General features: G+C 46.1%; 2 protein-coding genes across 6 annotated transcripts; both read right to left on the reverse strand.

The window, feature by feature from the left end:
* Positions 1–3,351: 3,351 nt before the first annotated feature.
* Positions 3,352–68,920, reverse strand: LOC144950997 (phosphorylase b kinase regulatory subunit alpha, liver isoform-like). Of its 4 annotated transcripts, XM_078881211.1 has the most exons (33): positions 68,469–68,920; positions 64,628–64,786; positions 62,437–62,484; positions 61,645–61,813; positions 59,720–59,802; positions 57,650–57,730; positions 56,668–56,766; positions 51,578–51,724; positions 49,143–49,196; positions 47,400–47,522; positions 46,678–46,773; positions 45,640–45,747; positions 44,373–44,451; positions 43,640–43,774; positions 42,929–43,038; positions 41,950–42,094; positions 40,793–40,871; positions 38,578–38,795; positions 30,153–30,332; positions 29,170–29,261; positions 28,463–28,608; positions 26,935–27,091; positions 26,309–26,388; positions 25,143–25,221; positions 23,963–24,092; positions 22,897–22,998; positions 21,176–21,297; positions 18,869–18,925; positions 15,962–16,042; positions 12,867–13,046; positions 11,558–11,611; positions 9,351–9,551; positions 3,352–7,560 (listed from the first exon to the last, which is right to left on the reverse strand). In XM_078881211.1, the coding sequence occupies exons 1-33, from the start codon at positions 68,544–68,546 to the stop codon at positions 7,387–7,389; spliced, it is 3,846 nt and encodes a 1,281-aa protein (XP_078737337.1). In that variant the 5' UTR covers positions 68,547–68,920; the 3' UTR covers positions 3,352–7,386. The 4 variants fall into 4 exon arrangements, with proteins under 4 accessions (XP_078737337.1, XP_078737336.1, XP_078737334.1 ...); XM_078881210.1 differs by lacking the exon at positions 15,962–16,042 and having other exon boundaries at positions 38,716–38,795; XM_078881208.1 differs by lacking the exon at positions 15,962–16,042.
* A 13,486-nt stretch (positions 68,921–82,406) lies between these two features.
* Positions 82,407–99,852, reverse strand: LOC144950973 (high affinity cationic amino acid transporter 1-like). Of its 2 annotated transcripts, none has more exons than XM_078881162.1 (11): positions 99,451–99,852; positions 98,947–99,102; positions 97,790–97,955; positions 96,969–97,102; positions 94,961–95,183; positions 92,159–92,295; positions 90,507–90,609; positions 87,394–87,567; positions 86,682–86,848; positions 85,895–86,003; positions 82,407–83,586 (listed from the first exon to the last, which is right to left on the reverse strand). In XM_078881162.1, the coding sequence occupies exons 1-11, from the start codon at positions 99,842–99,844 to the stop codon at positions 83,478–83,480; spliced, it is 1,872 nt and encodes a 623-aa protein (XP_078737288.1). In that variant the 5' UTR covers positions 99,845–99,852; the 3' UTR covers positions 82,407–83,477. The 2 variants fall into 2 exon arrangements, with proteins under 2 accessions (XP_078737288.1, XP_078737287.1); XM_078881161.1 differs by having other exon boundaries at positions 82,409–83,586; positions 87,394–87,608.
* Between the last annotated feature and the right edge of the window lie 44,327 nt (positions 99,853–144,179).

The following is a 144,179-nucleotide window of genomic DNA, read 5'->3' on the forward strand; positions in this document are numbered from 1 at the left end:
ACCTGGATTACTACACGCGACTGTTCCCGCAAGCGCGTGGGCCGGAACCCGACGAGCGTGGAATGCTTCGACATCGTGCAGTCAAATAGGCAAGCGGAGCCACTGCTGGCACAAGTGATTTAGTTAGCATGCACACACACAACAACCACCACACACATCCCGTTCCTATAAAACATTCCTTATGCGGCATATCCGATAAATTAGCTCCCGATAAAATACATTCACGGGAGTCTTTAAGTTTCCCGTGATGTGCGCCGTTTAGTTTGCATCAGCTTTTTCACTATATTCGGACTTTTAACAGATTTGCGCATAATTTACATTTCATAATTGATGCCACTGACACCGCTATTGGCAACAATTGCGGACGCAACGTCACTTCTTGTGACGTCATTTACCAGAGGTGTGGACTCGAGTCATGTGACTTGGACTCGAGTCAGACTCGAGTCATGAATTTGATGACTTGCGACTCGACTTGGACTTGCATAACAATGACTTTGTCCCACCTATGAGATGTGGACTCGAGTCATGTGACTTGGACTCGAGTCAGACTCGAGTCATGAATTTGATGACTTGCGACTCGACTTGGACTTGCATAACAATGACTTTGTCCCACCTCTGTCATTTACCCACGTCAACCCAAAGCTCTTTCCGGCAAGATGCCCTGCAAGGTACCCGGCCCACCGGCGCCCAACGAACGTCGGAGCAAGCGACGGATCGCACGGGTGGAATGAGTTGATGGCCTTAAGCCTGGCTCACATAGAGACCCATAGACGCACACAGAGACACGCATAATCACATGTATATCTATGTATGTTGAACTTTCGCACAGTACGTAGCCATCCGTGCTCATCGGAGGTGTGGGGAAGGACAACAAACAAAACTCACAGAGACCCACAGACTCGCATAGCAACCTATAGACTTGCATAGAGATCCATAGGTACCCAAAGACTGGGTTCTCAATTGTAGTGAGTTTTGTTGTCTCATCCTGGTCACCAACGTCTGCACACAAAAAACCCCATTACGTTGAATTAGTACTTAATTAATCTATTTAAATTTGGCCAAACATCCAACCGTGGGAATGAATGGCAGCGATCGTGCGACGGTCACACAGGGACCTGGGAGATGATCACGCGGGGGGGGGGGACCTGGGAGATGGTCACGCGTGGGGGGAACATGGAGACGGTCACGTGAGAGCTCCATGCGCTGTGTTGCCTTGCTGCGTGAAGGAATTTGTGATGGCGCACGAGGACGTCGCGCTGCCCAGGTATGGAAGCCTCTCCACTCTCTCCACAACTACCCCACCAATGGGGAGCTGAGGGGGTGGAGTCTTTGATGACACAAAACACCCAGACAGGTGCTTAGTTTTGGAGGGGCTGATGGTAAGGCCCCACCTCTTAGTAGAACACTTCAGGTTCAGCAGCAGTGCCTCCAACTCCTCCTCAGTGAGCAGCAATCAAAGTATTATCATTATACATAACATGATTGACCAATAGGGAGTCATCCCTCAACCGCACCCGAGCATTGATCAGCCTCCCATTGCATCTGTACCAGATGTAAATTACTGCTTATTGACCTACGCGGTCGAAAATATGTTCAATAATGTAGGTGTCAGGATATCCCTGTCGCACCCCAAGGTAGACAGGGAATGGCTCTGACTCCCCCGACTATGTAGCTTTACCCGGGCCTGGGTTTTTCATATCTGTAGAAGCAATCATAAATTAGTAATAGACTCGGATTCAGTCCCTCTGTACTCACGGAATGTAAACAATCTTAATAATTTACAATCAATAAAACACTGCATTTTTTATGGTGAAAGTCAAATTGCACGAACAAAAATCGTAAAACATTTAAATAAAAATGTGAGTTTTTGCAAGTATTGTATTTATTTACATGGTTGAAATAGGTGTGCTACTTGCACGATGACGGTTACGAAACCCACACATTGTCCCTTAGCTTCTTCTGGTGTCTGGGAGGATCCACTATGTAACAAATTTTTGTTCCTGGGTAGTAAAGTGTTATTTCGTAATTGCTTATGCCTTAAAAAGTATATAAAATGGCTATTATTAGCTTGTTCTGTACTCTTTGGTTCCTTCGTTAAAGTCACGTAGGTAGGAAAATAATAGATCACGACGTTTCAATCGCAACACAAGCAATCGTCATCAGGTGGGACAACCGCAGCAAGAAAAAAACTGCTGAAGTCGGCGTGTTCTGTTTACGAGGCAACCCTTACGAGTTGGCTGTCGGGTGGTGGCGGGTTTAACGACACATTTATATATTTACGCGATCGAAACCAAAAAAACCTGTATTATGAACAATAATATTGGTGTCTAAATTTGTGTCCAAAAACTGATCTGCTTGGAGTTAAAACACCTCACTTGTTTATTAAAAGGCTGGGTAACCTTAAATTATAATTACCACAAAGTTAAAGGTGCAGCTCTAAAAGTGCTTACATATACCACTGCTGGAGGAAGGGCATCCAGTAGAGGGAGCTCTAGAGAGCCGCTTTAGAGGGAAATTCTGGCCGACTCGTCCACACTGTCCAGATGTCTTAGAAAATATGGGAGTACCCACACTTCACACCACCACATGCACCTGTGGTATACCCATATGCTGCTGGGTGGACAGAGACTGGCGGATTCAAAGACATTTCCCCATCGATGTCAAATACACAAAGGTCAAACCTGACAGTTTATCGTCCAAAGGTTCCAAGACCAGTCGGTTGTCCTCAAAACCCCATCAGATGCGGCTGTAGACTTCAGAGAGTAGTCTAATACCGTATCTAAACTTGTGACTTCATCAGAGACTGGTCTGTCAGTAAATTGTCAATGACACTCTAACATGTGTAGTGGGTTCGAATTAGGTGCACACACACACAGCTTGGAGGCAACACTATTTATTAACGGTAAGTAATATAACACTGTACATGAGGTGGTGACCACCTTCCTCAACTCACTAACACTCTGGAACACTACACAGAGGGGACCAGGCAGGCAACGAGCTGCCTGATCCAGGACGACGACCCGGGACTTGAGGACCGATGATGACGTCTTCACTTCGGAGTTTAACAGCCCCGCTCTGCATCCACACCCCGCTTATATCCGCTCCGGCGTGGCTGGCTCCGCCCAGGCCACGCCTCCCTTCCCAGGCCAAGCCTCCCTTCCCCCACCTCACGGGAAGGTCTGGGTCCCTCCACCACGTGACCCCTCAGGCACCCCCTTGGGGCCCCCAGCCCTCGTACAGGCCGACACAGTAGTGACTTCCTATGTCACTACACATGTATGTCTATATACATTAAACCAATGAATAACATCTTGACACCCAGACACACAGCAAGGCAAGGGCTTCGAAATGTCAGCAAAGTAATGTTTTAATTGGAGAAAAATTGCAGGTCAAGGAAAACAATACATCGTACAGGGAGTGAGTTGTGTACAGGCAAAAGTAAAACGGTTCGTCATTATTATCACTCGCTTTTAATAAAGAGGTTTGCCCAGCGGCTTCCATGTACTTTTTCTGGTCTTGGAGAGTTATGAAAAGCTTGGATCACACTAATCAACAGCAGCGTTGTGCTGGTGATGAGATCGTTTGCCATAGAGGGCAGAGGTGGGGGGGGTTGCCACAAGTCAGCAACATCAACCCCAGGATGCGCATGCATGGTGTGCGTGCATAATGTATGTGCATTGCGCATGCACATGAATAACCCAACCGGTAATTGGTCCATTGTAATTTATATGAACACATTACCCCCCCGCACCTGTCTCTATTTAAGACCGAAACAGGATTTCTCCACAACTATGGCTGTCGCCTGATGATGCAAGTTGTAATTACTGGCGAAACGTCGTACTCGAATTGTAAATATTGTAGGTCGTAACGAATTTGCATGTTTGGTTTACGTGAAAAAACCTTACTAATTCGCTGTTTCGGGAGGTGGCGGGTTTACCAACATTTATATTTACGCGATATAACCCAACAATCTCTTATGCACATTGGTCGCCAAAGCCTACTACTACTGTGTTAAACATCAACCTATTTGGTTTTAGACTCAATTCCGTCATGTACTGTAAATATCTGCGTGTTTTTTTTTATTTCCAACGCCCCAGGAGGTGCAGAGGGTGGGCAATTCCATCACCGAACGAGGCGTTGCAACTCAAAACATTGTTAAGGGATAAGAGGGCGGTGTGCAGAGGAGATGCCCCGGTTCACGTGTCTCCTCGTGCGTGCTTTTTGAAATGTGGAGAGAAAATAATTTGCACAAACGTGCACATGCAAACGTGATAAAGGAACACGAATAATGCGAGCGAGTTGCAATGTTTAAACGAAATCAGACTCAGCGAATGAAACAAGTGACTGCATACATCGTATTACATTTTTTTGTTAAATGTATTTATATTATGCTGTCTGCTGCTGCTGTGTCCTGTACAGCACTTTGAGATCCTTGATTAAACATGCTATATAAATGTAATTATTATAATCACGGCAAATTACATCGACTTGCATCTACATGCTTTAACAGCGCCATCTATTAACTACAAATAGGCCAACTCACGCAGCTGAACGCAGACGAGCATGTCTCTACCACGTCTCTTAAGTGCTTAAAAACAACCCCGTCGTAACCTTCAAAAGTGCTCGCTCTCCGCAGCATTCATCGTCCAGCATGACTACATTTTTTACAATCACAATCGTTGGTAAACTGAAACGCTTCTCATAAATTTCACCAAAAGTTGTATATTTTGGGCTTTTGCCAATAAATTGCTTAGTTAACGTCTCCCCATGCCTTGTTGATAATGGGATTTTCTTTTGTTTACCATACATCACCATGTTGGTAAGTGTGGGGTGGTGAAGGTGGGGTGGCAGATTGAGTTTAAATGTCATTCAATTTAAATGTCATACTCACGGTGTCTGTAAATCAATCAAAATTGCAGGGGCTCATAGCGTAGCACCACAACTTCTGCGCCAGACACTAACCGCAGAACTAATTTACACATTTTTGTCACAAATATCTGTAAGGATAATTCCCCCCTTTCTATATTGTTCCATTGGCTGTTTTGTAATGGTTAAATTAGTTGTAAGATATGATTTATCCAATTTAACAAGTTACAGAATTTCAAATGTTTAAACTTATTCTTTGGGTCGTCATCAGGCGCTTGATGACGACCGCTTGTGTTGTTGATCGAAACATCGTAGTTTTTTGTTTATTTTATTTTTATTAATTTGAACCTATCTACGTGACTTTACCGAAAGACCCAAAGAATACGAATTCCTGCGGTCACGAAACTTTAAGTCAAGATGTTTAAACTTACTCTTTAGTCGATGAACATAGCACCACTGTCATCAGTCGTATTCAAGAATTTAGACTGCAGCAAATGTATAAACAAGCCCAGCCCATGGGAAATCATTGCCAAGACATGTAACATTCATACGCATACAATCAAAGCATGTAGCAACACTCGTGGGGTGCTGGGCTATGTGCTGCACCACCAAATACACCTTCGACCCACCCAAGTTCACCTTTCTTAGCGGAAAGTCATCATTATATATATGATGAGGAGTTGGAACCAGGCCTATATGGACGATGTAGTAATTGGTGAACAAAATGCATATGAACTCACTCTAGTTCCAACTCGTTACAGTATTTAGTTCTGCGATTTTAACACGGAGCTAGAGAAAGATCCAGTTTATGTTTGGATGCGACTGCAGAATTGGCACATATCAATGCCCATTTCCATAAGCCCTGTGGCCTATTACACTGACGTGCTCCAGTCACTGACGATATCAAGCACGTCCGAAGTGAGCGTGCCGAAACCTTTGCACACAATACGCATACAGAAAACACCAAAAGAGCCTTCACTCAGCGTCACAAATATTCAGGACAAGCGAAGGCAAAACAACCATAACGCCCAGCGGCACCCTCAAATAGGTGCAGCTCATACTGCGGCATGCCGAGCAACCCGATTATTCTCTGCATTGAGAATGAAGCCACAGCAATGCGCACCAGGTACTTGTTTAACAGTCAAACTGTGGGAGGTGTAGGCGAGGTAACATTTTGACGAGATTACCAGAGGGAATTTAACCTGGTTCCCCGATACTGCAAAACAGCACATGAATCACTGAGCTACCACTCCTCCGCATGAATGGCGATGCGCAGAGGATATATTTTTTTATTAGCATTTGTGTACACTCATCGACCCATAACTCCAGCTGTGCAACTCGCAGCCTCAGTACTTCCACCGTGAGACAGGAAAGTGCAAGTGGCGAGTAAAAAGTTGAGCAAATAATTTGTCAATTTCCACTCGAACATCGCATAAAGTTCACGTGCGCATGCATGGTTTTCGGGGCAACAGGTGAGCAGAAACACAAATCACACACCACCCCAGAGAACCTTGCTTTTTTACACAACAGGAGGGGCACACAGTCGCCAACAAATAATCATTATGTTACACATAAGATAGAAATGATGTCTATATGTAACAATAACACAGTAAACAAATGTACCTTCTTCCAGGCCCTTTTGACATCAAAACCTGCACACGTCTATTTAGCTTACAAATCAAACACTCCTGAAACGATGACCCCTTGCTGCCTGTACTCATGAGAGCCGAGCAATGCCCCCCACGCATCCTTGTCCAGGATTGCAAAGATTCACTCCCCATGTGGTTCAATGAAATTCCCAATAACTCGAAAGTCAACTCTTTTGTCACGCAAAAGAGGACTTTATACGACTGTCACATTCTGTGTTGCCTTGTCTGTTCCATTCGTCTAATGGTACCACGATTGCACGGAGTTTGCATATTATTTTAAGAACCGATTTTAATTAATTAACATGTAAAGTGTTACACGTGTCTAGGGTTAGGTAGCTCAATGTTACTGGGATTTGCGATACCTGCAGATATAACATTCACAAATGCAATAGTCTCAATCGACATCAGCACATGTAGGCTGGAAACGAACAGAAAAAGCAACTCGCAAAGGTTTCGGTGATGCTCACAAATGGCAGGAAGGCGGCACACGATTCTCATCCGCACACAAGCTCGTGCATGCGGCTCGCACACGTGACTCGCGCCGAAGAGGCTGAGACAAGGCCGTGAGAATTGCGCATACAATGTGGCGGTCACATGCCAAGCGTGCAAGGCGTGATGGGGAGTCGTGCCTTCCTGCTGTATGTGGTCAGTGCACCCATGCGTAATGTTAATTCGACCGTGCGTGGTGTGACAAACGTACCGTTTCGGATGTCACCGTCAATAAAAAAAACGAAAGTAACAATAAATTATCAAATCTGCAAATGAAATGCTTAAACACCAAGCAGCACATTTTTTCACTCGACGAAAAACAAACCTACGGAGCTCAACGTTACGACTGCAGCCGAGGTCTCGGAGGGAGGGGCAGCACTTGTCACTGCACGAAGCAGCCAGCACTGGGCAGGAAGTCCTGCACGTATGTCGCCACCGCCTTGGACAGGTACGTCATGCTGCCATAGCGCCCGCTCGGAGCGCTGTCGTACAGCAGGTGGCAGATCTTCGTGTTCGGGTCCATGGCCAGCATGTTGTCGTCAGCACCCAGCGACCTCTGTCAGAATTGAACAGCGAGGCACGGGAGTCATGCGTGGCTTTTTGGAATGCTTTCCGTAAACGCTGTCCAACTCACGCTGTCAAGGTGCTGTATCCCGAGTACAGACGCCGACGGCTATCTGTTTTTAAATAGTTATTTTTGCTCTCCTTTGTGTGTTTTGACTAATCTGGCCAGTTTTCAGTAGGTTGAGTCCCTAACAGCAACACAACTTTACACTAAATGTCAATTACAGAAGATTATCTTTACGAGGGTTGTTGTTATCACACATTACAGACGAAATAGACAGAAAAGCAAATGCATAAATGCCTCAAGCTTAGTTGGAAACTGAAAGAGTATTCGCAATTCAGTGTAATCTGTTCGGTAATGGTTAAAAGTGAAGCCCTAAAATAGCGCCACTGATGGCTGAAGGTAGGACCCACATATTTTCCCAATGTGTTGATGATTCGGTCAATAAACCATAGGTGTACAGTAAAACCCCTATTAACGACCACCCCTGTTAACGACTAATCGCTTAACGACGAGCCTCCATAGAACCCTATGTGTAGTGTAGTGTATAGTAATGTAGTGTATAGTAATGTAGTGTATAGTAGTGTCGTGTATAGTAGTGCCATGTATAGTAGTGTAGTGCCTCCATAGAGCTCAATGTGTTCGCTTACCGACCATTCCCCTGTTAACGACGGGCTGTTGTAGGTACAGTAAATATTAATGCATTTATTAACCATGTTTCTTTTTATATTACGTGTTTATAATGTCGTTAGTATCTTAATGTATTAATATCCATCGTTTAAATATTATAAAGTACGTTTTTTGGGTGAAAAGGGGTAACTTTCGATGCTATCGGAACAAATTAAGCCTTTAACATGCATTTCCTATTCTTGCTCAACGACCAAATCACTGAACGACCGGTTTCGTGTAACCAATTGCCGCTGTTAAGAGGGGTTCTACTGCATCGTCTTAAACACATTCGTACATTAATGTCCTGCACAAATTAACCGATGCCCATGATGTCGCCAAGTCCCACCCATCACCTCCCATCCATCAGCAACTCGCGGCCTTGCTCTCCCGCACAGCGGAAGGCTCGGGTGGCAATGCGGCCCAACGACGGCGCATTCGTCACCGCATGCCACGGAGGTTCATGGGGTTCAACTCCGACAGGCTGAACCGGCGATTACCGCGGTGCACGTTGACCATGAAATACCCGCCGTCTGCTTTACAGTGTGCATGGATGATTCCCCCTGACGTCATTCAAAACAGAGTTGTGTGCCCGTTTCACAGTCCAAATGTTACCAAATTTAAGAATCACTTGCAAACGACCCTTAAACTATAAAACTATTTTTATTATACCATGCAAGGCCCACTGAGCTACATAGCTCTTTTTCAGAAGCGACCTGGCTATCACAAATGATAGCCCAACGAAGTGGCTTATCACATGGAAATTTATAGCAGCCAAAAACTCTAAACGCATGTCGATTCTAAATGTGGAGGTGGAAAGACCGGAGGACCCAGAGAAAAATACACGTGACCACGAGGAGAGAGACATGCAAACTCCAAATTTACAAGCGTCAGGGTCAGGCTCAAACCCACGACCTCCTGTTTAAGAGGTGAGGTAGTGAACACCTCGCCACTGTGGCACCCAATTAGGGTTATCGCCCCTTTCTATAACAACTACAGCAGACTGTTTATTTGCAACATAGCACCTTTGTGATAGCCTTGAGCTATAAGAATGGCACAAGTAACAAACGTACAAGATTTTCAAGGGTCCTAACCGAGCAAAGCCGGTCTCCCACCTGGTCACTGATGAAGAACTCGTTGGCGATGTGCACGATGCGGTCGATGTGGATAATCCCACCCAGCGTGTGGATATCCATGTCGCTGAGCAGTGTGAGCACCAGGATGGCCTCCACCAGCAGCTGCCGGTACTCGGGCTGCGGCACGCGGTTCAGCACCGACTCCACGTGCACCGCAAACTTCAGCTCTCCCGGCGTCATCTGGGCAAGCCGGGCCATCCATCCATTCATCCATCCATTGATCAATTTCATTCATCCATCCATTCATACATCCATTTACCCATTCATTCATCCATGCATCAATTCATTCATCCATTCACCTTCATGAGAAATAGTCCACTGAAAAATGTTAAGCCCAGCAATAGCTTTATCCCACCACTAGGAGAAGCCCTAGAAAGCTCTTCTAAAATGGTAAACAGTAGACTGGATTATCTGCGCTAATTACGGAGGGGAGCCGCGGATAATCCAAAAATAAAACCATTTTCCGTGGATCTCTATGCCAAAAGCCACTAATATAGGTATAAATTTCAACTCACTAAATAAATGATCGAGATAAATCACTTAAAATGAAGCACAACTGACGATTTTCATTGTTACTCTTTCAATTTAGAACAAATACTAACGATCGACCGATCCTGCTCCTGTGCAGAAGACTCGGCCCACTAAGTGGACAGCAGAGCCACGCCAATCAACATCAATCAAGATCAATCAACATCAATCAACATCAATCAACATCAATCAACATCAATCAACATCAATCAACATCAATCAAACTCCACGCCAATGTTGTAAAGATATTGCAACTACTGTACTGTGGAGGCGATCACGTGGATTTCGGATTCACCTGAGCACACATTTAATCGGTTTAACCATTTGACTTAGAATAAACATTTCCAAGAATAACAATATAGAACTGTTTTTTAATTATTAAGTTGGGGCTTAAGGGAAAATCCATTAATTTATGTCAAAATCTCAGTTGCACGGTGAATCCGCAAATCGGATAAATCGCATACGATTAATCGAGTCTCCTGTATTTGCTCTATTCTTCCACGCTGACGAGACATCTTGGAAGAGGTGGTCGGATACCACACTTTAGCCCACCACATGAGATCTGCCCGTTGACTGACTTCAATGTTCCCATTCGTACAGAGGTGCAGAGGATTTATAACAGGCAATCCTCGACTTACGAACGCCCGTACTTACAAACCAGCTTCCATGACAAAAAATAAAAAAATAACGTTGACTCAAAACGCGAACTCGCAATTGCAAACTGAACCACGGAACTATTCTGTTCAGAGGAGTGATCGTCCATGAGATGTAATGAGTCGGCCTGTGTGGGGAGTGGTAGTGTAGCAGTTAGCGCGCTGCACTACGAAAGCTATTCTTGCTCACGGCCAACACCAGTGATGATTGGGCCTCCTCTAGGTCGACTCAAGACTCAAATGAGTACCTGGTGCGGTGTGTAAAACATCGCCATTCGGGAGATAAAGGCGGCCGGGCCTGGTGTTGGCCAACCACCCCATGTGCCGTACCGGCCTTCATAGGAGCTCACTAACAGAACTTGCCCCAACAGTATGTTAAGGCTATAGGGGGATCTTTGTCTTCTGTGTGTCTGTCTGTGTGTGCAGCACGTGCCCCGTGTGTGTGTGCAATTGTGGCGACTCATTGCCCCCCTTCTGACTACAAGTTAGCATCAGAACTCAAGGTAAGTGAAAATATAAGTTTTTTTGTTACTTTATAAAGTATTTACTATACATTATTTTTTATAGTGTTACATGAATACGTACAATATTTTATTCTTTAAGTATGAGTGTAACAATGTTTCTCTTTTTGCTGAACCATAACACATTTCATAACACTGACCGTATGGGCATTTAAAAAAATAGTAGATTACCGTGTTCCGACGAACGAAACGGTCGATTTACAAAAGGGTCTCAGGAACAAATTGTGCTCGTAACCCAAGGCCTGCCCGTACATACAAAAAATCTGCACCATTGGGAGATCAGCTCTGGGTTGCAAGTCTACTGTGCTACCAATTACACCATGGCATTATCCCCATTCATCAACAAGTCTATTCTAAAAAAAATCCCTACTGGCAGACTATATTCTTCTGTGAAAGATAGCGCCTTCCTTCACGATTGCCCTGCACTGCAAGAATACCAAAGGAATCAAATCTCTGCGTGCATGCACAAGCGTGTCTGCCTTACCTCTCTTGTAGCAGAGGAAGGCAGCACAAATCCATCAATGGAGAGACCGTGACACTGCAAGCAGACGCACCAGAACAATTGTCAATCTTTGTTTCTTGGCTTCGTAACATTACCTGTTTGCATTGACAGCAAATAACTGTAAATTGCATGGAAGTTGAACTTCTTTCGCGCCATACGTAGCCAACCGTGCTAATCGGAGGTGCATGTACAGCGCTTTTGTTAATCCACTGCTGGATGAGGGCCCATTTCCATATTTGGTCATTGTAGAGTGAAGGTGGAGAGAGCAAAGATGTATCAGCATTCAAAGGACAGCACAACAATGATCTTAGCTGTATTGCCCTCTGCTGCCCACCGCACAGTTCTGTAGCCCTTTGACAACCTGGTGATGCATGGTGGTCACCCTTACAATATCCTGGCTCAATCCAACTTAGCTTCAGAGATGGAGAGTATTCCAGGTATGTATGACTGTTCAACTTCTTTCGCACCGTATGTAGCCAACCGTGCTGATCAGAGGTGCGGTTGATTTGGTTATAGCCCTTTGGTTAATTGCCAAAGATAAATTATGTGGGCAAGATTTCTGCTGCAAATCAATCATTGGCTCGGATGGAGTTGGTAGCTACTGCCATAAAACAACACATTGAGGCACCGTATGATTCGCAACGGTGTCGCCTGTGGGGTTAAATCACAAGTTGAATTAAAAAATCAGTTATCGTCTTGCTAAAAAAGGGCCATTGTCCAAAACGTCGACGATTACTGTATATTCCAGATTAGAAAAACTAGCTTTCTTTTACTGTATTTCAAATCAAAACTTGGTGGTGCGTCATACAATCTGGTAGGTGTGTGAGCAGATTTGTAGAGCTTCAGTGACACCAGCCACAAGTTTGGGGTGCGTCTTTACTTTCCAAATCATGATAATTGTTTTTTTTTACCTTTTTTATCTGGCAACAAAACTGACACCTTTTTTTACAAGGAGTCATGTTTGCATTGACTACAATACCTGCGTTCAGAATGCAAACAAAAAACACAACTCTGATAATGTATGCACTGTCCTTGAAATTGATTGGTCCACACCCGAGACAGCTTTTCTTAGAGCCTAGTCTCACATGGTGTTGAACCAGATGACGCCAAAGAGCGCATCTTAACATGCAGAGACCACAGTAAATATAAATATTCCCTCGAGGGCAGCATTATTGGCAAACGTGTCAAGTTGTCATAATGCGTGCGAGTAGCGCGCCGCTGCCAAAGCAGCAGCAGCATCGCCATTGTGGCGTTCAGCTAATGGGGGGGGGGAGGGGGGGGCACAACGTACCTTCTCCAGGACCTTCCAGACCTTCTGGTAGAAGCCGATGGGCACACGGTTGAGCGCGCCGTCGAGACGCCGGCGTCGCAGCCACTGGCCCTGGCGGTCATACCACGCTGGCTGCTCCAGCACGGCGCCCAGCGGCGACGTCTCTCCCGTCGCCGTGGGGCTCGACGGCGTGCTCGCGTGCTACCCGGGGTGGGGACAAACGCGAGGATGGCGCCGCCAGTAGCGGATGACAGACGCGAGAAACGTGGAGGGGCAGAGAATTTAGCGGAAGTGGTGAAGGCCGCAGGCAGGATGTGGCCGTTAGGCCGCGGTAACCAATGGGGGAAGGAAATTAGACAAAGGCGATGATAGTGGGAGGAAAGACGGAATGATGTTTTGCGATCGATCAGAAAAAGTTGGATTTTGCAAAGAAGACATGTACGATGGAGCTCGGGTGTGTACGTAAGAGAGTTAATCGAACGATTTGGGGCAGCAGCAGATTTTGAAAGGAGGTAGTCAGGTGTAGCAAGAGATGTGAAAGAGTGGCAAGAGGAATATTTAGACCAGACACAGCAAACAACACACAGCACGCAGTAAAGTTAAAACACTGTATCATACGCGCAAAACAACATTAACTGTCTACACTCCCTAACCTTGATTTCTTAACATTCAATTACATTACAAGAAAGCTACTGACAAATTACTGTTGTCAACCAACCTAATTGTTCCAATAGTTCAAACATATTTGATAGTTTACAGATGTAACGTTTCATATGCAACAAAGAAAAATACTGCAACATTTAAAAAACTGAAGCTTAAAAAAAAATAAGTGAAAAAATTATCAATCTTTCTTCAAGCGTGTTGACCAAAAAGTTAAGGGAGGAAAAAAAAGCAAGACATTTTTGCAGCCTTAAAAGATCAGCTTAGGGTGGTTTGTGTAGCGCACTTTATCACTTTATTGCACGCAGTACACCAAAAGCCGCAGACAAAGATGCTGCCATGCATTGCTCAAGACAAGATCATCACTGCATCATTGCTGCGTTCCCAAGCGCGAGGATCACCAAAAGTCCCATCACCACCGAGATACAGAGGCCCTTCTCTTTGGCGGTCTCTTGAATATACCACCTACTCGTTCTCACAGCGAGTTTTCTAAATAGGCCGGTGCCAGACCTGGCGTTGCGCACTCGCACGACTTTAAAAGTGGGCCCAGCTATTATTGGCGATCCCTGGTGCTGCCATGGATATATACGAGGCAGCCACGGACACCGACGGGACGTTCCACGTCGCTGTGACGCAGTCTTGAGGTGCCCAACCCGAACTGCTAAACCGCGTTTTTTACAGATATGGGGCAAATTTACAGCACCAACAAATTAGTTTTCAATAGTTCCACACTTACTGGCAGTTAATGAAAGTTGTTTAAATAACAAAACAAATGCGTGCACAACCTCCACAACAAACTCCGCCCAAATTATTTTTTAGCTGTGGCCTGGCATAGTCCCAAGCACAAAACTAGGTCGGCTAAACTTAGTATGCAACCTTTAAATACTCTACACTGCTCCAGTGCTTGGGTCTTGAAGATCCGAACAAGATATAATATACGTGCTGAAATTGACTCACTGTTATTATTACTGCTACACTTGTTTACGCAGGAAAGTCTCACCGAGTCTCAAGACCCTTGTTCAGCCAAGTTTTCGCAGATGTGGGCGATGTTACTACGTGTCGTCCCAATCAAGTAATTTGCAGGTCACTTCTCAGCACTGGTAAGTTTTGCCAATAGCAGTCACATACGTAACCGGAGAACTCGAAATAAATATATGCATAACAAGGGGAGAATATACAAACGCCACGCAGAAAGGTGCCCGAGTCTAGAATCGAACCCAAGCTCTTCTCGTTATCACAGCATCACCCCCTGCCACCTACTGATCCCTTTATATAATAATGGAGGGCTGCATCCTAGTGCTAAGACTGGGACTCGTACAGTTTTGTGTCCGGAAATCTTGTAGCTGTAGACTCGACTGTAGTTAAGATATGAACCATTGGTCAACTGATTGCTACGATTCAATACGCAAAACTATATTTGGACTGGGCAAAGCATTCAAGTGCCTTAGGAAAGGTATCACTTGCACCCTATTGCACAGCATTGGTCCGTTTATTTTCTTATAATTAGGAATGATCATTTAAAAATACCTCGTAGTTTCTCGAGTCTCGCCGTATGACGCTGCCCAGCAAGGACCATGGCTCTTGCTAGCAACGGCAATTCACAACTCTTCTCCAGGAGTGAACTATCAATGGAAACCTCCAAAACAATGGACCGAGGGCGAGCAACGCCACCAAATACAAGTATTTGTGAATAGCCGAGATGCATCCTTTTACCCGAAAAGGGTGTCCATAATATAGGTATGGAAAACTGCAGACCTGAAACTGCTTGTTCGTGTCACTGCTGGCAGGAGGGTGTCCACAAGAGGGAGCGTTCTAGAACCCTTTTCGAGTATACTTGGCCTACTAATCTCCGCTATGTATTTCAATTACACAAATTCAAGACCGTTCGTGCTCTCTGTTCCTGGCCACTTTGTGTTGTAGGCCTTTGGGCCCTGTGCTCGGCAACTCGGATCAAAGCAAATGTTTTTTTCCGCAACTTTAACATGAAAGGTGAGGCTAAACCATTTGCAGTGAAATCAGAAAGTATCTTCAATTGAGAAAACAACACCTCTGATCAAGTATCAACCCAACAACATAACAAAATGACACTCTCAAAATCCCCAAGAGGTGTGTACACACCGGTACACGTAAAAGTTCATCAGGCGCCTGCGTAACAAAGACACTCTCTTATGGGATCGTAAGACACACCCTTTCTGGGTTTCTCTCAAAGCTGCGCCAGCAGTCACTTGGTTCCTTCACCCCACTGGCATTCACAAAACTCATTTACCCACAGCTTCACCCGGGTATGCGGGCGGTGCTTTTCCGCACGTCGACATCTACTCCGCACAAAAGACACAGGTCCACAAGCTTCAGCGACACGCACCGGATTTCTGGTCTGCAGAAAATGTGCAAATGCATTAGTCGTTGGGCGTGACTCGGCGGGGAAGGGGGGGGTTGGAGGGCGTTTCGAGACCCACGGGGTTGCAGAAGCGACCGACGCGGCTTCTGTTAATCCCAAAGGTCCTCATCGGTCCCCGCGGCAGTGAGTGGCAAAGTCTCTGCAAAGCAAAGCTGTTAGTTCCAGCTGGCGCATGGCGGCGGCTGCTTCGATCACCGAAAGCAATGAAATCAATGGCCAGAGACGGGTATATACGTTTATATGTGCACAAGGTAATGTGTGGAGGGGTGGTCAAAAAGGGCTACGGGTTTCACTGTTGCACGTTACCGCCGAATGCACCCGATCCCATCGGACGTCAGAAACTGAGCATGGATGAGCTTGGATAGTGCTTGGATGGGTGACCACCACCGTGCATAAAGCAGGTGAAGCAGTAGTAGGTGTTGTCGGCAGTGGAGGTCAGTGCAAAATCCATTGTCATTGTGTAGACACACCCAAGCCTCTACCAAACCCACACTAACCAGCGTGGTGAAGTATGATGGACAAATAACCCTCACGGCCCTCATCCAGCAGTGGAATGGCAAAAACAGGATGTACATGCATCCTTAGAATACTAATAAGTGCCAATTATTTACCTCAATAAAGCCTCACTGCACAGAGAAGTTAAGTCAATTCCATTCACGAGTGTTTAGCCCGTGGCAGGAAACTGAAGTACCAAAACAAAACCCACTTTAAAATAAGGGGATGACACCTGGCCACGTCGCAGCCCCACGACCACAACACCTGGCAAGCCTTGGTATTGGGCACCCACCTAAGTTCTCACCCAGGCACAAACCTGCTTAGCTTGTGAGATCTGACGAGATCAGGCGCACGCGCGGTTAATCGGCCATAGGCCTCTCCTTGAAATTAATCACCGCTTGTGTTTCGGGAAATGGACAAATTTAGACCCTATATAAATCCACTTTGTATTGTAATGTATTAATGTGGTAATGTTACCCCTGTACTGTATTTCAAGTAGCACAGCGAGGGGGCACTAAAAAATAATCTTAGAATAGCTTTAAAATAATTGTTTTTTAAAGTTCTCTATGTTATAATATATTAAGAAGCGCCATTGTTCGAAACGCACCTTTTATACATTTTCTTTCAGGCCAGTGTTATTAAACAAATGTGTGGCGTTTGCTACATATTAGGTTGATGAGAGTTTTACAAGGATACACTTTTTGACCACCCCATTCGCACAGTATACATACACAATGTGGATATGTAAATGCACCTCGGATTATAACATGACCAGCTGCGCAATGTGCCGAAGAATACGTAGGTAAATATCATGAATCCAACTGAAATCCAACCAAATGAAATGTACTTATGTGAACCTTGGTGAGAGCCCAAAGAGTTGCATTCAATCTTACCCGCAACAAGAAACCCCCGACTGATGCGAACGATCCTTTTTTATCCACTACCGTGCCGGGGGCATGCCAAGCCAGCCCGGCGTGGCTCAGGAAGCACCGCGTTGTTTCTTTCCACTACGCGAGGCGTTGCCGCTGACTTCGCACGCAGTGAACGAGTCGAGGCGCATATAGTTGATGCAGTGTTCGAGTTGTTACTGGCTGATGTCACACACATTGCGTGCGTCATTCGCCCAGTGCCTGGCCCTACTTGGCCCCAGGCCAGAATCAGAAATCTTGTGAAAAGGGAGCAGCATGGTTTGATTGTGGCTCGGCATGGCAAAGAGCCAATTGAGAACCACCCGAACCCGAAGGGCCCCGCGCGCTGGCTCGGCACGGATTTGGTAGTGGAAAAGGGTCACTTGATTACACAGTAAGATGAATGAGGTTAAATATTTTGAATCAGAGATCTGTTTCTACTGGATATAGTTCTACTCGGAAAATGTGAGGCTACTAATAAAGCCCACAACAATATTGTGCAGCAGTTATATTTTTATTAAATGCATTTACATATATGACCTACAATTATCCAACATCATATATTACGTAGAGAGCCCTTAAAGGCTCCTCCACCTTCTTTTAGATGCTCCAGGTACGCTAGTTACAAGCGATCCAACCCACGTTTTTTCAAAGTGGGACAAAGAAGAGTCCATTCCACACCTCTTAAATGTGGCAAATTTTCAAATCCGGACCTGAAGTGAACCTCAACAACAACCTTTACCAACCAACCAACTCGTGTCAAGAGTTACGCCGAACAGTTCACCTCCACCCCCACGCACGTGATGCCACCTTTAAAAACACGGTGGTGAAAGTCAGCAATCGCACAGTTTGCTGCATTGGCATGAGTAACTTTACAATCATACGGAGCACAATTACATCATCTTGTTTAAAAAATTACTACGCACTTTTGCATACAAAGGAATTTGGCAATTAAAAGGTGTTTTAAATGCAACTCATACATACTCACTGCTTCACATAGTATGTTCTTTATTATTTAAGCAAATCCGGAGATCAGTAAATATATATAATTATGGATTGATGTCCTTTAATTTAGTCAGAACCCATTGTGACTCATTATATCTAGGCTGTCTAGATGACAACAGGTGGACCTTACAGTCACCCTGCTCTAACTTGCGTAGTCCACAGCACTTGTCTCTATCGGTTATCCTGAGCCAGCAATGGATATTCCACATTTCCATGGCAGGGCCTCGGTATTTCCATAACACCCCCAAAGCCAATCAATATACACAGTCGTGTGCATTGATTTCCAACTGAACATATGATAAAATAATGTTTCCGGTTTCTAATTAGTGACCTCCAAAACTATCTTACTTTAACCGCTGCCAATGAGGCACGGTGTTGTTTGAACATTTTATTGTAAAAGTGGTCATGGAAATGCAGCACAGGCGAGCGTTAAACCCAGTGAGGAAGGAGACGGGGTCACGTGAGGTGCGGAGGGTGGGCGGTTGGGAGAAAGGGGGCGGCAGTGCTTGTGAGATGCCACGCGACCTCTGCCCTGCTAAAGGTCAGCAGGCCATTACCGTCGATTGGGGGGAGTAGGCATCACCACCGGCAAACGACTGACCAAACCAAGTGGACTGGTTTCATATGTCGATTTGGGAGGGAGGGAGGGAAACAGAGAGGAAAATTACAACACGTCAACAAGGTTAAATGCCAAATTAAACACGAGGGAATGAAATGAGTCGCACAACTTCAAAACTACACACGCAAAATGTACACACAGATGCATTGACGTATACCTGGTCCACAGGCAAATGCATCTCAGCACACAAAAGGTGGTACACTATGCATCTTGGCAGTTTTTTTTGCATTTCCCCATCATTTGTGTGTTCATAAACCGATGCCCGGAATCAGCAACCACTGCTGTGGCTGGACCAGCATTAAACCTCATGGGTCTCCTTCGACCTATGAGTCACCATTCAACATTCGCAGATCTCATATCACAATCACGCTTGTTTAGCATCGGTAATATAACACAAGGCATGTGACAGCCATGCTGACGGACATATCACAGAAGAGCTTCCGCAACTTCTTTGCATTGCCTCTTATTCCCACCCGCCCTGCTACTGAGCACTGTTCATTGCAGTACAGTTCATTGCATCTCATCAATAGTTTTTAAATTTCACAGTTGAAATGTAGCCACCTTACATGTGGAATAACAAACCTGACATCATGGGCAGGGGAACTTTATCAGTCATCAACTGACTGGACTGAGAGCATGAATGCATGTTATACAATAGAACCCCTGTTAACGACTAATGGCTTAACGACGGGCCTCCATAGAGCCCAGTGTGTAGTGTATAGTAGTGTTGTGTATATAAATGTAGTGGAAAGAAGTGTAGTGGAGTGTATAGTAGTGTATAGTAAAACCCTCTTAACGATCACCCCTGTCAACAACTAATCGCTTAACGACGGGCCTCCATAGAGCCCAATGTGTCGTCTATAGTGTAGTGAATAGTACTGTAGTGTATAGTGTAGTGTATAGTAGTGTAATGTAGTGTATAATAGTGTAGTATATAGTAGTGTAGTAGTGTGGTGTATAGTAGTGTATAGTGTATGGTAGTGTAGTGTATGGTAGTGTAGTGTATAGTAGTGTAATAGTGTATAGTATAAATCTTGACTTAAAGCTTTCGTGACTGCCGGAATTAATATCCTTTGGGTCTTTCGGTAAAGCCATGTAGATAGAAACATAATAAAAATAATAACAATATCACAACGTTTCGATTGCAACACAAGCAATCGTCATCAGGTGAAAAATATAGCGGGAGAGCTACTGAGGCAGCAAAAAATATATGGCGGGAGCGCTGCTAAGGCAGGGAGTTATAAAGGTTTGAGATGGGTGTAGCCCAACGGTCAGTGGGCGGGGCTAAAGATGAAATTTGCATGTAAATGGAAGGTCGCAGAAATCTTGACAAACAAAGCTGTGGGTGTGGGCATTGTATTGTGAGAAATTAGCATATCAATGTAAGAAATTTGCTTGCAAATGTAAGCTCCGAGAGAGCTCGGAAAGAGTCATCGCCACATGGAGGTGGAAAAGGATGGCAAGCCGCCATTTACTAACACAGCTAACGGTGGCTGTGTTAGTGAATGTAACTCGAAAATAACTGCTAACATAGGTAGGTAGGAAGGGAACAACACAGCCAGTTATGACCTAAATTGGTTAATAACGTCCTTCCAATAATTGCTCAGTTTGTACCCATCTTCTTGGTGGAAATTGTGTCTGTGTTGATATATCTGGATGGCTTCATGAACAAATCTTTGCTAATAGCCAGTGGGCTTGCAGAGTACCCTCGTCTTGGCAAAATAAATTTCGTGTATGCCCACAGCGTTAAAATAATGATCAGCCACGTCTGAGGTATTGGGCCAACCGTGTTTCAGATCTAGCTTATGTTCACAAACCCATTCCGAGACATGTCGCTTAGTTTCCCCAATGTAACTGCTGCCGCAGACACAGCTTGGTTTGTAGACACCGGGGTATTGCATGTCAGGGATCACATCCCTAACTGCTCTTATCTGTGGAGTGTAACCAATAACCACCGGGAGAGCATTCGCTAGTCGGGAACCCGCAACGTCGAAAGTGTGGCTGCTGCGCCCCTGTGCGGTAACTCTCCAATCCAGCATGCAAGTCATCGGCCCGACAAGAGTTTGCATCATCATCATCTACGCTGCTGTCACCATTTTCACGACGTACCCAGCGATGCAACGACGCTGTCCTCTCCGCATTCTTGCCTTTGCTATGGGACACTCGAATACAGACGGCACACTCACAACTGGGAACGTCTCGTTTCACGTGCAAAAAGAATGGCTCGGCGAGCCAAAGGTCCCACCTGCTTCATCTGGCTCTTCAGCTTGCTGATGCCAGCTCGCTCAGTCTTGGTGGCGCCCGTGTGGTCCACCCCTCGGATGGAGATTCCCGGGCTGGAGACGGCCGATGACTGCACCGAGCGCACTGCGTACATACGTCCCAAGCACACGGTCGACACTAGACTTCTTGGATAAAAGTAATGAAAGATTATGCTGTTACAATTGCGCTTGTTCCCCCAGAAAAGCCCTGCCAAAGTCTCAAGATTATTTCAGGAACTAGCAGGTTTTCTGCGGGAGGGGGGCAATGTTGCCAAGTGCAATCTGAATTTAGTGTTTTTCTTATTATTGTTTCAGCATTTGGATGCTTGGCCAATACCAGTTACTTTGTATGTTTTTATTAGTTACTAGCGGGAAGTACCCAGCATTGCCCGGGGGAAAAATATATTTCAAAACTTCTCTTAAAAACATAACATATACATATGTAGAGGAGAGAAATATGCGGTGCGCACAGTTAAGCGGGTGCAACGGAGGGCAAACAGGTGCTACGTTGTGACCGGAGGTTGGCGCCTAGGAGACGGGAGATGGGGGGTCATGACAAGAGATTAATGTGACTACTGGCACCGGCCTAGCGGCAGCTTAAGTGAAAGCACCTGAGGAATCGGGATGAGCAGGGGGATATAAGCAAGAGTGTGTGTGAGCGAGAGGGGGTTGCTGCAGGGAACCAAGAGTGAAGACATCTCGCCACTGCCACTCCAGCCGTCAACGGGAACTCAACTCTCACGCCGGGCAGGAGTTGGCTGAACCCCCCGCCCGGGACAGATGAGTAAGCAGGTCTGAGTGAGCGTAGGTGAGGGTAGCGGTGGAAATACGAAGTTGCTGTGTGTAGAGTCATTAAAGTGCGAAGACGCTGTGTGCGGAGTTGCTGAGAGCAGAGCTGCTGAGTGCAGGATAAGTGAGGTGCAGAATAGATAAGAGCGGGGAGAAGTGAAGTATATGTGACCGGACAGACAGTTATAGGAGTGCCTATAACTGGCGCAAGACCAGGTGAATAAAGTGTAAGCAGGTGACTTGTTACAACGTGTCGGTGTGACACTACACATACACAAATACTAAGCTATTGTGAAAGCCCGGCGTGCCGTTTGTCTGTCAATTTGTCCATCAAAAAAATTATAAGAGACTTGCAGAAGTCCAAAAAGTTATAGAAAGTGGGGGGTAAATAGTTGATCTAAAAGGTTTCCGCAAATTGTCGACCCACCCCCCCCTCCAGCGTAGGCATATATACCTAAACACCCTACATAAAATAGAGTGAGTAGTATTTACTGACTGTACAGTAGTATCTACTGAGCCCAGTAGTAGCTACTGACTTTATAGTAGTATCTACTGACACTACAGTAGTAACTACTGACCCTAGTAGTACCTACTAGGTCTCGGAGGCTTCGGAATCTCTTATCAATCCAGGATGTCTTACAAATTCAGATTAGACTGCAATAAAAATGCAGTAAACCTGCTATAATTATGCAATACAATGCTTTGTTAATGATCCACGAGCCAACTCAGCAACGCACTCGCCCAAATTGCCGGGCAAGTGCGTTGTGCAGTCGAACGGCAATAACAATTTAAAGCACCGTTCAATCAACATTCTACAATGGCTCCTGAGCCGTCCATCAGTGGCGCTTGCCACAGACTCCCAAGTGTCCCTACCGGGACGTGAACCTGTCCATGTTTCAACCACGAGGGGCCTTACCGCTGCGCTCTACGCCAAACTCCTTGCCACTCAGGATGTGGTGCAGGAGATTCTTCATGTCGGACGGGCTGAGGTTCATGAGGCTCTCGGAGGCCTCCTCTCCTGCACACGAGAAAGTCACGAAAAGTGAAGGACACTCCGTGGTCAAACGCTGTTGACCTTTCCTATCAACAGGTCTTGCCACAAATTGGAAAAAAACCTGAAATTTAACTGTGTGAGATAGCTGTGGTATCATTTCGCCAGAATCAAGATACTGTGATTTTTTTACCACAAGTATGTGTTATTAATGGAGACTTGATGACTTGTAATTTGTGCCTATTTGGTGTTTGAACATCTTAACGCCTGTATCTACACCAGAAAGGATAAAGCCTATTATTATTTTTAAGACTCTGATACTACATTTTAGAGATTGCTTATGGAGCACCTGAAATTGAAAGTTAATAGCCCTCCAGTTAGTGTACGGCAACTGTGGTCACCCAGAACAGATCGTGGAACAGGTAACGACTCGATGACCAATTCACAAACACGAAGGAAGCGGCATCATCACACTACGCTACTCCCGACATATTCATCTGGCTCAACAACCTCGATATCAAATTATTGCCGTTGGGATGATAGAAGCTAGGAACAGTTCATATATCACTCCCCAATGATGTTAGCCTTGGCCGAGAATTGAGCTCGGGTCACCGGATTCATTTTAGTCCACTAACCACTGTGCCACCACTCTATTTGACAAAGGTTTTCACTTGATGAAGAGGAGTTATTTTGGAAATCTGCTTTACGAAAAAGAGTTTCTACCAATGGGACGCAGCTATTAAGCAGACTCTTAAGTGAATGACATAAACACTCAAAGGTTGGAAATTTGTCTGAATAGTTAGACAAAAAAGTCACTTGAAAGATGAACTGAATTAGACAGCTTTGTAAAAATCAAGAGAAGGGCTAAGAGGAGGAAAGAGCGGTGTTACGATCACACTTTTTATACGAACAACCGAGATTTAAAATTGGTGATTGAGGGGGGGGGTGGGTCTAACGCAGTTGTGGTGGCGGTGTGACGTGTACGGCTCACCGGAGCACTTGAGGCTGCGAGCGAGCTCCGTGGCCATGACCTGGATGATGAGGCCGATCCTCAGCCGGAGCATTTCCACAAAGAGGCTGGGCTGAGTCCGCACGTACATCGCCAGGTACACAATGATCTCCTACAGCATACACAACACACACACACCCCCATGGTGATTATGTATCCTGCTGTGCTCCGCTATCATTGAGAATAAAAATGTCGAATTAATCCATCATCCCTCCGGAGTGCGATAGATCGACTATCACTTCATGGGACTTGAACAAAATCACAAGGAATGCGCTCTAACTGGCCAGATCTCAGAAGTTAAGCAGGCAAGAGCCCCCGTTCGTGCTTGAATGGTTGACCACGAAATAGGTAAACTTATCTCATTGATTTTTGTAGCCAATATTATTATGCTTCGTAACTGGTTTTTTTGTTAGGTGGAGAAAGGTTTTGTGATACAATAATAATAATTGAAATGTTTAACAAGCCGCTGCACATATTCACTCGCTCCCGAAGAGAATGGCGCTGAGGAACGAGGAGGAACCACAGACAAATGGGATAGGCAGCCCACTTGGTGAACCCCTGAAGCTCTGCGGTCTTCTATTTATTAAAATGTTAGCAGCAATTTAATGAATGCTTACATGTGGGAGGAAACCGGAGCACCTGGGGAAAACCCACAAATGAGAGGTGGCAACACTATCCCATACAGATTTAATTCACATTTTGCTGTACCACCTTTTCCTGGCAACCAAGGGTATGACACCTCGATAATACCTATGAGAAGGGAGTTTCACAGCATTTGTGTGATCCACCAACCCTCGCCTTCACAGCACTGGATTACAGGTGTGCATAGCCACCACCGCCGGGCAAGTTAAATTTTAAATAGCCATCCTTGCCATTGTTGTGTTAAAACACGGCAGCCTTGGCACTAACGAAGAATGTCATGGCCAGATGATATGGCCCAACCAAAACCTAAATTGTGAATCATATTGGCTGCGAATACAACTTGTGTGTTCACTTGTTCTGGCTTGATGGGTTTTTGTCATAATTTACAGAATGTGTTGGATTTCGATTTTCATTATTGTTTTTGTTGGGTGAGCAATGTGATTCTAAAATAACGGCAGCACAAGAGAGAGCCACTCCAGATAGTGTAGGCAGCAGGACAGGAGTGAGCCGATATCAGTACCTGGGTGAGGACGGCGATGCTGATGTCTTGACCGCACGCCTCGTATATCAGCTTTGTGAATTCATCGGGAGGGAGAGGCCTGTGGAATGGACACAGAACTCAACATACACACAATAACAACCGCCATTCGCCACTAAGTGGCGATGACGTCACCACGACGTTTGCGCCAGGCCATGTGCACCTTGAGGCCATATACACACACTCACTAACACAAACACAAAATCGCCAATTTAGCGTTCCCAACCATCAGGGCAAGTGCTGTAAGGCAGCACTTCTACTACTGAGATTAAAAAAGAAAACTCTTAACATGTTGGTCAGTAACACTGTGGGCTTAATAGGAAAACAACACAATAGGCGACGTCTCCGGCGGCAATGGCTCATCTTCAGAGTACATCAGGCAGTGTAATTGACTAAAAAGTTGATATTTGGTTTAACATGTAGTAGGTTTTCACGACCAATATTATCCATAAGAGGATTTTTGGGTTAGATTGCATAAATATAAATGTGTCGTTAAACCCGCCATCACCTGACACAACCAATTCGTCAGATTTGTCACATAAGGTTATTTGTGCTTGGGCACCGCTACCGACACAACTATCACCAAAATAATTATGCTGAGATCAGTACATCACAAGAAAAGATGCTGTCGTGGTATAATGGTCAGCATACAGGACTTGGAATCTCGAGGTTGCCGGTTTGATTCTATCTGCCAGCGTGGCAACTGAAACAATGGTGCAAGCCTCTTGGATACCACCAGCCTCTGTTCACCCACTTAATATAAATGGGTACACCACAGCAAGTCACAATTGGCGGGTCCCTGTGGTGGGGTGAATTGTGGTAAATTATTAGCACGGTTGACTGAGTACGGCATACAGAAGAGTAGGCCAAATGACCTCTAGAAGGGCTCTGTAGAGCTATTTCCAGTGGAGGCCCTTCTCCCAGCAGTGGCATGAGCAAGCACTTGCAGGGATGCGCCTTCATCTTTTTACAATGAAAATAAGTGGTAGCATGGGCAGCATTACACATGCCCAGCCACCTTTGTCTCACCACTTCTGGTGTACCACACCAGGGGTGAGTGAGAGAGTAGTGAAGGGGCAAGGGAGAGGAGGTAATGGCCTGCCGCAGCGCATTAACTCGGCACTCAAGGGAGGAAAACCAGTTCATACGTCGTGATTGTCTTCTCCCGTGGCTCAGGAGGGAGTCCAACCGTCAGCTGCTTCTGATGAGACAGCAGGTCTGTCGCGGCCTGAATACAGGGATGGAGACACAACGTTGTAATGAATACGATGCAGCGCACAGGGATTCCGTGAACCTCGGCAACAAGCAGCGAACGTGCCACCGGTAGGCCCTGTCACCGCTAGGCCTCGTCGCCGCCAAAATATTTATTAAAACTCCATGGTTCACAAAAAGGTCATTTAAGGGGGCAATCGGGAGTTACACCACAGAATCCATGCACCTGTGTGTGACTAGGACGAGCCTGCGGTAACTAGGCGAGAGCCCTCAGCAGCCAGGCCCCGTGTCTGTGGAACAACGCTCTTCCCCAGGACAATAGGGACTATGAGTTGGTTGAGCCTTTCATGTCCCATCTTAAAAACTGATTTTTTTTGCTTGCTTATCTGTCTGTCTAATTTTTTTTGCCTTTTTTCCTGTTATCCTTTTCAGCTTGATTTGTTCAGGGTTGGCAAAGGGTTGTGTTGTTTTACGTAAAGCGCTGTGAGGTCTCGCATGAATGGCGCTATATAAATCAAGTTTTAGTTCAGAAGTCGAGTCTGGGTCGCCGGTTCTCCCCTACCTCAGCGAGGACCTCCACCTTCTTGCGCAACATGCCCGAGATGTACCGGATGAGCGCCCACTGCTGGCTGGATCCAGCCTTGCGATAGACCTCGCTCAGCAGGTCCCGCACAGTGGTGCCGTCGTGGCCCGAGATGCGCGTGTCCCAATCCGCACCCCTGCAGCAGAGACGCCGGGAAACACGTGCCACGTGAACGAGGCGTCAAACCTCAGGTCACGTTTATCGGTCACGTTTTGTTTGCAGGGTGGCGGCACAGTGGTAACACTCGTGTCTCGCGGCAAAAAAAGCCCAGATTTGGATTCCCAACTCGGGTACCTTTCTGTGTGGAGTTTGTATGTTCTCCCCCCGTTCTGAAAGTTATTTATCAAACATCATAACATTTATCATACAGATGGTGCTTCATATCTGCAAGTGATGTACACCATAGTATGCCCAACGATCCACTTGTTCAAGGCAAATGTTCCCAATGTGTTTGTCCTTTGACTATGAAATGAAAAAAACCGACATAAATTAAGTCAAGATTACAGGTAAGTAATTCTCAAAGGCTATCACTTTACAACAAATGCTAGGCCAATGATTTGTAAATGGCTGATGCATACATCATTTTGATACCCTGTATTCAGATGATACATAATTTAACTGTATATGGAAATACTCTGGGCCTTAAAACTTGATCTGTCTTTTAAAACCATGACAATCACAAATCAATTGGTTTATATTTTAATGAACCCTCCTCCCATAGGAAAAAAAAACATGCATTGTAACCGGAAATGGCCATGAAACATCCTGATGCTGAAAAATGACTTGCAAATCACTCAATTGGGATGACATGCATTACAAAATCTAACGTGGTCGTTTTTTTTGTGCAGCCATAATCTCATTAAACTTAAATATCAGTTTTAATTGCAGACAACAGCCTGGATTTCAACGGTGCTAGCTCAGTGCTCTGTGCTCTTAACCACCCGAAACATTGAGCTCTTCTAAAATTTGTATTTAAATAATAATCCATAAAAAAAGCACACACACAAATAGGGACTTTTAAATCTAGATTGAAAACTCATTTCTTAAGAACTGCTTTTTTGTGTTGAGTTTGTTGTCCTTCAATTGCAGACAACAGCCTGGATTTCAACGGTGCTAGCTCAGTGCTCTGTGCTCTTAACCACCCGAAACATTGAGCTCTTCTAAAAATTTTATTTAAATAATAATCCATAAAAAAAGCACACACACAAATAGGGACTTTTAAATCTAGATTGAAAACTCATTTCTTAAGAACTGCTTTTTTGTGTTGAGTTTGTTGTCCTTCGCCACGCATCTCCAATTAGCATGGTGGCTACGTACGGTGCGAAATAAGTTCAACACACACACATGCATACAACCGGCTCACGCTAGCAACACAGACAGCCATGCTTTGAACCGAGGACGACTCTCTTGAGTGTGAGAGAGAGCGCACGGGGAGTATGACAAGGAGTGACCCTGTTCCACTGTGCGCGAAGAGAACATTACGGGGGGGGGGGGGGGCGCTCCTCACTTGACCACGAAGAGGATGTAGAGGATGTCCACTTGGTCGTGCAGGCTGGGGCACTCCTTGAGCTGTTCCACGAGCGCCTGAACGTCGATGCTGCCGTGCGCGTCGCGCGGCATCTCGATGGAGCCTCGCACGTGGTGCAGGGCCTCCTGTCCATGGGCACGGCATACGACACGCAGACCTACTCGCTCGGCTCGTCTCCGAGCGCTGACGAGTCGCCGATATTTGTTACGAAAATTTTGCCGAACATCAGCCTACGCTTTACCGTTGTATTTTACATTCACAAACTGGCACATGGAATGATTGGCTGATATGCAAGGCACAAGATTATTTTATCGCTTGTTTACCCAGGAAGGTCTCGCAGAGTCTCAGGATTCGTTTTCAGGAGGGTCCTGCCAAGTTTTCGCAGCAGGGGAGCAATCTTTCTGCGGTGTATAATCCCAATTGAGTTTGTAGGTAAATTTTATTTATTTGTAGGTAAATTTTCAGCACTGCAATGTTTGGCAAACACCAGTTACTATTAATGGGTTTTTTTTATAGCTGTGGGACAAACCGGAGAACCCAGAGGAGACCCGTGCAAGCACAAGGGGAGAACATACACATTTCACGTAGAAAGGCACCCAAGTCTGGAATCGAACCCAGGCCCTTCTTGCCATGAGGCACGAGCGTTACCACTGCGCCACCCCAATGAGATGGGCACACTCACTCACCTTCTCATCCTGTGCCAGTGGTGGAGCCTCCACAAGGTTTGGCGTTGCTCTGGGTCCAACAAGCACGTTCGTGGGCAGGTACATCGACACATCTGAATTGGGACAAGAAACACAAGAGGGCATTTGAAAACTTCAATTTCTTTATTACAATCTGGCCAATAAGTTTGAATACTTAAAAAAAAACAAGAAGCCCTTATGTGTGTTGTCCATCAGTGCCTGACAGATTTCAAGCAATAACATTTGGTGGGGTCCTCCACTGGAGTGGCTCCAGACAGCCCCTCTAAGAGGGCACTTTGACATACTCTTTCCACGCTAGCCCGATATCTTGCAGCCTGCCGATTGACTCACTAGACAAATGACCAAGTATTCAATTCAGCAACTCAATAAGAGAACCCTTAGTGCACACCTGCAATTGCTTGTAAAAAAACGAAAGCTTTCGGTTGCTCAGCGCAGCCCCAACAATGCCAAGTGGCGAGTAACAAACGGCCCAACTGAAGGTGTAGTAGATAAGAGGTAGTACGTTTCTTGAAAAGGAACAAGGTTATGATGATAGCTTTGGAAGAGAGACGGGAGGGAATTCCCAAGTGCAGCAGTACGAGGGACGAAGCAGAACGAAAATTGGTGTGACCTGCGGTGTGACGAGTGGGTGAGTGTGATGTTGTAAACTGCAGTGTGGTGGCAGCAGCACACAGTGTGGATGAGACGAAAGTCTGGTAGGCCGAGTAGTCCTCACCAGGGGTAAGCAACCTGTGGCTCCGGAGCCGTATATGCGGCTCTTCAAGGACTGCTTCATGACGTTATTTATTAAGGACTGTCTCGTGTTCATCACATGCATTGCGGCTCTTGAAATATTGGGGGGTTCCCCCCCCCCCCCGCCATATTCGAACTAAAACGCCTCTTCCTGTTATTTCGGTTGCTGACCCTTGGCCGAGCCACACGTTCGCAGAAATCGGTAGCGCCAAGGGGATCGTGGCGATTCTCACTGGGAACGTCGAGACCGCGGGCGTGCGACACCAGGCTGACGATGTCGCGCATCGTGTATGCGGCGGCGCGGAACCTCTGCGGCCCGGCCTTGCCGCCGGCTGTGGGTGGCAGGCGCGACTTGGGCCCCGAGCTGTCGATGAGGTGACGTAGATACACGGACAGCTCGTCGTGCTCGTCCGCTAACGTGGGGAAAAGGTGGACGTGGGTGGGGAGCGAAACGAGATATCGTCATCGAGAGCCATGGTCACTCCACTGCTGGATGAAGGGCCTTCCACCCCACGATCCGACAATGTAATTATCCACCTGGCACCTGCACACATGACGATTTCATCGACAAATAATCATGAGGTGGTAACAAAATAGTTTTTCTCTCTTCGGCAGATTATAAAAATACAAGTGGGTTACACTTTAATTCTTATTCTTTCTTCGAGTAACTACTGCACGTGACTTTGTCACCAGCTGTTGCTTAAGTGACGTCACACACGCAGTCATACTTGAAAAAAAGTTACATCGTAATCAAGGCAGTGTAATTCTTAATTCTATGGGAAGGATTAATTTTCTGAAAAGAAATACCATTTAATCCATCAATGTATAGACCTTATCTGTGAAGTTCCTAATCTCATGTCAGTTTCACAATGTAATCCCAAATGTGCTGTCCACTCCCAGCCCACTCAGGATGCCCTGGGACTCCTCGTTAGTCCTGCCCCGGCTGCGCCCCTGCGGGTCGTCGTCGGCGGCGGCGTTGTTGTGACACCAGTGCTGCCCTCTCTCCTCTCTTCTGCGTTTCCCTTACCTGTAATTTTGACTTAATCTGTAATCTCGTTTTTTTTTATTTCAAAGTCAAAAGGACAAACACATTGGAAACATTTGTCTTGAACAAGTGGATCGTTTGGGATACTATGGTGTACGTGACTTGCATATTTGAAGCACCATCCGCATGATAAACGTTATGTTAGGTCAATCACTTTCATTAAGCAAAGCAAGCACAGCGCTGCACTGTTAATCAAGCCACTGAGAACCCAGCAGAGCCATCTGTGAGCTGTGAGTCGTCCATGTGTGAGAATGTTACGATGCACAATGGATGCACTTGCATCCAGACGAATGTTTTAGCACTAAAACACATTTCAAATTTAAGTTGAATTTGCACAAAGGTAGCAAACTTATGACTGCATGCTTGCGGTTCATCACATTCCTAATTATGTTTTATGAATGTCTGTTTACCCAGGAAGGCCTCACTGAATCTTAAGACTCTTTTTCAGGAGAATACTGCCACGTTTTCACAGTAGGGAGCATTGGAATATTTGCCCAATAGCAATGCGATACCAGTTACATTCAAACTAGATTCAAAGCTTTCGTGACTGCAGGAATTACTCTTTGGTTCTTTCAGTAAAGTCACGTAGAAATTATTTTTTATTAAATAATAATAGAATACGACGTTTCGATTGCAACACAAGCAACCATCATCAGGTACAAATGAATGAGAAAACAAACATAGTAAACTTGGAAATATAATGCAGTACAACACAGAGAGTCGGCCAACAAAACAGTCAACACCCCACCTGGTTGATTACGTTATTCCAAAGATTGCTAAATTTGAGAGAGAGAGAAAACATAGACACGGAGACACACAGACAGACACACAAGCAGAGAGAGACTCACACAGAGACACACAGAGAGAGACACACAGACACACACAAGCAGAGAGCGACAACAAAGAGACACACAGAGAGAGACACACAGACAGACATACAAGCAGAGAGAGACAACACAGAGACACACAGAGAGAGACACACACATAGGCACACAAGCAGAGAGAGACTCACACAGAGACAAACAGAGAGGGACACACACATAGGCACACAGAAAGACAACGTTTCTGTGTCGAGGCCTTAAATAGAGAGAGCCACGGGAGAAAACCAGAGAACCTGGAGGAAACCAATGCAAAACAGGGGGAGAACATACAAACGCCACACAAAAAAGGCACCCAAATCGGGTATAAAACTTAGACCCTTCTTGCTGTGAGACTGAAGTGTTACGAAGCCATTTCATTTTTTACACGCTTTCTATTAACTCACTGTCTGTTGTTGTCGTATCCTCAAATCTTGTAACTCAATTTTAACCCACTTCCCAAAGTGGTATCGACTTAAAACTTGGTATACGTATGTCATACTGATGACAATACTATATTCTATTAAACAGATATTATGAAAAAAAAATTTTTATATGTTATGTTTCGGCTTGGGTTTAATTGTCCGCGGTCAACTAACGTTGGCTGTAATTGACCACGGTCCCTTACGTTATGGCAAGCTTGGGGCAACTTCCTGGAGTCGTGGAGTTCTTCCATTACTAGTACGGTACATTTAATTAAAACGTGTTTTTAAAAAAGTTTTTACAAATATTACTTGTTGAATGTACTTGTGACTAATGAGGCCTCGTTTTTAAAAGCGCGAGCAATTTATGAGCTACATTCGCTCCTCACAATGAGTGTTCCATTTCCCGCTAGATTCACGTACAAGGCAGCGGGGAGAACGTGCTTTCCAATAAAAATGTCGGCTGCGTACGAGAGACTCTGATGCCTTAAGACAAAGATCCCCCGTATAGCCTGAACAAACTATTGGGGCAAGTGCTGTTAGCGAGCACCATGAAGGCCGGCACGGCACATGAGGGGGTGCGTGGCCAACATCATACCCGGCCACCTTTGTCTCTCCAGTGTTGATGTTTACACACCACATTAGGTACTCATTTAAGGCCGAGTCGACCTCGGGGAGGCTCATGACTGATTCAAATAATCGTCACTGGTGTCGGCCGTGAGCGGGAATCGAACTCGGGTCGCCGGGCATGGTGTTAACCGCTACACTACCGCTCCCCACGAAGTGGAGCGCGAACCGCTACACTACCGTGTAGTGTGTTCTCTTGGCATAGAACAGACACGGCATCCCGCGAAGGCAGTGCATTGCCTATGAGATGATAATGTTCGATGACTGTTCGCATTCCAAATAAAAAAAAAACCTGTTGATCGGGATTTTTTAAAATTGCATTCCCATTAGGCCCCACGGCGTAAAGTGCAGTCTCCAACTCTCTTATCCGCTCCATCTCTCTGGCTCGCTATATATATGTACAGTGAAAAAGGGCCATTGCCCGAAACAACACCTGTTACGTATGTTTCCTTTTAAAGCTCACGGTGCTATTGATAAATGCGTCAAGTCTTTTGTTAATTGTGCTCGTGCACAACTACCAACGCAGCATCACAAAATAACATGATTACGTGCGAGAGGGTGATAAGTTTGTCGTAGCCAAGGTCCCTTGACAATGTTACGTGTGCTAATGTTCCATAACGGTATCTTATTCATGAGGACTCCAAAACACCTGCATCACTTATGTAATACCAGCATAAATAACAACAAACAAATTCTTTGAAAATTATTATACCAGCATAAATAACAATAATTTGAAAATTATTTTAAGAACCGCATCAGTGTTTCCTAGTGTTTATGGTTCATATAATTTATTGTAAATACTAAATCAAACCCTCACTAAAGACAATACACTAAGGTTTGCTTGATATTATGCAATAACTTGGCGAAGTGGATATTTGTTTTTTTACTCAAAAGCAATACCAACCTAGGGTTACTAAATCATATATTAGGAGTCATTCCCAAAGGAGTTATAGCAATTATATACAACTTTTAATATATGCATGTTATCTCATCTTACAGCTATCTCCATCTAGCATTGATTTAGTATAATCTACTACTGGGATCAGCTGTGGAACTCATGTCAGCTAAAGTGCAATATTCACAACCATAGGAATACCATGGATTCTGGTTAAGCAACTGTGGGCCGACCAGAAGGTAAAACTGTCACACAAATGTTGCTGGCAGAATAAGGTTGGTGGCATGATTTAGCGGTGGGTCATTAATCATTTCATACGCAAAACCCACAAATAGTAGGCCACTCTTACCAATCACATTGCAGGGTGTTAAATGTCCGTTTTCGCTGCATTGTGCAATTTGGCAATTCCAAGAAAACCATAATATGAGGAGGCGGCGGCCACATGAATGTAACCAATAGCGACGCACAGGCGGGACTCAGTGGTGAGCATGTTCCCAATTAGCCAATCAGCCAACGAAACGAAAACAATTTATTCGTATCGCCTAAACGGTGAAAAGTCGGCAATATGATACGGGGTTATAGTCTTTATTTTGTTTTCCAAAACATAACATGCCACATTTCTTACTGCTAAATAATAATAATAATAAAATGAATGTATCATCATCTGCCATGTTCAATTTCACTGCTGGATAAAGGGCATCTCCAAAGAGTCACCATCTCTAACGGTGCAACAATCCGCCTAGCGCCTGCACACAAGCTGATTTCATAGCTCCGTCTCGCCTTTTGGCGTCCACCTGGACGCGTTCCATTCCTTGACTGCCACTCGATCACTATTCTTTACCATCAGCGATCGTGTCTTCGAGCGACATGTCCTGAATTTGTCATTAGCTTACCTATGCTCTACATAAGTTTTGTTTTCCAAAAAAATACAAATTTGGCCAAATTGCTTACTCGAGTAATAATTTAAACCGGTGACATTATTCACGAGCGGTGCAAGAGCACTTTGATGCCGTTCATCTTCTAGCACTGGTGGCATTGCTTAAACGCACACACTCCATCACTCGCATTGCCCCTTTCCCAACCCGCAGCTTCAGTGAGCAGCTTTAATCAAGGCCACACGTTGGACAGTTATTACCCAACTCGACAAACCCACGATGTCCGCTGCCGGGGTGGGCTGGGAGCAAGATTGTTAGTGCAAACGGCATTCATAAGCTGTTAATATACAGCACCGCAAAGCACAGCTGCCCACAGTCAAACGAGCACAAGAGACATAACCAGACCACACGAGAAAAGGCAAACTGTCACAAACCAGTCAATCAAGTGAGCCTTCATAATTGTAATACGGCAGTCCTCGACTTACGAGCGGGTTCCATTCCTGAGCCACGTTCCCAAGTCCAACGGTTTGTAAGTCGGAACACAATAATGCACCGTATTGAAATGCCGATACGGTCAGTGTTATAAAATCTGTTATGGTTCAACAAAAGGAAGCATTGTTAAACTCATAAAAATAGAATAAATATTGTACATGTGCATGTAATAGTTTAATAAATATTGTGTAGTAAATAAAGCATAACATAAAATAAAAAATAGAAAAAAAAAGTTTTATTTTAACCGACCCAGAGTCCCGATGCTGGCGTGCTTAACGGAAGGGGCGCAGTGAGTCCCCACAATTGCGCACACACACATCCAACGATCCCCCGTGTAACCTTCACAGGATGGTGGGGCAAGTGCTGTTAGCGAGCAGCGCCTATGAAGGCCAGGACTGCACAGGAGGGGCTGGGTGGCCAACACCACGCCCGGCCGCCTTTGACTCCCCAGTGGCCATGTTTACACAAGGCAACAGGTACTCATTTGAGGCCGAGTCGACCTAGGGGCGGCTCCACACCCATTCAGATAATCGTCACTGGTGTCGTGAGCAGGAATTGAACTCGGGTCAGAGTTCAATGAACAAACTTTTAAACACTCACTTTCACACACGTGCGCACCCACAAAGACAAAGATCCCCCATATAGCCTTAACAGACTGTTGGGCAAGTGCTATTAGCGAGCACCTATGAAAGCCGACACGGTACTCGAAGGGGTGGGTGGCTATCACCACGCCTAACCGCCTTTGTCTCCCCAGTGGCGATGTTTACACACCACACCAAGTACTCATTTGAGGCTGAGTCGACCTCGGGGAGGCCCAGGAACAGTTCAGATAAACCGCCACCTGTGTTGTTGGCCGTGAGCGGGAATCTAACTCGGGTCGCTGGGTTCGTAGCGCAAAGCACTATCCACTACACTACCGCTCCCCACACACACTCTCACACGCAAAAACACTCACTCCCAGAGCGAGACTCATTACATCCCGTGGAGGATCCCTCCTCTGAACAAATTGTTCCGCGGTTCAGTTTGCAAGTGCGAGTTCAAGTCTTAAGTCGACGTTAAGAATTAAATATCTCATGGAAGCTGGTTCATAAATATGGATGTTCGTAAGTAAGGCATTCGTAAGTTGGGTGTTCCTAAGTGCGGGCGTTCCTAAGTGCGGTCGTTCCTACGTCGGGTGTTCTTAAGTCGGGTGTCCGTAAGTCGAGTGTTCCTAAGTCGAGGACTGCCCTACAATTTACACTACGTACAGTGAAAGACACTGCCCAACACAATGCACACACTGGCATCACTTGCTGTGGTAGATGAAGTTATAAAGTTGCTCAAGTTAATATTTGACGATGGTCAAATGTCTTGAGACGATACCACACATATGAAGGCCAACCCAAGAACACAAAACCAGAACAAAGATACAAAGGAGAAATGAATACATAACAAAATATTATAATACACAAAGAACTGTAAACATATAAAGAAATATGATAAACTCAGCTCCAATAAAACTCGCAAATAACAAACAGTACTGGATTGAGGCTGAGTCGACCTAGAGGAGGCCCAGGACTAATTCAGATAAAGTCACTGGTGTTATTGGCCGTGAACGGGAATCGAACTCGGGTCACTGGGTTTGTAGCGTAGTGCACTAACCACTACACTACCGCTCCCCACACACTCACACAAAAACAAAGATCCCCCATATAGCCTTAACTGACTGTAGGGGCAATGCTGTTAGCAAGCACCTATGAAGGCCGGAACGATACACAAGGGGGTGGGTGGCCACACCACGCCCGATAGAGCTCAATGGCTTACGCTGTATAAGGTAAAATATTGGTAAAATGTATACCACCGTATAAGGGCCAACATGGAAATTTTTGTTGTAAGTATTTTAAATATTTCAATTATATTTAAGTTATTCAATTGTGATGGCTTCATTTGTAAGGCAAAGAAATATGTCTTTTCTCTTATGACTGACATGGGATATGAATAACCAACTACATAAACTGGAGCAGAGTTCATCATTTGGCGTAAAAACCTCACGTTATAGAATCAAGAGAGCATGAACAAAGAAATCAGAATAAGCGAGAGCCACAGGGAGAGTGAAATGGCGCGAGAGAAAAGATCAATGGAGAGAGAATGAAATGAAAAAAAGGGAGGTGATGAAGCTGTAGATAGAAAATACAAACTCCATTAAACATAAATATTTATAAGAGGGGAAACGTTAAGAAAAATAACTGAAAAACAGAGTGACAAGAAATAATATGCAGTTAAAATCAGGGGATTCTAATGAAACAATATAGAGACATACTTAGATTTGACAGATAACACAGTAAAAATAAGGTAAAACTAAGGATAGAAGGGGCCAGAGCTAGCCAGAAATCAAGAGTAAAATGTTATTAACATGAAAATGTGGAAGAGGAAGATGGGGACAGAGACGGTGAATAAAAATGACAAGTGCCTGAGAAAATGTACAGAGACCAAGAGACGGAGAACACAAATAACATTGAGATTGGACCAGACCTGGTTGGCTCAGTAGATACTACTGTGCAGTCAGTAGATACAACTACAGAGTCAATAGATACTACTTCCTCTGTTGTATGTAGGGTGTGTAGGAATATATACCTACGCGGGGGTAACTTTTTGTACTTCTGCAAGCCTCTTATCATTTTGTTGGTGGAGAAATGGACAAACGGCCCAACGGGCTTTCAGAATAGCTTAGTAAATGTGTACATATATATAATGTTTTAAAGATAAGTTTTGAAATATATTTTTTCCCGAGCAACGCCGGGTACTTACCGCTAGTTACTTAATAATACGCTTCCAGGCCGTACTCAGCCTGTAGCTGTCAGAGCAGTTAAAATTATTTGTATTTCTCTCAATTTCAATGGATTCTAGATTTAGTCTCAGCCAGTAATAATTAGTTTTACACAACACTTAAACTTTATCAAAATCAATTGAGTGTCCTTGTTGGCAAGCATGTTCTGCAACTATCGAGAGTTGTGTTTGAGAGTATGTAATATTTATTTAGTCTTCTTTTAGTCTTACGCTAATGTTATGTCCCGTCTGTCCAACACACCAGTGGGCTGAAGCAGTAACTAATTTGCGCGTTGTTTACGTGACGAAACTTACTGGCTGTGTCGGGTGGTGGAGGGTTACGACACATTTATACGCACGCGGTCTAACCCAAAAACCTTTATTATGAATAACAAATTATCATAACAGCAGTGACGTTCGCTTAAATGACAATCGCAATCACAATCGCATTGTGCTTCCGATTGAGTACCATTGACAAAATTATAATTGTGAGTGTCCCCCCCAGGTCTGGACAGAATCCCATTCGACGTATAGAAAAATACACACGCAGGCAGTAGGGGAGATCTACGACAGAACCATACACCAGAAACAGAGCAGCCGGAAAGGGAAACACACAACAGCAGTTTCAGCAAAGCCTTACTTTCATCTGAGTCACAGCAGCTTGGCGGAGCGGGGCTTGCGTGCAGGCGGGAGGAGCTGCCGCGCCGCCAGTGGCCACTGCCGCTGCATGCGTGCTGCACCGTGCTGACATCGTCAGAGTCATCGTCAAACATCTTACCGTCAGGACCGGGGTCCATGAAGCTCAGGGCTGTGTAACAAGAGGTGGTCAGAAACTCCGACAACCTGCCTGCCTGCACCCTGCAGTGGGAAAAAATGCGCGAGGGGTGCGCGGGGAGGAGACGACAAGAGAAAGGGAGAGATGACCGCGTGGAACGAGGCAGTGCAGCTATACATTGAAAAACCGTGCAGCGCATCAACAGGAGGCTCACTTTGTAATGTAATAACGTACAGCCCTTTGTCAATCCACCACTGCTAGATGAAGGCTTCACCACTCTTGACAGATATAGAAGCTGTTTGACCATACTTTGCTTCGATGGTCAGTGTGGGTTGTGGGTTTGTAAAAGAGAGGGGACGTAGCTCAGGACCGGTTCAGATATCACTCGCCATCGATGTCAGCCATGGCCAGGAATCGGACTAAGGCTAAATGGTTGCCACCGGGTTTATAGTGCAATGCGCTAACCACTGCGTCAGTGCTCTAACCCCCTCGCTATATTTTACATTTTGATTTAAAGCTTTCGTGACTGCAGGGATTCATATTCTTGGTTCTTTCGGTAAAGTCACGTAGAAGGGAAACAATAAAATAATACAAATATAAAACTGCCAAGTCGCTATCCGTGGTGCTAACGTTAAGAAAAAAACGCCACTTTTTTCAAATTTTCTTGCTGTTGTTTTTACACCTAATGACGATTGCTTGTGTTGCAATCGAAACATCGTGATAATTTTATTGTTTTATATTTGTATTATTTTATTGCCTCCCTTCTACGTGACTTTACCGAAAGAACCAAGAATATAAATCTTACATTATAAAAGTGACTCTTCTTTAAAATTCTGTTTACATCTCCATGAAGATTACATGCTTTGTGCCTTCGACTGCCATTGCACGTGGCTAAAGCTCCGTGATATTGGCCACCCGTTGTCAAGGGTGGGTCGGTTCAGATAATGCTGATTACACTGTGTACGGATGCTTTCGTGGTGTAATGATTGGGACACTGGTCTTGCCAACCAGAGGTCGCAAGTTCAATTTCAAATTCTGGCAGCGCATGTAAAACGCATTGAACAGGTTTCTTAAATGTTCCACCACCACCATTCTCTGTCCACCCAAGAGTACAAATGGGTTCACCATAGGATATGTGATCGGCAGTTCTCATGTGGTGGGGTACTGAGATTATTTTGGTGCTCTCAATGTTCAAATGATGGCACAATTTGTTGAGCTATCATTTGTGGCCAGGTCGCTTCTGAAAAATAAGTGAATGCATCAGTGGGCTTTGCCTGGTAGGATGGGGATGGTTTAGTTTTATTTGTGTTTGGGTTATTTGTTTACCTTTCTTGTACTTTACAACTCCTATCATGTGTTCGTACTGTTTGTTGTTCTAACGTTCTTATCCTGTGCCCCTACTGAACATGTGAAAAAGAGCTTTATAGCTCATCAGATTCCTCCAGTATATATATTTTGATTCTGAAAGTGTGAGTGATTACTCCGACCTTTTTCAAGGGAGAGGGGCTCTCCAGATCTCGCTAAAATTAAAGCCCTTTCACCAAGAGTGGTTTGAGCAAGGAATTTCAAGGCTGCGCCTTTATATTAATATTGTACCATGTCACTGGCCACATGCTGTCACTGCATGTTAAGGCCCCCAAGAAGAAGTCAGCACAGCCCAATAGGTAGGGAGAGAAGCCTTTCCTGCTTCTGTTCGCACTTATACATAGCGCATTTGGCCACGGTGGCGAGATGTTAACTATCTCGCCTGGTATACAGGTCGCGGGTTCTATCCCGACCCCGACGCCTGGTCTATATTTGGAGTTTGCGTGTCCCTCTCCCCATGGTCGTGTGGATTTTTCTCTGGGTCCTCCAGTTCTTCCAGACGTTTAGAATCATTGTGCGTTCAGAGCATTTGGCTGACATATATTTCCACATAAGCCACTTTGTTGAGCCATCATTTTTGGCCAGGTTGTTTCTGAAAAAGAGCTCAGTGGGCCTTAACTGGCAAGATACAAAAAATAGTTTCAAACATAATTTATTTATCACACGGGCTTCTGCCTGAAATGTTACTTGCTCGATTGTTACTATTATTCCTTACCTCGCTCCGGCAAAATAGCCGTCTTGGAGTTTCCTCAAGGTGGCCAACACGGCAGGGTCAACCTCCTTGCCGTTCTCCGCTGCACGACCACACACACCATACAGAGTGAGATGTCAGAACCCGGCAGATCTAATATTATTTTACATTTATATAGCGCCTTTAATTGAGGAGCTTAACATAATAAAAGTGCAGTATAAACAAAAAAATTATTTAGATGGCAGGGGCATGCGAAGGATGAGTTATGGGTGACCGCGATAGAGGGTGAGTAGGGGATATGGAAGGGTTAGGGAGGTGTTCACAATAGAGGGGTAAGTAAGGGATAGGGAAGGGGATGGGAGGGAATAAATGGAGGGGCGGGGGGAGGGAATAGATGGAGGGGAGGGGGGAGGGAAGAGGAAAAGAATGGGCAATGGAGAAGAGGTGAGCTTTGAGAGAGGAACGGGAGGAGGTTAACGGACCAGATTGTACAGATGCAACATAAAATCAAAACCAACCCATAGGTTGCTGCCTAAATAAATACTGCTGGAAAACATTTATCTGGAATGCCCATTGGGTGAGAGACTTAATAACACAAATATTTTTGTTGTCGTTTGTTTTTCCCCCCAGTGTTAACCCGACGATGCTGTCGGCAATACACAATGAGATGAAGGATCCATTCTGATCTTTCACACAGCAGCGCGACCCTCAATGCTAAAGAATGTCCCACAGGAACCAGATATCACAGAGCTGCCTCTTAAATCCCTTCAAAGAGCCCTCCTCTGATCCACAGTGGAGGGCAACACTTTCCCACCCACTTTGCTACGGAGAACAATGTTCGTCGCAAGAAAATCAAACCAATATTTAATTCTCAGAGCTGAAATTTAGCCAATTTATGTGACTAGCCAAATTTATTGTGATGGATTTTTGTACAGGCATTGGTCGCCGGGCTGAGAACATAAACTCGCTACACTTGAGAACCTGGTTAATCACGGGCTGCTGCCCAGATTTGATCCCAGGATCTCAGCAGTGCCAGTTCAGAGCTCTGACCTCAAGACCCAACCAACCACCGCAACCTGTATGCAATTTACAATTCTCATTTTAACGACAAAGGCGAGAGAATCAGTGGACTTCCATGTGCGCCAACCCATCGTGCCAACATCGTTTGCCAGCCTCCTCACTGAGCATGGTGTGCGTGACGGGGAACGTGACAGTGGGCCTCCCAGTCATGCGCCAGCGCGAACACAGGTACGACAGATCCGTGCGCAGCATCTCCACGATCATGCGGCTGTCCAAGGCCAGGTAGAACTGCTGCTCATCTATGAACTACACACGCAGAGGAAACGGCAGATTAACCAGGAAAACCTCAAGTGCATGTCATAAAGAAACCGGTGCAATTGCACAACTCCAAACAAAATAAACATTTATTGTACTTATGGAGGTCTAATATATATGCATTGTTATGCATTTGTTGACCGTGTATAATCAGAATCATTGTGCCCACATTAGGTGAACCGAGTACAGTAAAACCTTGGATTGAAAGCATAATTCGTTCCGGAAACGTTTGTAATCCAAAGCACTCATATATCAAAGCACTCATATATCAGTTGTGACCACGTAACGCTCGGCAGACAAAGCGTATACGTACTACTCGTATTGCAAGACCTTGCTCGTTTATCAAATTCATATTTATTTTAAAAAATTGATCGTCTTGCAAACCACTCACAGACCAAGTTACTCGCAATCCAAGGTTTTACTGTACTTTACCATACTCCAGGCTCATATGGCAGGGAGTACACACTCAAGTGAGGCTTTACCGGCTCAACAATCTAAACAAATACATTAAACTCCGGTCATCCTCGCAGCGGCTTTTGGCTCGCCATGGAACAAAGACGGTCACTGCATCGCGCACATTCAGATGTGCTTCTGCGGCTGTCTGGAATGCTCTTCCTTACGATATTAGGAAGCCACTGGAGCTATACACTTCTAAATCTAGATTAAAACGAATTTCTTTAGAACTGCTTTTTGTGTTTAGTTTGTTGTACTTCCTCCGTACCTCCGATTAGTACGGTTGGCTACGTGCGGTGCGAAAGAAGTTCAACATACAGTACATAACGATGAAAAGAAAAAACAATCTGGCACAAAAGGAAAGAGTGGCACCTGGGGAGTGAAGGCGAAGATGTTGTTGCGGATGACGTAGAGCTTAGATGTTCCCAGGACGCCAATGTGGTGGTACGGGCGGCCAGACAGCTTCAGCTTCTTGTTGCGGCCTTCAGTGAGAGGACGTTCGCAGCATCGTCATCACCGCACTCACGGTGCACCACGTGGTCGCACGGTCTCCAGCTACTCAAAACAGATTAGTGTTTTAAAGTGCGTGCATGTCACGGGTCAGGTGTCCTTTTTTTGCGTGAACCTTTTGTGGTTGAGAATCAATAAAGGAAATTAAAATACTCTGTAGAAGATGGCATGACAGCCAATATGAGCGGGTGGGCAGGGGGGGGTGGCATTAGAAGGTATCGTTGAGTCTCAAGACTCTTTTACAATGTATTTGTTGTGGGGTATGCTGCTGTGATGTGTAATCCCAACTAAGTACTTTGCAGGTAATTAGCATTGCGATGTTTGGCCGATGCAAGTTACCATATATGTTTGCTTTGAGCTATGGGAGGAAACTGGGAAAACCCAGAAGTCACCCATGCAGAACAAGGGACGAACCTACAAACTCCACGCAGAAAGGCGCCCGAGTTGGGAATTGAACCTAGGGCCTTCCTTGCCGTTAGGTATGAGTGTCACCATTGCGTTGCAATCTTGCCGCCCAAGGCAATAAACGTGCCACAAGTGTAGGGTGGTGGCGAGGGGGCATGCGTGCCTCACCCAGACGGGCATAGATGTGGCTAAGGATGCGTGCTGGCTGCACGCGGATCGGGTGGACGTCTGCCGTGGTCTCCACCATGAAGCCGTGGCTCTGCAGGATCTCCTTGATCTCATTCGTCTCGGCCAGGACTGCCACTGCACGCGCGAGGGGTCAATAAGCAAACGGGACCTTTGAGCTCTTTTTTTGTCGTCGCATCACAAGACATGTCGTCCAATCAGAACACTCGCAGAGCAGCACACTGTGGAAGTAGACATCATAGAACTACCCCAGAGATCCTTTCTAGTCGAAGTTTTTTAAATATACCCCAGGGGGCAAAATGTCCCCCCCCGTGTACATCTCGACAGATTATCCAGATAATTTATATGAATAAATTTATAAACGGCATCCCAAAAGTCTTGTCCATACTAAAGGCGAAGAAAAAGTGATTTGTGCCAAACGCCAAAGGTAATTCAGTTCATAAACAAATACGAATGCATACACGACACAGGACAACTTTATGGATTGCACTCAAGTGTCTCTGCCAGTGACCATGTGTTGTTGCGTGGTTGCCCTCTGAGGTGCTCGTTAACAGTACTTGCCCCAACGGTCTGTGAAGTCTATATGGGGGGGGGAATCTTTGTCTTTGTCTCTGTATTTCCCCTCTGCAAGAAAATGGTTCCCCATCCCTGCCGTGGCATAACGCTGGACTGAGCCGTCACCGCTTAGAGTGTTGGGGGGGGGGGGGGGTCGAACCTTGCACGACGACATCTGGCTTGGGAATAGTCGACAGGCGTCTGTTAAGAGGGTCGATTTCACCGGGAGCCAGGAATCCCTGCCGAAAGACAAATGCACCGACCATGTCCCACGTCGCCACTCGAGTCGCAACAACGCTCAGTACACACCATAGGAGAGGGCTCACTTCGTGGAGACTCTTGCACGTGTGAAGTGTTGTGTCAATCCACTGCCGGATGACAGCCTCCCCGAAGGTGTGGGTCATGGGAGGTTATACGAGCGCTGACAATGGCAAATTTCTTAAATATTGATATGCAGATGCTTATGTTTGTTGGTTAAATAATCTACTATACTTTGCGTGCAATAAAAAAGGGCCATTGCCTGAAACGTCACCTATTCCTGTGTATATTTCCATTTAGGGCTGTTATTGACGAATGCGTTGAGTTTTTGTTCATCTGTGCTTGTGCACCACTGCCAATGCAGCAGCATCACCACATAATCTGCTTCAGAGATGCGACGGCTCATTTGACATTTTCTAATTAACAAGGGAGACGTTTTCTCGCTCAAGTTTTGGAACAGTGCCAAGTTAAATGGACAATAGAGTAGTTTCAAACACAGTTGAGCTCTTTGATATTTCTAATTTCTTATGTCGCTCATATGGTCTTTTTGCAGAGCATATTTGGTCTGCAATCACTTTAGGAGTAATCATCTCAAAATGCCCAACTTTGTTTCGTACCTCCAGTAAAAATCATAAGTAATGAATATTAAGGGACAATTCTTAAGGTTTAAAACAAGATTGTTGGCAATTTCACCATACAGTGGTTTCCTCACATTGTCATGGGGTCTTTTACGGTAAATTTATAGGAGAGGACATTATTTGACAATGTTCATATGTTGAATTCCCCAGGTGCCACTCTTTCCTTTTGTGCAAAATCGTTTATTCTTCTTATCCTTATGTATGTTGAACTTCTTTCGCACCGTACATAGCCAACCGTGCAAATCGGAGATACAGAGGAAGGACAACAAACTAAGCACAAAAAGCCGTGGTAAAAAAAAGTTTACAATTTAATAATCGTCCCCATACCCCGCTCATCACCTCCCATGCAGCATTAACAACAAAAATCTTACCCAACTAATTTCGTGTTAATCTCTAAGTCAAGCAATTGAACCGATAAACGACAGAGTAAAGCGATTGCTTATATAGTCAGATTAGAGCCGGGCTATAATAATGTCCACTGAACGCAAGTGGAGTGGGGCATGCATGCAAGTGCCACTGTGGTTGTGCTACCTCTGCCAGCAGGCTGCTGAGGATATACAGAGACTGCCCCCACATGTGCGGCAGCTTCCCAGCAGAAACCCGGTCCACCGTGTGCGGCTTGCGGTACTCCTCCTCCATCTAACAGCGGCGGTGCAGGCAAGACAACGCACATGGCAAGACTTTATGAAAGGAGCCATACCAAACCCACGTTCATCGTCCTGTGAATGGCCGCCCCATCCGCATGGGGAGGGGAGGCACGCGCATTATGTGTGACGTAGAAAGGTGACGCCTCACGGAATGCTGTCATTACGTTGGCCACCAAGGATGAATCCTTTTAGCGCTGGTTGTTTTTATCGCCAACTTTTTGGTGCCATTTCTTAAGTTGTTGCTTCATTTTTGAGTTTGGTTGGTAAGTAAAGGTTTCATTTGCTTGGTAGTGGCTGTATATGGGATTTTGTCCATATATATAATTAATGTACAGCGTTATGGGATATTAGCATATATGACGCTCAATAAAATGTGAGTATTACTCTTAACTTTTGGGGAGTTTTTTTTCTTTCTTGATTTAGTTCCTAATAGTACAGGTTTATATGAAATGTAACTCATTGGATTATATTTACGAGAGTTACCGTGCCACCCGCTACAGACAGACAGCCAGATCTAATTCATTAAAGTTTTCAACCTTACAGTCCCATGAGCCCAGACCAGATATTTAACTTGTCAGTACTGCATGAGGTGGCATTACTTCACTCACTCCAATTTATACATGTGGCCAACAACAGTGACCTATGTGATTACCATGTGAAGCGATGAGTTAACTCTTATTGGCCGTATAAATAAATCAGTACGACTCACGTTTTGCTATCTTAAGTGGTACTGGATTTCTGATTTGGCAACCAGCCTGAGTCGGAAAGCGTTCATGAGCTACACTTGGGAACAGGGTTTAAACACAGGCGGCTGCCCGGATTCGAACCCAGGGTGGTCAGAAATGCTGGCGCAGCACTCGGCAGCTCTGAGTCACCCTCGGACGCGACTGTTGGTGTTTTAGTGTTGAGCTTCGTGCACCACCTTGTCAGGGGGTACGCAGTACAGCTCCGGCAGATACCGCAGCCCGTTCTTCCCTCGGACGAGGATGGCCTCCAAGGCTTCTCGATACTCCTCAACCTATAAGCACGACACTTGCATTAGTACGGCTCAAAATGCCTGTATAATTATTCAATCTCTCTTTGTAACCATAGGCAGCGGGGTGGAGTGGTGGCAACACACGGCGCAGTGAACCCCGCCACCAGAGTTCGATTCCTACCAGAGGTAATCCCAGAGACGGGTCATAACTGAACCGGTCCTGGTTCCCCATCTTCACCAATCCACACTGATCAGCGTGGTGATGTATTTTTTTTTTATTACGACACTTATTTACCCATAAAAGCCTCACCGAGTCTCAATACACTTTTTTTAGGAGGGTCCTGCCAGGTTTTCACAGGAGGCGGGGATGTTAGTATGTGTAATCCCAAATGAATAATTTGCAAGTAATTTTTGTTGTATTGGGATGTTTTGCCAATACCAGTTATATAACAAAAATATTCTTTCTTTACTTTGGGAAAAACCAGAGAAAACCCATGGGGAAAACAAACAAACAGTCCATAATGTATGGTCAAACAACCCCCACGACCAACAAAGAGCTGTGAATATTTATATGTCTAGGGTCTGGTAACCACTGAAGAATTCTGTGTGTCCGACTGGCTTGTAACATATTGAGGCAGCAGCCGAGGAGGTCATCGTCGTCATTTTACCTGCTCGTGGTTGTTCATGAAGACGCCGTCGATGATGAAGTATGTCCAGAACACTGGCCACTCGCACTCGATGTTCTCAAACAGCTTGAGCTCGGCAGGCTCGTAGTACAGACGGCTTGGGTCCTAGTGGACAAGCCATCCGCCACACCAAGCAACGTGGCATTTAACATTCATCAATTCAGCTTGGCGGCAGACATCAGTGCAACAAAATTCAATTGTTGTAGTGCTTCTATTCTTCTACCCACCCACCTTTACCAATGCACACTGACCAGCGTGGTGAAGTATAATCAAATAACCCACATGGCCCACATGGTGTGGGGACTCGATCATCCAGCAGTAGATTTCCCAAGAGCTGCACATGTACACATTAGAAGTGGGTTCCACATTTAAAACATTTGGAGTTTGGGATTTTTAAGGACAATTTTATACTTCTGGATTATGTTAACATTTAACACATCTTCTTAAATGGCATCACAAAATGCCATGTGACCACTTATTGAGGAAAGCAAACGTGACGGGCGATGTCACTTCAAGTGACATCATATTTTAGTAGAATAACAAAGTATTTTTCTTTTCAGATCATGCAAATTTCGTGTCTCGACCCGAAGTTGTGTGTCTAGATTTTTATTATTGGTCATAAAATCGAAAAAACATTGCAAGTACATGTACTTGGTAACCATCATTCCAGATTGGGACATTATCAAACAAACGGTATTCAGCAATCACACCTTAAAAGTCATTATCACTCTGTATTTATCATTCAATTTCCATTCGTGATTCAACATTTATCATTCGTGCCTCATCGTCTTACCTATAAAAGGCATTTTTTGTCTGTCTGTCTGTCCATCTGTCTGTCGACATAAACTTGCGAAAGATTTGGCTCGCAAACCGTGGGGTTCGATGTGTGTGTGTCTAAGTCGATGTGTGTGTCCAAGTCGATGTGTGTGTGTGTGTGAGTCGATGCGTGTGCGAGTTGTGTGTGTGATTCGATGTGTCTGTAGGATGATGTGTGTGTGCGGAAGTCGATGTGTGTGTTAGCCGCTATGTGTGTGTGAGTTGATGTGTGTGTGTGAGTTGCTGTGTGTGCGTGGCTCCATGTGTGTGTGTAAGTCCATTTGTTTGTGTGTGTAAGTCCATAAGTGTGTGTGTAAGTCGACGTGCATGTGAAAGTGGATTTGTGCATGTGTAAGTCGATGTGTGCGTTTTTTTGTCCATGTGTGTGTGAGTCCATGTATGTGTGTGTGTGAGTCCATGTATGTGTGTGTGTAAGTCGATGTGTGAGTCTGATGTGTGTGTGTCTGAGTCCATGTGTGTGTGTAAGTCCATGTGTGTGTGTAAGTCCATGTGTGTGTGTGTAAGTCCATATGTGTGTGTGTAAGTCCATGTGTGTGTGTGTGTGTAAGTCCATGTGTGTGTGTAAGTCCATGTGTGTGTGTGTAAGTCAATGTGTGTGTGTGTAAGTCAATGTGTGTGTGTGCAAGTCAATGTGTGTAAGTCAATGTGTGTGTGTAAGTCACTGTGCGTGTTTGAGTCCGTGTGTGTGTGTGTGCAAGTCGATGTGTTTGGGTGTGTGGGTCGATGTGTTTGGGTGTGTGGGTCGATGTCTGTGTGTGTGTGTGTGTAAGTCGATGTGTGTGTCTTTTTCGCCCGGAAAATGCTGGGTACTTCCCACTAGTTTACCAATAGGCACAATTATCACCCGCAGTCACGTCCAAGCCAGAGACGTATATTTTGTGAGCTCACCTCTCGCGGGGTTTTGTGTCCGTCTCTGAGGAAGCGACAACAACCATAGCGGCCCTGAAGGGAGTAACGGAGAGAAGAGGGGCGGCACCAACCATTAATTTACACCAGTGGTTCTTAACCTTTACTGCAGCCTTGCACCCCTTTGGGTGTCAATCGTGAAAAAAAAATGTTAATACATATAGGTTTGATAAAACAAAGTCATTGTACTTGCGTTCCCATGCTTAATTTGTATTTCGATGATTTACCTTCTAAAATAAATCTGGCATGTTTGGCAACCCCAGAAAGGACATCTTGCACCCCCAGGGGGTGTGCACCCCAGGTTAAGAAACACTGCATTAGAGACCAGGGTCAATGTTATTTCACAGAAATGATTCAATTATTAAATTATGATTCGATTACAATGCAGTAGAACCCCTCTTAACAATGGTAATTGGCTACCTGAAAACCAGTCTTTAAGTGATTTGGTCATTAAGCAAATATAGTAAATACATGTTAGTTTAATTCGTTCCCATAGCATTGAAAGTTTTTTTTACCCCAAAAACGTACTGTAAAAAATTTAAGCAATAGATATGAATACATAAATATGCCAACAACATTATAAACGCATACTATTAAAATAAACATGGTTAATCAATGCATTAATTAATATTTACTGTACCAACAACAGCATGTCGTTAACAGGGGAATGGTCGGTAAGCGAACACATTGGGCTCTATGGAGGCCTGGCGTTAAGCGATTAGTCGTTAACAGGGGTGCTTGTTAAGAGGGGTTCTACTGTAAACTGTTAGCGAAAACACCCCAACTCTCTGCTTGATTCCTTCTCTCTCTGCTTGCAAGTATCTCCTCAAAACATTAGTATTCAAGCGAGCCTTAAACTCTACTATAATTACCTTTCTCTGAATGGGTGAGTGGGTCGGTGAGTGGGTGGGTGGGTAAGTGAGTGTTTGAGCAAGTGGGGTGGAGGAGCAACGCTCACAACCACAAGCAGAGCACCGATAGGGTGAAACGTAGCAAGTTGGCACAGTGGAGAGCACAGGTGGTGCATCTGCCGTCATCTCAATCAATCAACACATACCACCTGTGTCTGTGCCGTGAGCTCTTCCAAGTCACCCTTCGAAACTTCACTTGGCCTCAAAGTGTACCTAGCATGGCACAACCGCCATGGTGACATCACCACCACTTAGTGGCGAAAGGCGGTTGTTGTTATTGTTGTTGTTGGGCGAGATGGCGCGTGGCTGTGTGAGGTCGACTCAGCCTCCAATGAGTGCCTGGTGGGTTGTGAAAAACAACCCCATGAGGGAGACAAAGACCATCAGGCTTGGTGCTGGCGAGCCACCAACTCACGCGCTGTGCCAGCCTTCAGAGGTGCTCGCGAACAGCACTTGCCCCTACAGTCTGTTAAGGCTATACGGGGGATCTTTGTGAGTGGGTAGGTGGATGTGCGAGTGAGTGGGTGAGCGGTTGGGTTGGTGAGCGAGTGGGTGCTTCCTTTCTCTCCTTCCCCTTCGCAGTCTTCGTAAGTAATTCTGTGCTCAGAGTTATTTGTTACATTATAGGTGCATGAATAATTTTAGTTTGTTGTTATGGATACCACCCGAAATATAATAGTGATAAATTATGGAGAAAACAGTATTTCATTTCAACGCTCCAAAATAGCATCAATAGGTTTAGATTTTTTGCACGTATGTATGTTGAACTTCTTTACCACCGTACGTCGCCAACCGCGCTTCTCGGAGGTGTGGGAGAAGGAAGTAGCCAGTCTGACGTTTCCCTCATCATTCAATGAAGCGCAAGATGAGGATCATCATAAATCATTGGGTTGTCTATAAATGGATCACCCTGTATTGTTATTATCATTCAATTATACAGGTGTAGTGAGTCCAACTGAGTTGCAGACGTTGTTCCTTTTTAGAGGCAACACTTTTATTTGTAACACGCAACACAAAAGGATAACTGCCCCTTCACCAGATACAGCCTAGGGTGGTGACCACCCAGCTAACTACTCTATACAGAGGAGTTACTGCTACGAAGGGTCGGGCCTCACTTGGGTTCGCGACCACTTGTTTGCCTCGTAAGACGTAGAGCTTCCAACTTGAGACGTAGAGCTTCAGCTGGCCTCTTGCAGTATCAAGTTGAACTTCTTTTGCACCTTACGTAGCCAACCGTGCTAATCTGAGGTGCAGTAACACAGCTAAGTGAGGTGTCTGTTATAAATGTCGCCCACCAAAGGCATTTTAAAGACATTCGGTCCTCAATAAGGAGAGGTTCCCCACCCCTGGAGCAAGTGCTCCGAGTGAGAACCGTGCCCGGCCACCTTTCTATCCCTCGTGTTGGTGTTGTACCCACTGCACCAGGTACTTATTTAAGACCCAGTCAACCTATGGGAGGCCCAGAACCTGTCCGGATATTCGGCACTCTCACCCAGGCGTACACACCTGCAACTTGGAGGTGATCTCATCCTTGGTGATCATCACAAGGTCTATGTCCTCGACGGCGAACGCGGGGTAGGAGATGATGGAAAGCAGCCCCGCATCGATTTCTTTGGACGTGGATGCCCGTGGCAGCATGGAGTGCAGGATCGACTGCTCCGTCACAACACCGCCCGCAACAAAACACACGGATCATTGAGCCAGCGAAGGGGAAAAATTGCATCATACACTGACATAATTGTGTGTGTGTGTGGCCAGATACAAATTGGTCACACACACACACACAATTTTCCCATATAAGACACACCCCCGACTTTTGCTTTAAAATACTGAGTAAAGAAGTGCGTCTTATAATCCAGAGAATACAGTATTCAAACAAGCAGGCCAATGCTGCATAAACCTTGTGACTCACAGGGGAGGTTGCCACTGGGTATCCCCTAGGATAGGCTGCCGTAGGGCAATGGAATGGTTGAGATGAGCTGTGATGCAAGGTGCTTTGAGATGCTGAGATAATCAAGTAGCCTATAAATGTGGCAGAGTAGATTGGCAGTCAGTGAATTAATTGGGTATCTCGAGATTGATACCCCCAGATATTTGATGTACAGTCATACCTTGACAAATGCTGCTTTACCAAACTTGTGTTTAAGCTATACACGGTTTATTTATTGAGGTACGTTTTTCAGAACAGAGATAATATTTCGTATATACGAGGTTTGTTTGCATGTATGCACGTATGTTGAACTTCTTTCTCACCATACACAGCCAACCGTGCTAATCGGAGGTACGGTATGTGTTCACTAACAAATTGACGTTTGATCAATTTGTAAGTGAACACACACCAGTGTCCAATCAATGGGCAGGAAGAGGCCTGCAGTTGTAAAATATTAGGATTCCCATTCCTCAGAGGTGGCACAGTGACTCAGAGGTTGCAGCGCTGATCTGGCACCACTCAGGTCCTGGGATTCAAACCAGGCAGCTGCCCGTGATTAACGTGGGTCCTTCATCAAGTGTGGCAAGCTGATGGTCTCAGTCCGGCAACCGATGTCTGCACTGAATATAAAACATCGAGTCAACCATAATGTGACCATCATTTGTCCTTGTAGCAGGGCAAAAGTGGGGGGAATCTGGCCCTGGCGTGGATATGAGGTAATCTATTCCATTAAATCTTCCTCAGCAGATTGTTATCTAGCACGGAGCAGATTCACTGATCTGCGAGAGTTCCGAATAAGTTATTCTCATGCCATGACGCTGTTAGCACATCGGGGATAAAACTGGGCCAAAAGTAAAAATAAATATTAAGTAAGATGCCCCTGCTCCTGATAACTGCTGTACATAAGATTCTACAGAATAGTGTCAGTTCTGACATGCGACCTAAGGTCACAAGGGCACTTCAAAATAAATGCTGCCATCAAGGCTAGAGTTTGGAGTCTCTTGCTCATTGGCGCTAAGGAGGTAAGGCAACAATTTTATTAAAAATGAGACCATTCGCATGCTCATGTGGAAAAAAAACATCTCATGAGTGAGTGATAATGAGCACAAAGACATAAAAAAAGCTTCTCTCCACCCAAACCAGGTGTTTTTAAGAATGACAAGTCAAGATTATAGCAAAAACATAAAGAAGAAAAGAAGCAGAGTTTACCAGTAGCTTAAAAACGTATGTAACGATTTCTACATATAAAATATTTACCTAAGCTCACATTCCCATGCGTCCAACACAAAGTTGTTGTTTTTTTAACATCCATTCCCTCCTTCCACCACACCACCTTACCAAACATTCCTGGCTAGTTGGAGGTTGGTTCACCATTGTGTAACCTCACGTGATACAACACTGGGTCCCCCTAGGCGGAGGGACAGAGGCACAGAAAGGAATAAGGCCACGTGGTTTCTGCGGACACAGCTGAGCGCAGTCTGGCACCAAATTGGCATGGGCCAAGGTCCGGCATGTGGTGAACTAGCCATGCAAACGCGGGGGTAGGGTTATGTAATTTCTCCACTGGCTTTGCGAGTGCTATTCTCCCCCATTCCCGTGCCGAGTAGCTGTTAACAATTGCGCACAAAAAAAAAATACTGCCATAAAGGTCCCATTTTGTAGCTGCTCACCCCAAGCTATAAATGCTCTGATAGTGCATTGTCGTTGTACTGCTAGCCTTTTGCCATTCTCTGGTCTGACACTGGTGAGGCTACATCCTAAAGAAGGTTGTCTCCACTGTAGATCAATCAGTTTAAAAGATAATGCATCTATTATCAGAGCACGTTTGTTTGCATGTTCACCACAAGTACGTGTGGTTACTGTCGACATGATCACTTGCAAAAAGGTTTCTATTTGGTGTTTGAACATTTTAACACGTTTCATTTCCAGAAAGAATAAAACCTATTCTTATTTTTTCATAATTGCGCACTATTTTTTTAAATGTTATTATTTTAAATGTTTTGAACATTTTTGTAATTTTGTATTAAACCTAGCATGCCCGGGTGGCTAAGCGCGACAAGTGCATTTCTGGTGGCCGAAGGAGTAGAAAGCATTGGAAAAACAACTACTGAATGTTGATCCTCATAAATTGAGACTTTACAAATGAAAGTCTCATGATGATGGGAAGTTCTCATCCCTATTAAATAAACAAGACCATTACAAAATTCACTCAAGACTGAAAAGGTTCTACACTTCCAAACCACTTGTTCAAGCATGGGGGACACCTTGACTTTGCATGTTCTACATGCCAAAAAGAACTAAATATAAAACATTGAAAAACGCAACCTTAACGCATGATAGCGAAGGAAAACTCAGCATATTCGTCAATGACACTGCCTTGAAAATAAAAATGGGAAAAAATAGAAATAGGTGTCATATATCCGGAAATGGCCCTTCTCAATTTGATATACCAATAGGACCTATAGCTGGTACAGCAATTCACAAAACCCCAGTTTTCAAGGAACTTTGCAAGGCGATTTTATAAAAGAACGGTGACACCAAGCACAGGGTTTCAGGAGAAAACAATCTGTCGCTTGTCCAACATCACAACTAATTCAAATCGGACAAGCCTGAGACAGAGATGAATTCACTGTACTCGTATCTCCTGACCGCACGCTTGCCGAGTGACGTTACATTTAGTAACGTGCCACACTTTTCTAAGAAGCCACCCTCCTCCGGTCGACGTTTATTTTTGGCGCAAGTTATTCCTGGTGGTGGTATTGACGTGACCCAGACGAATGCCTCGAGGCCCAGGAGCATCGTCAAGTACCCTGCCTAATAGACAACCACATTGGCAGCGCACTTCAACTTCTCCTCCGTCTAAGCCAGAAGTCCCACAACTGCATCGGATCGGCTGCTCAGATCTCTCCTCTGCACGTACTCCTATTCGGCGCCTCTCATCCCGTGGCGTCCGCTGCCCTCACATCTCATTCCATTGCATCCTTCCAAGTCAAACACGGCCTCCCTCTGTTCCTCCTATCATATACAGGTGGCATCTCCTTAGGCCTTCGAATTCCATATTATTTTTGTCTTCTCAAAAGCGAACTTCAACCGCTCTCATATTTTCGGTTCTCATATATCCCTGTCAAGCTGTATAAGGTCACCTGCTTCTATGCATGTCTTGTGCTCTATATGCCTAATGGCTAGGCATATTTGCTAATTAAAATAGATTCTTACGCTCACAATACAAGGATAAAATTGTCCTGTCCATAAAAGAATACATTATTTATGACTTTTGTAAATCAAATGCATAAGATACGTGAAAACTACATACTGGTAAAAAGTGAACCAAACTGTACAAACGAGATGCTAAAACGAATACAAATGAGAAAGAAAAAAAGTGACAAAAAATATCAATTCCTGAATTTAATCACGACCCTGACTGAATCTGTACAATTCATCGAATACCTACTCAGAATTGTAAACAATAATAAACTTTAATTTATCAATAGAAGCCTCAAGGAGTTGTAAAACTCCTGTCAGAGGCATATAGCTGCTGCAGGCTCGGAGAGAGGCAGGAGAGGACAATGCAGCCAATTAATTGTTGTGCTGTGCTTATACGCTTTCACCAACCCACACTGACCATCGTGGCGAAGTATAGTGATATAACCCCCGTAACCGACATGGTATGGGGAGGCCCTCATCCACCAGTGGATTAAAAAAGAGCTGCACATGAACAATGTTCGGAATCGCTCAGCTCCTTCCCATTCAGGGTCACGATTAGGGGAACATTTAGATATCATTGTTTATTTACACAGAGGAAAATATAGCAACCTCCAGTGGTTTTAGAGATCACAAGGTATATGAATACAAAATCATTGACTCTTACACATGCAATGTGACACATGTAAAATGTGAGCTTCATCATTAAAATAAATTGATTAATAGATATATGACAACACATCTATTCATTTACATTCATGCAATATTTAAAAAAGCTGATAATGTGCTTAGCTTAATGCTAAGGTTGTAAAAAATTACCAAGCAGCTGCAGTAGTAGTAATATAACTGAACTCTGAGTAAAATAATTTAGCAGTTATTCCATTCATCAAAAGCGAAGCCAGAACCCCGTTTTGTGCCTCCACTATTTGATATCCAAATAGGCTGTCCCATCAGCAGTCAGGCTCATGAAGCAAATGCCGATGGATCATATATGTATGTTGAACTTCTTTTGCACCGTACGTAACCAACCATGTTAATCGGAGGTGAAGGATACAGGCAACAAACTAAACACAAAAAGCAGTTCTCAATGATTAGCAACTATTGGCCAAAGAGCACTCATTATAAAATATGGGACAACGTTCAAAACGTGTGGAGACACAGAAGCAAACTGATCAAAAAGTCACTCGCTCATCAGCTTTCTCACGCAGCCGTCTAGCTAGCGCTTTACAAAATAAACTAATCACAAAAAGCATTTCTCAATGATTAGCAGCTATTGGCCAAAGAGCACTCCTTATAAAATATGGGACAACGTTCAAAACGTGTGGAGACACAGAAGCAAACTGATCAAAAGGTCACTCATCAGCTTTCTCACACAGCCGTCTAGCTAGCGCTTTACCACAAGTTCTGGACACGAAAGCGTTGACAGATGCAAAGGAAAATCATTCCGATTGTTTAGGGCCTTTACCTGGCAGTGCTGGACTTCGTCAGGAAGCACATGGATGATGGACTTGGGGCCCCCATGTGCTCCAAACAGATCCAACTCGTCGATGGCCTCCAGCGCAGCCTGCGAGAGAAAGAGGGCAGAGTTGGGCTGCTTCGAAACACTAAGGTGACGTTTAATCCACGAGACTGGAGTGCAACACTGATGAGACGACGGAGAAAAAAAAGTGTGGCTTGTGTCTTTGCCCATGCAATATGGTGTCACTGACTGAAAGCATCCATTAACAATGCTTATATTTAGTAAAACATTTGTTTGCATCGTCATGGTCATGAATCTTAAAGAACAATATAGTGCATTTAGTATTTGTGCCTTATACACAATAGCTACGGTGAAGTCACTATGTTTCACAGATGGGTGAAGTCTGCTCGCAGGGGCGACGCTGCTATGCAGTTTAACAAAATGCCCCATTTGGACCATGACGCCGGCACAAATGGCCTTTAACCAACAAGGTCATGGGCTATTTCCACATCCACTGTAAAGCATTTGGCACATAGTAAATATTGTTAATACACCTGTAGCATTAACCAGGGAGGGAGGGGGGAACTACTGGGCTTCAATCACAAACCTCTGCGAAAATCGACAAACGCACTACTGCTCGACCATGTCACATCCAGTGCCCCTGTGAAATATTTGCGCAAGTCAACAAAACAGTGTCAGGCTACAGAAAGTTAAAACCAAGTACAGTAAAACCTTGGATTGCGAGCATAATTCGTTCCGGAAACGTGTTTGTAATCCAAAGCACTCGAAGATCAAAGCACTCGTATATCAGTTGTGATCACGTGACGCTCGGCAAATAAAGCGTATACGTACTACTCGTATTGCAAGACCTCGCTCGTTTATCAAATTAAAATTTACTTAAAATTTTTGCTCGTCTTGAAAAACACTCGCAGACCAAGTTACTCGCAATCCAAGGTTTTACTGTAGTTGAACGCTTTGTTGCACAAACCTTGGCAGTGCCAATGGAGCTGGCATTGAGCTCAGGGATGCCTTGGTTGGTCTTGTCACCTCTCTCCCACATCCCATAATCCTTAAGAAGGAGAAGTGCAGCATTAGTGCATCAACACCACTGAGAATTCCTCTTCTTGCAAAGCCACGGAGCACCACATGAAGTATAAAGTGTAGAATAGATCTGAACCAAATTTCGATTTAAAGCTTTCGTGACTGCAGGGATTCATCTTCTTGGTTCTTTCGGTAAAGTCACGTAGAAGGGAAATAATAAAATAATAATAAAACATAATCAAACTAAAATTCTCACGACGTTTCGGCCACAACACAAGCAGCCGTCCTCAGGTGAAGAAACAGAGCTGTCGGAAAGACAGTGCTCAAATGGAGCGCTGTGTGTTGTGGCCGAAACGTCGTGAGAATTTTATTGTATTGTTTCATTTTTATTATTTTATTATTTCCCTTCTACGTGACTTTACTGAAAGAACCAAGAAGGAGATCTGAACCAATGACCTTACAGGAGCAATATGGTAAAAAAAGAGATTAAGAAGTATTCATTTTATAATCATAACAGCCATTACAGTAGACACTAGTACTTGATTTGTACATTCAGCATCACCCTTAAAGTAATCAATAAATTAGGACATTCATTTTTAGAAGCATGTCTTCCTACTGTGTGACGCTGCTCTTATGGTTCCCTTTCAAATTCTTGAAGCTTGCGGTTTTAAGTTTGAGGTTTAGAATACATCTGTCATATGTTGCCAGACAGCAATCCTGATTGACTGTTCATGGTCACGTGAAGAAATTCCTAAAATCCTTCAACGAACACTATGAAATGCACAAGTACAGCCCATTTGATGGGGGACGTTCTAAACGCCGCATGAATAGCAGTTTTTTTTTACCATGCTTCACCACCGCTGGTCCATGTGAATATTGAAGGCAAGGAGCAGAGACACAGTGGCATAGAAGTGCAGTATGGTAAGTCCTCGCTTAACGTGTGTTAACACAACACATTTTTGCAACAATATGGTTCTTCTATTTGGGAACACTTTTCGCACAAGGTGGAACACGCCAATTAAAAAGCAGTTTCTGAGCGGTCGACGTCGAACTACTTTCCTGTGCTGTGTGGTTGAGCAGTAAGGTGATACAGCACACGGAATGATACAGTATATGCAGCGTACCCTCATCTCAGTTAATTGGCCTGCCATGTGATGACTACATGCCCATTTCATCTCACAAATGGGATTGAGAACAGTCATTCTTCGCTTAATGCGGCACTTTTCAGGAACGCATCTACCGCGTTAAACGGAGAGATTTCTGTACAACAATTAATTTTCCTGCACTTGCCCTCAGCCTCCAACCTTGTACTTTCTGCTGTATCCATGTGTTTTAGACATATCGAGTTGGCTTCCAATTTGGGCTGGAGCCCAAATTCTCAGGGACGATTTTGTTTATTGGGTTGGCATGAATTCCCTATGTCAGAATATGTAATGGACATACAGAACGTATATAATTAGACATCCTCGGTACTGACTTTCCTAACTCACGTGATGACTAGGATACATTTGGAAAAAAAATGGAAATGCCACTTCTTAAATCCTTTATATTAAGTTCACTTGCTTTCTTGCGCGCTTACGACCGTGCAAATCTTTCGGTCGTTTTTTAACCCACTTCCCGTGATCCAATCGAGCTGACATTTTCCACACAGACTCGTTGTGCGTGACAATTAATTTTCGTGAAAATTTGTTTCCAAAATGTTACACTTTTTAGGACTTTTTTTTTATATTTAATTACCAATTGCTTAATGGTGCCAGGCAATCATCTGACCCATAGGTGGCAGCCATCTCAAGCCAGAGGACGAGAGGACTCTAGCCGCCACGCATATAAAGGATTTATAGTCAAAAACTTTGTTTTTACGGGTTAATTTTTTTTTTTAACCAACTTGACTTGTTCATGAATTCAAGTTCTGCGAGAAAAGAGGCCAAAATCGAGTCGACTCAGCTGCTCAAGGAACTGATGTATATTGTTGCATTTAATCTTAAGCTTTTAAAAGATGACTGCATAAGACACTCACCGCCACTTTGTATGCTGCCTCAATGTAAAACACCAGGTTCTGTATGAAGGCCACTTCATCCAGTGTGAAAATAATTCTCAGTCCTGCAAAGCACGAACACAACAAACGGAGAATTATGAGAATTTAGACTGCAGTATTAATCATTCAAAAATCTCAAAGTGGGGAGGTATTTGATGAGCATATTTCATAGGCTTTAGCTATTGAATACATAGCCAGAAAAGTGAAAAAGTTTAAGCAGTTGTTTTTTTCCTGATTTATATTTGCTTCATTGCTGTATTATTTTATTTTTTTGCCTTTGTCATTTTGGTGACCTGGGTCACTGTTGCAATTATACTATGCTAGTCTCTTGACTTCTAACCCAGTTGAACAGATTAAACTGCATTTTATGTATGTTGAACTTCTTTCACACCATGCATAGCCAACTGTGCTAATCGGAGGTGCGAAATCAATTATACTTTAAAGAGGTTTGAAGCCAAAGACACGAACACAATCTTCCAAGGCAAGCTGCAATGTTCAACCTGTGATGGTGATGGAATTCATAATTACCAACTGCCTCTATTTTTTTGCCATGGTTTTTACAACTTAGCAGAAAGTACATAATTCAAGGTCAAGTGATATTAGCAGAAGACCAGGCTGAGCTCAGACTCCAGTTACCACTGGTGACATAAGTGGTTAAGAACTGAACATGGCAATGGGCCAATACCAGCAATACAGGGTTGCAATACCAATCTATCAACGTGATGTACAGCTCTATCAATCCACTGCTGGATGAAGGCCTCCCCAACCCGCACATTAGTGCGGGTTGGTGAAGGGAGTGCCCTGGTTCAGATATCACTCACCAGTGATGTTAGTAGTGCCTGGGAATCAAACTCTGGTCCCTGGGTTCATAGCGATGCGCGAACCACTGTGCCATCACTCCACCCTGATGTTGCATGGCTATCTGATAATTTTGCAATCAGGCATCGCAATTGTCTGTAACACCCAGTACTCGCGCATGCACATGCACACAATGAAAAATAAAGTACTATTTGTGAGCACCTATTAAGGCTGGCACATCACACCAGAAGTGTTTATGTATACACGCACTTCACAAGGTACTCATTTAAGGCTAAGTTGACCTAGGCGTGACCAAGGACCAGATCAGATATTCACCAATGATCTTAATTTAGGAGCTTTCGTGACTGCAGGAATTATTCTTTGGTTCTTTTCGGTTAAGTCACGTCTAAAAATAAAATAATAAATTAAAATAAAATAACATATTACGACGTTTCGATTGCAATCGAAACGTCGTAATATGTTATTTTATTTTAATTTTTTGCAATCGAAACGTCGTAATATGTTATTTTATTTTAATTTATTATTTTATTTTTAGACGTGACTTAACCGAAAAGAACCAAAGAATTCACCAATGATGTTTCCTCGAGGCAGGGAATCGAGCTTAGTTCGCCAGATTCCTAGCACAGGTGCGTTAAGCACTACGCCAGCTCTCCCCACACGCAGACACGCACAAGCAGGAAGGGTTCCATGCGACATCCCTTCCATGGAAACAGCATGCCCAACACTCTTATCGGGGTGCCACAGTGGCAAGATGTTAACTACCTCGCTTGGTATACACGTCGTGGGTTTAATCCTGACCCTGGCACCTGGATATTTGGAATTTGCTTGTTCTCCCCGTGGTCATGTGCATTTTTCTCCGAGACCTCCGGATTTTCCCTCCACATTTATAAACATGCTTTAGAGCATTTGGCTGCTATAAATTTCCATGTGATAAGCCACTTCGTTGAGCTATCATTTGTGGCCAGGTCTCTTCTCAAAAAGAGCTACATAGCTCAGTGGGCCTTACCTCGTAAAATAAAAATAAAAAGTTTAAAAATAGTTTTTATAAATATAGCACATGGCAGTGTAAACCCAACACCGTCCCGGACCTGAAGCAGTCATCTGAGCGAGGATGAGCAGGTAGAGGGAGGTGGCGTCCACCTGCAGGTGACCCCACTGGTCATCCCCAACCACCGTGCTGCACGTGGCCGTGTTGTACTTGGCGTGCAGGCAGTCCGTGGCGCTCTGGGTCACCTTGAACTTCTCCACCTTGTCCACCTGTCAAATGAAGAGCGAGTAAAATCCATGTTCTCAGTTTACTCGCGTGGCAACTGTGCGGCAGCTGCAGGATGTGGAAGAGAGTAGACAGCGTTGGCGAGGTGTAGGTGGTGGTATCAGCGGCTTTGGCCGTGATGACATTTTGATCTTGACCTTAGAGCTTACTCAAAAGCTGGAATGTGTGCAGCGTTGCTGTCAAGGTTCACACGTGCCCTATTTAGAGAAGGCTGTCCAGAGGGAAAACATTCGAAGTATAGGTGTGGTGTCAAGGTCAGTTTAACGCGGTAACACCATGGGCTGTGCTGTTGATGGCACCATATTTCTCCGTCGTGCCTTAGTTTCTGCTAGATCCTATAGCTATGGGCTGGGGAACCTATGGCTCCTAAGCCGGATATGGCCCGCAGTTTCATATTACACATTCACGTCGAAACCAAAGAAACCAGTAAATTCAAATAATATAATTCTATCGCATAAATAATCCTACTTCATCTGGATGTTTATTTCATAATTTCACAGAGCCTACCAGTAGTCAAAACAATAATACATCTCAATTGGTTCTCACCTGGTTGAATGAAGGACACACCACTTAGAATGTATATTGAGAAGATCAATTGCAGGCTTACCTGTCTCATCATGCACTGTAGCAGCCCTCGCATAAGCTTCACCACACTCTGCCAAACACATAAACAGACAATGCACACTTGTAAGTGCCTGTCAGTCTCTATGCAAACAAAACATGAAGTGTTGACTGGATCCACTTTGAGTACAGTAACACCTCGCGGAACGCAGCGATTACGTTTCTGGAAAATTCCGTGTTGGCCGAAACCGTGTTCGACAAATAATCAACCTTACGGGAAAAATAGGTTTATATTCCTGGGTTGGAAATGATCACCCCCTCCCTCGTTTTTAATTATTTCTACACAATGTCCCCCCTTGTTATTGTAATCAAGGATGCCGAGTCACCCTTTCTTGTGTGTGTATGTGTGTGCACTCTTTATTTTTAAATTTTACCTCAATACAAATGCCCCGTCTCCATTACCCTTCACGCACCGGGCAATCACGGCCAACGCTCGTCCCTAACACTAAATTGCCAACCCGATGCTTGCCCCTAACACCGAATCTCCGAACCGTACTCCCCATTCATCCATATCTTCATGAACCAACCAACGCCCAAGTTTGGTGTAATGGGTGTGGTCTGTCTAGGTATATCACGGTCACTTGAACGTTAATGATACGCCATCAAGGTGTCCATATGACTGACGTCCTCAACGAGTGGATGGCTAAAAGCCTGCGGCAATGTGTGAACATTTACGTTGTGCATGAGCATGTGGAGTGTGTTACAATGTCATACAAAAAACATATTTCTGGTAAATAAATAGTTCTCAGTCAATTCAATTCATACCACGGTCCCTTCCAACGAATGCAGAATTCTCACCTCTCGCAAGCCTATCTAGCAACTGAACTTTTGCACTAAAGTTCTGACTTTTCTGTGTGTTTTCTAACTCAAATCACCACCGCTCAACTTACGCTTAGGGGCCATGATTAAAAGGTGAGACCGCATGAGTATTGGGGAGGGAAGATGGCGACGAGATATTCATCCGCAGAATCTACAAACACAGTTAGCTACATCGGTGCAAAATAAGTCCAACATACATACGTACAAGCGGACCGAGCACTACATTTCTATGCGGACATTCTTAGCAGGGTCAAACTGCGTATAGTCGAAATATCACCCCCGTGTTCTGGAAAACGTACGTCAATAAATTAAGTTAACCGTTCGATAAAACAGCGTTGGGCAAGGTATGACTTTATATGACCAAGATAAAGTATTGACTTAAAGCTTTCGTGACTGCAGGAATTCATCTATCTACGTGGCTTTACCGAAAGACCCAAATAATAAGATAAAGTATATTAATTTGTTTGGATTACACAACAGAATTCAGATAATTTGCAATTATAATCAGGGATACTCTGGGATCTTAGAATCGACAGGGAAAGAGTAGTTACGTACTTATTTACAAGATATCTAAAGAAGAGATAACTTTTTGTACAAAAGTATTTATTGAGGTGCTGTCATTACAAATCAGAATCTGAATATTTATTTATACTGGAGGAATCCGATGAGCTATTAAGCTCTTTTTCACAGATGTCCAGTAAGGTCGGTTAAGAACGTTACATCTTGGATCCTCAAAATTATTTCAAACCAACATATTTCAAGGTTGCAGACCCCCCTCTCCCTAAAGGGGATATATATCAGTATAAATGAATCTCTGAACTGAAAGACTTGGCCTGGTTTCATACCTTATATCTATCTTCCACGACACAAAATATAACCAAAATCTAATTATTGATGTTGAAATCTCCCTGGACGTTGGTTGCATTGATGTGGGATGAACCAGCAAGCAAGACATAACAAGCAAAACAGAATAACAAGGCTAGAAGTACAAGGCAAAAACAGAGTACGTGCAATATAAAGGATGAATTAAGTTTACTTCAAACTAGATTTTGGCATTATTAAGATCTGAAAAACATAATTATGATCTAATCTATTAAATGGTCACATTCAAAACATAAACAACTGTTATATTCATAATTTCTAAGGAGGAAATCTGAGAGCTCTTTCAGCACTGAGTTAGTACAGATGTTAATGTGACGCACATGGCGCGATACGGTTTCACGTTTGGGTAGGATATCCTAAACTTAGCAACAGCATTTGGAACAGCATTGAATCATCACAGAATTTCTTAAACTGCGATGGCTTGGCCCACCACCTCCATCCCAGGTCGTCATAACACTGGCCGCTCGAAGGCTCACCTGCTCCAGCTCATAGGCCTTGGCCTTGTCCTCATCTCGGTCGGCGTTCTTGCGGTACGCCATGCCGAGCCCCCACACTGCCAGGATGCAGTACACATTGTCTCGCACCCACGCATCCGGCTGCTCTGGGCTGGCGGGCAACAGCCCTGTGACAGCGTTCTGTCATGGAGAAAACGTCAACAGGGTTAACCGGGAACTCTCTACAAAATGCAACCCCTCTCAAGGAGCCCGAGAACAAAAGCGCATGTCACAGGACATGACACACTGTTGACCACCATCGTGGAAACTACCCAGCCTGCTTTGCGCAGCTATGACATTGCTTCACAAAAGATTCGCCAGATGTTGCCACTTCCCAAACTTCTAACAATCTGTTATTATCACAGTATGGAGTACAACACCTGCTTTGAAAATGCAATATGTATTTCATATCTTCACAATTTTCAGTTTTCAGTTTCATTTATTTGGTATAGCCCTGTGAGCCATTCGGCTCTTAAATCGGGTGCAACCGCAACAAACAAAAAACAAAAACCATGAACAATTGCCTGCCTCATGCATATTAACTAAAAATAAAAAAGAGCCTCTACAAATACCACATTCCCACTTCCTACTTGCATTTGCGATAAAAGTGCAAAATCAAATACTTATGAACACCGGCACTTCCGAACCAGATCCATTAAATATTTTTTAAATCCTTTATATTAAGTTCACTTGCTTGCTTGCGTGCTTGCGTGCTTGCTTACGACCGTGCAAATCTTTCGGTCGTTTTTTAACCCACTTCCCGTGATCCAATCGAGCTGACATTTTGCACACAGACTCGTTGTGTGTGACAATTAATTTTCGTGAAAATTTATTTTCCAAAATTTTACACTGTTTAGGGAATTTTTTTAAAATATTTAATTACCAATTGCTTAATGGTGGCAGACAATCATCTGACCCATAGGTGGCAGCCATCTCAAGCCAGAGGACGAGAGGACTCTAGCCGCCACGCATATAAAGGATTTATAGTGAAAAACTTTGTTTTTACGGGTTAATTTTTTTAACATCAACTTAAAACGCGAACTCGCACTTGCAAACTGAACCGGGGAACTATTTTGTTCAGCAGAGCGATTCTCCGCAAGATGTAATGAGTTAGCCTCGCGCTGGGAGTTAGTTTTGTGTATTGTGTGTGTGCACGTGCACATGTGCGTGTAAAATGGGGTGTGTGTCAAAGTGATTGTGGGAGTGTGTGAAAGTGATTGTGTGCGTGTGTTTGCACCCCCATGTGTGTGTTTGTGGGCAGCGGTAGTGGAATGATTAGCGCACTGCGCACCAACCCAGTGACTCAAGTTCGATTCCCGTGACCAACACAAGTGACGATTAGCTGAATGGTTCCTGGGTCTCCCCTCGGTCGACTCAGCCTCAAATGAGTACCTGGTGCAGTGTGTAAACATCACCACTGGGGAGTCAAGGGCGGCCTGGCGTGGTGCTGGCCACCCACTCCCTTGTGTGCTGTGCCGGCCTTCATTGGTACTCGCTAACAGCACTTGCTCCAAAAGTGTATTAAGACTAAAGGAGGGATCTTTGTGTGTGTGCCCGAGTGCCCCAGTGTGTGTGTAATTGTGGCGACTCATTACGCCCCTTCTGACAAGCAAGCCACCATCAGGACTCGTGCATGGTAAGTGAAAATAAGAGATTTTTTGTGTTACTTTATTTTATGTTTTAGTCACTGTACAATATTTATTACAGTATTACATGCAAATGTACAATATTTCTTCTTATTTATGAGTTTAACAATGTTTCCCTTTTTTGTTGAACCGTAACATATTCTATAACACTGACCATATGTGCATTTGAATACTGTTGTCACTGAAAATTATTAGGATCCCACGTTTGCTTAAAGCCACAAAACACATGCATAGCTCCTTGTGAGCTTCCTAATTCTTAAATTGGGTTGCAGCACACCTGTTACCGAATATTTCTTCCCTAACCTCATCCAAGTTTTCCTTAAATTCAAGTACGTGTGTGCTTGTTTGGCCGATTCACTAAAATTGCCAAACACCTTCTGTGGAATGCTCAGTGACCTGATCCATCCAGAGGTATAACATTATAATTTAATATCCAACAGTATTTGTCCTGTTGTGGCAAAGTTTCCGTGCAAATTCAGTTTTCTGAACCTGATCAATATATTGAAGCTATTTCAAAACAAAACGACTGCTTATAGAAATTATACCTGATTTTGAATACACGTTGGTGTGAAAATGGTCTAAGAGTGGAAGAAACTCCACTTTTATGGCTTTATCATAAAACTCATCGACATAAATAACCGGTGTTAACCTCCCTGTAATGTTGGTGGCGATGATTTTATCTTGAACAAAATTTGACCTCAAGACTTGACTTTCAAAATCCTACTCTGTACACCAGCAATTGACATGCCAAATGTGACCATCTGTGTATACTTAACTACACAAGCACTAAATGTATAAACGAATGCACAAATAGCAACAGCCGCTATTCACCACTAAATGGTAGTGGCGTCACCACGACGCTTGCGCCAAGCTAGGTGCACTTAAAACACACATGCAAACACACGTACTACTGAGATCGAAGAGCCCCCCCCCCCCCCCCCGAATACAACCACAGATAGATGAGGGGGAAAAAACTCGGGGCTGTCTGTGTGAGCAACACGACGACCAGATACCCGCGTCTCCCAGTGTTGACGTGTGCTTACCCCACGACGTAACTCATTTTATGAAGTTGAACAATAGGGAGCCAGAACAGGATCAAATACCACTTTGCACGAGTGTTACCTGTGGAACCCAGGTCAACCAGTGTGTCACTGTTTAATGTTGGATTGACGAAAGTAACACATTATAAGATGTGGATTTATAGTGTATAAAATGTGATCGAATCTTGCGGTAAAGGTGCAGCCCTGCAAATGCGTGCCACTTTAGAGAACACCTCTATCTAGAGCAGGGGTCCCTCAAACTTCGGCTCCGGAGCCGCGTATGGCTCTTTGGTTTCCCCTTACAGCTTTGGCTGCCCCCTTGCGGGCAGAAATTCGGAAAAAAACCTTAAATCTTAAACATAATTTAACGTAGAGATAATCGATTAAATATGGCACGGAATGGGTCACTGTGGAATTTCTTGACGAAAACAAAATGTACAGTCATATTGTATTGTTAAAGAATAATTAAGGGGGGGAACTAACTAGAGGCAATGTATTTCATCACCTATTTTAAGTCAGACTTTGTTTGTCATCTGCCGTATACCTACCTGCCGTGCGTGTGCACAAGATAGCTCTGCGTCTGATGCTACTCTCGAACTATTTTGGTCAAAGACGTGGCTCTTCTTCTTTTAAAAGTTGCCCGGTCCCTGACCCGTGGTGTACGCGTTTAAATCCTGGGCGGACAGGGGCAGAATTCAATAAACATGCCTGGGCCAATTCACAATGGTTGACGGCCTCTGGCCAAATCAGCTGGAATGTGTCCAAGTTCGGCAGCTCGCCAAATATTTGACCCTGGATATTGCTTGAATGGGCGACAACCGTGTATTGTAAACTAGGTGATGTCGGCTGATGACGGGTCTTGTTGTTGGGCAGCAGAGCGGAGAACAGCTAAGTGTGTTTTACTGTACTAAGCTCTCACGTCGATGATCCACCACCTTCACCAACGCCGCACCAAGTTGCGTGGTCTTGACACAAAACTTGACGTCTTGCACGGCGTGGGTAGGGGAGGGGGGTCCTCATCCAGCAGTATATTTATTAAAAAGGCCGTACATATGCAGTTAGTGGAGACAACCACAGTCACAGTAAACCAAGCTAAAAAAAACATAACACGCGGATAATCACAGACGCGTCAATTACCTGGTGACACAAGATCGTCTGCTGCACAAGACGCGCATATCCATCCAGACGGACCCCGGAGTTGCTCCGGCTCCTCATGATCAAGCCAGACACCTCCTCGTCTGCCGAGCCACGGTGAAGAGGGGGGGGGGGTAAGAGGCGGCGGCGATGGGGCGAAAGGGCGCGCTGGAGGCCGGCTGGGCAGCTAGGCGAACCCGGGGATGCGAGTGGGGCCTACGATATTTTTTTGTGTTTTTCTCCCGTCGGCTTTAATATATCCGCGAAACAGCAGCAGCAGCATACAGTAGCGGAGTAATGAGGTTCTAAAAGGGAAGAAGCGGATGACGCGCGTGATGTGGACGTGCGTGGAGACGGGTCTAAGAATAACAAGGGCATGAGGGGAGCGGCAGAGAAACCCGACTCCACCGGTAACGAGAACCGCTCCGGCCTGTGGGGGGCGTGAGGGGGCGTGGCGGCGAGCGCACGTGACCCCAGCCTCGACCCAACCGCGTGGCCGCTCGGAATCGAGGACGCGGTTCCGTGATATATCGTGATATCGCGATATACCGTGAGGTCGCGATATATCGTGAGGTCTGAGAGCCTCGCGATAATCGTGTCGTCCGATCGGCGAATTCATCAAATCCGTAGCTTAAGAAACACCGCCCACATCACAGAATAATAGTCCATAATAGAGGTGTTTGGGTTAGATCGCGTAAAATGTTATTGTGTCGTTAAACCCCCCACCAGGCGACAAAGACAATTAGTAAAGTTGTGTGACGTCAACAAAACGTGCCAATTCCTTACTCAATCTTGATTTGAAGCCTTTGTGACTGCAGGAATTCATAAAATAAATCGGGCGCAACACAAGCCCGAAACGTCGTGATTTATTTTATACCTACGTGACTTTACCGAAAGAACCAGAGTATTAATTCCTTACCCGTACAGTACATACCGGTGTGTTGAAGAGTAAACCCACAACATTTACAATTCGAGTATGACGTTTCGCCAGTAATTACAACCAGCATCATCAGGCAACAGCCAGATTTGTGTCAAAATAATCGTGCAGGCCAGTGCTTGTCATTGATGTACATTGATTAACTGCACCAACGTTCGACCGAAAACGGTTACCGTTTCACGAATGACTTTCGGAACGAGTAACCATTATAATTTAGAGTTTTTCAACAACCAGATTATTTGTCATTATTGTTATGGTCATTTATTACAGATAACATCGATTTGGAAATCTGGAATTGAGTGGGGGAAAACACACTTGTGTACAGAACACTGCAACTACTGCAGCAGAGTTTTTCCACATTAATAGGGTCATATTAACGTGTCGAATGTTATTTCACAATTTCAAACAAACACATCTCTGTCTTTGTTTGCCATATTAAATATATTACATAACAGTGTGCTTTCCAAATCAAGAAAATCTATTCTAAATATATTATTTAACATCTATTTCGACTACGTAGTTCGTGAAGCCTTCAATAGCTGTACCGGAGGAATTTCAATCTGGTACAGATACAATGGGAGGCTGATCGATGCCTGGGTGCGGTCAAGGGATGGCGCCCTATTGCTCAACCCTGTTATGTATGCCGATGATCTGGTAATTGCTGCTCACTCAGAGGAGGAGTTGGAGGCGCTGCTGCTGAACCTGGCGCTTGCCACTAAGAGGTGGGAACTTATCATCAGCCCCACCAAAACCAAGCACCTGCCTGGGTATTTTGTACCATCGGACACTCCACCCCAACAACTCACAATTGGTGATAGGGCCGTTGTGGAGAGAGTGGAGAGTTTCCCATACCTGGGCAGTGTGCTCATGACCGCCTGCGGTTTAACAGCAGAGGTCTCACTCCGAATCAGTCGAGCGGCATTATCTTTTAATCGGTTGCGTAACGCTGTGTGGAAGCTACCTGGTTTGTCGCTCCACACGAAGTTTCAGGTCTTCTCGGCCACAGTCATTCCCTCTCTTCTCTACACATTGTATCTGTACCAGATGGAAATTTTATCTGTGCAGGACCGCCTTGTCCAGAAACCGCATTGGGGCTCCGCAAGCCTCTCCTCAGCGTGCCTAGGAAGGCGATGTTGAATAATCCTTGCCAGGACTTTTCCCGGCACACTGGGGAGTGAGATGCCCCTGTAGTTGTTACAGTCTGTGCGGTCCCTCTTCTTAAAGAGAGGGACCACCAGGGCATAATTCCAATCCTCCAGAACCCGTCCAGTGGTCCAGCCTGTTGTTATGATGTCATGTAGGGCAGTCTGTGCACAAACGCCACCCTCCCTCAGCATTTCGCTTGGGAGATCATCTCTGCCCAGTGCCTTTCCTGGTCTCAGACTCTGAATTGTCTTTAGTACTTCCTCAACAGATGGCACCTCAGCCAGCCACTTGCAGGGGGTGACTCCCTCTTTCAATATTTGAGACACCGCAGCCTCAACAGGGTCATCCCTACTTTGTCCCACGTTGTTATCCAGGCTGAGGGATGTCCCCTCCCCCAGGACCTCACAGAAATGATCAGCAAATCTGCAGACCTGTTCCTGGGGGTCGGAGATTGGATCACCTTCTTTCCCCTAATGATGGTAATAGGTGTGGCGCTGCAGGTTACTTTTTTGATGGCATTAAAGAGCGATTTGTGATCACAAGCCATTGACGCAGACTCCATCTCCTCAGCAACCCGCGACCACCACCCATCCTTGCAGTGGCTCACGGCTCTCCGAACCTCAGAGCGAAGGCTGCGGTAAGCCTCCTCATTCTCCAACGTGGGATGTTGTAGCCGATGAGAGTGGGCCTGTCGCTTTTTCTCAGCCAGCTTGAACACCTCCTCTGTCAACCAGGGTCTCTGGGGAGGTCTTGACCATGTACCCAAAGCAGCCATTGCAGCTGCATGAGCCACCGTCCTAAACCTCGCCCATTTCCCCTCGACATCAGGAGTGGGGGACAATGCCAACCCCAGCCGCAAGCGAGTATTAAATTCTCGCTTGCAACTTTCATCAGCTAGCTGAGACCATGCCACTAAGAGTTTGAATGGGTCCTGGGTGTACACCCACCACTGGAGTGGAAGAATGGGGCAGATCAGCTCCACGGTAGGTCCTGGTATCAAGGACATGGGCCAGCATCTGCTGTTCCGTCACTATGTAGTCCAGCAGATGTTCTTGCTTGGACCCGGCATGCATCCATGATGTTGTGTGGATGCGCCGATGCCGGAACAGCTTGTTGGTAATTACAAGCCCATGGGCTGCACAAAAATCTAGCAGCCTCCTGCCTTTGTTATTGAGCTGATCTGGCCCATGCCTTCCAATCACTCCAGACCAGGTGCCAGCATCATGACCAACTCGGGTATTGAAGTCACCCAACAAGGTGATTCTATCCCGAGGGGCCACTTTAGTTAGCACCTGTGACAGGAGGTCATAGAAGGCATCTGACTCATCGGCCTTACCTGCATCCCTCCATGGATGTTCGTCTTCAGTGGGGGCATAAGTAACCACGACCACCACTCCTCGCCTCTGGCTGATGGGAAGGCGAGCCCAAAGTAGTCTGGGGATTACAGCTTCCCACACCTCACCGCCACGCTCCCACGCCCCCTTCATTCCTTTGTTCAGAAGAAGAGCCACTCCCTGTTAAATTTCGATTTAAAGCTTTCGTGACTGCAGGGATTCATCTTATTGGTTCTTTCGGTAAAGTCACGTAGAAGGGAAGTAATAAAATAATAAAAATAAAACATAATAAAACAATTCTCACGACGTTTCGGCCACAACGCAAGCAGCCGTCCTCAGGTGAAAACCAGGTCTGTCGAGGCGACAGCGTCTGAATGAAAAAACAGGTCTGTCGAGGCGACAGCGTCTGAATGACGCTGTCGCCTCGACAGACCTGGTTTTCACCTGAGGACGGCTGCTTGCGTTGTGGCCGAAACGTCGTGAGAATTGTTTTATTATGTTTTATTTTTATTATTTTATTACTTCCCATCTACGTGACTTTACCGAAAGAACCAAGAAGACCACTCCCTGTTGTTTGACAGTCTCCTGCCCCGAGAAGAGGACTGTCCACCCCTCATGGTGGCAGGAGCCAGAGCCGGTCCACCGGACCTCCTGTATACCACAGCGATCCAGGTGGTACCGGTCCAGCTCCCGACAGAGGAGTGGCAGCCTCTCCTCTGCAGTGAGCGTTCGAACATTTCACGTGGCCACACGTAGTGATTTTTTGTTGTTTCTGGAGGAGCCCCGAGGGTAAGGATTCAGTCTCCTGGCTCCACCAAATGGGGTTTGGCCAGGAGACGTTATAGACGCCTTTCCCCCCGGGGCCTCCGGCACAAGCTTATTTATAAAATTTTGTCGTCGTGGTTTAGTGGTAATTAATTGAAGGTGGAGGGGTTACCAGCCCCTCGCACCCGTCCAGAGCCCCCATTTGGCCATTGTAGTGGTTACAAACGCCATGAGGGGAAAGGTCCAATTGGAATTGGCCCTCCCCCCACAGCACTGCCCACGACAGCGTTGCCCGTCCGGCACCACGAGGAGGTAGGGGGTTGTTTTGCCGGGCAAGGTAAACAAATCACCCAAACACATGCAAATAAAACACCGTGACGTCGAAGCGCGGGGTCCCCCAAAGCGTGGGGACCCGAGGCGGTCGCCCCAATTCGCCGTACCCGACGTAAAGCCTCTTCGTTCCCTGTGGAGCATAAGGCCGCAACAAGCCCACGCCATGCCGGACGGTCTTTAGCAGCTTTCTCTCCGATACTGGGACAACCTTTCTGAAGCAGGGACTGTCCTGGCCAGGAAAATTATAATTAATAGCTTTAAACATAACACTGACAAATATACACAAATAATGGCACATAAAGGAACCCCGTTTCCAACTTATAACGTTAACAAAGTGCACCCATTTTCTCGACTTCACAGATTGCATTTCATGGTTGCGCAAATGCTTTCGGGCCCAAAGCTGAAGTTCAAGTTAATTACGAAGCAACCTGCAGCTGTGAATTACAACGCTGTCCCCTCACCGCAAAAAACAGCATGCAAACATTTGTAACATGTATTTTTCAGGCCCTGTTTTGAAGGTATCACTGATATAATGAGCCAAGAATGTCTGTGTGTAACGCGCGCTGACGTCACTTCTCGTCGACCAGCGCCCCGCATTACTAATCATGAATAGGTGGGGTCTTCCACATGAACCTCCCCCCGGGTATTAATAATCATGAACGGGTGACGTCACTCCGTATGAAGAAGGTGGAGCAGAAACGCAAATTTGTTTACGCAAATTAGCTTTCATTTTGACCTTTCTTTATGTAAAGCTAATAAAAAAATCAACGCAGCAACTAATATAACGAGCCAAAAAAGGCTGTGTGTGTCTCGCACGTGACGTCCCTCCACATGCGCCCCCCTCCCTCATTATTATTCATGTGTCCCTGCATTTTTTGACAAACGCAGAAGGTCGAGCGGCTATAATAATTTTTGTATCCAAATTCGCTTTCGATTTTACGTATCTTTATAGTAAGTGAAGGCAATAAATATTTCTACGTTGCATCACAGTGCATTTGGTGCCTTTATTTATTTCTTCGGCACGTCCAACAAAAGGTAAGTCTACTTTATGCTTCCAAATTATGCTACAATAAACATGTCTCTGCTACTTTGCAGACATTGTATCGAATTCCGATTGTTTTCAACCCCAGCGAGCGAAAGCGGAAGATAAGTAAGTATCAGAGCAGTGAATTGCAAGTAATTGAACGTCCGATAAATACAGTGCTACTGTGACATTACGTCAGGTGTTTTATGACATAGTTGCGTGCAACAACCATTGCCATTAATGCAGTGCTGCGGTCAAATGCTGTGAGGTGTTTTATGACTTCCTTTGGTGCAACATTCACTGCCATTAATACAGTGCTACAGTGAAATGCAGTGAAGTGTTTGATGGCATTCTTTTTTTCAACATTCCCTGACATTACACTTAGACAAGATAAAATTATAGTCTGATCAATGTATTCGTAACTCTAATGCTTCTATCTAGTTTTCGTGACTGCAATGCTCCATACTCTTTAGTTATTTCGGTAAAGTCATGTAGGTATAAAATAAAATAAATAATAAATAATCTAATCACGACGTTTCGGAAGCAACACAAGCTTCCGTCATCAGGTGGGACAGCCACAGCAAGAAACAAATTGCTGTAGTGGGCAGAAGAGCTTCTTGTGACAAGAGATTATATAAGGTAAGGGGGGGAGGAGCCGGGGGGGTGGGGTAGGGGGGGGGGCTCTGCCAACTGTGGAGCTCTGCCAACTGTGCAGTTAATACTGCTGGTGCGACACAATGCAGGAGCTGGGCAATGAACGGGCCTGAGGGTGGGGGGGGGTAGAATGCTTTTCTTTGGTCTTCGTTATTTGCTAAGTTACTTCAGAGAGTATCAGCACTATACTTTATTCACTCTTCGCTATCCAGCGGTCCATCGGTGAAGATACATTTGTCAGTTAACAGCTTCAGGTGATTTGAAAACAGTGCTAAAGTGAAGTTACGGGTTTTTTCAAATTATACAGCCACAGAGATTGTTCGCCTTTGCCTAATGTGTAAGATACCGAAGAGTCCCTGGTCAAAAAAGTTACCAATTTTAATGCTTCTTTTGCCTCTATGCTAGCTAGATTTGGCCCCTCTACAGATCACACTGCCCCTGTACAGTGTCTATTAAAGCGCTGTCTAGATCAAAATATCCTCAGCGGATCAAAGTGTTCATCAAGGATAGCCAACTGCGGGGGAAACTTTTTGAACAGTGATAAGAGATTCACACAAAATATCGTATACTGAGAAATCTTCCAAGAAAAATGTCTTTATGTGCTACATTTACGAATAAAATTAACAATCACACAATCAAACGTTAATTATTATTTTTTATATTACAGCATCCGTCCTAGGCTAACAAGCTAGTCTATTCATATGTTTGGCAGTCCTCCACCCCCTCCCCCAAATAATGCAAATCCAACACTGTGTGAATGGTGAGAAAAGCCATCACAACAGGAACATGTGTGCAAGCTGAGCGGCATAACACCCAAAGGGGCTGTCCATAAATGACGTCACGCGATTTTGGACGATTTTTGACTCCCCCCCCCCTTCGTCACACGGCGTCACAAAAAGTCAGACCCCCCCCTGAAATATGACGTCACAAAGCTCTGTCATTGTAGTGACGTATTTAATGTGGCGCTGCACTCTGATGTTGTAGGAGAAAACATGTATTAAAAAGTATATTAAATTAGGTAGAACGTGTTGTCTATATTTATTTACAGTTGCGCATTTTTTACGTGACGTCACATTTCTCAAACACCCCCCCCCCTCGTCACACATCGTCACAAATGTCTGACCCCCCCCCCAGGTACGTGACGGCATTATAGACGGCCCCTAAGGTGTGCTGTTCACAAAAAACAAGGCAGGACGTGCCCCATCATGCATCGTATGTGTGTCATGTGATGGCATTGCATGTCCAATGTCTGTTGAGGTGCCTACATTTTCAAAACTTTTTGAGCTGCGGCCGCACGATCAGCTCTGCGGAGCTGGTGATTTAGACAAGGCTGAGAGCGTCACACATACAATTCGATGGTCGCTTGATATACATGTGTAATGTGAGGATATATCCGGCTCACTGACGTATCACAACTCGTCATGATGATTGGCTCTGCCGGTCCTGGTTTACAGCCAATGGGGGGAAGCCTAGGGGCGTGGCCCTGACGTAATGGGAAGGTGACAGCTGTAAGGATTGGTTCTGCTGGCTTTGGCCACAGCCAATGGGGAGATGAGTCAGGGGCGTGGTCCCGGGAGCTTACGAGGGAGCCTGGAATATTCCATGGAGGCTAACGAGGATTGGTGGAAACGTACCACGTGACCTGGGTATTAAATAGGGGTGGAGACGAACGACACGTGGTCAGAACGGGAACGCACAGAGGATAGGGGCCACGCGGGAGCGGGGCTCCGGGTTGCCACGTGGTGGTGTCTCTCTCTCTATCTGTCCCTCTCACGCTGCCTGTCAGCAGCGTGAAGGAAAGCTGTAATACAAGTTGAATAAAAGACGGATTCCAGAAGTCGCCTCAACGACCTTTATTACACATGCAAGGCATGATGGGAGTCTTTGCTCTCCAGTCCTATGTAAGCAGCGCACCTTCGTGTTGTTAAATCCCCCCCCCCCCCCCCCCCGTTACATTACATCTGTGCTATCAGCATCATGCCATAATCATACCTGTCAACCTGTACGGTTTACCCATATTCTTGTACAGGGAAATTGCGTTTTCAGGTTCATACGGCGTACAGCCGTTTCAATACGGGCATTTGTTTTGTCTTTTTGTTTGTGTTTCTCCCTTGTGATGGGAATTTGCAGGATGAACGTTGAGATTTACAAGGGGTGACCAATAAGGTCTGAATTGCTCTGTAATAAGGTATGCACTGATAAAAGGGGTTGACAGGTATGCATAATAGCAATCTCACCTCATAATGCACTGCACAGTATTCACTCACCCCCAAAGAGAGAGGACAACCTGGGTGTGAAGAACCACAAACGAGCAGGGAAGGCAGCCACGCAGTGAGTCGGTGCAAAATCCCCCCCTTCACAAGCTCGACGGTCCTTTATATGTTAAGGTGAGTGTAAGAGCCATAAGACAGAAAGTGAGTGTATTATTCCTGTATATACATTTGATGTACATCCGTCATACATTTGTTTACAGACTAGTTATATTTGATTTGGAATATTCCAACTGTTTAGAAACCCCCCTGTGGTTAGACGCTCCGTTGGTTGAACCCATGACGTCACTTCCGGTTTTTACAGTATAAATGGGAGGCTACGAGAAGAGCCGGGTGGGGAGCAAGTGGATATTGTCTTTTACCTTGCGGCAAGGTGATGCAGTACGTGAACAGGCGAAGATATAACTTTAGAAAACGCTCATTTTTGTGCAACCAAGAAATAAAGGAACACTTTGAGTGAAGACACCTCAAACACGCGTCAGACGTATTGCTCCCACAAGTTAAGGCGTGGCTTATTTTCTGGTACAAGAAAGTTGCACCTACAGTGTGTATTGGCCAATCAATGTGTGTTGATACGTGGGAGGAATCAAAGCACTCTGAGAAAATCCACGATTGAAATGGGGCAACACCTTATCCCAAACAGATATTAGGAAGCCACTGGAGCTATGCACTTTTAAATCTAGATTTACAACAAAATTATTTAGAACTGATTTTTGTGCTTGGATTGTTGTCCTTCCTCCGCACCGATTAGCACGGTTGGCCACGTACGGTGCGAAAGAAGTGCAACGTACATCCAACAGAGGAGTCTATATTTGCTGTATTGCCATCACCTGGCGAGCCAGGGTATGGCACCTCGACACCTACGAGAAGGGAGTTTCACGACATTTGTGTGATCCACCAAGGCACCAACCTCGGCTGCATCCACAGCGCTGGATTACTGCCCACGTGCGTAGTAGCTACCTCCACACGGCTAAATGAGACTAAGAAGTTGACATTCGGAAAATCCCATCAAAGAACACCAAACAAACGCAACTGACCAAAATATAATTATGAAATGACCGAAACAAATTTTATGCTGGACATAAAATGTAATAACCATCACCACAAAAAAAATATTCATGAAGCTAGCATGTATTACAGGTGGATCAATGTACAATAAAAATACAATGTATGTATATTCTGTATACTCGAATATATGTATACAATACTATATATTAAGTACGTAATACATATATCACTGTATACTAAGTTGTTTATAATACATGATTGGAATAACAAAAAATAGCTAAAACTTCGTTAATTCCGCATTGGGTTAAGGGCTACCCTGCCAATACACATCACAATCACAATAGCAGGGGGACAAGACAGCTTTATCAAAATAGTAAAAATCTGACGTTACAGAACGGTGATACGTATCGTCCGTCAGATGAGCGTTGCTATTGCTTCGGAAAAATCTGAAACTCAATGTGCAATTGACATCGTGGTGCCTTTACAACCGAGGGGTGTCCTGGAAACAAAGTCAATGACCCACGTATATATGCAGTGACAACCAATTCTAGCGTCAATGGAACACTTTACAAATCACGTTGCATCGACTCTCCATGGATGGGCGCGCTGTTAGCGTCACCATTCAGCTTGTTAATCCATTTAATGAACAATATTATCGCAATCAGTAATCGTTGTTTGGTAAATCTGGTATCCGCGCCAATCTTACAGCGCAGAAACCAACACAAAGGCCCCGAGTTTAACAGACACCGTGTGTGGTGCAATGTTGCTGTGCTCTTTTTTATATTCCAATCGAGTACTTTCGCGTGCAATTCTTCTGCTCAGCCAAATCCGAATTGCAACATGGGACATTTAACGTCCACTGCGAAGCAGACAAGTAGCCATGTGGTTAACACGCGCGGCACGCATTAATAACCAGGACGGCCTGCCGGATTCGAAACCACGAAGCTCTGCGACAAGCTAGCAAACGCGTTGCCAGCGGCCCACGCCACTTCATCTGCCAGCTCAGAACAAAAAATTAACCCGTAAAAACTAAGTTTTTCACTATAAATCCTTTATATGCGTGGCGGCTAGAGTCCTCTCGTCCTCTGGCTTGAGATGGCTGCCACCTATGGGTCAGATGATTGCCTGCCACTATTAAGCAATTGATAATTAAATATAAAAAAAACTTTCCTAAAAAGTGTAAAATTTTGGAAAAAAACTTTCACGAAAATAAATTGTCACGCACAACGAGTCTGTGTGCAAAATGTCAGCTCGATTGGATCACGGGAAGTGGGTTAAAAAACGACCGAAAGATTTGCACGGTCGTAAGCGCGCAAGCAAGCAAGCAAGTGAACTTAATATAAAAGATTTTAAAACTAATTACTTTGTGGACAATGGACATTTTGTGAGGGTTTCCCCCCCCCCCCCCCCCACAGGACACCCCTAATATTCAAAGACCACACGTGCCTAATCTTGGTGCTGGTGTCGCGACAGTAATGTGCTGGACATTCAGTGGGTGAAAAAAGGGGTCAACGTCGCAATTTTTAATTTTTCCCATTTTCACGGGGTGGGGGGGGAGGTAGTTAAAATCAGTATTTTGTAAAAGAGTTTATAATTCAGGAGCAGTCCAATGAAGTTAGGGTTGTTAAGTATCTAATTGTGTACACACAGTGCATAGAGTAATACTCTGATTTGCGTCTTCCCCCCCTTTTCGTCGTTTCGCAAACACGTCGTCGCCTTATTATTATTAATACCACGACTTCATTTGCGTCGCCCTCGACCCACACACACTTGCGTTGCAGACAACATCGTCCGTCCTTTCTGTTTATCCCATCACCTCAGCCTTCGCCTCCCCCCGCCCGCATGCTCCTGCGCACAAAACGGCTTTGTATCGTGCATAAATAAATGCGCACGGCGCTGCGGAGGACGATACAGTATTTACGTAGAGTTTTTTGGCGATTGGGAAACAACATTAGCTTTGATTTACATCGTTTTCGATATTCTTCTCACATTTAAGGACCGGAGGCATTACCGCATTAAACAGAAGTACAGGCTGAGGCTAGGTTCAGGCACCAGCTGTAAATGGCGGTTGGGAATATTCACGTGGTCATTAAAGGATTGAGGGTTAATGAAGTGCAAACTTAACTCACTACTTCACACTTGCACACATATATTACATACAGACACACGATTATCGGACGTACTGGACATTGAAATAACAACGGGCACTAACTGTACTTAAAAAGGCGAATACAAAGTGCATAAACAAAATCATTTGTGCATCATTTTGCCTGTGTAGCTAAACATATGTAAAAACAAAGCACTTTGGCGATTAATACTTTGCAATATCGTGACAGTGGAGACGTAACAATGCGTAAAGTGCTGGCAGCATTCCAATGGCTTAAAATGCAGGCAACAAAAGATTATAATTACAGAGGCCTTTTGCTTAATGCCCATTTTCTTTTCATACTGTGTTGTTTTATAACCCCCTACACCTGGTGAGTGAACCCTGTTGGGTTTTTTTTGTACACTTTTGAAATTCAATATTTAAAAGTGTCAATTTCCAGACAATTCTCCACACGCTAATGCCCTCCAAACATACAAATGCGACGTCTGTGCAGTCACTGATGAACTGCCGAGACCATCAAACTCACTGCCTCCTTCACCGACTGACAATTCACAATAGCGCGGACTGTGACTGCGATCACCAAACTAAAACCACGGGGCGCGTCGTAACGCCACTGCCCGCTTTGATCATTTGCCAGCAGCGTTTCAGATATTTGTTAGGCAGCTCGCTCATCCACTAGCGTCGACATGAACATAGTAGATGATCGACGCTCAATCGATGATATGTAAGAGAAAAAAGGCCAAAACTTATACATCTGGTTTAATTTGAGATGAGAGCCTGGGATTTTATATTTTGGCCCCATTTAAAACACTCTAGGTTAAGTAAAGGAGTACTACTGCGATATTATTGTTGCTGTGCATCCATTAAAGCCATAACCAGACAATGAAGGATTACATTTGATCTACATACAGGGACTTCTCTACTTACGAACTAGTTAGGTTCCAGAGCTCTGTTCATAAGTCGATTTGTTCGTAAGTTCAACTTTACTCCTGTCTATTCCAAACGTGTTGTACTGCATGTACACTAAACACGGGGAATGACTTTAAAAGTTGTATAATCTCATATAGATATAGATGCCACTGGTTCTTCACGTTTTATAGATGTAGATGCCACCACCACCATCTATTGCGCGGCGGTTGAACTTACGACTCTCGGTCCGAACAGGCAACTGGACATACGGACAGGTTTGTTCGTATCTCTAAAAGTTCGTAAGTCGAATTTTCGTAAGTAGAGAAGTCCCTGTATACGAATTAATAGGTACATTCACGGTATTCCTTTTGTCAATCTACTGCTGGATTCCACACATTCCGGGTGGTTTGGTCGCAGGAATAAACGAATATTTCTATGAAATACATTTTTAAGCATATTGTGCGACCTTTGCTAGGTATGCTATATATTCATATCGTAGACTGCCTTGGCATAGTATCATACAACAAAATGTATGACTTGAATACCACACGTATTTTGAACATTTAACTTATGCCTTAATACTTGTTCGTCCAGCGTTGATGATAGGTCCCTTATGGCAGCAACAGAGCTCATAGACGATCCATCCTTGTTTACAAACTTCCCTCAGTTTGACAGTCAATGCAGTGCTTTGAAGCCACATACAGTGTATCATATAATCTCTCAGCAACTGGACATGAAGATAAATAGACCCAAATGATATTAAATCTTGACTTAAAGGACGTTATTAACCAGTTTAAGTCATAACTGGCTGTGATGTTTCCATCCTACCTTCCGATGTTAGTTATTTTCGACTCTCTGGTTTTACATTTACAGGTGAAATGTCTTTACATTAACAGGTTAAATGTCTCACACTAACACAGCCACCGTTGCTCGTTTTCCTCGATGTGGTGGTGGCTCTGCGATCTTACATTGACATTCTATTCTCTCACAATACAATGGCCACCTCCACAGCTTCGTCATCGTGGGGGTAGTTCTCCGATCTTATATTTACATGCTAATTTCTCACTTTAACATCACTACCCCCGCCCACTTCGCTTATGACCCTTGGGCTACACCCATTTCAAACCTTTAAAACAGCCTGCCTCAGTAGCTTTCCCGTTATTTTTTATCCTAATGACGATTGCTTGTGTTGCGATCGAAACGTCATAGTTTTTTGTTATTTTTTGTTATTTTTATTTAACCTATCTACGTGACTTTACCGAAAGCCCCAATAATACCAAATGATATCAATATAACTATTTTATATGAATTGATTGATAGTATCATTATTATACTTGCTTACCCAGGAAGGCCTCTTTATCAGGAGGCTCCTGCAATGTTTTTTTGTTTTTCGCAGAAGAGGGCAATGACTGCCATGGAAATTCCCATTGAGTAATTTGCAAGTAATTCTTCAAATTTGGCAAGTTTGGTAACACTCTTAAGCACGCACATCCGATTAGCACGGTTGGCTACGTACAATGTGAAAGAGGTTCAACGTCAGAATCAGAATATTTATTTATACTGGAGGAATCCGATGAGCTACAAAGCTCTTTTTCACAGATTCCAGCATCCATTGCTGTACTGCCATCTCCTGGCCACCTGGGGCAACAGCGGCACGGATTGGAATTGCCCTGCACGACACGTGGTGATACGTGTCATAATGGAAAATTGAATGCCGGGTGGGGGGGGATTGAAAGCAGGGATTGAAAGCAGGGAATGACGATGACAGCGGCACACAATGGCCTACTCTTGCAAATTACATCCGGTGATTGCTGACGCCCAATGTGATACAGACAGCAGCGTAGTATCCATAATAGAGTGTAGTATTTTGTGGTTTACAAGGACCGTTGTATTTTCTGGTTAGTACACACTACAGTGCTAACATTAAACTATGTTGTATTTCACCAGGCAAGGCTCACTGAGCTATGCAGCTATTTTTCAGAAGTGACCTGGCCACAAATGATAGCTTAACAAAGTGGCTTATTACGTGGAAATGTATAGCAACCAGATACTCTAAACGCATGTTTCTAAATGTGGTGGGAATAACCGATGGACCCAGACAAAAATCCACGCGAAAACGGGGAGAACATGCAAACTCCAAATATACATGTGTCAGTCAGGAATGAAACCAACGACCTCCTGCATACCAGGTGAGGTAGTCAACATCTCGCCACTGTGGCGCCCCTATGGTGGCCTGCTGGAATCTAACCGCGAAAACCTCTGCAACAAGCATGCTATCGCAAGGCCATGTCATCACCCCTGCTAGGTCAATGAGTTGGAACAATCATTTCTGATGCTTGGCATCAAAACTCCTTGTAACCTTCCTCCATAATTTCTCAACCAGCTCATGGCCGCACTGTCCCCTGAAGCTTTCTTTCCACAGCACTTTGCGCGCACACCAAGGGCGTGGGGGGGTCGCTCGAGAAAGTGGAGGTGTGCCAATCTAAATGATGAAGGATTCCCTCTCAGGCTCGCGCTTGCCGTCCTCAGCGCCGAGGCATATCTGCGACTCGTTGTGGGGCTGAATCTTGACCGTGACCCTCTTCTGGCCCTCGGAGCTGTTCCGCACGCCGTAGGAGAAGTAGATGATGAAGCCTGCGAGGGACAACGGTGCGGCAAAGTCAAACCCCGCGGATGGGGAACTCACCACGTGTTACAGTCACAAGAGGTGGCACTCGCATTGCCACGATTTACAGGTATTCCCTCGATTTTTACGAAGGGAGGTGCGCATTCTATAAAACAATTAAAAAAACGCGCCTTAAACGAAATTTCGTAAATCAGTAACTTTTTACCATTAATATAATACTAAAAATTCGGGATGTGTTTCGGACAGTCATTCCAACTCTACTCCTAACCTAACAATACACACCTATATCGTTATTCACAATAAAAAATAAATAACACAAATATTAAAATTATTGAACAATAATTAATTAACCTTTTCAGGGAACTCACCAAAAGATCTGCATGTCCGAATGACTGGAAAAGTGATGTGGATGAGTTACTGTTGCACTGTAGGGATGCCGTGACACTGTCGCGGATCAGAAACCTTGATTTGGACTTGATAAATGTGATGAGCTATGAAGCTCTTTTTCACAGACATCCAGTCATGGACGGATGACGCAGCCTCCGGGGTGCTCAGTATTTCATCCCGTGGTGCGTGCGATGTGAAATTGTGTTAACACGGAAATTCGATGTTGTGAATTGAAATGTGTCCATAATTTATCAATTGCATTGACGCGAAATCTCGTAAATGTGAAATCTTCGTAAATCGACAGATACCTGTACAAACGACATGAAGTCTTTTCTGCTATTCCACATGTGATTCTTTGCGACCATTGTCATCTAATAAATCAGCTATTGATGATGATGATGAAAGTGGGAGACAATAGTCTTCTCACGGTGGCTGCACCCATCACTTGTTTTCATGTCATATTAAACACAAGACTGTCATCTAGGCAAAATTAATGTAATTGCCTCGGATCCTGATATCAGTAGAGCCATACGGACCATACAGTAAACCACTCTAGTCTGTGCTCCTCCGACGGAGGAGGAACAGCAAAAATACACGTAACTCTCTCCTGAAGCCATCTCATCGTCACGGCTAGCAGACCTCAACATTGGCATTTAGCTCCTGAACATTTTTCTGCCATCGTACGCAAAAACATCATTGTCCCATTGGGAGACATTTGGAGCTCCAAATTACTGCTCGGGCTCTCAATCCTTCCCCATGTAAATTGAAACTAAAATATTGTAACATTTGGGGAGCGAATTGGTGAGTTTGGCACGTCGGTACAGTTGCAAATCTTTCCCAACCTCTTGTCAAGTCTGGCCATGATCAATCCACGCCTGGATGAATGTCTCCCTAAGGCAACACTCTAAAAGCTCTATTCAGATAGATTCCAAAATCAATCTCTGCATTACCATCTCCTGGCCACCGTGGGCAACATTTGCACGGATTACAATTGCAATAATTTAGAGTATTTACATTTTTTGGCTTCTATAAATTTCCACATAAGTCACTTCGTTGAGCTATCATTCGTGGCCAGGTCGATTCTGAAAAATAATCGAATCGCTCAGTGGACTTTACCTGGAAAATAAAGGTTTAGTTTTATTTTTATCATGATTTGCTTACCTTTCCTATACTTTGAACTTCTATCGTGTTTTTGTATTGTGTTTTTGTAACTTTTTGACCTGCCCCTACTGGACATCTGTGAAAAATAGCTTCATAGTTCATCGGATTCCTCCAGTATATATACAGATTTCTGATTCTGAAATGTCCTGCACTAACACGTGGTGACGGTGTGACAATGGGAAACCTAATGCTAGGTGGGGATTGAAAGCAGGGCATGACTATGACGAGGGTGACGTTTAGTTCTGCGCCATAGTGGCCACCTCTGTGTCCTCGATCACAATTCGTGATGTGTGCACGTGCTATAAATGGCATTTATTATTACATGAAGCAGTCCCCTTCCTTAACCTCCTTCCGTTCCTCTCTCAAAGCCTCACCTATTCTCCATTGTCCAGTCTCTTCCTGTTCACTTCCCCCACCCCTCCATTGCTTCTCTCCCCCTCCCCTTCCCTATCCCCTTCTCACCCCTCTATTGTGACCACCTCCCATACCCTTTCCTATCCCCTATGCACCCCTCTATCATGACCACCTCCCCTCCCCTATCACCTTCTCACCCCTCTATCGTGACCACCTCACCTACCCTCCTCTATCCCCTACTCACACCTCTATCGTGGTCACCAATTCCTCATCTCTTTGCATGCCCCCTGCCATCAAAATCATTTATTTGTATAAACCGTTTTTTTTACTATGTTAACCGCATCAAAGGGCACTCTATATATAAAACAAGGTTATTATTCCTACTACTGTGAACACTTGTGACTTGGTACCTACCAATGAGCATCCATACAGAGAAGCGAGCCCACGTGCCGGCGTCGAGTTGCATCATGAGGTAGATGTTGACGAAGACGCTGAGCACTGGCAGCACCGGAAGCAGCGGCACCTGCAAGGGTTATTGCAGATGATGATTTTCACGCCCCTTCACCTCCTCTGCTGTCAATTTTTATCCCGACTGTGTGTGATATTCCACGAGATAAAAGTCACCAGTACAATTACTCGCAGAGCGGCGGGACAATTCGTGCTGGCGAACGGATGGCAGAAGCGAATATCGCAAGAAGACAGCCAATTGCCACCCGCGTATCAGAGTAAATGTTTGTCGCGTGAGGGTTAAACCAATATTTTAAGTCTCAGAGACGGAATTTTGCCAATTTAAGTGCAGAACTAAATTTAATGTGCTTTTATTTTGACCGGGCTGAGATCATGAACTCACTGCATTCGGGATCCCGGTTTAATCAAAACTCAGCCTATGCGAACCTACAGGTCTCTACAGTTGTCTATGTACGTATGCATGTTGAACTTTTTTCGCACCATACGTAACCAACCGTGATAATCGGACATATATGGGTCTTTATCCAAGAAAACTGTACACTTGAGCACATGGTTTAATCAGAGGCAGCTGCCTGGATTGGAGCCCAGAATCTCAGCAGTGTTGGCTCACTGCTCTGACCTCCGCCTTCTTTTGAGCATTTCAAGGCATCAAGTAGATCGACACTGGGTACAGGACGCGCCAGCATGAGGGGGTGGCAGCAGGCGGGAGTGTGATGCCCACAGCCTCACTCACCATGAACGATATCTTGGTGTGGCTCTGAGGCTGCCGCCAGATGGTCACCGTGCAGGCAGCAAGGACGGCCATGAGCAGCACCACGGGAGCCACCACCTGCGGCTGTCTGTCCATCAACGCTTGCGGCCAATTGGCCAGCACGACGCTGAGCAGGAGTATCGTAAGTCCTGGTGGGGAGTTGTAAAACGAGGAAGAACAATCGTACGTGCGCTTGGGGTTCCCTCACGCTTTCCAACGCCATCGGTTGGCTGTGGAGGTTTCTCAATATAATTCCAGCTCCGCCACGAGGGCGTGAATGAGTGAGTGAGTTCCCCACTTTCTCGTTTGTTTCCCATGTCAAATGAAATTTCCCTGAGGTGAACATTATCTGCACCTCTATCAAGCCGCACTGAAACTGCCCAGGAGCCACAGGGTGGCTCAAGAGCCACAGTCAGGCCGCGCGCCTGGTCTATGACACGATGCCAGTAGTGCGCCGGGGAATAAAATGGCAAATAATACACAGATGATTATTATTATTTACCTATGTAGATGGTATGCTAATGTTACATTTACGCTGATCGAGAAAGCCAGACTTTGGGAAACAAATGGTGAAATCAGACAAGTAGGAATCAATGCTTGAATTAATCCATGACCCTGAAGCTAGAGGGTCTGTTGCCTCTCTAACGTATAGTGGTTGACGCGACACCGCATTGCCTTGGCTCGGCTTGCTTACCAACGATGAAGACGCAGATGTTGACGATGTGCGAGGACGTGGCCGTGGGGATCTGTGACTCCGGAAGGACCAGGGATTTCAACCAGAATGTCGCAGAGCCGGGTCCCTTGCTTGGCACGCATATCCCTGTTCCGTGAGGCTCTTTGGTCTTCTCCCCGTAGACATCCATGTCCGCTGTGGCTGACACCGACTGATAACAATCATCCTCCTTGTACCTAGAGCGCAGAGCAAGCCATATTCTGTTGATTTCTTATATGTATATACATGTGTAGTGCCTGAAATACGCGCCACACGCGGGTGTGGGTGTACGCGCGCGTAGTGGGAGCAAATGAGGTCGAGGTTGTTATTGTTGCTAGGCATGAGGAGGAGGCCAGAGACGGGTAGGGGGCGATTAAGGACACAGGGCGCTGATTGGCTGGGAGTTGTTGTCTGGATGCGGCGCCACGCTGTCTGAGGACAGTAACAGGCCGGGAAGTTGTTCTTGTCGCTAAGTGGCGCCGCATTGTCTGGGAAAATATGGCAGGTGCCAGGGGGGGCTGGGGGCGACGGGCGTCGCGGGGGATGCCACCAATTAATTGGAGATTAATTGGCTTGGGGATAAAGAGAGGGGGTTTTGAAGCAGACGGGAGTTCGCGCCTGGGAGGAGAAGCGAGATGCTGGAGCTGAAGCAGCGGAGCCAGAAGCAGTGGAGAAGTGTAGGGTAGCAGTGGAGAGGTATAGGGTAGCAGTGGAGCAGTATATGGTAGCAATGAAAAAGCCAGCAGAAACGGCTGGAGTGTGACGGCGAAGCCAGCAGAAAGCGGCTGGAGTGTGGCGGAGAAGCCGATAGTGATATGGCTGAGTGTGACGGGAGAGTTGATAAAGAGCGGCTGAACTGTGACGGAGAGAGTAGAGAGGAGAGTCGACGGAGGAGAGACGCGGAGCGAGCGAGGCCGGCGGAATGCGGCGAGCGAGCGGAGAGCGCGCGGAAGGAATGTTGATTGGTGTTAGCTGGAGGAATGTTGATCGGTATTAGCGAAATAAAGCGAGAGAGAAAAGCAAGAAGCTGTCATGTCAAGTCGAGCACTACACATGCATGAAAAGGATAAAGCTAATGGCATCCTTTCTGGTGCGTTTTACGGGTTATACCATGCATTATTTTTGCATGATATCCAATGTTTCGCTTCTGCAGGAACTGAATTACATTCTTTGGTTCTTTCGGTTAAGTCACGTATAAAGATAAAATAATAAATTAAATAATAGCATAATACGACGTTTAGATTGCAACACAAGCAATCATCATCAGGTATAAAAGAAATAGCAACAAAAATCTAACCAGAAAACTATAGACAGACACACAAGCAGACAGACATCACACAGACACACAGAGAGAGAACACGTATCAGCAGAAAGAGAGAGGTCGTTTCTGTGACGAGGCCTTAAATATAGAGAGGGGGCAGGGGCGGAGAGAGGGAGGGGGCAGAGAAAAAAAATTAGCATGTCAATGAGTGGACGACGACGTGGTACGGTAAGCAAGACGACGACGTGGTACGGTATGCAAGCTTGAAAATTAGGAGAAAGACACACTAAAATTAAATAACCTAGTAAAATATCGAAATGTAATGCCTGTTACATTCCTAATTTTCAAGCTTGCATACCGTACCACGTCGTCGTCTTGCTTACCGTACCACGTCGTCGTCCACTCATTGACATGCAAATTTTTTCTCTGCCCCCTCCCTCTCTCCGCCCCCGCCCCCTCTCTATATTTAAGGCCTCGTCACAGAAACAACCTCTCTCTTTCTGCCGATAGGTGTTCTCTCTCTGTGTGTCTGTGTGATGTCTGTCTGCTTGTGTGTCTGTCTATAGTTTTCTGGTTAGATTTTTGTTGCTATTTCTTTTATACCTGATGATGATTGCTTGTGTTGCAATCGAAACGTCGTATTATGCTATTATTTAATTTATTATTTTATCTTTATACGTGACTTAACCGAAAGAACCAAAGAATAATTCCTGCAGTCACGAATGCTCCAAAATTGAGACTGAATTACATTTCCAGCATGCGCAGCAAAAGGTCGGACATTGTAGCAAACGACACACGCAATAGGACCAGATCACACACCAGAGAGCTACACAGCACTACTATTAAATCCTACACAGGAGTGTAACCCATCTTTCTCTATGGTGGATGTGACGGACACACAGGTGTCGTGACTGTACTTGTCACTGTATGGTGCCGGGACTTGCGAAGTCACGGCCGGTGATGTTGTCATTGCGGGCAGCCCGGGTTGCGGGCTGCAGTACCAACTAGTGGTGGTTGGGTGAGCGCGGGTGAGCACGAAGGCACCACGAGCAGCGTGCGGTGCCGGCTCCCAGTGAGGGAGCGAGAGCGAGCGTCAGCCAGCCAGGGTTACGCTGGAGCATGATACTCTGGCTGACCTGTTGTCACGTGACCGGACAATACTGGAGGGGGCCACCGGTGGATGGGGGCCGAGGGGCGGTCACGTGGTCCCAGAGAGCTCTCGGGAATGTTCGAGAAGGGGCCCAAAGAGCCTGGAAGGTGGGTGGGGCTAAGGGCGGAGCCAGCCCCAGCGCGTGGGCATATAACGAGAGCTCCGTGAGGGGCCCAGGGTTCTTCAAGTGTTGGTGTTCGAAGATCCATGTCGGGGAGAAGCCTCTAGCCACACGGTCCGGGACCCAGCTTGTGGACCGGACCGGGATAGCGAACCGAGTCTATTTCTGCCATAGCGTGGCTGGATGGGCATTCAAGACCCAAGCGTAGGTTATTTTATGTTGGTGCTATTGTGTTAATAAAGAGTGTTGCTCCCAAGTTAACGTCTGTGACTCAGTTGGACTCACTACACAGGTAATACAAATATATTTTTTATTGCGCTACCCTCTACTGTTTGGACCATAAGTCACTTGAAGGGATCTCAGAGGTAGCTGTCTGGTATCCACTTCCTTGGACCATTCACTAATAAAAAGGGTCACTCTCCTGTGAGACAGATCTGAATGGCTACTTTGTCTCGTGACATGACACGGATAGCACAATCGCAATATCGCTGTGTCACTCGACAAAAAACGATGAAGGTGAAAGCTCTGCCAATGAAAGCAGAAGGGAGGGGAGGGGGGGTCACCTAAGTATGAGCACGCAGGCCGCCACCAGTGAGTAGGCGAGCAGGGTTCCAATGGACATCATATCCACAAGGTCCTTCAGGTCCAGCAGCAGGGCCATCACCGCTGGACACAAGAGAAGGGAGTGAAAAATAAGCTATCGTAGCAAGTGCACCAAGACTGAGAATTGCCACTTTCTCAGAAATTGTGGTTTAAATTTTTTGTAAACGTTGCATTGAATCGAGCCCCATTTTTTGCCACCAGCGTGTGAAAGTGGTGGAACGGTGATTGTTGACGTGCGCTGTAAAATCCTGGTGATATGAATGCCATTCTCAGTGGCGAGTGATATCCGAACCGGGATACGAGTCCTCCCCTTCACCAACCCGTACTGGCCAGCGTGATCTTACAATCGTCATAACCGACATAATATGGGGGAGGAGAAGGGGGCCTTCACCCAACAGTGGATTGCCAAAGGGCAGTACATTTATTTTAAACTGTACGATATATAATAAGCATACACTAACTCTCATCAAGTAACTGACTTTTCGCCGAATGCAGCTTAACACACTTGAATATGGCTATTGAATGAGCGGTAAAGCCTAAAACAGGCCCAATACATTGGATGGTAAGATGTCTACTGCCCTCAAATTCTGATAAATAAATAAAATACTTGTTTTACAGCCCTATTGCTAATCGACTGCTGGATGAGGGGCTCCCCATGATATGTTTGTTTGTTGTAGTCCAGAGTTAGCCTGATAACTTTAATCTACATTGTCTTATGGTTGTTATTGCTTGACTTGCATCCCACTAGGATTTTTGCACACAGCGTTGAAATACGGTTTTTTTCTGGAAGACTTTGCTGTTTTTTCCTGGATTTTTCTGTTGCATGTAGTCACTTTAAGATGTTTCTTGTTCATGTTTTGGTTTTGCACCCGAGTCAAGAGCCGCATGGCTCACAGAGTTATACCTAATAAATGAAACTGAAACTGAAGTCACAGTTCATCAAACTGATTAGTGTGGGTTGGTGAAGTTGGTGCCAAGGACCAGTTCAGATATTGCTTACCACTGATGTTAGCTGTGGATGGGAATTGAACTCTGATCACCTGTAAGGCAGCTAGGCAGTCTTCTTTTTTCGTATAGCTGATGTAGATGTAGAGCGACAACTACAATTTTTACATTCAGGTGGTCAAGCCAGATAACCGTGTCAGGAGTAGTGGAGTGTATTGCTGTGATGTTGCCTTCGTACTTGAGCTCGGCAATGAGCTACCACCAATATTTGGCCAAGCTCTGCAATCCTCTATACATTACGATGCTTTCATCCAATTAATGAGTGTTTATTATGAATGTGGGAGGAAACCGGAGTAACCTGAGAAAACCCACTCTGTACCACCTTTTTCTAAAAAGCCAGGGTATGGTGCCTCCTCAACGCCCATGGGAAGAGCGTTTCACAACGTTTAGGCTCAATCATAACGCGGCATGATAACCACTAAGCCACCGGATCCCTTGATGAAATTACAATGAAATTACAAGCACATTCACTATTTGGACTTGAAATATCGACTACTTCAACTATTTTACTCTTTTGACTTGTCCACAATTTCCTTGGGGCAAGCGGGATTGAGGGGTGAGGATTGAACAACCAGGGACCCATTGTATGTAGAAAAAAAAAACTTACCAGCCAGCATGCCAGACGCCATCGTGGCAACGACGGGAGACTTCCGGGAGCTGAGTTTGGCCAGGTGCCGGAAGATGAGGCCGTCTCGAGCCATCGCGTACACAATCCGCGGGAGGGGAAACATGGAGCCCAAGAGGCTGAGAGTGAAATAAGGGAGATAAAATATGTTAATGTAAACAAAACTGCAAATTACTTCCACCAATAAACCATTCTTTTTTTGTCTACTCCAATCGTGCAACTAGCAGCGGCTCTTCGGATGAAGGATCCATTGAGAAATCTCACACAGTAGAGCAACCCTCCATGTTTAAGAATGGCCCACAGAAGCCGATATCCTTACATAAGTGGCCTTTGTTTATCCACAGACCAGACGGGGTGCAAATTTCCCTTGTACTTTGCTGCAAAAACATTGTCACGTGACAATCAAACTAATATTGATTTTTATTCTAAAAACTTGGAAAGGTGGTGAAGAGTAAAAGGCGCAGCCTTGAAATTGCCTCCCTCACCGCTGGCAGAAAGGCGTCCACTATTTATGTATAAACACTCAGAAATTGGCAGATAACACTTTAATATGGGCTAATCGATGAAACACCAGTTAAGGGGGGTGCCCACTTGAGATCCCGGTGAAGTCCCCACTCAGCTTGGTCCCAGTTAAGGCAGTAGTGCCTTGAATGAGGAAGAAGGAGTAGCGATTGTCATCAGGCCCACAGAAGCCACAGGGAAGTGAGTACCTGTCAGATGAGCCGGCAGCGATGATCCCCATCATATTTCGGATAGAAGTGGTTCTCAACTTTTTTTGGCTCCTGTGGCCCCTTGTTGAATTTTGTTTAAATAGAGTACCCACTTGCCTGACCCAAAATGGTTCTGAGGAATAAATGTATGAATAATGAACATCATCAATATTATAACCAATTGTCCATTTTGTGAGATACCCTAACTAGAGAGTAACTGCAAGAGAATAAAACAAAATACAATGGACGCTCTGAATTTTATATTGGCAGATTCATACATGACTACTCACCAAGTGACTCTCATGCGTGAATATAATTTCACACATTTGTAAATCAACCTCACGCACACCCTGGGACACTGCACGTAGAGAATGACGGGTTACACTACTGCGTAGGATTTCACAGGAGTGCTGCATATCTCTCCGATGTGTGCTCGGGTCCTACCACGTGATGTTTGGCATGATGGCCGATGCTTCTCTGCACGTGCTGGAAACTGAGAACCACTGATAATAGAGGACTGCCGAGCTTGGGGGCGGGGAGAATTCGGTGGCGGTTCACCGCGTGGCTCCCTTTCCCGCTCGTCTACGGTTCGATCGTGTCGCTCTCTCTGAGTGAATACTGTGCGGCGACGCGTTGCAAGTTGACATCGTCATTGATTGACCGACTCTTCCATGATGTTCAGTCGTCTTGGCAGAAGTGGGAGTACCCACGCTTTACCCCAGCACACGCGACCTGCCGGTCGACTAACTGTGGCGGGTGGACAGACAGAGACAGTGCAGGGGGATTTAAGAAACGTACAGCCATCGTTTCAGCTGCCACGCCAGGAGATCAAATAAAAACCGGTCACATCTGGATTGCAAGTCCAGTGTGGTGCTGTCCATTACACAAGGTCAGCATCCCAGATTACTGCCTTATGTATAATATTTAGTTAATTATCTAGGAACATTTTGATAACTTCAGATGGTCTATCTTGCGACATCTTCTGTGATAATTATTACACTCGTTTAGCCAGGAAAGGACTCACTGAGTCTCAATATCCTCTTTCAAGAGGGTCCTGCCAAATTTTCGCAGTAAGGTGCTGCTGTGTGTAATCCAAATTCCGTAATTTACAGGTAATTTTTCATCAGTAGTTTTTGTCAATGCTAGTTACATTGTATGGCTTTTTTAGCTATGGGAGGACACCGGAGAACCCGAAGCAAACCCATGCACATTCGGGGGAGAACATAAACACTGCACACAGAAAGGTGGCCCGAGTCAGAAATCGAAACCCAGGCCCTTCTTGCTGTGAGGCACAAGCTTTAGTACTACACTGCCACCTTGCCCCCAAAGACACTCACGTTGGCCTGAATGTCCCAGGTCAGAGCGGGTGTTCCTGTAAAGAGGTTTAGCTGTTCTGCATGGATTTCCTCTGGGAACCTTCTGATAACCCGGAGAAAATCCCATACAGAATAATGGGGAGAGTTTACAAACTAGACACAGAAGTGCGCCCCAGCCGAGTGAACAGATACACGTGTAATAAAGGACTCGACCACGGTATCTGGCTTGGTGTCCTTTATTCGGGTTCGTATACTTTTCCCACACGGCTCTTTCTCTTCCCCGTAGCAGCCTCACTGCTAATCTCCTTGTGCAGCCTCTCCAGCTGCCCTCGCTGCAGCCCCACCGCTGCTCTCTCTTCTCCGAAGTAGTCCCGCTGCTGTTCTCTTCGTGCAGCCTCCCAGCTGCCCTCGTTGCAGCCTCACCGCTGCTCCCCGCTTCTCCGGGGTCGGTCACCGCTGGCCGACGGTGCCCTATCCGTACTCTGTGTGTGTGGCGATCTCGCCACTCTCCCCAACCTTCGCCCTGCGTGGCCTTACTCTAGCCCAGTCTCCAAACAACCTCCCTTCCTCTTCCGGTTTCTCCCCTTTTAGACCTGAACCCTCTCCCCCACGTGACGTAACTCCTCCCCCCATGACGTCACATCCGGAAGGTCGTTTACGCCCGCATTACACACGCAACATGAAGTCCTGCAGACGCAGGAGGAAGAGGGGTGGTGGGAGGAGAAGAGGGGTGGCCAAACCTGTCACCTGTCACCCACCTGGTGGAGAGTGCGCAGAGGGAGCCCACAGCGACGGGGTACTTGGCGGGGTCCCAACCCACGTACTCAAAGGCCATTGGCAGAGGGCTCTCCTTGTCCAGCAGATAGTAGGGCATCATGAGCGTGAGGGCGGCCGACACGCCGAAGTAGGCCACGAAGCAGATGAGCAGCGACGCGACGATCCCCACGGGGATGGCCCGCTGAGGGTTCTTCACCTCCTCGCCTGCAGCCCGGGGGGATGGACGCGACGCCGTTTTTCAAGATCAAAATCGAATGCATTTGCTGCTCAGTGTCTGTAATGTTTACAATTTATCCGCTGCTGTAGCTTCCTTTTCTTTTCTCGCCATGATCCTCCGCGGGTCATTTATAAATCATCTTAAGGCTGAACGTTTCTTATCCCCGCGCACAAATAGTATCAATCAATAGTACCTGTGGAATTCGCGTGGCGAGTTGCTAACACGAGACATCATCATGGCCAACACCGCTGATGCCCATAATATATATTTTTTTGTTATATCGCATGAATATAAATGTGTTTGGTTTAACACGTAGACTATCGCGACCAATATCCATAATAGAGGTTTTGGGTTATATCGCATAAATATATAAATGTGTCGTTAAGACCAGCCACCACCTGACACAGCCAACTAGTAAGGGTTGTCACGTAAACAGAACGTGCAAATTAGTCACTAGTACAGCACACCGGTGTGTTGGAGAGCCAAACCACAACATTTATAAACTGAGTCCGACGTTTCGCCAGTAATTACGACTAGCTTCATCAGGCGACAGCCAGAAACTGTCTGTCGACACATTTATATATTTACACGATCTAACCCAAAAACCTCTATTATGGATAAATGTGTTTGTCAAGTAAATAAAACGTGCCAATTAGTTATTACTTCAGCAAACGCCGGTGGCAAAATCGCCTGATGAAGCTGGTTGTAATCACCAGTGAAACGTCACGGTACTCAAATTGTAAACGTTGCGGGTTTACTCTCCAACACACCAGTGCGCTGAAGTAGTAACTAATTGGCACGTTTTGTTTACGTGACAAACCTTACTAATTGTCTGCATTGGGTGGTGGTAGGTTAACGACACTTTTATATTTACGGGATCTAACCCAAACCCCCCCCACCCCCTTTATTATGGATATTGGTCGCGAAAGCCTACGTGTTAAACCGCCAATGCCACCAATGCCCACCACTGCACCTCATTACCAAACGCTGCTACACAGGAAAGATGCACAACGACCTCCAAGATGCGCCCAGACTATCTCCCACCATCTGTGGTATTTAGCCAGTTATTGTTGAATTGTTGTTGCTATATCCCAGATGATGGGATATATCCATCACGTTTTTTTGGGGCATTTTCTGCATTGCCTCTACTTGCCTAATCTCGTTACTTTCCTGTCCCAGAAATAATGTAATATTTCTTGAAAAAAATATGTTTTTGTATTTTGAAGCGTAATTAATCTTCTTGATTAGTTTGTATTCACATTTTTTATATATTATTAAGTTAGTCTATATGTAAAAAAAAAATTCAATTGTGCAGTTCATTTTTTCACTGTTGTATGGGAAAATAATCCCTGTAGCAAATCAGACAACCAAGAGGAACTTGGCCTCAAGAGGCCTTGACACAGGTCTCCACCAAAATCCCACGCAATTCCGATCTGGTCTTGCATTAATTATTTTAGCGATACCTGCACTGATAAATAGCAAACAAAAGTCACAACACGTTTGTCATGAACACCGTGGCCCTAAAGAAAAAGTATATATAAGGCAACGTTTCGGGCAATAGCCCTTCTTCATTGCACACGAAGGAGGGCCATTGGCAAAATTCCAGACAGTGGGAAAAGTAAATGCTTGGTGAGATGGCGAAATTTTCGGGCAATGTCACACCGACGATGTACTTTTCTTTTCAAGGCCACGTGGCATTATTGACGGAACGTGCCGGACTTTTTTTTTCTGTCGTAGCTATTCGGTCTCTTGCCAACGGGCGCCATCGCTACCGGTGGTGGCGATGCAGTCGAAGCCGATGAAGGCGTAGAAGCAGGTGGCAGCGCCCGCGAGCATCCCCGTCACGCCGAACGGCAGGAACCCCCCGACGCCCAGCCTTGACTCCGCGGGCGCTGACACATTCCAACTGCGGCGAGGAAACACGCCGAGGGGCGCCGCCGCGCCACCCGCACTCGGTCACGGGATCCACGGCGACGGTGCCGAGCGGTTGAGCATTTGCCAGCCAATTGCAGGGGTTCGCGGTTCGAGCCCAGCGGCCGCTCCGATTTCATGCCATAGGTGTATTGAGCGTAAGTAAATTATTACGATTACAATGCGTTATGAGGTGGTTGCAATGATACTACTTGGCCTTGATAAGTGCATTTATTACCCATCTGATGGCCTTAAAAGGTAAGCCAATCAACTATTTTTATTTATATATATGTACGGCCCATAGCATGCTTGCTCTTCCTCCAGTGCGCCGCGGACTCCTGAAATGTTACTATTTATCTCAGTTTGCGTCTTCACTCAGACGCGCGAGTCTCATCTCGTCGCAGTCCATTGCATTTTTGCTCTTTCACGGGCATTCACTGCCATGTCGCACATGATCATTTTCGTCCACTTGTAGGCATTATTGACAAAAAATATATTTTAAAAAACGTCAAACGCTTTCGTCCACAAATATTTGTCATTAACGATTTCCTTAGCAGCGTTAACGCCGGCACTGCTCCCGACAGCCACGTGAATAACATTATGGGGCACGTCCAGGCTGCCCATCTGTCCATCTGTCGGTCTGTCCAACCACTGCCTAGGGCGCGTTCATCCGTCGACTTGCCTGTGCGAGTTGGTGATGTTGGTGATCTCCTCAGGCACGATGGCCCAGTTGTGAATGTCGCCCTTCACAAAACCGGCCACCACCACGAAGCACAGCACCAGCACGTTCACCACCGTGAAGATCTTGTTCACCCATGCAGACTCCTTCACACCAAACGACAGCAAGCCTGCGAAGGCCGAATACGGACGCCGACGCTTTTGAATCGAATTGAAAAACTCAACGTGTCCGTCAATAACCCGGCATATGATATTAGTTTTTGAAAACGAATTTCTTTATAAATACTTTTTGTGTTTGGTTTATTGTCCTTCCATCACACCTCCAATTAGCACGGTTGGTTACATACGGTACAAAAGAAGTTCAACGTACATACACAATCGCTCGCTCGCGCCACTACTGGTGAGAGTGTGTTTGGCCTACTCTTTCACATTGGCCAGATGTCTCAGAAGATGTGGAAGTACCCGCAATTTACCCCACCGTACGTGACCTGTCGATTGACTGTGGTTGAACCCATTGACATCGCTGAGTGGACAGAGGAAGGATGGGGGGATTTAAGAAACTTGCACTATTGTTTCACCTGCCGCACCTGGAGATGGAATCTAACCGGCAACCTCTGGATTGCAAGTCCACTATGCGAACGATTACACTGCGGCAGTATTATAGTTTACTACTGAATATTGAATACGTGGTAAATTGAACTAGCAATTTTTTTTACTAATTTAGAAGGTCTATCGTGCAACGTTCATTATTATTAGGACTCTCTTTCAGGAGGATCCTGCCAAGTTGTGTTGCTATGTATAATCCCAAATTTAGTTATTTGCAGGTAATTTCAGCATCAGATGTGTGGCCAATACCAGTTACATTCTATTTATTTTAGCTCTGGGAGAAAATCTTAGAACCCGGAGGAAACCCATGCAGAAGAGAGGGAGAGTGTACCAACTTCACACAGTAAGGCGCCTGATTCAGAAATGGAACCAAGGCGGTTCTTGCTGTGAGGCACGGGTGTCGCCACTGCACCGCCACCACCCTGCCGCCCTCGCGACGTTTTGAGCTTCGTTTGGCAACTCTCCACTTGTGGCTCGACGCCGCACGAAGGTTTTTGGTGCACAGCCGGGTTGTGGCGTCAGTAGGGTTTGGTCACCCCTATCGAAACCCCATACCTGCGAGGAGGAGGATGATGAAGGCAGCAAAGACATCTGGGTAGGAGGCGAGGCCCGGCAGATTGATGCCCGCGTTCGCCTGGAAGAAGGTGCTCATCGGGCGGCCAATCATTCCGTCAAACGTGGCGCTCCATGCCCTCGCGACGCTCGACGTGCCTGAATAGACAAAATGAAAAAGCGTGACAGTTGACGTTTTGGGAGCTGGCCATTGTTCAGAGCACATGCAGTGGGATTCATCCAGGGGATCTCTAGAACCCCTCTAGAGGGGATCTCTAGAACCCCTCTAGAGGGATCTCTAGGATAGCGGTGGGTCCTTCATGAATAAGGTGTTACGAAGCAGCAGTCCCTTAAAGAGCCACCGCATGCGGTTCCAGAGCCGCAGGTTGCACATCCCTGAGCTGGGCGGTCCATGGCTCAGTTGCACGGTGGGGAAAAAGGGATGGAAGTGTACTGGCCGCCTTGAGTGTAAATGTGCGCTGCCCTGCTGCACGCACACCTGCTTACCGATGACGTAGGCGAGGATGAGGTTCCACCCCGTGATGAAGGCGAGCAGCTCCCCCACCGTCACGTAGCTGTAGAGATACGCCGAGCCCGTCTTGGGCACGCGTGCGCCAAATTCGGCATAGCACATGCCGGCCATCACCGACGCGAGCGCCGCCACCAGAAAGGAGAGCACGATGGCTGGGCCAGAGTCCTCGCGGGCCACGGCGCCGGCCAGCACGTAGACGCCGGCACCCAGCGTGCTACCAACGCCCAGCGCCACCAGGTCGACCGTAGTGAGGCATCGCGCCAGCTGCTCCTCGCCCTCCACCTCGCCGCTGTCCGAGAGGGCCTTGCGACGGGCCAGGCGGCCAACAAACGAGAGGGCCGACGACGTTCCACATGCGCCAATGGTCATTGTCGCGACTGGAGGAGACAGAGAGGAGGTCAAAAGGTCGTGGTCACTTATATCAAAGGCGTATCGGTGGTATCGGAGTACCGACAAGGCTTTCCTGGGGTAAACACGTGTAAAATAACGTAATTATATTTTATTATGTTTTTCTTGAACCCGAATCTGCAATCATGACAGAGGACACATAAAACATACATTAAGGGCTTGTATAGAGCACCATGGTGGTGAGATGTTAACGACTTCGCCTGGTATATAGGAGGTCGTTGGTTAGATCCCGACCCTGACGCCTGTATATTTTGAGTTTGCATGTCTGTCTCCCCATGGTGGCGTGGATTTTTCTCCAGGTCCTCCGGTTTTTCCTTCCACATTTATCATCAACATCACGCGTTTAGAGTATTTGGCTGCTGCTATACATTTCACATGATAAGCCACTTCGTTGAGCTATCATGTGGTTACAGGTCACTTCTGAAAAAGAGCCATATAGCTCAGTGGGCCTTACCTGCTAAAATAAATAGAATCGTAAATCCAGGAGTTATGGCGTCAGGGTAGTTATTTCTCCCCAAGCACGGGCTAGTGATTCGCATCGAGTTCATTATCTCACCAACGCGGGGGTGAGGACTGGGAAGGGGAAGTGGGGGGGGTATGACGAAGTTATTGGGCGAAATCAAAAAGAAAAGAGAACTTGAGGTCAAAATAACGCAATTAATAAATATCCACGCGCCCAGAAGGAAATTGAAGCAAGACAACAAGCCGTCAGATTCATGTTGGTTTCATTACGAAGGCCCTTTGGCTTGCACGTGTTTGCAATAGTCCCAGCAGCTCGAGGGTTATGAGGTGACTTTCATAGATGAGTGCGCAGTGCTGTCTGAACTTGCGTAGAATGGAGGTCACGTGCGATGGCATGTGCCGTCTAGCTTCATTCAGAATAGATATATATTTGAGAGTTTCGTGAGCTGATTCCAGGTGCAGGTTATTGGAGTTTATGTTATAATAGTGTCTGTTTTCTGATAAATAGCATGCACATTATCGTTCAAAGGCAAATATCCCCCGTTGCCTTAATAGACTGTTGGGGTAAGTGCTGTTAGCGAGCACCTATGAAGGCCGGAATGGCACACGAGAGGGTGAGTGGCCAGCACCACGCCCTACCGCCTTTGTCTCGCCAATGGTGATATCTACACTTGTGCCTCATTGCTAGAAGGCCATAGGTTCAATTCCCAACTCGGGCGCACGTCTGTGTGGCACATGTATGTTCTCCTGTTCTGCAATGGATTGCCTTCAGTTTCGCCAGTTTCCTCCTACAGCTAAAACAACAGAGTCTAGAGACTAGGTGAGGCCTTCCTGGGTAAACAAGCCTAATACTGTGAATGAATTTAAACCATCAATTCGCGATATAGCTTTACAGTACCACGTAATGTAATGTGGATGAACAGTAGAGAAGGCTTTTAGAATAGGAAACTGAAAGTATAGAATTACAATCTAGATTTGACTTTATACCTACGTGACTTTACCGAAAGAACCAAAAAGTATATAATTACAGTTTAAAATGAAACAGACCGCTAGTTTACTCTTTACTTTTCGATTATTAAACGTTGATGATGTTGTTGAATGAAAGTGGGCCAACGATTGTCACTGGGAAACCAATAGCAAGAAAACCCATCCGATATATCGCTTGCAATACACTTAAGATGTATCCCATGCGAATGCGCGGTCAGTGTCGGTTATTAATGTTGTTACACGTACAAATATAAACAGCGCAAGCGTGTTACCTTTAAAGCCCAGCTTGGAGATGAGCTCTTTTTTCCCCCTTGGCAAAAATTCAGTTGTGCAACAATTTGCTGCTAAGCTCAGTTGGGATCCTCATTAATCATCGATGCGACTCACAAAATATCTCGACGACACGTGGAGAAACCGTTTAAAGAGCCGAAACATTGAAACCAATCAGGGAGCAGGGCGGCCACGATATCAATGGCGCGACGTTAGACTTTTGACACATTTTAGATTGGCCGACACAGAGTCGGATGGCACGTCCCTTTTAAAGTTGTGGGCGTGCGTGTTGGGTGGACGGGACGCGTCCTGCCAAGTGCTGCCCGGGACACAAATAACGGAGGACATTATGCAATGAGGCCAATTTCTTATTTTACATTTGGCAATGCCTGGACGCATCACTCTTACACCCCGCCCCCTCACCACACTCCCCGTCCCAGTGCTGCTGGATAAGTGTTTTTTTACAAACACTCCGTATTCCGTCATGAACTCCTTCGCATTCACCATAAAAAAACTACAACGTTTCGATCGCAAGACAAGCGTTCGTCATCAAGAAAATGATGACTGCTTGTGGTGCTATCGAAACGTCGTAGTTTTTGTATTTTTGTTATTTCTTTCAACCTATCTACGTGACTTTACCGAAAGACCCAAATAATATGAATTCCTGCAGTCACGAAAGCTTTAAGTCAAGATTACCATCAATCCTTCACATTCATGATCCATCCACTGCTGGATCATGTCGTCGCTCTCCATCGCTCATGGCCTTGCGATGCACAGTCACATTTAAAGTTATTTTTTCATTTTACAATGTCTCTAATTTGCATTTGCTTCCAGTTCCAAGGCAATTCATGTATTCCTCTTTCTAATAAGGACATGCGGATGAAAATAATATTATTATCATCGGAGAGCAAACACACACATTGATTAGAGCCACAGCGATGACTGGGCAGGGCAGAACGCTTGAAGGGATGATGGCCGTGTCGAGATTAACAATGGTGCGAGTGGCAGCGAAACATGCGCTTCTGTGGCCGTCTGGAACGCTCCTCCTTCTGATATTAGAGTTGCCACTGGAAGCTATGCACTTTTAAATAATCGAAATTGACACATTCATTTACTCAGAACTGCTTTTTTTGTTTAGTTTGTTGTCCTTCCCCGCACCTCAGATTAGCGCGGTTGGCTACGTATGGTGCAAAAGAAATTCAACATTCATACATACTGCCCAGAGACTAACACTGCTCAGAGACTCAACATTGCCCATAGACTCAACACTGCACCTCTGATTAGCACGGTTGGCTACGTACAGTGCGAAAGAAGTTCTATATAAGTGTAGGACTTGAAATATCACGCGCCACGCGTTCTGTTGCTAGGCAAGCGAGCAGAGTACAGTGGGAGCATCTGAGGACACGGTTGTTGTTGTCGTGGCATTAAGGGGGGGGGGGTCGTTAAGAGACGCGACAGGTGTTAGGGGTGACTGAGGACGCAGGCCGGTGATTGGTCATGAGGGTGAGTGGCTAATGACCGGCGCCGGCCTGGCGGCAATAACATGGTCACGTGAGGCTGGGGCCTGGGGGCGAGTAGCAAAGCGGGGGATGAGATAATTGATTGGGTCTGATTGGTTCGGGGATAAAGGGCACAGCATAACGGACAGACGGGAGTCTTGGTTGGGATTGGAGCTGGAGTGGTTGGTGCCCGGGACAGAGACGGAGCAGCAGTGAGCAGGGATAGATACGATACGAGTGGATAGAGAGAACACAGTGTACGGTAGCAGTGGATAGAGAGAACACAGTGTACGGTCGCAGTGGATAGAGAGAACACAGTGTACAGTAGCAGTGGTAGCAGTGGACGGAGTGAGTACAGAGTAGGGTAGCAGCGGAGTAACGGACCGTGGGAGAGAAGGAGAGTGAGCGAGCGAACGGGGAGACATGGAGTGTTGTTAATGGCGGGTTGTGCATCGGAGCGAACGGAGAGACACGGAGCGATGATGAGGAGGAGATGTGAACTCTACGCGTAAATAAACGAGACGAGAAAGACGAGAGTACGAGTCCTACATAAGTACTTGCATGCAAGGGGTCCACCACGGAGATGGAGTGATGATGAGATCATGTCGTGTGCGAGAGCTGAATGAATTGTTCACGCAGGATGGTCAGGGATGGTAGCTACTTTTAGGGGGGTGGGGGGGTGTGGCTCTTCATCCAGCAGTGGATAGAGTATGGCTGACAATTGTGACGATGAATTTTCGCACCGATTTGTAAGAGCAGTGCCTAATTTGGGTCTGAATTCTGTTCCGGGGATTATTTCTGGACGCTGCATGAATCTCGCCTTACATGAACGAAAATCACACTGACAAGAGGAGTGAGTCGATTCACTCAATTTGTAAAAAAAATAAGCCTTTTCATACCATTTTAGCATGAATTTAGGTATTATGATACCTTACGCCAAAATAATCCCATCCCAACTGTCAGCCAAGCCTAGCAGCATTCCGGCAAATATCGAGCGAGAAATGAATCCCTGTGCAAGAAGCATATTTATTATATAGACTTCGACAGCAGCAGCTGTCCAATCCACCAAGCGCTGAGATCCATTCTGGTGGAACTCAGCGGGCTCCACGATCCACAGAAGAGCTATAACCAACGAATACCCGGATAGATAAAAACCAGAAGATCCAGCTGGGTTTGATCTTCCACGAAGCTCATGGTCCACCCTAACTGGCATCCACTACACAAACCATGGCAAATGCGGACACCTCATGCACAATTGTAAAGAAAACAAACTCTCCAATGTGCGACTGTGGTCATCCAGCACAGACCGTAACGATGTATGAACGACGCAATGCCCCAATTCACAAGTACAAAGGAGACATCGCATCGATACACTACTCCGCTGCTCCTGCTAACGCGGTTACCTGGGCTTGGCCACCTGAATGTGAAATTATAAGTTGATGCTCTGCATCTACATCAGCAGCCATACGAAAGAAGAAGATCCAGATAGATTTTATCCTGTGATTGAACATTTTTGACATACCCAGTCCTTGCCCTGTTGGTAGCTATTATTTTTGTGTAAATTCTTAGTTGGGGATTCGTATTTTCCATCAGCCATAACGATAATTATTGTCCACTTATGATCTAAGCGTTTATTCTGATTTGTCCCGAGTTACACAAACACAATCTTTTTGCGATATCCATCCTTGGATGACGATCCACGCGATTGGCCACCGCTGCTTTACAGGGACCACGTGTGTTTTTTTAATGGCAGGCAAATTACGATGGGATATTGAGGCAAATTGATGGTGCCTCCGAGGTTTAACGGGTCGGGCCAAGGCACGTGGTATGGAGCCGGTTTGCTTTCACGCTCCCAGTCATATGAGCTCTGTGTGGCTTTGTGAGTCAGAACTGTTACGTTTCGCTGTGGCTCAACGTGTACACGCAATCTGTGTTTCGTGAAAGCACACATACACAACATTAAGATCAACTTTCTTCACATGTCATTCTCTATTCACTGCTTTAAAATACCCGTCACCATTGATGCGTTGCAGTATACTGTAATATAACAACATTGACATTTTATTGTCCTTTATTTACTAAGGAAAGGTCTCACTGAGTCCCAACACTTTGTTTTCAGGAGGGTACTACTTCTGCTGCTACATTGGAATATGTGACCAATGCCAAACCCCATCCACATGAGGGGATAACAACCTCCAAGTTGCACTAGCATAAATGCATATTATTGGTTCTTTCGGTAAAGTCACGTAAATAGAAAACAAAAAACCCACGACGTTTCGATCGCAACACAAGCGGTCTTCTTCAGGTGGCAATCCATAGAAAGACTGAATAATTGAATCTGTGATGTGGACTGGGGCCATTGATGTACAGACAGATCCTGGCCACCTTACAGCACCATGCTTACAGCCGCTGGCAAGCACTGATGGTCATCCTTCCCAAGCACTAACCAGCCTCAGTTCCGCTTAGCTTCTGAGTTACGAATTGATTGAGCACATTCATGGCTATCCTGCTTGTTGGCAAATGTAAAACATTTTTATCAGCACCCTCCCAAAGCCTTTGCAGCATCTCATGGCTCATGGTCCTGCTATGCAACAAACCACCCCAACATCTGCAGACGAGCCGATCTCATTACTCCATCTCTTGGGCGCGTTTCCTACTTAATCTCCCGCTCAGTAAATCAGTCTCAGGCCATCGTCCCTTCTAGCGCCGTGTCTTGTTAATAGCCATAATTATAGTACAGTAGGTATCTAACCCGCCTATGTTCTCTAATCCACGTGGTTGCTCTTTCTGCCTCGCAGTTTAACCCCAAACGTGCGTCGTGCCCCGTGCTAAATTTGCCGACTTTTCAGCCTCTGTTCCGTCCTTTTTTAGTGTCCACGTTTTTTTGTTGATCTCGGGTTTGTGACAATTTCACTGCATAGCCAACGCTGAACAGAGCACCCTCAGTGTAATCGCGCAACAACACAACATTTAATAAAAACTCAAGTGACCTCCGACAGTTGCGAAATAGCGTTGCGATCGCACAAGCGTCCGCTTGCGATCGTTTTGCAATCGCGTGACCCCACCCCCATGAGCATTGCAAGTTGAAACGGTTGGACCATGAGCATTGGAAGTTGAAACGTTCGGTCACTAGTTTAAGCAACTCCAAATGCTAGCGGCCATATCGGGAAAAAACGTGATTCTCAAAACCAAAAACGCCACTCCTCGATAAAAAACATGGATTTTTGCCAAATATCCTAAATTTAGCAGTAAAACAAACTAACATTGAAGCTCCTGGGTAAATAAACGTCGTCGTTCCGTACAAATGAAGTCTTGTTTTGGTTTAAAAAAATGAAAAATACACACAAATATGGCACAATGTTCGCTTATCTAACTCGCTGGGAGCGAACCCAGCGAGCCGAGTTCTATTCCCGCTTACAGCCAACACCAGCGACGATTATCTGAACTGGTCCTGCCCCCCCTAAGTCGACTCAGCCTTAAATTAATACCTGGTGTGGCGTGTAACCATCGCCACTGGGGAGACAAAGGCGTCCGGGCGTGGTGCTCACCACCCATCTCCTCGTGCGCCAGAGGTGCTCGCTAACAGCACTTGCTGCAACAATTTGTTAAGGCTATAGGGGGGGGTTGTCTTTGTATACATACACATACATAACTGTCCACGGTGGCGTAACAGTTAAGTGGCTAGACAAAAATGAAAGCACGTGCTGCTTTAAACACAGGGCCATGCTTGACTGCGCTTTAGTACAGCACACACGGTTGTGTGTTGGAGAGTAAATCCACAACATTCACAATCTGCAGTACGACGTTTCTCCAGTAATTACGACAAGCATCATCAGGCGACATCCAGATGATGCACATCACTAAAAAAATAGATTCAATCCGGATGTCGCCTGAAGCTAGTTGTAATTACTGGCGAAACGTCGTACTCAGATTGTAAATGTTGTGAATTTACTCTCCACACTTTACACTACACTATACACTACACTATACACTACACTATAATTGTAATGTTGTAGTGAATTTACTCTCCAACACACAACCGGTGTGTGCTGTACTAGTAACGAATTGCCATGTTTTGTTCATCTGACACAACCTTGCTAATTGGCTGTGTCAGGTTGGTGGCGGGTTTAACGACGCATTTATATTTACGCGATCTAACCCAAAAACAAGCTCTATTATGCATAATGTTGGTCGCGACAGTCTCCCACGTGTTAAACTGACATTCGTCAATGCCGTCATGTATACGTGCATGATGAAGGGTCGTTGCCCAAACCGTTGTCTAATATATATTTATATTCTAGTTTTCCTTTAATGCGTTATTGAAGAATGTGCTGAGTTTGTTTTCTTAATTGAGCTTGTGCACCACCGCAGAATCAGAATATGTATTTCTACTGGAGGAATCCGATGAGCCATAAGGCTCTTTTTCACAGATGTCCAATAAGCGGCAGGTCGGAACTTTACAACAACAAACAATATAAACATACGGTAGCAGTGAAAAGTAGAGGAAAGCAAATCACAAAAATGTATTACTAGCAACACAAAAATGTGTTTTTATTTTACCAAGTAAAGCCCAGTGAGCTTTTAGTTTATTTTTCAGAAGCGACATGGCCACAAATGATAGCTCAACGAAGTGGCTTATATCATTTGGAAATATATAGCAGCTAAATAATCTAAACACGCCTTTCAATATGTGGAGGGGTTAACACTTGGAGAAAATATCTATGTAGCGGCACCATAATCATGTTTAATATGGAGTGATTATTTCAGAGCGGCAATACATTTAAATGCTCATTAGCCTCATTATGAGAAACACACACAACGTTAAAACAGTGCGGTAAATGTGCCTTGTCCTTGTATCCTGAATTAATAATGACCACAAACAAAAATCTCTCCAAACTGGTTTCGCCAGTGCATTGAGTGCTTTGACAAAACGTGGAGTTTGCACTGTATCGCTACGGGGTAAAGGCAAATGTATTCCAGACAGACACTTAATAACGCTGATCTCACATAGTTCATGGGCCAATGCAGAAATCGGTACCACCTAAGATAGCACAACGCAACTTTTGTCGTACCGATTTATGTATACGGCTAATGTGAGCGAATTACTTCGAAAACGTTTTGGTTTAGCCATATTTATTTGTTGTAGTACAGTTAGACTGATAACTTTAATCTAAATTGTCTTATGGTTGTTATTGTTTGACTTGCATCCCACTGGGATTTTTGCACACAGCATTGATATACGGTGCTTTTTCTGGAAGACTGCTGTTTTTTCCTAGATTTTTCTGTTTGTGCGTAGTCACTTTAAGATGTTTCTTGTCCATGTTTTTGTTTGTTGCGGTTGCACCCGATTCAAGAGCCGAATGGCTCACAGGGCTATACCAAATAAATGAAAAATTTAACTGAAAAAACTTGATAACCCCGTTAATTTCAAATGCTTATCACGTAATTCACTGTTGTTGACCATATTAATAAACTAGAACCACTGAAGTTAACCCACATCAGGTGGTACAGACAGATGAGATATCTGGTCCGGAGTTAACGTATTAACCCACCCACATTCACCCAACTCTGTCCTTCCATAGGTTCAATACGGATGCAACAATGCGGTTCTTGTCAGTCGCTCAGATAATACGAAGACATCTCAAAACGCTATGCAGTTGGCAGGAACACGTGCGAGTTTGCAGAGGTTATTCGTCTGTTTTTTTGTTTGTTTTCCAGCAGGAGATTAAGGGCAAAAATTCTACAAGGCATTGAGGGAATTAAGATGACACTGTGGTATAACGGTGTGAATCACCGCACTTGCAATGTAGAGGTCGTCGGTTAGATTACATCTCCTGGCACGGAAATTAAAATCCGGGGTAGGGTTATTACACACCGGCTCCCCGCCCACCACCAACCTCGCCTCGGTTCACCTACAGTCGATCTGTCGCCTGGTGAGGTAAAGTATGGGTAATGCCATCTCTTACAGCGTGAAATAATTTGGCAAAATACGCTATAGAACAGTGGTTCTTAACCTTTACTGCAGCCTTGCATCCCTTTTTATTCTCAATTGTAAAAAAATGTAGTGTTAACAAATATATAGGTTTGATTAAAAAAGAGTAGTTGTATTTACGTGCCCGTGCTTAATTTGTATTTCGATGATTTACCTTCGAAAAAAATCTGGCCATGTCTCGCACCCCAGGTTAAGAACCACTGCTATAGAGGCTCATCTCTGCCGCACCCCCCTTCGACCAGCAGTGGCGTGAGTGGGCAACTGCTGGGCTGTGCCTTTGCCTATAGAGGTGCATATGGAGATACTCATGAGAGGTAGAGACTGTCATGAAGGATAGGAGAGAGAGGCTACTGTGGAGGTCGGCATGGCGTGGTTCATTTAACACGTATGTAGCGTAACATGCCTTAGCTTTAGTCCGTGTCAATGATGTAGTGTCTTTACATTTTATAAAAAAACTCATTATTTGGCCATGCTGCTGCGTTGGCAGTGGTGCACAAGTACAGATAACTGAAACTTAACACGTCCAACAAACACAGTGGTCTTAAAAGTTAAACATATTATAAGGCAATGGCCCTTCCACACTGCAAATAATCATAATTTCAACTTGTAAAACCAGCCCACAGAATATTCGACCACTCTCGTAGAAACAGAATTAGTCGAGAGACGCGAGGAGGTTGCACTACCATAAGCCGAAAGGCAGCTATGCGATAAGTTTGTGCCAGCAATTTCCCAAGCTCTGCGGTCCTCCATATAGTAGGTGTTATTGGCAAATTAATGGATGTTTACATGTGGGAGGAAACTCGAGGCCAGAGAGGTGTGTGCTGTAAAGAAGGGCCATTATCCGAAACGTTACCTAGCTGTCGTACCATTGCCAAAAACATCACATTATATATTTTTGTTCATTTTAAGGCCACACGCAGTGTTATTGGCACTGAATGTGTAAAGTTTTTTTTACTTGCGATAGCATCCGACAGTGTGAGCCAAAGTTTAGAAAAAATGTTTTACTTATGTAGAGGAGAGAAATACGCGGTGCGAACAGTTAAGCGGGTGCAACTGAGGGCAAATAGGTGTGCGCGTTGCAACATGAGGTTTGCACCGACAAACCGACTGTAATTAAGGGGAGAAAGTAGGTGCAAACCGAGGTCGAACAGGTGGGTACGCTGTGACGGGAGATGGGGGGTGATGATAAGGGATTAATGGGACAACTGCCGCCTGCCTGGCGGCAGCTTGGGGGGGGACACGTGAGGACTCGAAATGAGGGGAGCTATATAAGGGGAGTGTGCGTAAGTGGAGGGGAGATGTTGCCGGGGAATCAAGAGTGAAGACATCTCGCCATCGCCGCTCCAGCCGTCAACGGGACCTCAACCCTCACGCCGTCGCCGGGCGGGTGTTGGCTGAACCCTCTGCCCGGGACAGACGGGTGAGCGGGTCTGAGGGAGCGTAGGTGAGGGCAGCAGTGGAGATGCAGAGTCGCTGAGTGCGGAGCTGCTGTGTGCGGAGTAGCTGAGAGCAGAGTCGCTGAGTGCGAAGTCGTTGTGTGCGGAGTCACTGAGTGCGAATACGCTGTGTGCAGAGTCGCTGAGTGCGAATACGCTGTGTGCAGAGTCGCTGAGTGCGGAGCTGCTGTGTGCGGAGTAGCTGAGAGCAGAGCTGCTGGGTGCAGGATAAGTGAGGTGCAGAATAGATAGGAGCGGGGAGAAGTCAAGTGTATGTGTAGAGGTGTAATTGTGTATGGGAGCGGATGGCCAACAAACACAAGGGGCGTGGTTAGGGCCGTACACATAGGAGGTGCTCACACCGACGTCCGCACCTGCATCCCTCACGGGCCCCTCCCGGGGGCCGAGTACTATAAAAGGTGGTGAGCCGGAGGGCTCGGGGTCGGGGGTATCAGCTTTAACCAGCGAAGACGGAAGACCAGCTAGCATAGGCCCCGGAGCTCCCCTGGCTCGCTGTCCTTATCAGGGCCGACCAGGGCAAGCCGGTGGCGTGGCCCCGAGAGCCCAGACTGACGAGCCGGTCTGGAGACTCAGGGTGCCGGGATCCCAGCTTGACCAGGGCTGGGATAGGTAGCCTCCCCTAGCTCCGTAGTGGAGGACTTGGGCATAGGTTAGCGGGGTTAGAAGTTGTGTATCCCTGTAGCCGAGTGAAGGGGACGATACCCCCTTAAGTATTGTGTGTACCCATTACTGTGCACAAGTTGGTGTCAATAAATAAGTGTGCCTCCGACCCTGTCGTCAAGCCTCCTGATACTTACTACATCTGGGGTCAGAAGTAAAACGTTCAACGATGGACACACGAGGGACGACACGTACCAGGGAGTCGGAGATGGAGGACACCGCGGCCGAATCGCCACCAGAGATGGCCGAGGTCGGATCGGAGCAGCCGGGGCCGAGTACACCCGCGCTGCTACGACAGGAAGGGGGGGATGCGTCGGCCGAGAGACTTCGGCTGGCTCACTCCCGCCTGGCGGAGCTGCTCTACGCTGCGGCCGCCGCGTTGGAAGAGATCACGCGGCTGGGGGCTGGAGGGGCTGCGCGGGACGACGAGAGCAGCCGACGCGCGGCGACATTTCCCGCCACCCCGACGCGGCTCGCGGTTAAATTTCCCGCCATCACTACAGTGCGGGCAGAGGGCGGGGCCGGCCCGCGTCAGGTGACTGCTGAGGGCCAAGCACAAGCCGTGACATCATCAGCACCGGCCAGCGCGTCAACATCAGAGCGACCGGCGATGCCATGCTCGCAGCCCGCCCACACTGTAACATCTGCTGGGAGCGACGGAGCGCGATCCGCAGCCACGCACGTCGCGTTACAGCAGCAACTGCCGCCTCTCAAATAATTCGTGGGCGCGGACGGAGACTGGGGCGGCTTCAAAAGGCGGTTCATCGCTCATCAAGAGATGGCGAACTGGACGGACGCCGAGGCACTACGCGCGCTGCCGGCGATGCTGGACAACGACGCCCTGGCTACCCTCACCTCGGCGCCTAAGGAAAAGCGCGCCACGCTGCACTTGGCGCTGCAGATGCTGTCAGCCGTCTATGGGCCGCCTTCGGACTGCAGGCAGCTGTTCCACGATCGGCATCGGGGCGCGAACGAATCGCCCCTGGCCTTCCGGACGGCTCTCCTGGCCCTAGCAAAGGCAGCTTTTCCGCGGATGGACGAGGAGGGAGTGGACGCCATGGTGGCTGAAAATCTGCTGCTACTCGCTGATGAGCTGGACGTCGCCGTCTTGGCTCAAGACGACACAGAGATGTCATCCCTGCTGGTCGCGCGCCACATCCACGGGGGCTTGCAGTCCCTGCGTCGCAAGGCCGCCAAGGGGGTGGCCGGCCATGCCATGGCGGCCACCACCCTCCCATCGGAGGAGGTCTGCGGGGTGGAGCGGCGGGGGGAATGGAGATCGGCGGCACCACAGGCTCGGAATGGACTGAGCCGCCAGGAGCAGCCCAGGCCATCTGGGGCGCTCACACGCTGCTACAACTGTGGCCTGCAAGGCCACGTTGCTTCAGGATGCCGGGCTCCCCGTCAGCGCGGGGCGACACCTCGTCAGGACGCCGCGCCGTCTCCACCCAAGCTCCAGCAGAGAAATACGGCGAGTCGTGGCACCTCACACGTTTGGCCCATGCACACATCCGACACACACTCACGCGCTCAACTGAACAGGGCTCGAAAATCGCCGGCCGTTGTGCCCGTTTGTTCTGAAATGCGGCGAGCGCTCCAACCGGGTCAGTGGTCGGAGCTCGCCCATCGTGTCGTTGCAGCGTCGGCGGGATCGTCGGTTGTGGTCGGTCATATTGATGGGGTAGAGGTGCGGATTTTAATTGACACAGGGGCATCGGCGACCATTATATCTGATTTGATTTATAACATCCTTCCCGTTCAAAGTCGTCCCTTGCTCCCCGTTGACGTGCCATGCTATGCTGCTAACGGGGGCTCGCTGGGCATTATTGGGCAAATCCGCGCCAAAATTTGCATTGGAGACATTAAATTATCCGGGCCTGTTTTGGTTTCCTCCTCACTCGCGGTTCCGTGCCTGTTGGGGACGGATTTCTTGGCCAAAATGCCCATTCGTATCTTGATTGACCAGGGGTGCATTGAGCTCCCGTCGGGCCGACGTGTTACATTTTTGTCTTCCCCCACCACGGAGCGTCGGGCGTTTGCCACCGTGCAGGCGCTCGTGACAAAAACTGTGCGCGTACCCCCGGGGGCGCAGATGCTCGTCCCTCTTAGGTTGCGTCGGCCGTTTGCTGAAGGGGTTGCGGATCGGGGGGTCTTGTTGGAACCATCTCGGGCCGGGGTCAATGGACCCGATTTGCTAGCGGCTCAGACCATGGTGAAAGGGGATGGGGACCCCTTCATTGCAGTCCTTAATGTAGGATCGCGAACGGCCGTGGTTCCTCAAGGGACCGTGCTTGCACACGTAACGCCGGTACCCTATGAGGAACCACTCGTGGGTCAGGTAAGCACCGATCCTCCGTCGCGACCGCATTCGGACTGTGATGACGGATGGCTGGATGCGCTTTGCGCGGGATCAGTGGACCTGTCCGACTCGCAGCGTGCGCAGCTGCGAGTTCTCCTGAACGAATTTGCCGACGTTTTTAGTCAACACAAATTTGATATTGGTTGTACTAAATTGCTGCGACACCATATTGACACGAGTGACAGCGCGCCAATCCGCCAAAATCCCTTTCGGTTGAGTCCCGCCGAAAAGGATCATGTCAAAACGGCTGTTGATGACATGCTAGCCGCCGATATAATTTCCCCTTCCAACAGCCCGTGGGGCGCGCCGATCGTTTTGGTGAAAAAACACGACGGCTCACTGCGGTTTTGTGTCGACTTTCGGCGATTGAACAAAATTTCTGTGGCAGATGCGTACCCGCTTCCTCGAATGGATGAGTCGCTCGATGCCTTGGCGGGGGCGCGATTCTTTTCCACCCTCGATTTACTATCTGGATTCTGGCAGCTTCCTCTGGATGACGAATCAAAACCTAAGACTGCTTTTCGTACACTGCAAGGTCTCTTCCAATTTAACCGCTTGCCGATGGGCTTACATTCTGTGCCGGCAACTTTTCAGCGGTTAATGGAACTGGTCTTGGCAGGCTTGCAATAGGATTCGTGTTTAATTTACTTGGACGATGTCATCGTCTTTAGCAAATCCTTCGAGGAACACCTCCAGAAGTTGCGTGTTGTTTTTCTCAAAATGCGGGCTGCCAATTTGAAATTTAAACCGCAGAATTGCCATTTGCTCCGCGAATCGGTGCGGTATTTGGGTCACATTGTTGGGCGCTCGGGGATATCCACTGATCCCGCCAAAACGGAATGCGTCAGCTCCTGGCCGACTCCCACCTCGGTGGGAGAGGTCAAGAGTTTCATTGGGTTCGCGTCGTACTATCGGCGGTTTGTGGCTGACTTCGCTACGATCGCGAAACCATTGCATGCCTTGACGTCCAAGGGAGTCAGGTTTCATTGGGGGCCGGAGGAGGAGGCTGCTTTTCGCGCCCTCCGGAATGCCCTGGAGGGGGCTCCGCCATTGAATTACCCCGATTTCTCACAACCCTTCTTGCTCGATACAGACGCAAGTAACACGGGCATTGGGGGCGTGCTGTCCCAGCTCGTTGGGGGCGTAGAGCATGTGGTGGCTTACGGTAGTCGGGTACTGTCTCCAGCGGAACAACGGTACTGCGTTACCCGTCGGGAATTATTGGCAATTGTTTATTTCATTCAGCAGTACCGCCCGTATCTGTACGGTCGGCGTTTCACCGTCCGTACAGATCATGCGGCTCTACAGTATGCTCTGCGGGTTCAACAACCATCGGGCCAGTTGTCTCGATGGTTGGAGATTCTCCAAGACTACGACTTTGTCACCACATATCATAAGGGCGTCCGCCACACGAACGCTGACGCCCTGTCGCGGTTGCCACCCACTTCGGAGTGCGCTTGCCTCTTGGGTTCGGGGCGTTGTAGGCCCCCGAACGTCTCCACCGATTCGGTCCTCGTGGCCGCCGCCGATGCGCCTTCGGCTTCGGGTCCTATCGAGCAAGAAGGGAGGGATTCGTTGCTGGGGTTGTCGGTCGCGGAATGGGGACGCCTCCAAATGGAGGACACCTCCCTCCTCGCTCTGCGCCGTCGCACCGGGGGGGTTGGTCAGGGGGTGGCGAACGTTGACTCGTGGGGGTTGTTCCAGGGTCTTTTAATGCACTGGGACGGAAAATCCCGCCGCCAACGGCTCGTGGTGCCTGCAGCATTAAGGGGTAAGGTGGTATGGGCTGTTCATGAGCGGCTTCTGCACTTGGGGGTTCACAAGACCTTTGCCACGCTCCAGCTCGATTTCTTCTGGCCGGGCATGGCAAAGGACGTGGGGGATCTCCTGGGGTCGTGCACGCAATGCGTGCAGCGGAAGCCACCTGCAAGGGGGTCCAACCCTCCGCTGCAGTCCATAAAGGTTTCCCGGGTTAACGAGCTCGTTGCTCTAGACATTCTCGGGCCATTTTCCGCTACACCCAGGGGGAATAGGTATTTATTGACAGGGGTCGAATACTTCACGAGATGGCCTATGGCCTGGCCCCTGGCCAACCAATCGGCGGCAGCCATCGCGGAGGCCTTTGTCCAGGGCTATGTCCTCGACAAGGGTGCTCCGGAACGGCTGCTTACTGACCAGGGTAAGAATTTTTCGGGGAAACTCCTCCGCGAGGTGTGCGACCTCTTGGGTACGGGGAAAATTCGGACCTCCCCGTATCACCCACAAACTGACGGGATGGTTGAACGGCTGCATCGGACCATCACGTCTATGCTGTCCCAGCAGGTATCGGAATCCCAGACAGATTGGGACCTTCGTATTGCCGGTGTGTTGCAAGCCTACAGGATGGCTCCCCATGCGGCCACCGGATTTTCCCCTTTCTTTTTAATGTATGGCCGCGAGGCTAACCCCCCTGTGATGACCCAGCTGAAGCTCTCGGCGCCTCAGGCGAAGTCTACATTGTCCGAACACGTAAAATTTAATATCGGCAAATTATCTGAGGCGCGGGAAGCGGCCGTGCAAAATTCTGAACTCCGCCAGCAGGCGAACGAGAGGCTTCGGCTGGGGCGGGTACATGTGTTCAAATGGAAACCAGGGGACAGGGCATGGTTGCACTGTCCCCAGGTGCCGCTGGCGACCTCGTCAAAGTTGGTAAGGCCGTGGCGGGGGCCCGTGGAGGTCGTATAGGTCTTGCGGCCGCAATGTGTACGCGTCAAATGGGGGAGGCGTCGGTGGTACGTGCACCCCTCAAGGTTGAAACCGTTCATTGCGCCGCCCCGTGGTTCGCACACATGCACGCATGGCCAAACGTGTGAGGGGTCCGCCGACTCCCCAACGTCGCTGCTCTCGCCTAACCTGACATCAACTGTGCCATCTCCAGGTGCAACTGGAGTGACGGCTCCGCGACCGCCAACCCCCCCCGGGGGGGTCGGGGGTCGCTCGGCAGCGGCACCAGACTCTCTCGCACCCGGACCGTCAACAACCGCCACTGAGCAGGCCGGGACGGGCCCTTGTGACGGGCCCGCCGCGAGAACGCGCACCAAAACGCGCAGACTATTGTGAGGTCGGCCGTTGGGGGGCCTTTGCGGACGAGGGGGGGGAGGCGCCTGGGGCGCGTGTATATATATGGTGGTTTTACGGAATGGGGTATTTATTCGGGAGGGTGCGCCGGGTTATTTTTTTTCTTCTCTTTCTTCTTCTACCTGTTTCCTGTTGTTGTTGTTGTTATGGTTGTCATTGTTCTTGTTAAAATTACGCGAGGCACACACGGGTTTGAGGAGGGATGCACCTTTATTCTGATTTTGTTGCAGCCGGGGACGGCTGCGAGCTGTACAGGGGGGGGGTGATGTAGAGGTGTAATTGTGTATGGGAGCGGATGGCCAACAAACACAAGGGGCGTGGTTAGGGCCGTACACATAGGAGGTGCTCACACCGACGTCCGCACCTGCATCCCCCACGGGACCCTCCCGGGGGCCGAGTACTATAAAAGATGGTGAGCCGGAGGGCTCGGGGTCGGGGGTATCAGCTTTAACCAGCGAAGACGGAAGACCAGCTAGCATAGGCCCCGGAGCTCCCCTGGCTCGCTGTCCTTATCAGGGCCGACCAGGGCAAGCCGGTGGCGTGGCCCCGAGAGCCCAGACTGACGAGCCGGTCTGGAGACTCAGGGTGCCGGGATCCCAGCTTGACCAGGGCTGGGATAGGTAGCCTCCCCTAGCTCCGTAGTGGAGGACTTGGGCGTAGGTTAGCGGGGTTAGAAGTTGTGTATCCCTGTAGCCGAGTGAAGGGGACGATACCCCCTTAAGTATTGTGTGTACCCATTACTGTGCACAAGTTGGTGTCAATAAATAAGTGTGCCTCCGACCCTGTCGTCAAGCCTCCTGATACTTACTACATATGTAACCATACAGATAGTTATAGGAGTGCCTATAACTGGCGCAAGAACAGGTGAATAAAGTGTAAGCAGGTGACTGGTTACAACGTGTCGGTGTGAGTAATTATTGAAGACACTACACTTAGACCAAACAGGGATTCTACCTCCGATTCGCGCGGTTGACTACATACGGTGCGAAAAACGTTAAATGTACATACATTAAGAGCTTGTAATTTAGTAGAAAAATATGTAAGGCTTGGTAGATATTGACAATGGCGTGTTTCTGTGTTTTGTTGACATTGCGTAAAGAGTAAAATGTCGCAACTGTTATCATTGACCACATCTGCATTGCGCGTGCAACTACAGGGCAGTAAACACACGGACAGACAAAAAAACAAACACGTGTGTGTATATTTTTACTGGAGAGTTTGGGTACAGCCGTGATACGCAAAGACATCACCACCACCCGCCCGACAACTGACGGCGGGATGCTACAGATCGACAGGACTGGAGGCGTGAGTCGATCAATATTTAATGTAACCACAATTATGTTACATTGCCTCACTGACATTTCTGAGGAGACAGAGATTCCGAGACCACAGCAAAACGCGCCTTATGGTTCTTTGGGGGGGGGGCAGTGTAATGCTTGTCCACGTTACCATGTCCGAGGATGAGAGCGGAATTACATTGAGGACAGAAAGATGAACATGTGGATTGGAGAACACACACAGACTAATGACATATAGGTACAGCAATTCAAAGTGAGGACGAGTGAGTGGGCTTAGGCATGGCACGTCACGGCGAAAAGGGGTGATGGCAAGCAGTAAGGATTAAGAATGATGTGGTATCACTGGTGGCAATGTTAACTACCTCGCCTGGTATACAGGAGGTTGTGGGTTAAATCACGACCGTGACGCCTGTTGTATATTTGGAGTTTGCTTGTCTCTCTCCCCATGGTCGCATGGATTTTTCTCCGGGTCCTCTGGTTTTTCCCTCCACATTTATAAACATGCGTTTAGAGCATTTGGCTGCTATTAATGTATACGTGACAAGGCACTTCGTTGAGCTATCACTTGTGGCCTGGTCGCTTCTGAAAAAGAACCTAATATCTCAGTGGGCTTTACCTGGTGAGATAAAAAAATATATAGTTAAGTTTGATTTGTATATTTGTTTAAGTTATTTGTTTACCTTTCCAAAACGTTGCACTCCTAGTGTGTTTGTATTGTTTGTTGTTGTAACGTTCTGACCTGCCCCAACTGGACATCTTTGAAAAAGAGCTTTATAGCTCATCCGATTCCTCCAGTAGAAATATTCTGATTCTGAGAGCTTGTCGCATAATTTGCTATGAGTTTCTCCAAGACGCACGGTAACACTTCCCCCCCTCACTCGCACGAGTCAAGCTTGAGGCTAAGCAGTGCTGTAAGGCTTTTTAAACACTGACAATGAAATCATCGCTGGTGTTCATGACCCCTTGGTGGCCGCACTCGGTGGATTACACTTGGCCTAAACAATTTAGCCTTGGAGGTGAAGTGGAATTCTCTGATATCCGTGAGTGACGCAGTGCAGAGGCAATCGCCTTATCTCCTATTTCACAATTGGCACAACATTCCGAAAGTTGTAAGCTGCTCGCTAAAATGGACAAACCCCTGCCATTTCCTTTTACAATAGCATGTCAACATTGATCTATCAAATTTAACATCTACAGTGGTGTTCTGCTTAACCCTGTCACACACCAAATGCAAACAATTACCGGCGCAGTAATATACAATCTCATCCTTTAGTAGCCAATATCACCTTTATTATTCAATCTCACCTTAATATCCAATCCCACCTTATTATCCAATCTCACCTTATTCTCCGATCTCACCTTTATTTTCCAATCTCACCTTTATTATCCAATCTCACCTTTATTATCTAATTTCACCTTTAGTTCTCAGCACTTCGCGCCCCCCCCGCCCCCACTGACGTCCTCTTCTTCTCCACTCCCCCAAATGTGTGCAGACACTACTGACTCGATTGTATGTAGGGTGTGTAGGCAAACATTCCTACAAAATATATTTCTTTTTTTGGGGGGGGTCCACAATTTAATTAAACCTGTTGGATCAACTTTTTACCCCCACATCTGGGAGTGGGTCACTTTCTATAACTTGTTGATTCAGGCCTTCTGAAAGGATCTTGTAATTAAGTTGACGTACAAACGGAACGCCGGGGCTGTTATAATCGATGGCTCCTCATGGTGCAGCTGTGTTGGCAGCGGTGCACAAGCACAAATAATAATTACAAATCAACACGCGCGTCAATACCACTGTGACGTTTACAATAAGTACTGTACATAATAGGTAACGTTTTGAGCAATGGCCATTCTGCACAGCACAGTGTAAGCCGTGTAACAATGGGAAATTCATTCATTTGTCATCTTAACAAGATGGCCCACACGTTATTCTTTTTTTCATAATAAACTTGAAAGGAATAATTTAATGAAAATTAACTTACCAGTAGTGATTGTTAGACTTCTCAAGCTTCTTCTTGAAGTTATTTTTGTTGCCAAATGACCTAAAGTTGCATTTGTGGATTTTCTAGTTACACGGTACGACACAATATATATAATACAATCTCAATGTGTCGAGAGAGTATTTAAAATTGGGGAGAGAAAAAAACGAAATCTGTTTTATTAATTTGAAACTCCAGTGGGGATGTGGACACGAGGCCTGTCTGTCTCTCAGTTCCCGCTCAGTTTTAACAATAATTCAAATTTATAATTGCGCACTCCATCCTAAGATCCCAATGCGCAATGCATGAAAAGCAGGAAACAAAAACAGGTCCAGGAGAAACCGACCAAACTAAAGACGGAAGGGCACTTTAAAGAGATGGGTTTTCAAAGCAGATTTGAATATATCTGCCTTTAACCACCCCACCAGTGCCACCTTTATAAGCCCTCTCACGTTGCACACACCCCCACCCCCCTTTGCTTGCGTGAAGGAATGTACCCAAGTGAATAGCGCGTAGCCAGAGAGTGTAAGGGGAGGGGGTGCACATTTATGGGAGGGCATTAATGCGCACACCCCCACAAGCTGAGCCAATGGGCAATGTTACATGTCACACAAAGACAAATATTCCCCGTATCGCCTTCAAGAGACTGTTGGGGTGGTTGGCAAGTGCTGTTAGCGAGCAACTATGGAGGCACCGTGGCAGGGCACACGAGGTGGTCTTGAGTGGTGAACACCACGCCGGGCCGTCTTTGTCTCCCCCAGTGCTGATGTTTATTACACACCGTGCCAGATACGATTTGTTTTATGACTGAGTCCACCGAGGGGATGGCCAGAACCGATTCATATGTTCGTCATTGTTATTTGGTGGTGTAGAGTGAATCGAACTCGAGTCGCCGGGTTAGTAGTGCAGTGGGCCAACCGCTACAACAACATCCGCCCTTTACCACGAAGTGGTGGTGACGACACCACGGCGCTTGTGCCATGCTAGGTGCATTTTAAGGCCATGCTAGGTGCATTTTAAGGCCACGCGAAGTGTCGAAGAAGGCCCGCTGGCAGGAGGTCACGGAACAGACCCAAGTGTCATTGGTTGACTGAGATGACTGGTCGATGCATCAAACTACACTACCTCTCCGCACAAACACACACATACAAAGATTACCCGTGTAGCCTTAACAGACTGCTGGGGAAAGTGTTGTTCGCAGTAACACATAAGAAGGCCAATGGGGGTGAGTGGCTACCACCACGCCCAGCTGCCTGTGTCTCCCTCCGTGTCGATGTTTACACACCGCACCAGGCACAGTTCTCATTTGAGGCTGAATCGACCTTGGGGAGGCCCAGGACCAGTTGAGATAATCGCCACTGATGATGGCCACACAAATAGACACGCAAACACACACCTGTCCATTCCTGGCCACGGACAAATTGTGGTGGCGCATTCCTACCGGAGTGGCTGAGGGTAAGGGCAGGAGAACGGTTAGAGGATACAGCACTGCGTTAGTTGCCAAGGGATTGTTGTTGTTTTTCAATTATTTGTTTTTAGGCTTTTTTTAAAATCCCAACACAGATTAAGAGGTCTCAGCCACAAATAACTTAAGAGACCACTTAACCTTATCCCCCCACCCACCGCATCCGTCCCTGCCCCTCCCGCCCAGCAATCACGTGCCCATTACAAACGATCTCAAAACATCCACTCCCCTCCCTATTGGGTGTGAGTGAGAGGGAGGACCCACGCACTCAACCTTCACCCATGCAAATTCAACCCCGACGATGATAGAGCTTGGAAAGCTGAATGGAGTTCACAAATCACAAACTCCTTCTCGTGAAAGACCCGACGACGCAGAAGATATATTAAACCCATGCTCCATAATACAGGTATTTTTTGGGTTAGATCGCGTAAATGACCAAAAAACATGTATTATGGATGATATTGGTCGCGAAAATCTACGTATTACGTTTGAATTAAAGCTTTCGTGACTGCAGGAATTAATATTCTTGGGTCTTTCGGTAAAGTAACGTAGATAGGTTCAAATACATTTCAACCGAGAAGATGGGTACAAAGTGAGCAATCATTGGAAGGACGTTATTAACCAGTTTAGGTCATAACTGGCTGTGATGTTTCCATCCTATCTTCGGATGTTAGTAGTTATTTTCGACTCTCCGGTTTTACATTAACAGGTTAGATGTCTCACAATAACACAACCACCGTCGCTCGTGTCCTCGATGTGGCGGTGGCTCTGCGATCTTACATTGACATGCTAATCTCCAGAGGTGGGACAAAGTCATTGTTATGCAAGTCACAAGTAAGTCTCAAGTCTTTGCTCTCGAGTCCCGAGTCAAGTCGAGTCAAAGATGAGGCAAGTCCAAGTCGAGTCTGAAGTCATCAAAATCATGACTCGAGTCTGACTCGAGTCCAAGTCGCATGACTCGAGTCCACACCTCTGAGGTGGGACAAAGTCATTGTTGTGCAAGTCACAAGTAAGTCTCAAGTCTTTGCTCTCGAGTCCCGAGTCAAGTCGAGTCAAAGATGAGGCAAGTCCAAGTCGAGTCTGAAGTCATCAAAATCATGACTCGAGTCTGACTCGAGTCCAAGTCGCATGACTCGAGTCCACACCTCTGCTAATCTCTCACAATACAATGGCCATCTCCATGCCTTCGTCATCGTGGAGGTTGCTCTCCAACCTTACATTTACATGCAAATTTCTCACTTTAACATCACTAGCCCCGCCCACTGCGTTTATGACCCTTGGGCTACACCCATTTCAAACCTTTGTAAGCGATCTGCGAGCCACCCTCACGCACACGCACCACGCAAACACGACATCTCCGCTCTCATGACAACACGCACCAATCACACGCGCGGGAATGCGCTGGACGGGGGGTCAGGGGTTAAAGGGCAGTGACGTCACACGGACCAGGCGTGCTAGACGCGGATGTGTATTGGGAGCGGCGATTGAGGGGTTAAAAGGGGCTGTGGGACGTGTGTTCGGGGTTGGTCTTGGAACGAGTGTTGCTGTGCGTTGGTGAAATGAAGAAGTGCTTAAACCATTCTACGACGCCTCTTCACCTTTAAAACAGCCTGCCTCGGCAGCTTTCCCGCTTTTTTCTCCTGATGACGATTGCTTGTGTTGCGATCGAAACGTCGTAGTTTTTTCTTAATTTTGTTATTTTCTTTGAACATATCTACGTAACTTTACCGAAAGACCCAAGAATATAAACCCATGCTATTTTTATTTTACCAGGTAACGCCCATTGAGCTATTATAGGTCTTTTTCAGAAGCGACCTTGATCACAAATGATAGCTCAACGAAGTGGCTCATCATGTGGAAATTTATAGCAGGCAAATACTCTAAACGCACGTTTTTAAATGTGGTGGGAAAAACAGGAGGACCCGGAGAAAAATCCACCCAACCACGGGCAGAAAGAACATGCGACCTCCAAATATACAGACGTCGGGGTTGGGATCGAACCCACGACCATCCTGTACACCAGGCGAGGCAGTTAACATATTGCCACCGCGGCACCTCTCCCTGGCTTCCATCTCCCTGCCGTGTATATTTTGGGCAGCAACCCCTAAACCGCGTTCACTGCAAAAATCATGGCAGCAGCAGATGATGCGGATACTCGACGATGATGATGCACAAATGGAGAATTTTTTAAAATCTCCGACAGTGTGCACCAACTGTGGTCACCACCCAAAACAGAACCATGGAGCTACTCCTGATACTATCACATGGCTCAACCACCCCAGTGTAAAATCACAGCTGTTGCCCTACAACATCAGCCAGAATCAGAATCGTTATTTGTCCTGGACGAATCCAATGAGATATGAAGCTCTTTCTCACAGATGTCCAATTTGTACCTATAGAGGGGTGGTGCTCAACCAGGTGTGAATTCACGAGACCAGGATTACCTCACTTGCAAGAATGCCTTGGGTTACTCGTCTGCCAGTTAGAGGGCGATGATGACTAGGCACAATCCCAATTGAGTAATTTGCAGCGTCATTTTCGACTTTGCCAAATTTGGACCGTGACGCCGGCACATGATGGCCCACTCTCGTGAATGACGTCAGGGGATCTTTAACGTCCACGTGTGAGTGAAGCAGGCGGTGCGTAGTGTTGTTACGATTAATGCACACAGCGGTAATAATCAGGACGGTCGCTGGATTCGAACTGGGAACTTCTGCAGCGAGCGGTGAATGCGTTACCGCTGGGCCGCGTCACCGCTCGTCATCCACGATTGTACGCTCAGCATGAAGGTTTTCTCAGCCGGTGGTTACGATTCAAAGTTGATTTTTGGCTCGGGCCATGCGATTATCTCACAAAACCTGTCGTTGGAACCCCTCCACCACACGATGTTGCTTCACGGCCTCTGCTGTCCACAACGTGGCCCTGCAGCAAGCCGATAGCGCCTCTTCTATGCATGGCATTGGTGGTCACCCATCCAAGAACTGTCCAGACTCAACCCAGACTTAGCTTGGGGGCATCATCTCGCTGGGACCATTGGGCATGGAATGCAATCACTAAGCTAGACAGATGGAAGGCGGCATCTGAAGCTGACTTATAAATACGTGCTGTGCTTCGGAGCCAAACTGTTGAGTGGACGACATTGGACGCTCGACACTATAATCAACCACACCTCCTCGATTCATACAACGCCAGCCAGCCACAATCCCAGGCCCCATCCATTAATGCCCCCCTCCCTCCCACAGTGTCCCCGACTAATGCCCCCCCCCCTCCCAGTGTCCCCGACGAGTGATGTGTCTCACTGACCTATATGTGCTGCAGAGGCAAACCATTATATATGTTATATAACCGTCGGTCGATTGCGAGCACGGATTTAAACAGTATTGCACACTCCATGTTGCCAATGTCGATTGGGGTTGAGAGGGGCTTGCAATGCTGTGGACTGCTCTATGAACCTGGTCAGTCCTGTTATTACCGCAAAAGTACCGCGCAAGTTACCACCTTTTCCTAGCCCCCCCCCCAACCTTGTCACCAGTGGGCCTGGCTCACAGCATAATCTGATTGGCTGCAGAACACGTGCCAGCCAGCGGGAGGAGGGGGCGAGGGGAAATGTAACTAGACACCTGAGGATCCACCATCGTGCGTTTGACCTCGACCGTATGCGAGAGTTGCTATGGGCGCAGTGGCGTAGCTAACAGTGGTGCAGGCGGTGCAACTTCACCAGGACCCACGGACCGCAGGGGTCCAGGCGTCAGACTATAAAAAGATGGGGGGGATTCGACAGGGTTTAGGGTGGGGCCCCCTGTCCAGTTCATTTAATTGTATAGGGGGCCCCATTGCATTCCTGTCGCTGTCCCCAATACCAACCACGTTGTGCCGCAGAGCACCGACGAGGGCCGTCAAGGCACGCAGAGGTCATGCGACCGGCACCGTGGTCGACAAACTCACGGCGCATGTCAGCACTTGTTTGACACGCTGGCAGAAAAATGCTTTTAAGGTTCAATGCAGCAAGCTCCATGGAAGACTGGGGCCGCCTCTGTTTACTCGGCGGCGAATGTTGATGATGGATACCTTAAACCGTGGGGAGGGTCGACGTGGTAAAACACCCAGGGATCACTGTGGGTCATCATGTACAACTGAGGCTTGGGAGTGCAGGTTTATGAGCCAGGACCAAGTGGGATTTAGCGATTGTGATGCTGCTGCTGCGTGGCTCGCCGATGTGCTCTTTCGGGTTGTGCTGCAGTGTGCTGTTTGGCATCCGACGTTTCGCTCCACGTTCTGGTATCCTCTTTAGAAAATCCATTCGGTTCCTGAAGAAGATGTGAAACAATGTTAATGTTATGCTAAATCAAGTAAGACACAATAATTTAAAACATTGGAAAATTCAATACACGAGGCACATGAGTACAATTGGGGCCACGCAACCCAAACTATGAACCGTATCGTAAACTCACTTTAGTCTGTGCTCCTCCACTGGAAGGGGAACAGCAAAACTACATTAATAATCTCTGCTGAAGCCCTCTCATAATGGCCAGCAGACCTCGACACTGGCATTGAGCTCCTAAACACATTGCTGCTGCCATCATGTGCGCAAGAATAGGCTTAAAACATTCTTCTTTATGCACATTGCTACGTTCCTTTTCATGATTTCCATAAGCACTACATCGTCTTGCTCTCATTCAGCTCTTTATTTTATCGTGTTGAGCCTGCTCCACCATGAATACATACTCTAGTTTGACATACTCTGTTGTGTTTTCCACTGTGTCCCTATAAAGTATGGCCTATATAGATTGTTGAGGCAAATACTATTGGTGAGCACCTGTTCAGGCCACTATGGCACACAAAGTCGTGGTGGCCAGTCATGCATCCGTGCCGTCTTTGTATCTCCAGTGGTAATGCTTACATACCACAGCAGGAACTCATTTAATGCCGAGTTAACGCAGAAAATAACCCCAGCACAAGTTCAGATAATACTTACCACTGACGTTCGCCACGTCCTGTAATAAAAGCCAGGTTACCGGGTTCGTAGCGTGGAGTGCTAATTTAGTCAACCACTGCCCATGTAGGCAGACACATGGACACACATGGATACATGCACGAACTCTGGAAACCAAACAGATCGTTGCCAATGCACTGAGATGTGTGACCCCTGCATTGAGTCACAGCGTTAATAGGACTGGCACACACAGATGCTCAGCGACGAACTGATATCCAACCCCTCCCCAGCAGTAACAGTATAAAAAAAACTGGCGGCCGACCGAATCCGAGTACATTTTCTGATGAGCTGCGCAGAATGACACATTCCCGTTAATTTTGGAGCACACTGCCACACCTGTATGGTGCTGGGGAAAATGAGATGGCCAGTTATATAGAGAAATAAGTAATATTTATAAACACGCTTTTATGAAGAACTCCATGACTCCAGGAAGTGGCCCCGAAGCTTGCCATAACGTAAGGGACCGTGGCTAATTACAGCCAACGTCAGTTGAGCGTGGACAATTAGACCCAAACCGAAACATAACATATAAAAAAAATGCTTAAGAATATAGATTTTTTTTTTATATATAATATAGTACTGTCATCAGTATGACATAAGTATACCACGTTTGCAGTCGATACCACATTGGGAAGTGGGTTAAATTTTGATACAAGATTTGAGGATACAACAACGACAACAACAACAGACAGAGCGAGTTAAAATAAAGCGTGTAATAATAAAAAAAATTTAAACACGTTTGGTGGCCAATAATAGTGGCGGTCTTTGTCACGGCCAACATTTCAGCCTTGTTTTCCGACACGGAGATAAGTCTACACTTTAGAAGTGATGTTAACGCAGAGACTGTTCTCCATAATATAGGTTTTTGGGTTAGATCGCGTAAATATGGATAATATAGGTCGCGAAAGCCTATGTGTTAAACAGACTCCGTTCTCCATTTGTTGCCCAAAGGCCTCTGCAATGTTGCACTGACAGCCGAGAGAACGAAACTAATCTAACTGTTAACGCGTTGGAGAAAATACTAAATACATTCACACTGACCTGCATGGTGAAGTATGGTCATACGCACCCCCCCCCCCCATGCCTGACATGGCGTGAGTCCTACTCGCGGTAGCGGATTGGCAAATCGCTGTAAATCAGGGGTGTCCAAACTTTTTGCAAAGAGGGCCAAATTTGATAAAGTGAAGATGCCCGGGGGCCAATAGTTCCTTCCGACATTTTTTTACCACAAAAGTTACGTGAAAACACACTGTTATAAAACAATTTTCATTGTCACAATTACCTTTATTTTTCAAATGACAATGTAACCAAATATAAGTCACTCAGGCAGACGTGAACAACTCTAAAAACACAATTCTGCCTTTCATTCAGTCAGATAACATTGAACAAACTGTATAGAATACCTTAAATTTCCATGAGTTAAATATCTTTACCTCATGAACATTTTAAACAGGAGTTATAAGTAATGCAAAGTGGTCTGTTATCATTAAACTTTTAAATGAGTGAATTTTGCCCTTGCCTTTTACAAGATCTTTCAGGAAAGCAATAGTTTGTGTCACATCTACAGGTAAATAACATCAACAGTTATAACCAAATCTTATTCAAGAGTTTAATAAAACAAGTGCCATAAGTCCAAGTGCATTAGTGTGCTTTAGGCTTTTCACTGTTAATAGTGACAGATGTTACAGTTCAAAACACTCAATTTCAGATTGATCAAGGAACAGATAACTTGCTGATACTAATGAGAAGGGTGATACTGAGATATAGATTTCAGTAAAGAGACCAGGTCTGGCTTGAGGGCAGTGGTTGAGATGCGTAAAATGCCACGCAAGTGGGAGTCACTCATCCTTGACCTCAATCGGTTCTTATTTAAGTTCATGACTGAGAATGTTTGCTCGCACAAATATGTGGAGCCGAATAAGCTCAGCATTTTCTTAGCGAATGACCGCTTTTCTGGAAACCTGCTTTTGTCCAGCTGCCGGTAAAAGTCAACAAGATAACACTGCTGGTGTTTTCCGCGGCACTCATCGTCACACTGCAGCTCAATGAGCTCCAGCTGCAGCTGTGGAGGAGCATCATCAGGGTCCACGGAGTAGGGAGAAGAGAAAAGCAACATGTCCTTTTCAATAACTGCAAAGTCCCGAAAGCGTTTGTTAAATTCCACAGAAAGAGATGCGATAGCTGTTGCATAACTCTTCATTTGTGCACCGATGTTGTCCTGTGGGAAACTGTCAATGACCTCTTTCAAAGCTAGGAAGTGCGCGGTGCAGGGCTCTGTTTGGGACAAGTGTCTTTGGAAAAGTTGCAGTTTGGTTCCAAAGGCCTTGATGTGAGCATATAGCTGGCTCACCACTGCATCGTTTTCTTGAAGATTAACATTCAGCGCATTCAGATGCTTCGTTATGTCAACCAAAAATGCCAGATTTGCCAACAATACAGGATCGGACAGTTCTTCCATTGGTTGTCCCTTCTCACCCAAAAAATGTCCAATTTCCTCTTTGAGAGAGAAAAATCGCTGCAGTGCGGACCCCCGACTTAGCCACCTCACATCGTTGTGATATATTACGTCACCGTATTTAGCCTGGATGTCACGCAAGAACTGCTGAAACTGTCAGTGGTATAGAGCTTTAGAGCGAATATAATTGATTGCCTTTGCCACTGGTTTCATAACATCGTCAAATTTGAGATGTTTGGCACAGAGAGCCTGCTGGTGAATGATACAGTGAAGTTTAAAAGTGTTGCCTGCTTCTTCGCTGACTTTATTGCAGATCAGTGTGGACAATCCACTTTGCTCACCAGCCATGGCAGGTGCACCATCGGTAATGATCCCAGAAACTTTACTCCATGGTAGTTTCATATCAACAGCTTTACAAACAGAAACGAAAAAATCTGTTCCTCTGGTTTGCCCATTAAGGCTTTTGGGGTCAAGCAGCTCCTGTCACGTTCATGTTGTCATCAACTCCTCTTAAAAAAATAAATAGTTGTGCAGTGTCAGATGCATCAGTGCTTTCATCGCAGGCTGATGAGAAATAATCAAAAGCCACTCCCCTGTCCCCCAGTTGTCTCTGAATATCTGACAATATGTCCTCAACTCTCCGTGCCACAGTGTTGCGTGCCAGGCAAACATTCATAAATTCTTGCTTCTTCTCGGGGCAAATGTTCTCCACCATTTTCATGACACAGTCTTTGATAAATGCACCTTCAGTAAAAGGTTTGCCATGTTTAGCTATTAACATGGCCACTTCATAGCTGGCTTTGGTGATGTTTTCCTTTGACTCACAGGCCCGCGTGAAGAATCGCTGTTGCGATGCCAGAGCAGCACGGAGTTGCTTCACTTTTTCAGCGCGGTCACTCCCTGTTAGCTTGTCGTATGTTGTAGCATGTTTAGTTTTGTAGTGTCTCTTTATGTTGAAATCCTTAAACAAGGCATCCGTCTCTTTACAAATTAGACAAACACAATTGCCTCGATTTCCAGTGAAGAAGTATTGTAATTCCCACCGCTCCTGAAAGCGGCGGCCCTCACTGTCAACTTTTCTCTTTTTTTTTCAGTCGCCATGGCAGAAATAATTCGAGAAGGGTTCGCGGCACGTATGCAAAGCCAGAGGGCATTAGAATGGTGCTGCCACCGTGTGGCGGAAGGAGGAAGTTTTATGATTTATTTATTCTGACAGAGATAGCGAGCCATAAATAACACATAAGACCGAAGCTGCGGGCCGTATGAAATCTGCCCACGGGCCTGACTTTGGACATGCCTGCTGTAAATGGTCCCAAAGAAGCATACGATAACATTGTGAAAAACGTATTAGTTAAAATGCAGAGTTAATGGGAAACAGAAACCCTATCACGATAATGGGCCGTCCATAAATGACGTCACGCGACTTTGGACGATTTTTGACCCCCCCCTCGTCACACGGCGTCACAATAAGTCAGACCCCCCCTCAAATATGACATCACAAAGCTCTGCCCCCCCCCCCCCAAATAAAACATGCTTCAAATCGCTTTAAACTATTGTCATTATAGTGCGTATGTAATGTGCCGCTGCACTCTGATGTTGTAGGAGAAAACATTTATTAAAAAGTCTATTTAATTAAGTAGAACGTATACACATATATAATAGCCCAAATCTGTCCTTTTGTCATTAACGCGGCACGAATTGGTTGAAGTGCGTCACGTGACCGCGAGAGGAGACGGATGAGTCCGTGAGGAAGCTGACGGTCGATCCACTCACACACGGCTCACTCATACACACAGCTCACTCACACTCAATCGCATGCAGCTCAGAGGAGACGGGTGAGTGAGACTGAGGAGACGGTTGAGTGACAGTGAGGCAGAGCCGTGCTCCGTCCACTGCTGCCCTGAGGGACCCCCGTGCTCTCCACTGCTGGCTTGAGAGAGAGCCGCGCTGTCTCCACTGCTGCCGTGAGGGAGCCAGACGCACTCTCTCCACTGCTGCCCTGAGGCAAAGCCGTGCTCGCTCCACTGCTGCCCTTAGGGAGAGCCGCACTGTCTCCACTGCTGCCCTGAGGGAGCCAGACGTACTCTCTCCACTGCTGCCCTGAGGCAAAGCCGTGCTCGCTCCACTGCTGCCCTGAGGGAGAGCCGCGCTGTCTCCACTGCTGCCCTGAGGGAGAGCCGTGCTCTGTCCATTACATTAGTACTGTCTCCACTGCTGCCCTGAGGGAGAGCCGCGCTGTCTCCACTGCTGCCCTGAGGGAGAGCCGTGCTCTGTCCACGGCTGCCCTGAGGGAGAGCCGCACTCTCTCCACTGCTGCCCTGAGGCAGAGCCGTGCTCAGTACGCTGCTGCCCTGAGAGCCGTGCTCTCTCCACTGCTTGCCTGGGGGAGAGCCGTGCTCCAACCACTGCTGCCCTGAGGGAGAGCCGCACTCTCTCCACTGCTGCCCTGAGGCAGAGCCGTGCTCAGTACGCTGCTGCCCTGAGAGCCGTGCTCCAACCACTGCTGCCCTGAGGGACCCCCGTGCTCTCCACTGCTGCCCTGAGGGAGAGTCGTGCTCTGTCCACTGCTGCCCTGAGGGAGAGCCGTGCTCTGTCCATTACATTAGTACTCGAGTTTTTTTGGTGCTTAAATCCACTGCTGGATGAAGGCCCACCGCACGCTGTGCGAGTGGATTGTAAGCATTTACTTGACCAGTCTGTTGGGGGCCGCCGCATGTCGTGGTTGTTGGGGGGTGTCGCAGGCTGTGGTTGTTTCACGGCCGCCGCAGGCTGTGGTTTTTTGGGGCCGCCGCAGGCTGTGGTTGTTCGGGGACCCTGCAAGCTGTGGTTGTGCGGGGGCGCCGTAGGTGCCCCCGCACAACCACAGCTTGCAGGGTATTTAATGTGGCGCTGCACTCTGATGTTGTAGGAGAAAACATTTATTAAAAAGTATATTTCATTAGGTAGAACGTGTTGTCTATATTTATTTAAAGTTGTGCATTTTGATGTGACGTCACATTTCTCAAACCGCCCCCCCTCGTCACACATCGTCACAAATGTCAGACCACCCCCCCTAGGTGCGTGACCTCATTTAACGACGGACCCTAATCCAGCTCACATGGTGGAAATTAATATCGTGACGTCAAATCGCTTCGACCCTGCTCATTGTTAGAGCAGATCAATGGGCCGAGGAACCCTCTCTTGTGTTGAGGGACTGTTGTTGTTGTTTTGATGTCTTGCCCATGCTTGCATTTGGTGTTGACACATCGGCAGGAATAGACGTACTTGTGCAATTTGTACCTCAAAACTTTGATTTGTTTATTTACAGCCACCTGCTTACCTTTTCTCTATTTTGTACTTATATCGTTCTTTGTATCGTTTGTTGGTGTAACGCGCTAACCCACCCCTACTGGACATATGTGCAAAAGAGCTTCACAACTCATCGTATTCCTCCAGTTTAAAACAGGACCCTGCGGGGTGGGCTGGTAGGAATAATACTTAGTACCGGTACAGGGATATCGACCGGGTATAGAGGAGTTAAAGAAAAAATTACTGTATTCTAGTGTAACGTTAATTAAAAGTGTTTGTTTTGACAAGAAACTCTGTGAGATTTAAAGACTCGTAGTCTTTCATTTCCAAACGATCACATCTAAGATTAATTGACCTTAGATGGGGAAACTCGAATGCATTTACTAGTATAAAGGTGAAATAAAATAGAGGGAATAAACGGCACCTTGGTGCATTTTATGTCGTCTACATAGAGTTGAATAAACAGGCGTTTGGCATATTCATATAACAGTACTACATTGAGCAGTGTTTGTTTGGCACTTCGAGTTTTTATTCGCGCGCACGACATGGATACCAAAAACAACCACGACTTTGAAGACCCCAATGGTTGTCTGGACGCCCACGTTGAAAATATGCTTGCTGAAACAGAGACCGCATTTGCTGCTGGAACCCTTTACAAACTCGCAGTGAAAAGCGTCGTTTCCATGGACCCAGAACCAACCGCAGTTGGTGCTGCTATAACGGTAGCATCGCCACCAAACATGCAGCCAGCAGCTAAATAATCAAAGATTGCAGCACAAGTAGAAATACTTGCGTGTGAATACGATGTAGTGAACACGACAGAGATGTAGTGAACACGGCAGAGATGTGGTGAACACGGCAGAGATGTGGTGAACACGGCAGAGATGTGGTGAACACGGCAGAGATGTAGTGAACACGGCAGATGTAGTGAACACAGCAGATGTAGTGAACACAACAGATGTAGTGAACACGGCAGAGATGTAGTGAACACGGCAGAGATGTGGTGAACACGACAGAGATGTGGTGAACACGGCAGAGATGTGGTGAACACGACAGAGATGTGGTGAACACGACAGAGATGTGGTGAACACGGCAGAGATATAGTGAACACGACAGAGATGTAGAGATGATAGTGAACACGGCAGCGATGTAGTGAACACGGCAGAGATGTAGTGAACACGACAGAGATGTAGTGAACACGACAGAGATGTGGTGAATACGGCAGAGATGTGGTGAACACGGCAGAGATGTAGTGAACACGACAGAGATGTAGTGAACACGACAGAGATGTAGTGAACACGGTAGAACTATAAGCGAGTGAATAGCAGCAGCGACGAGGCCTCTCGCTGCCTCTGCTCTGCCGCTGCCGGGCTGCAGATTCAGCCGAGTCAGGCACCACTGCCAATATGCACAACAACAACAACAATAAACGTGCTGCGTTTCATCTGTGTTAATAAGCCTCCCGCACTAGGCCTCGCGAAGCCTGCCGCACTAGGCCTCGCGCCGTGCTTTTCGTGCACAAATAAGGCGATTAAATGTATCTCGTCTCTGTGTTAATAAATGTTTCTTGTCTCTGTGTTAAAAAAACGTGCTGCGTTTCAGTAAAGTAATTTTTTTAATAAACGTGCTGCGTTTCAGTAAAGTAATTTTGAAGCGAAGTTTAAAGTTTTGCCGTGATGCGCCGGAAGCGACGGCCATCTTGTTTAATTCACAGATCGCAGGGGGAGCGGGCGGCCATCTTGTCGGACAGGGTCATGCCAAGTGTTTGCAGTAGGGGGCGATGTTGATACACGGACGGACGGACAAACGCGGATGGACGGACGGACAAACGCGGACGGACGGACAAACGCGGACGGACGGACACATTCATCTATTGGTGGTCTGGTCCACTTCGTTCCTACCAGTATAAATATTCTGACTCTCGGGGCACCAACGTTTCAGGTTCAAGACCCGGGTATTCTTCTTCGCGTGGCTGATATAATTTACATTGAGACTGTTGAGCAAGATGATTGTGTCAGGAGTAGCGGAGTGCTGAATCATTGCGACGATGCCTTCACCGTGTTTGTGAGTCCGGCATAGAGTCGCTTATGGTTGTTACTGTTTGACTTGCATCCCATTGGGATTTATGCACACAGCATTGATATACGGTGCTTTTTCTGGAAGACTTTGCTGTTTTTTCCTGGCTTTTTCTGTTGCGCATAGTCACTATAATGTTTCTTTTTCATGTTTTTGTTTGTTGCGGTTGCACCCGATTCAAGAGCCGAATGGCTCACAGGGCTATACCTAATAAATGAGCTGAACTGAACGTTCCACGGTTCAATGCTGGATGGCAACCACAGTCGCACGCTATTTGTTTTAAATATTCCATTTGAGCATAAAGTATCTGCATCATCTGCTGCTGCTGCTGCTGCCATGGGTTGTGCTTCTGGATGTGGGTTTAGTCAGGGGTAGTGGTCCATGAGCTTCAGGGTGGAGATCGAAGCCAAGGCTCTTCTGCGTAGTCGGGTCGATCATGAGGAAGATTTCGTGGCTTGTGAACTCCATTGAGTGCGCGGGTCCTCCCTCGCACCGATAGGGAGTGGATGTTTTCAGATCGTTTGTAATGGTCACGTTAGTGCTGGGGGGAGGGGGTGCAGTTGATAAGGTTAAGTGGTTATTTGTGGCAGAGACCTCAATCTCAGTAACATTAAAAACAACATATTTTTTTAATTTCCTTTAACGTTATTGATTTTATTCAAGTAAAGGTGTGCAAATGAGCTTCATTGTAGCACCGTCGAATCATTTCCCAGGGTAATTGTCTTACGACTTCGCATATTGATTTTTCCACCTGAGCTTTCGACCCTGGGCTTGTTGTTGTTTTAAATGTGGATCTAAATCTCACGACTCGCTGATGGGCGCCTCTTCCACGCTGTGGCCTCTCACTCTTCCCATTGCAGGACCACACACCGACCTCTCATTGAATGTCAGCGTAGAATATCAGGCCTATTTACATAACTGTCAACCCATACGGTTTACGTCGTAGTCTTGGACAGGGAAATTGAGTTTTCAGGTCCATGCGGTGTACAGCCATTTCAATATGGGCAAATATATTTGTGTGTGTTTCTCCCTTGTTTTGGGACTTTGTAGGATGAACGGTCAGATGTATAAGTGCACGGGGTAACCAATACGGTCTGAATTGGTCTGTGATAAGGTACAGCACTGCTAAGGGGTTGACAGGTATGCAACCGCCATGAGACTTAAGAGCTGAAGCCAAACGGTGGTGATGATCTCATTTTGTTTAGCAGTAACACAAACATTTGAAGTTAGTATTCATTGTTGGAGTTATGCGAAACGATCCCATTGAAAGCAATGTGCCAATTATTGTCATGTAATTTCTGTAGGTATCCAAACCAGAACGTGTAATCTGTGAACATGACTGAAAGCTCCATAGTACAGTATTTTGGGGTTAAATCTAGTAAATATATGTGTCGTTAAACCCGCCACCACCCGACAGCCAATTTGTAAGGTTTGTCACATAAACAGAACATGCCAATTCGTTACGAGTATAGCACACCGGTGTATTGGAGAGCAAAGCCACACCATTTACAATCTGAGTACGACGTTGCATTCCTGAATGCTGAGTAAAATCGTTTTTGTATTCTATTAGCCGTTAATAATTAACAACTAAAAATAATAAACACATTTAATGGTTGTAAGTGAAGTAATAATTTAAATATTTACAGTCAGCTGATTCTGCCATTGTCCATTCACCTCTGATTAATTAACCCTATCACGCTTCGTGTTGTTTTCACATATTTTACGAATGGAAATGCTTAGAATGTATATACAGGATGTTTACATTTTTTTTACCCAATTTCAAAGCAGTATATTTCACGATGGTAACATGTTACAATTACACTAAAAGTTACAAACATTTTAACGAGTTATCAAGTTTTACTAACCATTTTATAAATGCTCTATGTGCCCTGCACCTGCTGTACGAACAACATAAAGACGATAGTTGAATTCGTTCCAAACGCCTCTCAAAGTGTCTACTTCCACTGAAGTCACCGCTGCCGTGATTCTGTTTTTGAGGTCATCGAGATTAGTCGCTAATGGTGGCACAAAAACACGATCTTTTGTGCCACCATGCTCTTTGAGATTGGCGGATCAATGCCACGCACGCTGCACCGCAATTACGGATTAAGTCTTGCTGAACTGCAGAACCCAAAACGCCTTGTGTTGCGGGGTCACCATCTTGCAAATGACTGAGGCTAGGGGCTGTTTGTGCGCTGGGAGAGGCATCTATTGGTAATCATTTGAAACTCTATGCCCCGCCCTTTCAAGTAGTAAGAGTTTCATTCATGGGCGGTTCGTGGTTGCAGAGATATCGCGATTTCAAATCGGGTCCATCTCTTTGAAACACGCTGTATATTAACAGTGTTAATATTAATATCAGCAGTTAACATTTGCTGGATGGACTACGAGTGTTGTGTACTTTGCATCTACCATCATGATCCTCATCAGACATGATAAATCATCATCAAACAATGATGGATCCACTGGTGTGAAGGGACCGATCACCAAATCCAAATGCTACAACTTAGGTGGTTAATGGAGCGGACACAAACTGTAACAAGACGACAACAAAAACTTTTACAAGACAACAACAAAAAACTGTTTCAAGACGACAACAAAAACCTGTACGACGGAAGTTTGTGGCACTAATTTTGTCAGACCCGATTGGGGATGATGGGCAGAGATGATTGAATGGGAAGAGACAATATTGTTAGGAAAGCCACACTATGCTTGTGACTGCTCCCTTTTTGATAGGATCGAATGACGTCTGGGTCACGTGGTCATAAACAGAAATCTACAGTTATATAAATACGGTATGTATATGTAAACCTGACCTGGCCCGCACAGAACACTATTTGCTTTACCAGCTAAGCCCCACTGAGCTATGTAGCTCTTTTTCAGAAGCGTCCTGTGCACACATGATAGCTCAACGAATTTGGTTAATCATGTGGAAATTTATAGCAGCCAAATACTCTAAACGCATGTTTATAAATGTGGAGGGGAAAACCGGAGGACCCGGAGAAAAGTCTACGCAACCGCGGGGGAGATATAGAGACACGCAAACTTCAAATATACAGCAGGCGTCAGGATCGAACCCACGACCTGTATACCAGGCGAGGCAGTTAACATTTCCTAGCCACCGTGGCGCCCATGAGGGCTGAGGCACGAGGAGTCGCCTCTCTCCTCCGCCTGTGTGTCACATGCCAGGCTGTGAGGCTGTCATGTGGGCTCCGTCATTGGGGGCTCGTTGGAGGCAAACACGGGGGTGTTTCTCTCAGTTGGCCAATCAAGAACCGGCGCAAGGAAGCACGCCTGGGAGGTGTGACACAGCTGTTCGGTGCTTTGGAACAATTGTCCGTGGAATTTAAGTGGGAAATGTGCCAATATAATCGAGTGGAAACTGCACGCATCACACGTCACGTGCACGCATGTGTGTACGCGTGTTCAATGCGCGCCGCACTTACAGGGATGTCGCTGGCCAAAAACGCTTTCGCGCTGCTGTGTTTATCGAATTTTGTCATCTATAAAGTGAGGTTAACACTTTAGCCGTAAGCTTTCACGACCGTTATTATGATTTGTAATTAATTTATGTTGGGATGTATCGTGTAATGTATAACGTGGCACAATTAAACTGTAACGCACTACAACCCGACAGAGCCAATCAAATCAGGTTGCAACGTCATGGGAAAACATTCCAGTGAAACCGGTTACCTTGAACAGCAAGCAACATTTTAACATCTTCTTGGTTCTTTCGGTAAAGTCACGTAGAAGGGAAGTAATAAAATAATAAAAATAAAACATAATAAAATAATTCTCACGACGTTTCGGCCACAACGCAAACAGCCAGGTGAAACCAGGTCTGTCGAGGCGACAGCGTTTGAGACGCTTGCGTTGTGGCCGAAACGTCGTGAGAATGATTTTATTATGTTTTATTTTAATTATTTTATTACTTCCCTTCTACGTGACTTTACCGAAAGAACCAAGAAGATGAATCCCTGCAGTCACGAAAGCTTTAAATCGAAACATTTTAACAATTTGTGTACGCCGTTTCTCTGTAGATTACATCTGGCATCATCAGGTGCTTACAAAAGCTCAGCTCGCTTTGTAGCATTCCTCGTTCTCCGGTTCGCTGATAAAACCGAAAAAAGCCTATGACGGGACAATTTAATTTGATTGGCTCTGTTGGGTGGGGGACCGTCATAGCAAAAAAAAACATTTTCCGTTCACGATTATATAACCCAAAGAAACTCATTATCAATCATAATACAATATAGCCATTTTGGTATTGCACAGCGGCTTGCTAGTTAACATGCCAACGCTGACATCTTTATTGGGCTCAAAATGTCAACTCATTCGCAACGACTCCCAAGTCAAGATGAAAATTTACGCTACACACGTGAAATTATTTGCAATTATCCGTGGACCAAAAACTGAGAGGTGGCCAATGAACAGAAAGACACGTGCTTGTAATTACGCATGAAGTGTTTTACGAAGGGTTTATTGAACATATAATTCTGCTGAAAAATCGATTAACAAAAAGTAGAATGAGGACGAGCAACGCGCAAAAAGTTTAACAACAAAAAATTCCCCCTTTTACCAAATGCGAGTTTGATATCTTTGAGAGAGCGGTGACTGCAGATTGAATGGACGGATCAGTTTGGTTAACGTTTGCTCGCTGGTGACACCTATTGACGAACGGTTGAACATTGCCCGTTAAAATTATCACAGCGTTACGATTTTTTTGTGAACACTGAAACCGACACCAATCCCCCGGGCTCCCTGTTCTGGCACACACATTTCTGCCACCAAATATCCGCAGACACATGCACACTGCAAAGGAGTTTACACGATGTCTTGCCAAAGACATCATTAACCAAGCCCTCAACAGTACACCTCGCTGCCGACTCAAGTCGTTTGTGCTGTCACCATTCCAAATTGATCAGAGATTCCGGATTGGTCCTGATTACGAATCGTCCCGGACAGCGGCTGGGTGGATGGGGAAGGAGTTGAGGGGCTGTGGCGGGTGCGGTGTGGGAGTGGTGATGAGGGGGATATGGGTGGTGGTACCTCAGGGCTGCGGGGCCACAGAGGAATTTATCGAATTACAATGTGTCCTTCGACGTAAAACATATGGAAGTATAATTTGTACACATCACGTAAATCACACAACCTTCTGGGAGCGCATTATTTCAGCAGCATTGATTTAGCGCAAGCAAACTCTACATTGGTTTTGACACTGAGTGTCTCATGAGCGGGATATTCACGTTTTCTTTAACCAATGATGGTGAACTGTGAAATGTTATAGACAAGGGCTTTTTTTTCGAGATGGTTCTAGTTTGATGTAAACTTATATAGTTATACTCAACTCCAAATAATCAGCGTCGTTTTTTAGGATGTAAATAATAAAATCACAGAGCAGACAATGTCTTCTTCACATATTTGTCCCTCCGCATAAACAAATATAAAAAGTTTTTTTTTGCACATTCCCAAATAGGTTACTGAATTTATGAAGCCACAGACTGCTCTAAACAAATTCTTGGACGTTCTTATTTTATTTTGACTGTTGTAGCTTGCTGACCTGCCCATTCAGGACATCTGTGAAAAAGAGCTTCATAGATCATCGGATTTGCTTACCTTTCCTATACTTTTCACTCCTATCGTGTTTTTGAATTGTTTGTTGTAACTTACTGACCCGCCCCTACTTAACAACTGTGAAAAAGAAATGTCATGCTAATCGGATTCCTCGCAGGGTAAATAAATATTCTGATTCTGATAAGTCAAAGGGCTAGCTCGGGATCAGTTACTAGAAAGGATGATTGATGGCTGACGGTCGAGACAAGTGTCAGCCATTTTATGGAGCCAATGAGATGAATTTTTTTGGCAGGATCCAGACGACGGATAGCTGTATCGTCACACCGTCAGGAATGGCGACTGACGGATTGGAGGGCGGGAGTCTTCTTCATCAAGCAGTGGAGAGATCACGGCTGCTGCTGATGACGCAGCTACGAAATTAAGGATGACAACGTAACCGATGTTATGTAACGTCTCTTCTTTTTTGTTCCATTGAAAATACGTTTAATCTGTACTGTGTTTTTTTGTGCAACTTCGTGTTTCGCCAAGGTCTTGTTGTTTCTATCATTGCGATATTTGTGTTGGGAGCCTCCGAGATCACAATGTGAACGGAAAACCTTATCCTAGGTTTTGAGCTGGCAGATGCCACCACGGTGACGGACCGTGGAAACTATTCCACCGAAAGGGAGGCAATGCACCGCGTGAACACGTGTGCGCACACAAACACGCTCGCCATGCTTCAGTCAAGGACATAGGAGACAGACGCATTGGCAAACCGAAGCAGTTCTGCAGATCGCTCGGCTACAGAGCGAGCGCCTCGCAGTTGCAAAGGTTGCGAGTTCAAATCCTGCTAGGGTGGTCGACTCAGCCCATCATCATCATCATCATCCTTCGTGGTCAATTAAATGAGTCATCACTTTGTGGGGGAGTCAGCAATGGTTGTGCTATGGATATACTTTTCCCTGTCATAGGAATGTGTAATTTTCACCAATGGCTCAGGGCTGTAAACTGGAGATGATCATCGCCTCAACGCTCATTGCAACTATATTTTTACTTGTTGAAATATTTTCAACTGGATCATTTCTCGAAATTGAATATCTCGCATCGCAACGATGTCCAGGGTTGTCAATTGACGCTTCACAAAGATTCAACCTCGACTCGGCGATGCGGTAGTTGTGGAAATTTCACGCTCGCCACTTGGCCAATTTGTTGATAAACGTCAGTTTGCATTCCAGAAAGGAATACTCGACCGGTGGAGTGCGAGAAAAGTGTCACCTCTCAGAGGCGATGACAATATCCATCGAGTTTAACACGTGATAGGCTTTCGCGACCAACATCATCCATAATACAGGTTTTATTGGGTTAGATCGCGTAAATATATAAATGTGTCGTTGAACTCACCACCACCTGACGCAGCCAATTAGTAAGATTTATCACGTAAACAGAACATTCAAATTCGTTACTAGTACAGCACACCGGTGTGTTGGAGAGCAAATCCACAACATTTACAAGTAATTAGCTGTGCCGGGTGGTGGCGGGTTTAACGACACATTTATGAGTGCTTACATGTAAGTTAGTGTTGGGATGTTTGGACAAAGCCATTTACATTGTGTTCATTTGTTTTAGCTATGGGAGGAATCCGAAGAACACGGAGAAAACCCATCCAGAACAGGGGAAGAGAATACAAACTCCACACAAAAAGGTACCTGAGTCTAGAATTGAACCCATGTTTTCTTGCTGCGAGGCACAAGCGTTACCACTACACCACCCTGCCGCCCTATTAGCCATTCATGCAATAATGTAATTGTATTATTAATGTACAGCCCTTTTCAATACACTGCTGGATAAAGGCTTCCCTGTGGTCGTGTGAGCTGTTTGACCATACTTCACAAATGTTTTTCTCCGGATGACCGCTGCAAAGTATGATCTTGTGTTTTGATTTAGTGTGCTGATCTTTAAAGGTGCATTGAAAATGTTTGATACTCCTACTGATGCTCCTGCTGTTGTGGAGTGACTCATCCAGCCAGCTATGGCTACAGGGTTTGGTGGTACATGTTGTTTATGTTGTTTATTGTGAAATTTCGGTCACAGTTCCTATTATCACTGTTACATTGCTTTTATGGCTTTATTTTGGTGATTTCGAAAACTTTTTTTGGTTTGGCCATATTTGTTTGTTGTAGTACGGAGTTAAACTGATAGCTTTAATCTAAGTTGCCTTGTGGTTGTTGTTTGACTTGCATCCCACTGTGATTTTTGCACACAGCGTTGGTGTACTGTGCTTTTTCTGGACGATTTTGCTGTTTTTTCCTGGATTTTTCTGTTTGCGCATAGTCACTTTAAGATGTTTTCTTGTTCATGTTTTTGTTTGTTGGGGTTGCACCCGATTCAAGAGCCGAATGGCTCACAGGGCTATACCAAATAAATGAAACTAAATGAAACTGAAAACACTATACTGGTCAGTGCGGGTTGGGGGATTATGTCCGTTGGAGGGGCCTGTCTCTAGAGCTCCCTCTAGTGGGGGTCCCTTCCACTGGCAGTGGGCTTAGCAGGACATCTCAGGGCTGTGCCTCTACCTTGACCTCTTACACACATCGGGTCATTCGCGGAAGAATTCGTTATTTCCGATTCGTATGAGTTGTATATAATTAGGTCACGTGGAATCCCTGCCGCCACTAGAGGTGTACCATTCACGAACGTGGAATTAAAGTAAATTATTTCGAAATGCAACTGTGCCCCTGAATCACAATGTATGTATGTCGAACTTCTTTCGCACCGTACATAGTCAACCAACAATGGGAAAATCATTGCGTGCCTACCCAGTAGACATGTAAACGTTGGACCGACGTTGGCTCAACGTTGGCGTATGTTTAAAACCGTTGGCCCAACATTTCATGTTTCCTGGGTAATTACCCTCGCTCACTACTGTAAGCCTATTATCATCACCAGTCTGGGTAAATCCACTGATGGATGAAGGCCTCCTCCGGCTGCCGCCTTATCTCATGATCCTGCAACATATTAAGTCTCTGAGCTTAATAATCAACACATCGATAGGGCGGTGGTGGTTACACACGCCTGTAATCCTGCACTGTGGAGGTGAGAGTTGGTGGATCCCACTAATGTTGTGAAACTCCCTTCCCGTGAGTGGGCATCGAGGAGGTGCCTATATCCAGGCTCACCGGGAGAAGGCAGTGGAGCAAAATGTGGACTTCCAACCGTTTCCACTGCGTGGGATATAGCGTTTCCCCTTCGCATGCGCGTCTTTTCTCTGGGTACCCCGGTTTCCTCTCACATATAAGCACTCATTAATTGGCAGATAACACCTTAATGTATAGAGGACCGCAGAGCTCCGGCAACTATTTGCGCCGGAACACCGCGTGGGTGCTGCCTTCCCACTTCTCGGTGGTTCCGCCTCACGCCTCTGAATCATCATTTATTTAATTAGCAAAATATCCTAATTGCAGGACGCATTCTGAATAAGAGTCTGGAGACTCCGACTTTCTCTGTGTAAACGAAGGGCATTATTATAACTACTACCACTAACTGGCCAAACATCAAAGCAATTCCCCTGGATAGGTGTTAGACTCTGCACAGTATAAGGCTTTTAAGTAAAACGGTGGCGCAGTGGTTAGCGCACTGCGCGATGAACCCGGTGACGATATCAGTTACATTCCAGGCCACGGCTCACATCAGTGGCGATTGATATCCGAACCGGTCCTACGTGAGTCCCGACACCTTGATAAACCCACACTAACCAGCGTAGCCTGACACGTTTATTACAATATGGGTGCGTCACAAATGTAAGTGGCTTTGCTGTTGCTGTGAAACTCGGTTCAAGACAAAGACACCCCATATAGCCTTTAACAGACTGCTGCCGCAAATGCTGTCAGTGAGCACCTATTAAGGCCGTCACGGCATACAATGCGGTGGGAAGGCCAGCACCACATCTGCCTGTCTCCCCAATGCTGATTTTTACACACCGCACCCCCAGGTGCTCATTTTAAGGCTGAGTCGACCGCGTGGAAGCCCAAGACCGGTTGGTCCGTGAGTGGAAATGGAACTCGGGTGAACGGGTTTGGTGGAGCAGTCCCGCTCCCCATGCTGTCAAAACCTGACATTGACCAACACCGCAAGAGGAGGTACATTTGTGACGCACCCATATTATCAATGTATTGACAATGATAATTTAATAATGATTTATACTTCTAAGGCCCCTTTCACCCGGAGATCACAAAGCACGGGACAAAGCACACGAACGTGTAGGCTCACAGCAATCAGATCCATCCCCAAAACACAGGATTAAAAAAATAAAAATCCCTTCCAAATAAGTGCCTCTTACGGCACGATTTGAACAAAATGAGGGATTTAAATAGGCTTTGCCTCGGT

The sequence above is a fragment of the Lampetra fluviatilis genome, chromosome 60 (assembly GCF_964198595.1).
Source record: "Lampetra fluviatilis chromosome 60, kcLamFluv1.1, whole genome shotgun sequence".
NCBI classification, from domain to species: domain Eukaryota; kingdom Metazoa; phylum Chordata; class Hyperoartia; order Petromyzontiformes; family Petromyzontidae; genus Lampetra; species Lampetra fluviatilis.

Bases quoted from the DNA above. Each gene is read 5' to 3' on its own strand.
- LOC144950973 (XM_078881161.1), bottom strand. From the start codon at position 99,844: ATGACCATTGGCGCATGTGGAACGTCGTCGGCCCTCTCGTTTGTTGGC. The intron at 86,849-87,393 runs GTAAGCAAGCCG...ACTCCCCACCAG, and splicing joins CATCTGCGTCTTCATCGTTG to GACTTACGATACTCCTGCTC. The intron at 83,587-85,894 runs GTAGGTACCAAG...TGTCCCTCGCAG, and splicing joins CTCTGTATGGATGCTCATTG to GCTTCATCATCTACTTCTCC.
- LOC144950997 (XM_078881211.1), bottom strand. From the start codon at position 68,546: ATGAGGAGCCGGAGCAACTCCGGGGTCCGTCTGGATGGATATGCGCGT. The intron at 64,787-68,468 runs GTAATTGACGCG...TCTCCATGACAG, and splicing joins AGACGATCTTGTGTCACCAG to AACGCTGTCACAGGGCTGTT. The intron at 42,095-42,928 runs GTGCCACTCTTT...CTGCGTGTGTAG, and splicing joins TCTTCGCCTTCACTCCCCAG to TTCATAGATGAGCAGCAGTT.